At 57.4% G+C, this 109,796-nt stretch overlaps 3 protein-coding genes and 1 long non-coding RNA gene across 7 annotated transcripts in view; 3 read left to right on the top strand and 1 right to left on the bottom strand.

Annotated features, from left to right (window-relative positions):
- Positions 1 to 7,331: 7,331 nt before the first annotated feature.
- On the bottom strand, positions 7,332 to 52,028 carry RAB10 (RAB10, member RAS oncogene family). Its single transcript, XM_063422585.1, has 6 exons — positions 51,547 to 52,028; positions 24,730 to 24,790; positions 14,839 to 14,977; positions 11,201 to 11,290; positions 10,053 to 10,154; positions 7,332 to 7,758 (listed from the first exon to the last, which is right to left on the bottom strand). Exons 1-6 carry the CDS (start codon positions 51,671 to 51,673, stop codon positions 7,675 to 7,677), a joined length of 603 nt encoding a protein of 200 aa, XP_063278655.1. The 5' UTR covers positions 51,674 to 52,028; the 3' UTR covers positions 7,332 to 7,674.
- On the top strand, positions 50,411 to 62,761 carry LOC134564018 (uncharacterized). Of its 3 annotated transcripts, none has more exons than XR_010083453.1 (3): positions 50,411 to 51,072; positions 53,833 to 53,963; positions 59,612 to 62,761. It is a non-coding gene; the product is annotated as an uncharacterized LOC134564018 (long non-coding RNA). The 3 variants fall into 3 exon arrangements; XR_010083452.1 differs by lacking the exon at positions 50,411 to 51,072 and adding an exon at positions 52,070 to 52,132; XR_010083454.1 differs by lacking the exon at positions 50,411 to 51,072 and adding an exon at positions 52,187 to 53,121.
- Positions 62,762 to 64,530: 1,769 nt separating this feature from the next.
- Positions 64,531 to 79,947, top strand: KIF3C (kinesin family member 3C). The gene is made up of 8 exons (XM_063422461.1): positions 64,531 to 66,061; positions 71,957 to 72,058; positions 72,158 to 72,280; positions 72,381 to 72,499; positions 74,111 to 74,227; positions 74,684 to 74,792; positions 75,924 to 76,099; positions 77,702 to 79,947. Exons 1-8 carry the CDS (start codon positions 64,649 to 64,651, stop codon positions 77,793 to 77,795), a joined length of 2,253 nt encoding a protein of 750 aa, XP_063278531.1. The 5' UTR covers positions 64,531 to 64,648; the 3' UTR covers positions 77,796 to 79,947.
- A 12,251-nt stretch (positions 79,948 to 92,198) lies between these two features.
- The window catches only part of ASXL2 (ASXL transcriptional regulator 2), a 67,590-nt gene continuing 49,992 nt past the window's right edge, over positions 92,199 to 109,796 (top strand). The window contains exon 1 of one of the 2 annotated variants that reach the window (XM_063422422.1): positions 92,199 to 92,313. In XM_063422422.1, the coding sequence (XP_063278492.1) occupies positions 92,257 to 92,313 (57 nt within the window). In that variant the 5' untranslated portion in view covers positions 92,199 to 92,256. The remainder of the gene's footprint in view (positions 92,314 to 109,796) is intronic. The other variant, XM_063422448.1, reaches the window with a different exon arrangement.

The raw sequence follows: 109,796 nt of genomic DNA, 5'->3' as shown, positions 1-109,796 counted from the left end.
CGCTGTTAACACACTGCCCAGCCCCCCTCGGACCCCCGTGGGACGGGTGATTAACCCCTCCCCCGCTCCATTTCCCATGATTTATTTATTAGCAGGACTCATTACCGCCATGGAGCACTTAGAGGGGTCATTAAGGCTCTGGCGGCTGCCGGCAGAGGCAGCTCAGCACCTTCGTCTGCACTGCCGGCCTCATCCTCATCCTCATCCTCATCCTCATCCTCATCCTCATCCTCATCCTCATCCTCATCCTCATCCTCATCCTCATCCTCATCCCCATCCCATCCCATCCCATCCCATCCCATCCCATCCCATCCCATCCCATCCCATCCTTGCCCCCCCTGCAGCTCTGCCAGGGCTGGGGGCAGCCCCCAAACCAGGGGATCTCCTACCCCGGACTGGACCTTACTGGAGCAGCCCCAGCAGGAGGCAGGGGGGCAGGTCCCGGCTCTGCTGGCCCGAGGACACCATTCCCGTTGTCCCCGTTGTCCCCGTTGTCCCCAGCCCCCCACCTGGGTACTGGAGCGGGATGTCGATTTTGGGCCCGATGACGTAGTGTCCCTCCTCCAGGCTGTGGGCTGTCACCGTCGTCCACTGCCGGCACGAGTGGACCAGGAGCACGTCCTGGGCTGTCACCCCCTCCACGCGCTCACCTGCGGGGGGACAGGGCTGTCACCACGGCCACCCCCCGCCCCCCGGCGCCGCCGGCCGGCCGGAGCGAGGGATGAGCAGGTGCCGCTGCCAAGAGCCGCCAGTTGCCCAGGAAACAATTTCTTTGTCCCCCCTGAAAAGCTGCAGCCGCCGCAAACAAGAAGTTTATTGAGTCGGGGCCGGCGCAGCCCCCCCGGGAGCCCTCCAGAACCGCGGCACCCCGACCCCCCCAGGGCCCCCTGCACCGCGATGGGCTCCGGCCACGCAGGGTCCCCCTGCTCCCCACACCCCCTGCTCCCCTCTCAGCCTGGGCGGGGGTCACAGCCAACCCCCCCCAGCCCGGCCGTGTCCCAGGGAGCGTGGGGAGGGGACACGGTGGCTCGCAGCCCCTGCCAGCCTGGTGCCAGCACCTCCAGAGTGCCACCGGGGAAGGGGGACAGTGGGGAGCAGCGCTGGGCCGTGCCTGGGGACAGTGGGAGCAGCCACAGCCTCCCCTCACAGCCCCGCGGGGACCCCCCTGAGGGGCAGGCCCTGGCCCCCCCTGCCTCAGCCCCGACCAGAGGGATCCGAGCAGAGCAGCCCTGGAGCAGCTCGGTCTCACCTGGCCCCAGCCTTCCTCCCTCCCTCCCTCCTCCTCAGCACTTCAGACTCCTTCCTTCTCCTGGTCCCTCCAGACTTTCTCCTCCTCATCCCTTCAGGCTCTTCCAGCCTCCTCTTCACCCTCCAGCCCTCCTCTCTCCCTCCACTCCTCCGGTCACCATTCCTTCTCCTCACCTCTCCATCTTTCTTATCTTCCTCTTCATCCCTCCCTCCAAGCTTTCCTCCCTTCCTCCTCCTCACTCTCGAGCCTTCCTCACTTCCCCATCCCTCTACCCTCCCTCGCTCCCTGTTCCTCATCACTCCAGGTCTCCCTCCCTCCTCTTCGTCCCCCCAGCCTTCCTCCCTCCCTCTTCCTGGTCCCTTCGTCCTTCGTCTCTCCCTCATCACTCCAACCTCCCTCCCTCCTCGTCCTCACTCTCCAGCCTTCCTCCCTCCCTCCCCATCCCTCCGCCTTCCACCCCTCCCTCCTCCTCATCACTCCATCCTTTCTCCCTCCTCCTCATCACTCCAGCCTCACTCTCTGTCCCTCCACGCTCCCTCCCTCCCCTGGTCCCTGCAGCCTTCCTCCCACCCTCCTCCTCCTCCCCATCACTCCAGCCTCCCTCCCTCCTCCTCCTTCTCGTCCCTGCAGACTTCACCCCCCCCTCGCGTCCTCCCCGCCGGGCTCACCCTGCCCGAGGCAGACGAGGGTGGGCAGGCGGCACTGGCTGACGATGGCGTCGAGGGGCAGCGCCGCGGGGCTCCAGCGGAGCCGGGCCAGCCCCGCCGCCAGCTTCTCCATCGCATCGCGGCTCAGGCCGGCCCCGGGCCGGGCTCCATCGCCGCCGCCGCCGGGCCGGGGCCGGGGGGCGGCGGGAGCGGGGCAGGAGGAGCCGCCCCCCGCCCGCCCCCGGCCCCTCCTGCCCGCCCGCCCCGGCAGGCGGAACCCCCCCGGCGGGGGCGGGGGAGGCGGCGGCGGGCGGGGACCCCCGTGCGGGGCACCCCCTCGGGACCGGGCATCCCCCCCAGCCCGGCCATCCCCCCGGTCCGGGCATCCGCGGCGGGGCCGCTCCGGGGGTGTCCCGGGGGGGACGCGCTGCCCGCGGAGGGGGCGGCTCCGGCCGCGCCCTCGGGACCCGGGGGGGCTCAGCCCCGGCTCGCTCGGGGTCCCGGGGGTCCTGTCCCCCCCTCTGTGTGGCCGCCGAGGGAACGGGGCGGGGGGCGCCCCGGGGACCCTCCCCCATCCCGTCCCGCTGCCGGGGGCGCGGAGCCGCCGGGAGCTGCCGGGGGTCCCAAGCGGGGGCTGCAGGGGGCACGAGGGACCCGTGCGGGACGGGGGGACCCCGGGGCTGCCCCCACCCCGGTGTCCCGGCAGGGAACTCCCGCTGCCGCACAGACACGGAGAGCAAAAGGCACCGGGAGAGGGGCCAGGCGACATCGCAGTCAGGGGGGACCCTCGGCAGGGACATCGCCGTCACCCCGGGAGGGGGCTCCGCACCCTGGGGACTCCCGGCCGCCCTGAGCTGGGGCACGGGACGCGGAGGGTCCCCGCGCCCCCCGGTCACAGCGCGGGGGGCGGAGAGGCCCCGGTCCAGCTCCGGAGCGTCTCCTCCGGGCCGCCCTCCCCGGTCCTTGGCCGGCTGCATCCCCACTCCCCGGGCTGAGGAGGATGAGGGAGTGGAGGAAGCAGCAAGAGCCTGCAGGGCCAGTGCCCGGCCCTGGGGACGCGACACCGCCTGCTGTCCCCTGCCGCGTCCCTGTCCCCCAAGCCCAGCACAGGGGGAGGCTGCTGGACAGGGCGGAGCAGAGGTGAACAGTGAAAGGGATGGAGCAGGAGCAGGGATGGGATGGAGCAGGGATGGGGAGGGAACAGGGGGAACGATGGAGCAGCTGTGGGGAAGGAGCAGGGATGGGGAAGGAGCGGGAAGAGGGAGCGAACAGCGTTAGGAAAGGAGAAGGGACACGGAAGGGCGCGCGTGGAACAGCAGGGATGGGACAGAGCCGGGATGGGGATGGGGATGGAGCCGGGTGGGCACAGCAGGAGGATCCAGGGGGAGGACGGGGAACGGCCCGACCCTCCCTGCCCGCGGTGACACTGGCACGGTGCTGTCCCTGCAGGACACTGGCACTGCTGGGTGGCGTCCGTGGGGGAAGGTCCCTGCCAGGCCCCCCCTCCCTTGCCCGGCACCCCCAAAATCCCCCACCCATGGGTGGCTGCGCGGGGCTCCCGCGCCGAGAGCGCCCGGGCTGGGGAGGATTTGGGATGGCGGAGCTGCTCCCCGCGGCCTCGTCCCCTCCCAGGCACTGCCGGGGACCGGCCGTGACACACTCGCAGCTTTATTCACACCAGCGGCACCAAAACAGCTCCCGGATCCCGGCGCCATGGGAACGGGGACACGGTGGCAGCGGGGACAGCGCGACACGGGGACACCGCGGCACGGGGGACACTGTGGGACAGGGACACTGTGGGACAGGGACACCGCGGCATCGGGGACAGTGTGGGACAGGGACACTGTGGGACAGGGACACCGTGGGACAGGGACACCATGGCACTGGGGACACTGTGGGACAGGGACACCACGGGACAGGGACACCGCGGCACGGGGGACACTGTGGGACAGGGACACCATAGCAGCAGGGACACCACAGCATTGGGGACACTGTGGGGACAGAGACATGGTGGCAGTGGGGACACCGTGGGACAAGGACACCGTGGGACAGGGACACTCACGGCATTGGGGACACTCTGGGATGGGACACCTTGTAATTGGGGACACTGTGGGACACGGACACACCATGGGACAGGGACACTGCGGCATGGGGGACACTGTGAGACAGGACACCTTGTCATTGGGGACACTGGGATAGGGACACTGTGGGACAGGGCCACTGTGGCACTGGGGACACGGTGGCAGTGGGGACACTGTGGGACAGGGACACTGTGGGATGGGGACACTGTGGGACAGGGACACCGCAGCATTGGGAACACTGTGAGACAGGGACACTGTGGGACAGGGACACTGTGGGACAGGGACACGGTGGCAGTGGGGACACGGTGGCAGTGGGGACACGGTGGCAGCGGGAGGGCAGCAGCAGCAGTGGGCCCTGTGCCGTCCCCAGCACGGTCCCTCGCTGGGCTCAGTCGGAGGGGACATCCCGGGCCCCAGGAGAGCCGGGAGCTCCCAGAGGGAGCAGAGGGGATGGCAGGGGCGGGTGGGGAAGGACACTGGCACTGCCACCCCTGCCTCCCACCCACGGCACAGACCATGGCTGGAACAGCTCCTTCCCAAAAAACGCTGGCAAAGCCCTCTCCAAGCAGGGGCCCCAAAGGAGACCTCGCACCCCACACTGGGTGTTCCCCCCCACCCCGGGGGCTCCAGGTCGGGATGGGGCAGCCTCGGAGCCTCCCCTGCACTTCCCTCCACCCTGCCCTCGGGAAAAGCCTCGGGCAGCTTCGGGAAAGGCAGAGGAACAGCTCTACCCCCGGCCAAACCGGTCCTGGCGGCCTGAGGGTTTGGGGGGACTCATCCCACCTCCTCCGGGCTGGGCTCACTCCCACGGGAGCCCGAGGGAATTCAAGGGGCCCAGGAAGTCACCACTGCAAGTTTATAAAAGCTTTTATTTGCTCTTGGTACGACCAAGAATGGGACAGTGATCTTTTATACAATTTGATACAGTAAGTGGTACAAAAGAATGTGTTTTAAATAAAAAGCCAGAGTGGAGTAGCAAAAATATTAAAAGATTAAGTAAAAAATTGTCGGCATGGGAATTAATCCAAGACCTTGATGCTGTTTTATTCCACTGTCCGAGTCCGAGGGCACGCAGCGACCCCGGCGAGTGACACGGCCGTGGGACAGAGCCAAGCTCGGGTTTGGTTTAGCAGGACCAATTTCAGCGTTTGACACTTTTTTGGTGACAGAAGGGCAGCGCTGAGCTCCCCCCGCGGGCGGGGCCGGGGGCTGCTGACGCCTCCCGCTGCCCTTCTCTACTCCACAGGGCTGGGCTGGGCTTCCAAGCAGAGCTTTCCCAAGCAGTTAGTCTGGACTAACTTAGTTCGGAACTAGCAGGGAGTTGAGATTACCAGCAGACATCAAGTTACCGCAAACTCCTCCGACATGATCATTACTATGATTATTTTTGGGGGGTTTTTATCTGTTTCAGCATCGGCACCGGCTCATGCTGCTCCCTCCTGGCGGCCTCGCCCCGCCTGAGCCCGCGGGTGCAGCTCGAGCTTGGACAGAACAGAATTAGACCCGAGAGAAACAGCTCAGATTTATTGACCGAGGGACCGGGGGACAGCGAGTGGCACCAGCGAGCGGCCCGGGCTCTACCTGTGCCTGCGACGGGCACAGAGGGGTCACACACAAGGAGCAGAGCCCCTGCGAGCAAATAAAAAGCTCACGTTTAAAACAAGGATTATACAAAAAACCCCTCGATGTAGATTGCGCCGGGTTTTTTTTTTTTTTTCCCTTTTTGATCACGTTAGAAAGTGCAGATTTAGCCAAAAGCAGCCGGGCTGTGCACACGGCTGAGCCCGGCGCCACCAGCCACTCGCCTGGGCAGGGTTAACACACACAGGGACAAAATGCCAAATACAGAGGGACAGGGAGACACCTCGGGGAGCCCCCGCGCGGGGAGGAGCCGCTCCGGCCCTCGAGTTCCGTGTTAAAACACCGTCATTTCATCAGAATTCACTCAGCGTTAGCGACCGCGGCGAGGGCGGAGCGGGGCCGCTCCCGGGGCCGGTCCCGGTGCCGGTCCCGGTGCCGGTCCCGGTGCCGGAGCCAGGCACAGGCTGGGCCCAGGAGCGGAGCGGGGCTGGGGCGCTGCGCCGTGTCCGCACCGGCGGGGCCGCGCTCGGAGCCGGGCGGGATCCGCAGCCCGGGATCCGCACCCGGCAGCGGCACCGGCGGTGCTGGGCCCCTCCTGCGGCAGGACAGGGCCAGCAGGGCCGGTGACAGCGGCAGGACAGGGCCAGCAGGGCCGGTGACAGCGGCAGGACAGGGCCAGCAGGGCCGGTGACAGCGGCAGGACAGGGCCAGCAGGGCCGGTGACACGGCAGGACAGGGCCAGCAGGGCCGGTGACAGCGGCAGGACAGGGCCAGCAGGGCCGGTGACAGCGGCAGGAGCGGCAGGGAGCGCTGGAAGCGCCGCTCCATCCCGGCGGAGGCGGCGGGGCCGGGATCGCCCGGCGGGATGCCCCGGCGCGGACGCTGGAAAGCGGAAAGTTTCCAGGGAGGTAATAAATGAATCCGCCGCCGGCTGGGTCGCTGCCTTGCCTTTCCTTTCCTTCTCTTTCCGCCCAGCTCGGCCCGGCCCGGCCCCGCAGCCCCGGGGGCGGACAGGAGGCGGAGCGGGTGTCAATGGACTGCTGTCAGTTTGGGGATCCATGTTCTATTCATACACAGAAAGTAGACAACCACATCACCCTCCAGAGAAACTAGTGCATGCAAGAACTCTTCCATATGGGAAAGGCTAGCGGGAGGAGGGAGTCACTAGTGACGGACAGGCCTAGGGGGGTTAGTAGGAATCTCAACATTTTTACCTCGGAAGCTAAATCAGTGCTTTGTATTAAATTTTTGGCAAACACACCGCGTTGCCATCCTTTCCGTTAACACATCACACCATGGAGAAATGCAAATCAAAGCAGCATGCAGGCAAAAAGAAGGAAAAAAAAAAAAAAAAGAGAGAGAAGAAAGAAAAGGAAAGAGCGGCAAAGTGAGAAAAGAAAAGGGCAGCAGGAAGAGTTGGGGACGGCGGGACTGCCAAGAGGAGACACAGCAGGTTACAGGGAGTTTGCTTTTGTTTTGCACCACCCTTTGTCCTCGATGCATGACACCAACGGTACAGAAAGCAACCACTACAGAGGTCAGGACTCAATGGCACGGGGGGATGGGACGTCTCCTGCACATGCTTCCACCAGAAAAGAGAAAAGAAAGTGAAAATAAAAGTTCCTTTTTCCACATAAGGCACAGGACAAAGAAACCCCACTCACGGACTCAAGGCGAAAATGAGTTTTTCCTGGCTCTTGCCTGATGCATCTAGGGAATATGGTGACTCAAGCACATGATCCATGACAGAAAATTCCACTGTTGTACAAAATCAATTGTTAATTCTAACCTTTATTCTTATACAATTTGCAGAAGAGAGTCGAGTATGATTGCTCTGGGGTTTAATGGCAGGAGGGACGGGGCTATAATACAACCCAAACGTGGTGGTGAGCTGAGCAGGGACACGGAAATGAAGTCACCGAGATGAATTTCCTATACATGTGTGGAGAAAACTGGAGGAGGCAAAGCTGTCCTAGCCGGAAAACCAAGGGGAGGCAGGAGCTCGTTAAGATGAGGAACAAAAACATTGGTTTTGGGTTAAAAAACGGGCAGAGTGGTTTGTTTTGCAGCGAGAAAAAAGGGGCGGTGGATGGCGATTGGTGAGAGAGGAGAAGGTTCAGCAGCACTTGCTCTTCCAGCCCGTCACCCCACCGCCACTGCTGATATCTACATTTTCACTGTTGGGCTCTTTTACAGGGGTCTGCAAGGAAACAAGTGAACACAGTTAGATGGCTCCAGAGATCCCCAGGGAAAAAAAAACACCCAGAGCTCGCAAGGACTGACATCACCAGATGAAACTGGGCACAAAGAGCTCCACAGAAAGGCAGGGAATCCTTCCCCCACTCCAGCACAAATGCGCAAAAACAATTTCAGGATTTGTTGTTGCTGTTGTTTTTGGGGTTTTTTTTGGTTTGGTTTGTTTTAAATAAACAGCTGGAAAGCTGGGAAAAAACCCAGTGCTTGAACTGGGACCACCCCAAAGTCAACTGGAATAGTTTCAGGTCCTGCACACAGAGCAGACGCTGGGTTTGGTGGGGTAAGGAAATCCCGGCCTGCAAACAACACCAGCTGCTTTAAATAAAAAGCCAGAGTGGAGTAGCAAAAATATTAAAAGATTAAGTGAACTGATCATCAAACATCAGATTATGTGACCCGATGACCACCAAAGCCCTCGGTTTTTACAGATAAACTGGGCTTGTTCCCAGCCTCTGCTCCTGGGACAGCAGCTCCCGGGGACACAGAGGCTCCTCCTTGTCACAGGACAGAACTGGTGACACCAAAGCCAAACCCCCACTCCAGTGGGTTTGATCCAACACCAACATCTACTCCCAGCTGGCTGGAAAGGAACCTAAACCCACACCACACTTCAGTCTCCACAGTCCTTTTTTAACTCTCCTTGTCATAGCCTTGCAAAAGAACCCCTGGGATAATGACAGAGGCCAAAAATGAAGATTTAAGGCCCAGAGCTTGGTCTGGTTTGTAGCCTGACCTCTTGTTCACCAAAGGCCAAGGGTTTTCACCTTATTTATCACACAAAGCTTGTCAAAACCTGATTGAGACATGACTGAGAACTGCAGTGACAACTGGGTGACACAATCCACAGCACTCCCACGGGAGAGGGAGGAAGGCAGGGATGAGACTGGCTCAGGATGGGGTTCATTTGTGAAGGAACAGGAACTCAAGTGCCAGGGTTGGCCAGCCCGAGTTTCTGGAGCTCCACAGAGTCTCCATGACTGCTCCTAGGCAGGAATGTCCCAGCTCAGGGGTTTCTGTGCACACTGAGCCCTTGGCCACGGGACCACATCCCATGGAAAGGGGCACACACGGATCCACACACAGATCCAGCACAGCTCAGTCCTGTGGGAGCTGATGCATTCTGCACCCGTGGCAGGGGTCACGGCCACGGGCACAGCAGCACCAGCAGCTCTGGGCACAGAGGGACCTGCTACAGGCCATGGAAACAACCTGGAGTGGCAGCAGGGCCAGGGCAGTGCCCGTCCCCTGTGCTGGCACTGCTGGGGCACCTCCAGTGCTGGGGGCAGCTCTGGGCCCCTCCAGACAGGAGAGCCCTGGAGGGGCTGGAGCGTGTCCAGGGCAGGGAACAGAGCTGGGAAGGGAATGGAGCCCCAGGAGAGGCTGAGGGAGCTGGGAAGGGGCTGAGCCTGGAGAAAAGGAGGCTCAGGGGGGACCTTGTGGCTCTGCACAGCTCCTGACAGGAGGGGACAGCCAGGGGGGGTCGGGCTGTGCTCCCAGGGAACAGGGCCAGGACAAGGGGAAATGGCCTCAGGTTGGGCCAGGGCAGGAGGGTTTACACAGGATATGGGGAACAGTTCCTCCATGGAAAGGTTGTCCAGCTCTGGCACAGCTGCCCGTCCCCTGAGGGATTTAAAAGCCCTGTGGCACTTGGGGACAGGGCTCAGTGGTGGCTCTGGCAGTGCTGGGGGATGGCTGGATGAGCTTTTCCAAACTCACTGATCCCATGGGTCCATGGAACGCTGCACCTCCAGGAAGGGCAGCCAACCCCCAGGTGAGGTGGGGCAACAGAACCCCCAAGGAAGTGCCGTGGCTGGAGCTGATTCCTGGGAGCACAGCTGGGAGTGGCAGAGCTCCTCCTGTCCCACCCTCCACTCCTGAACTCTGCCCAGCAGCCCCCATGAGCTGTCAGGGCATCCACAGAGAGGGTGGCAGGAAAGGACAATTCTCTCCACGCCAACTGAAATGGGTTAACTCCAGCACAGGCACAACCACCATGAGTGTAAGGGCCAAACAAACAGGAATTTCAGTTCCTTGGCTCTGATGGATGTTAGTCCCTGTAGGCAGGCCCCCCTAAATAACAACAAAACATCAAACAAGCTTCAGAAGTTCAGCCCTGCTCCTTCAGGGACTCCTCTGCCTCAGCACAGCCAAGTCAAACACTGCAACCACGCAGGTGAACACCACAACAATGAGGTGGAGTTTCAGGGTTTGTTCCAAAGGAATGCTGTGAGCACCTACCTTTCGAAGAATGTCTTCTGCTAATGTGAGGAATGCCTTCTCAATGTTTATATTTGCTTTTGCACTAGTTTCAAAAAACCTAATACCGTGCTCCCTGGCAATCTGCAGCAAACAGAGAGAAGGAGATTAGAGATCCTGGGGATATCCCAGCGGTGCCACCATCACTTTGGGACCAGTTTATAAAGCAGGGAATACTGGACTGGACAGGAGCCCAGGGGTGCCCAGGTGGGCAGGAGGGCCCTGGGCAGTGCCAGCTCTGGGGTGGCAGCAGGGCCAGGGCAGTGCCCGTCCCCTGTGCTGGCACTGCTGGGGCACCTCCAGTGCTGGGGGCAGCTCTGGGCCCCTCCTGACAGGAGAGCCCTGCAGGGGCTGGAGCGTGTCCAGGGCAGGGAACAGAGCTGGGAAGGGAATGGAGCCCCAGGAGAGGCTGAGGGAGCTGGGAAGGGGCTGAGCCTGGAGAAAAGGAGGCTCAGGGGGGACCTTGTGGCTCTGCACAGCTCCTGACAGGAGGGGACAGCCAGGGGGGGAACAGGGCCAGGACAAGGGGAAATGGCCTCAGGCTGGGCCAGGGCAGGCTCAGGTTGGACAGCAGCAGGAATTTCCCCATGGAAAGGGAGCTCAGGCCTTGGCAGGGGCAGCCCAGGGAGCTTTGGAGTGCCCATCCCTGGAGGTGTCCCAGGAAGGGCTGGAGGTGGCACTGAGTGCTCTGGGGACAAGGTGGGGATCGGGCACAGCTTGGATTCGGTGCTCTGGGAGCGCCTTCCCAATCTCAGGGATTCTGTGACTCCCTCACCCCAACGGGCATCAGCAGCACCAGCCAGGTGAGGTGGCTCAGAAGGTTCAGAACTTCACAATTCAGAACAATTAAAATCTACTAAAATAATCCCAAGTCTGTGTCTGGGCCTAAGAGGACAGCCACCACACACTGTCACACAGTGAGGAACTTCAGGGATGTCTGGGAATTTTGAGTTAACAAAAGAAGCAGAAACTGCAGCTGAACTCAATCCCATTTGTGGCAGCTTCTGAGATAACACTCCCAGGATTCACATCCTGGCACATCCCACTGGGGCATCCCAACCCCCTGGAGCAGGCAGAAGTCTTGGCAGTGATTTCTGCCTTGGATAAAGAAGTTTTTGTTTGATACTCACCTGTTCACCTTTTGCTTTAGGGACAACTCTTTTATCTTCCATGTCACACTTGTTTCCTAACAGCATCCTCTCCACATCCTCGTTGGCGTGCTGGAAGGACACAGGGATCAGGGCACACAGCTCCCCCAGCACACCCAAAATCCTGCTTCCCTTTGGTGTGGTGGGCAGGCCACCATCTACAGCTGCAATTTGGGGACATTTACAGCTGCCCACAATGGAGCTTCTGCAGTGGCAGAGCTGTTAATTAACCCCAGCCTCCTAATGACTTCCTAGCACTGGTTAATGGTTTTCTCCTCCCCACTTTGCCACTGCACAATGTGAGGGATGAGCCGGGGGAGAAAAACGGACTGGGGAGGAAAACAGGAGCCAAAGAGAAATGAGGGAGAGAAGGGAAACACAAACCAGAGCGTGGGGCAGGGTGTCCAAAGGGAGCAGGGAGGGGAGGGTCGGAGTTTCCTGCACGCTGCAGGGGTAGGAGGGGGCAGGAGGATGAGGAATCCCAGATCCAGCCCCTTCCCTGCAGCACGGGCCTCTCTGGAGGGGGATCCTGGATCTGTTCTCAGCAGTCCTGGCCAGCTGGGAAGGTCCTGTCCCACTGGGGGTTCACATCCCAGTGTGATGCCAGGCTCCAAGGAGCACTGAAGGAGGAGCCACAAGTCCAGGCCTGCCAGGCTGACCTCGGAGCTGGGGAAGGTCCTGGGGCAGATCACTGAGGTGTGGTCACAGGGCACGTGCAGGACAAGGACACCAGGCCCAGCCAGTCTGGCTTTGTGACAGGTCCTGCTTGACCAACCTGATCTCCTTCTGTGACAGCGTGGCCTTAATGGATGAGGGAAGGGCTGTGGATGCATCTGCCTGGGCTCTGCTGAAGCCTTTGGCACCTTTCCCCATGGCATTCTCCTGGAGAAACCTGCTGGGCCTGGCTTGGATGGGTGCACCCCCACGGGATAAACCTGGGCCCAGGGAGAGCTGGGGATGGCCCCAGGGGCTCAGGGCTGGGTCACTCCTGTCCAACACCCCCATGGGATAAACCTGAGCCCAGGAGAGCTGGGAATGGGGCACATCCAGCTGGGAATGGGCACATCCAGCTGGGAATGGGCACATCCAGCTGGGAATGGGGCACATCCAGCTGGGAACGGCCCCAGGGGCTCAGGGCTGCCCCACTCCTGCCCAACACCCCCATGGAGGGTCTGGGCTCGAGGGCAGCGCCCTGGCCCAGCCCAGGGCAGCCCCAGGGTGGGATGTGGCTCTGCTGGGGCAGGGAGCTCTGCAGAGGGATCAGGACAGGCTGCACGGAGCCAGGGGCAGCACTGGGGTCACACCAACCCCCTGGAACGCTCCAGAGGGGATGGAAAGCTGCCAGGCAGGAAAGGACCTGGGAAAAATTCACTGCCCACAGGCTGCCCAGGCAGTGGTGGAATCCCCATCCCCTGAGGGATTTAAAAGCCCTGTGGATGTGGCACTTGGAGACATGGGGCAGTGGTGGCCTGGGCAGTGCTGGGGATGGTTGGACCCTATGAGCTCCAAAGGAATTTCCAACCTCAGTGACTGTGATTTCTGCAAAGACACTCCACTGCTGAGCTCCTCCCATAACAAAAGCAGCTCCCTAAGGTGTCCAAGGTCTCTTTTACAGCCACAGTCCCTGAGCAGCCTCCACAATGCACCTGCAATCAGCTGCACAGTTTGTGTGGCCCAGACTGAAAACACGAGGGCACCAAAAGCCCTGATGCTGCCAGTGACACCCATCACTCCCCTGGGACACCTCTGGCTTTTTTAACAAAGCAGCTGCAGAATCCAAAGGCCTCAGTTTCAAGTTTACCCCATCTCATTGCTGAGTCTCTTGCTGTGCTGCTTTATCCCCTCTCCTGCTCCCACCACACAGGGCACTTCTCCATAAACACCATCCTGTCCCACTTCTCATGCTGGGAAATTCAAATCCCAACATCCCATTTTTGCTGTGCTGCTTTCTCCAGCCTCAGGGCTCCACTGAGCAGTGCCTGACAGCCCCCACCTGTGCTCAGTTGTACAGGGAAGGTGAACAGTGCTCTCCTGTGCTTTCCAGGAAACTCCAAACATTTATTCCACCTGGGAACAGCGTAACAAAACCAAGAACCACCAGCTGTGCTGCTCTCTTGCCGTCTCAGAGCTCCTGGAGGATGAACTCGTGGGGATCCAGGCACTTAATGCTTCCACATCACTTCCTTCTGCTTCACTTGACCTTGCCTGGAATTTCCCAGCCTCCCTGTCCTGGTTCTCCTCTGCCAAGGGCAACGAGCAGCTACCCAAACACTCCCAGCAGCAGGAGCCAAGCTGCCTGCAGCAGCCATGAGAAACCTCCAAATATTTCATGACACCATTAGGAGGGAGTTGAGATGGGGATGTTTAATTACTCTGAGGATTACTCTGAGGCTCACTCTCAGCAAACAGCTCCTGGGAGTAGTGACACACAGTGTGGCTACTCTGCAGCTCCTGTTTTTCTCCTACCTTTGGGTCCTGTTTTCCTAATGTGTGCTGCCCCTCTGGCCTCCCAGAGCTGTGAGCTGCTCCCAAACCTGTCCTTCTCACCTCCCACCCTCCTCCAGCACAGGCAAAGTCTGCCCGTGTGCACAGTGGGTATTTCAGGACACCACAGGCTCCTGGGGGTGTTTATCCTGGAGAAAAGGAGCTCAGGGGTGCCCTTATCACTCTCACACTCCCTGCAAGGTGCCTGTGTCAGTGGGGTTGGTCTCTCTCTCCAGGCAGCACTGACAGAACAAGAGGAGTCTCCAGCTGCACCAGGGGAATACAGGTTGGATATCAGGGAAAGGTTTTTAAGGAAAGAGTGCTGAGTGCTGGCATGGCTGCCTGGGGAGGTGGTGCAGTCACCAGCCCTGGGTGTGTTTAACAAAGCCTGGATGTGGTGCTGTGGGTGAGCTGAGGTGGCAGGGCTGGGTTGGACTCCATGATCCTGGAGGTCTCCTCCTTCCTACCTGGTGATTCTTGAATTCTCCTGTTTAATGTCACAACCCTCCTGTCACAGCTGAAGGGAGAGCTGAGTTCTGGGGATGTTGGAACCCTGGGCACTGAGAATTTCAGGCTTTCTGTTCAACAGGCACTGACCCTCAAGAAAATGCAACATTCCACCCGAGGGCGTGGAACAGGCTCCCAAAATTGAGTGACAGCACTGGGGTTGTGGGTGTGGAGTTTGAACAGAAGTGTGTGATAGCACAGGGTGGAAAAGCTGGATTTTAAGGGTTTAGTATATGGTAATATATATATAAAGGAAGATGAAGGTTTTAGGATGCAGGCTAAGTCCTTTTTCACCTTCTTCTTCATGGGTTTGGGAATAATCCACACTGCGGGCCAGGGGTGTTTGGTTATTGGGTTAAAATTAAAAACAATTTAGGAGTCCTTTCACAACTGGAAAATTAGTGCTTAAAGGACCTTGTAGTGAGATAGAGACAAAGCCATTTTTCCCTTTGTCAGCTAGAACTAACAAAGTCTCACTCAGCTGCTGAGACCGTGCTATGGATAAGAATGAACAAACATCTGAGTGCGAACACCAAAACCGCGTCTCCCGAGCACCAATCCCGGCTGTGACAGGAGGAAAGAAGAGCAAAGAAGGCCAAAGCCCCACGTGGGGCTCCTCTGCTGCTCACCTCGTCGATGTTCCTGAGCCACTTGCTGATGTTCTCGAAGCTCTTGGCGTTGGTGATGTCGTACACCAGCATGATGCCCATGGCCCCGCGGTAGTAGGAGGTGGTGATGGTGTGGAAGCGCTCCTGCCCCGCCGTGTCCCTGCACAGACACCACATTCTCTATTTATACAGAATACCTGAGGGTTTGTTCACATGGTTTATATTTATAGGGATTTTAGAAGGTATTGTGTTTGAATTTGATTGGTTAGGAATTTATTGACACTTAGTTTATTGGTTGGTAATGGTTAGTGTATAGATTTATTAAACTTTTTTTAGATAGTTTACATTTTTTGGTTTTTTTGGGAAGTGTTTTCTATGGGTCAAATTTTCTTTTTTGTAGGTGTGAGGTGTTTTTTAATAAGAATAGATTGCTATGTAAACTGATTTTTATTTTTATAATTTTTTAATGGGAATTTTTTAGCTTGGTTGTTAGTTTAGTTGAAATAGCAAGGTTTGATTTTATAAGGTTTTTTTTAAATAATGTTTTACTTCTATGTACCACCACAGCCCTGTCAGGGACAGCTCTGAGGGAAGCAGCAGGGTGGATCCAGCAGGACAGGCTTCTGCAGGAGCCTGGAACCACAGGGTCTCTTTCCATGCCAGCAACCACACAAACACCAACTCAACGTTCTCTGGAACTCAGACTTAACACTGTTTGGTTCTCAGATCAGTCTTTAACTGATACAGCTTAACTTAAACTTATAAAGCTTTAACTTGATCTTACAGATGTGAATTCCTGACATTTCTGATCAAAGTCTATGGAACACCGATCAAGCTGTGCTGTTAAATGTTGGTGTCTATAAGCAATAGGCTGAAAACTGAGCACAAAACATCAATGAGAGCCTGGATTTCCCCATCTCCTTCTGGGATCTTTGGTGGGGTGGATAAGATGATGCATGGCAGTAAGGTGGGAATTAGCTGTATATTGATAATTAGCTGAGAATTGATTTGAAGATCATAAATGAAGAATTAACATTCTGCAGTGTCTTTCAGAGGCCACAAACCCCAGGCACTGCAGGTTTGCAGACAGTTTTCAGTGACATTGTTCATGTGAGAAGGACACAGAGCTGCTGCAGGGCTGGAGCCCCTCTGCTGTGGAGCCAGGCTGGGAGAGCTGGGGGTGCTCACCTGGAGAGGAGAAGGATCCAGGGAGAGCTCAGAGCCCCTGCAGGGCCTGAAGGGGCTCCAGGAGAGCTGGAGAGGGACTGGGGACAAGGGATGGAGGGACAGGACACAGGGAATGGCTCCCACTGCCACAGGGCAGGGCTGGATGGGATCTTGGGAATCAGGAGTTGTTCCCTGGCAGGGTGGGCAGGCCCTGGCACAGGGTGCCCAGAGCAGCTGGGGCTGCCCCTGCATCCCTGGCAGTGCCCAAGGCCAGGCTGGACACTGGGGCTGGAGCAGCCTGGGACAGTGGGAGGTGTCCCTGACATGGCAGGGGGTGGCACTGGATGAACTTTAAGGTCCCTTCCCACCCAAACCATTCTGGGATTCAGTGATTCTATGGCAAGGTAGAACCAAAGGTGTCTCCAAATTTAAACTGGTCTAAACCCAGGTTACACACTCCATAAACCCCTCCAGAAATGCCCTCCCAGAATCTCCCTGACCCACAGCCTCAGGCTCCCAACCCAGCACACTCAGCACTGATCTCCAGCTGCTCCTGCTGACACCAGGAGCAGGAGCAGAGGAGGAGCCGGGCAGGTCCCACAGCCCAGCAGCCTCTGCAGGGCTGCCCCGCCAGGCCTGCCTGTGGCCTCGGGGGTTCCTGACTCCATTCCCAGCTGCACAAAGCCAGGATCCCCTCAGTGCTCCTGGAAATGTCTGATGTGCTGCTGGAAACCTTCCCCAGCCTGCAGTGACCGGCCAAAGCGCTCAGGTACAGCCCCTGGACTCTTCCCAGCTGCCCTTGTCTCAGAAAACCCCAGGCCACTCCAGCTGGAGCCTCAGCAGCCCCACACTGGATATTTCCAGGCATTCCTGTTTTCTCATCCCACTCCCTGGCCTCACCACGAGCAGACTGCTCTGACATCCCACACTGAACTCCACTTGGCATTTGGCTGCACTGAACTTCACAGGGCTTTTTCCAGTGACATTTCTCCAGCTGGCTGGGAACAAATGGGATTATAACCCACTCCTTGACTGGACTTAAACCTTACAGCTTCACCTTTTCTGGCTTATCTTCCATAAAGACCCACAGTCTGTCCCCTTATCCAGCTGTTAACTCTTTCCTGGCAGGGTGGGCAGGCCCTGGCACAGGGTGCCCAGAGCAGCTGTGGCTGCCCCTGCATCCCTGGCAGTGCCCAAGGCCAGGCTGGACACTGGGGCTGGAGCAGCCTGGGACAGTGGGAGCTGTCCTGACCATGGCAGGGGTGGGAAGAGGATGGGCTTTAAGGTCCCTTGCCCCCCAAACCATTCTGGGATTCTATGAAGTGATTTGGGGGCGTTGAATCCTTTAACTGATGGTTTTCGTAGCATGTCCCAGAAAGAGAGGAATCTTTTCCTTCACTCAGGACAAACTGCTGCAAAGGATCTCCACGGATCTCCACTCACACCCTCATTGTTTTCTCTCTGCCCAAGTCCTGTACCCACTTGCAAGTACTCAAGTACTTACTCAAGTATTACTTGACTAATACTCAGCCAGGAAAATAAAATCCATCCCCCAGGTTACTCCCTCCCACTGGCTCCTGCCAAGCAGGACAGCGCTGGAAAAGCTTCACCAACCCCAGCAGACATTTGGAATCTGTGATTCCTCCCCCCTGCCACGGCCAGCAGCTGCCACAGGGACAATTCTGAGTGGTTTTACACAGCTTGGCGTTGGCAGCACGGAGCTGCTACTCCCTGCTTGTCACATCCCACAGCTGACTCGCCTGGTTAACTCCTCCACTGTTTTATCTGGCAACTGGAGCTCAGCTAATGGAAGAGAAGAAAGCTGGGGAGGGAAGAAGCGAAGAACCTGGAGTGCTTCCCCCTTTTCTTTTTTTTGTTAATAAATACTACAGCTGCCCTTTCTCTCGGTTAATGGATTCCCCATTCATTATTCAGAGATAACTCCTAATGGACGGGAGATTAGAGCTGGCTGAGGCAAACAGAGGAAATGAGTTACGAGGGCTGGATCCACCCTGGGCAAACGGCAGGAGACAGTGGGAGCTCGCAGCTCCTGTTTGCTGCCCTGCCTGCCCAGCCCTTTGTCCAAACCTCGGGGATGTCTGCAGGCTCCAAAGCTCTGGGTGCAGGCACAAGCTGGGCTCACTCTCCGTGGGCAAGGAGAATGAAACACAGGAGGAAAGGGGTGTTCAGCTAAAGGAGGCTGTCCTGTGGGACTGGGGAAAGGAGATGCTCAAGGGAAGTGAAAAATCTATTTGAATCATTCTCATGCCAACATTAAAATATGCATAAGCTGTATCATATTAGAGGTTTAACCTGGAGAGAAAGGAATTTCTGGGACAGCTTTCCGGCTGACCTGGCAGAGACTAAGGAAACGTTCAAATGTATTATGATTTATTGATGAAAGATTTACACGGCTGCAGCAAGAAGAGATTAGACCTGATGATTTGTGAGCATCCTCCCAGTCCTACGTGGCTCAAAATGAAGGTCTTCAACATTTTAAACCAAGTAATTCCTAGCAAAATAATCCCAAGGAATTTATTATTTTTAAATGTTGTTACATTTGCAGAACTGTGCAGCCCAAGGTTGCACTGGAGAAACTGGGAGGTTTGGAGTCCTGGAGGTGTCCAAGGAATTCCTGGAGGTGGCACTCAGAGCTCTGGGCTGGGCACAGCTTGGACTCCACGGCCCTGGAGGGATTCTCCCACCTCAAAATCCTGGGATTCTCTGCTCTGTCAGGTACTTAATGACAGGCAAATTTCAGCTTTTCTGAATAATACTCAGCCAGGAAAACAAAATCAGTAACGACAGAATTATCCAGTTGTTTTATAGGACTGCCAGGCCAGAGGAACATCTTCCTCCTGGAGTCTCTAAAGGCCTCAGCAAACAGGATTAACTTCCAGACATTCTTGGGGGAACTGCAGGAATGGATGAGGCTGATGGCAGCCGGGGAGGGGAGCTGTGTGCAGCTCTGCCTGGTCACACCATGCTCACTGAGGGCCACAACCTGCACAGAACAGGGAATTTCCACACCTGGAATGCCTCGGGATGGCCACACCACATTGCACAGTCATTCCAGGATAATGAGCCAGGGGATTATTTTTGACACGAGCTCCTTGCTGAATTAACCAGGATCCTGAGGACACTTCTCTGGCCGTGTCAATGTGCTGCCAGCAGAGATGCACTGAGAGAAAAATGTTATTTTATAGTCCTCCACACAAGCTAGGAGCTGCACACTAAAACCATAAAGCTGTCCCTAAAATATGGAATCAGTCAGAAAGACTGTAGGAAAAAAGGCTGACACACAAATGTCATTAAAGTTAGCAGAGCTGGAGGAGCAGCTAAGTAGGAAAAAAAGAAGAAAATAGATTTTTAGCTGACAGTTACACTCCTTTGAGCCTGTGCTCTGCCTGGATGACAGGCCCAGCTCTGCTTTTTGTGCCTCCTGACAAGCACCTCAGCGCTGTACCTGGGCAGCCCAGAGGTTTTCCAGCTTCCATTTCCCAGTGGTTAAGGAATTCTGGAGCCAGGGATGCTCTCTGTGGATTTAAGAGTCCAAACCTGACGGTGCTCTTGTGAAATCCCTTGTGAACCTGTCCATGGACACCTGCAGCTACCAACTCATCCCATCAGGAGTTTCCCAGCAAAACTTCATTTCCTGCTGTTTCCCATGTGCCACTTTACAGCCTCAGGCCAGAAGTGATGTTTTGGTGTTGGGAAAAGGCAGCAAGTTCTGTCAGACCCTCCCTACCCGTGCAGGATATCCAGGATTTTATAGATGTGCTCCTGAAGAAGGCTCCTCTTCCCAGCTGTTCTTCCTCAAAGTCCCTTTCTCCCAGCAGTGCTGATCAAACCTGTGCTCTGTGGGACTGCCACCCTCACCTCCTGCCCACGCCATCAGGAAAACCCCATTCCATTTCTCAATGGTTCCACTATGGTAATGAGTTCTGGGAACTCGAGGGTGCCAAAGCCTTTTGGTTTCCATTCCAAAGCAGCTCTGCCTGAGTTCCTCAATGTGTGACAGATATCACAATCAATTTTTAGCTCTACCACCCTGTCCCTTTGAAGGCCCTCAGCGTTTTCCCACAGCCAACACCATCTTTCCCTGGATCTCTCACTCTGGTCCTTCACTCTTTCTCTGCACCTTGTGTCTTAGGTTGCAATGCAAGATGTAACCAGAAGTATTTATTATTCTATTACCAGCTGTTAAACCAGCTGGGGCAGTGCTCTTTATCCCTTCCAGGACCCATCCTCCCTGCAGGGGATCTCTGCTGTCCATGGGCCATCGAGGTTCCCTGCAGGGCTGATCCAATTCCATCATCCATGGGAGATGCTGCACCCAGGGGAGGAGCCCGGCATTCCCACCTGGATAAACCCTGGCATTCAGAGCCCAGCACAGCCTGTGTGCACTGCATTCCCACCTGGATAAATCCTGAGAGTCAGAGCCCAGCACAGCCTGTGTGCTCTGCATTCCCACCTGGATAAACCCTGGCATTCAGAGCCCAGCACAGCCTGTGTGCTCTGCATTCCCACCTGGATAAATCCTGGCATTCAGAGCCCAGCACAGCCTGTGTGCTCTGCATTCCCACCTGGATAAATCCTGGCATTCAGAGCCCAGCACAGCCTGTGTGCTCTGCATTCCCACCTGGATAAATCCTGAGAGTCAGAGCCCAGCACAGCCTGTGTGCTCTGCATTCCCACCTGGATAAACCCTGGCATTCAGAGCCCAGCACAGCCTGTGTGCTCTGCATTCCCACCTGGATAAACCCTGGCATTCAGAGCCCAGCACAGCCTGTGTGCACTGCATTCCCACCTGGATAAATCCTGAGAGTCAGAGCCCAGCACAGCCTGTGTGCTCTGCATTCCCACCTGGATAAATCCTGAGAGTCAGAGCCCAGCACAGCCTGTGTGCTCTGCATTCCCACCTGGATAAACCCTGGCATTCAGAGCCCAGCACAGCCTGTGTGCACTGCATTCCCACCTGGATAAATCCTGGCATTCAGAGCCCAGCACAGCCTGTGTGCACTGCATTCCCACCTGGATAAACCCTGGCATTCAGAGCCCAGCACAGCCTGTGTGCACTGCATTCCCACCTGGATAAATCCTGAGAGTCAGAGCCCAGCACAGCCTGTGTGCTCTGCATTCCCACCTGGATAAATCCTGAGAGTCAGAGCCCAGCACAGCCTGTGTGCTCTGCATTCCCACCTGGATAAATCCTGAGAGTCAGAACCCAGCACAGCCTGTGTGCACTGCATTCCCACCTGGATAAATCCTGAGAGTCAGAGCCCAGCACAGCCTGTGTGCACTGCATTCCCAATGGATAAACCCTGGGATTCAGAGCCCAGCACAGCCTGTGTGCTCTGCATTCCCACCTGGATAAACCCTGAGAGTCAGAGCCCAGCACAGCCTGTGTGCACTGCATTCCCACCTGGATAAACCCTGGCATTCAGAGCCCAGCACAGCCTGTGTGCACTGCATTCCCACCTGGATAAATCCTGAGAGTCAGAGCCCAGCACAGACTGTGTGCTCTGCATTCCCACCTGGATAAACCCTGGCATTCAGAGCCCAGCACAGCCTGTGTGCTCTGCATTCCCACCTGGATAAACCCTGGCATTCAGAGCCCAGCACAGCCGGTGTGCTCTGCATTCCCACCTGGATAAATCCTGAGAGTCAGAGCCCAGCACAGCCTGTGTGCTCTGCATTCCCACCTGGATAAATCCTGAGAGTCAGAGCCCAGCACAGCCTGTGTGCTCTGCATTCCCACCTGGATAAACCCTGGCATTCAGAGCCCAGCACAGCCTGTGTGCACTGCATTCCCACCTGGATAAACCCTGGCATTCAGAGCCCAGCACAGCCTGTGTGCTCTGCATTCCCACCTGGATAAACCCTGGCATTCAGAGCCCAGCACAGCCTGTGTGCTCTGCATTCCCACCTGGATAAACCCTGGGATTCAGAGCCCAGCACAGCCTGTGTGCTCTGCATTCCCACCTGGATAAATCCTGAGAGTCAGAGCCCAGCACAGCCTGTGTGCTCTGCATTCCCACCTGGATAAACCCTGGCATTCAGAGCCCAGCACAGCCTGTGTGCTCTGCATTCCCACCTGGATAAACCCTGGCATTCAGAGCCCAGCACAGCCTGTGTGCACTGCATTCCCAGAGGAAGGCTGGACCCATCTCACACCACTGCACCTTCTACAGGATCATCTCTGCTCCAACAGAGCCACATCTGGCACTGCAGGAGCTGCACTGGGCTGCTGCCAGCACCCTGACCAGCAGGGGGGCAGGTTTGTTCTGACTCTGGCAGGGTTTTCTTTTTTTTGGCTTTTGTGTACTACTACATTTTTATTTTAATAATGCTAGTTCAGAACTGTTATTCCTCTTCCCATAACCTTGCCTGAGAGCCCCTTAATTTCAAAACTTTAATAATTCAGAGGGAGGGGGTTTACATCTTCAGGCTCCTGCCTTCCTAAGCAGACTCCTGTCTTCCCAAACCAAGACACCATGACAGTGTTAATATTCTTCCTGACATTCAGCACTGTAAACCCCCCCAGGTGCCACCCTTTGTAAGTGTTTCCACTCCCAAATGTGTGTTAATTCCTTTTCCCAGATCCTGGGCCAGGCCCACCATTAGTGACTGTCCCAGCAGCAATTCTCCCACAGAGGAGCTGGACAAACAACCCAGCCAAGGAGATCCCCAGCTCCTGGCCGTGCTTGCTCCCAGAACCTCACACACAGAGCTTCTCCTGATGGATCTGCCCTGGATCTGCTCCTTCCTTTGGAAGGCCAGTCCAGGGCTGTGTCCTGTCCTGCTCCTCGCAGGCACATTTACATTTGGAGCAGCAGGGGAAGGCTCTAATCCTGATCCTCACAGAGCAGCACCCCCGGCTTGAACAGCTACTGAGTATCGAGTTGCTTCTCACCCCGGGCAGGGCTTAAATCAGCCTGACCTTTGTGCTCCTGCTTTAGCCCTAAATATAAATTTCAGAGGTCAGGGCATGGCTGTGAGACTGTCACGAGGGCACTTTTTCCATGCCCAGGAAGAGGTGAGGAGCTGTCCTGCTGGGTGGTGTGGCTGTCACACCTGAAGGACAGGGCCATCCAGAGGGACTTGGATGAGCTCCAAAGTGGCCCACAGGCATCTCATGAGGTTTAATAAGACCAACTGCAGACCCATACTCTGGAGCAGGGAAAGCTCCCAAGCAGCCTCAGGTTCAGGCAGGAAATGTTCCCCCAAATCCATCCCCTGCTCACTCAGCTGCTGCCTTGGGTTGTTCTGGGAATGCTGCACAGCTCCTGCAAGTGTGGAGTGAGTTCACAGGCAGGAAGCAGTGGGGAAATAGAGATGCACTGCACAAAACACCTCCACAAGACACTGAGATACTGCTGGGCAGAACTCCTGCTACGGGAAAAGCTGGAAACACAGCGCTGAGATTTTATTTATTTGATTTTTTTTTCTGTAGGAGCTTCATTTTCTGCTTTCCAAGTTTCACTTCAAACGTGCAATCTGAACCTGGCAGAAACATGCAGTAGACTCAGGCCACAACTTCCCAATTTTGTGACATTTAAAAGTTGCCACTGTATAAATCTCATCTCACCCAACTCCACTTCCCTAAACCTGACAATCTGTACAGCTTCATTCCATTTTGCTCTTTATGCATGCATTGATATCCTCATTTTCCCCATACTTCTCGTTTTTACATTTCATGGTGATTTTCTTTTGAAGTTTAATCACAGAGTCATGGAATGGTTGGGGTTGGAAAGGACTTTAAAGCTCACCCAGTGCCACCCCTGCCATGGCAGGGACACCTCCCACTGTCCCAGGCTGCTCCAAGCCCTGTCCAGCCTGGCCTTGGAATTTCCAGGGATCCAGGGGCAGCCACAACTGCTCTGGGCACCCTGTGCCAGGGCCTGCCCACCTTGCCAGGGAACAATTCCTGCCCAAAATCCCACCCAAACCCACTCCCTGTCAGTTCTAACACTTCCTCGGGGTGCTGCTGACAAGAGGACTCCAGATGCCCTGGTTAGGAAGGAAAATCACCCATGATTATCCTGGAATGACTGGAAAGACCAGTGCCCCTCCAAAGTGGAACCCACCCACCTGCATCTACAGACAGCAGTGTTATAAAGCCACGGGATTGTCACGAGTGGGACAGAAGGGCCAAATCCCAGCCCAGAGCTCCTCAGTGAAGCTGCAGGATGCAGATGTGAGCAGGGAGCCCAGCCAGACCCAGGGGCCAGGAAAAGCCACCGGCTCTCCTGACCTGACCTGTGAAAAGCCTCTGGTTCAAAGCACAGAAGCTCAAAGGAAGGAGCTGAGGCTTTGCCTCTTGTCCGACATTCCCACAGAGCAGCCGTGCTCCAGCCAGCTGAGAACCTCTCCACAGCTGAGCATGGAAAATTCCAGCCCTGGATTGCATTTTCTTGCTGACACAAAGCACGGCTACGAGTCAATTTATAGGCACAGGCTGGAGGCAACTCCTCATTTAAAAATCCCAGTTTGAAACCACTTCCCACTAAATCACAGCCTGTGAGGATGCTGTCCCCTCCAAGAGGAGGTTTGCCAGCAGCCTGTCCGAGGGAGCAGCCAGGCCCAGTGCTTACAAACACTGCTGCTGCTCCAGACACACACAAGGGGTGTTAGCACTGTGGAAACAGAACCCAGCTGCAAACCTGCATCCCTGAACGCAATTCAGGAACAGCAAACCCTCCCCAGATCACCTGCTGCTGAAGGAAGCTGCCTGTTACTCACCAGATCTGTAGCTTGATCTTCTTTCCTTGCAATTCAACAGTCTTAATCTTGAAGTCTATCCCTAAAATAAACAAGCACATAAATAAGTAATTAGTGTTTATTTATTAAAAAAAAAAATCGATTCCACGCCAACTCTGAATAGCTGAGATGGAACAGCAGCTTTTTCCTTCTTTCCCTGGTAAACCAGGGATGTCCAGGGACACTGAAATGGGGAGGGAGCTGGGAGACAGCACGGCCTCAGGGGTCTGCACTGCAATACCCTGAGTGGGAAGGACCCACAAGGATCACCCAGTCCAGCTCCTGGCCGTGTCCAGGACCCCCCACCATGCCCCCGTGCCTGAGAGCGCTGTCCAGAGGCTCCTGGAGCAGCCTCATTCCCTGGGGAGCTGCTCCAGGGCTGCCCTGCCCCAGCTCTCCAGCACACACAGGGTTTGCAGACACTCTGAGCTTCCACAGGCTCAAGCCACTCGAAGCTTTAACCAGCAAGGAAAGGAGAATTTCCAGAGCTCAGACTCCCTGTCCAGACCCATCCCTGCTCCAGCCTTGGGTATGGGACAGCCAAAGCCAGGCCTTGGCAGCAGTGTCACCAAGACTGAGAACTCAGCCAAGCACAGACCATCCCCACAGACCATGAAAAAGGTTTTTACTTTCAATTCCAGCTCATACAGAAAGTCCCCAAGTGCCACATGCACACAGCTGTTAAACCCCTCCAGGGATGGGTACTCCAAACCTCCCTGGGCTGCTGTGCCAGGCATGGAGAGCCTTTTCCATGAAAGAATTGTTCCCAAAATCCAACCTGAGCCTGCCCTGGCCCAGCCTGAGGCCATTTCCCCTTGTCCTGGCCCTGTTCCCTGGGAGCACAGCCTGACCCCCCCTGGCTGTCCCCTCCTGTCAGGAGCTGTGCAGAGCCACAAGGTCCCCCCTGAGCCTCCTTTTCTCCAGGCTCAGCCCCTTCCCAGCTCCCTCAGCCTCTCCTGGGGCTCCGTTCCCTTCCCAGCTCTGTTCCCTGCCCTGGACACGCTCCAGCCCCTCCAGGGCTCTCTTGGCAGGAGAGCTGCCCCAGGATTCAACCTTCTCTTCCCAAAGCTGCCTGCAAGAATTACAGCAGAGGCTACACCAGAGCAGCAGGAACACTCCAAACCATCCCCTCAAACTGCTCTGGCACTAATTAGATGCCACTGTTCCGACTTTCAATTCCAATCACAGAACACCACTGATCATTCCCCATGCTTTCCAAAAACCTGTTTATATTTAGACTTTTTAAAAGGCAGCAGCTGCAATCCCAAACTTCCCTCCCAAATCTACAAGGTCACTTTTACCATGGAAGATTAAACAGAATTTATGAAATGCACTATTACATAAGAAGTTTGCACGGGAGCTCTGCTTTGAACTCCTTTGAGCCAACACCCAGCACACAGAACCTCTTGGGCTGAGAGCTGGACAGGACCCAGCCCAGAAACTCCCAGTTCTGGGAGGAAGGACATCCCTGGAGGTGTCCAGGGAATTCCTGGATGTGGCACTCAGTGCTCCGGGCTGGGGACAAGGTGGGCATCAGGCACAGCTTGGATTTGGTGATCCTGGAGGGCTTTCCCAACCCGAAGAGTTCTGGGATTCTGGGATTGACAGCCCTGCAGTGACTTTAGGCCAAGGCTGTGCATTAATGCCAGGATGGCAGCTGGGACCTGCTGCCCATCTCAGGTCAGTGCCCCTTTGTTTTCCTGTTTCACTGCTGCATCCCTCACTTCAGGCTGCATTTCTGAATTAATGTATTAACTATCACACAGACGTGACTGGAAATATAAACCTGCTGAATGACTGATTGCCAAGATACAAACCTGCCCCAATCCACCCAACCCTGTATTTTTTCAGCATTTCAGGGAAGTGTTTGCTGCCACGTCGTGTCCCCAGCAACACAACCAAACAAATGAACACCAAACATGAGAAATATTTCATATGGTGACAGTTACATCTGGGCTGTGCCCAGGTGCAGCAGAACGTTTGAGAGCCACTTTTTATATGGCAAGATAAAAGTAAATTATTAACCCAGCCAAAGAAATTAACTCTTCTCTGCACTGTGACGGATTCACCAAACTCCAGTATTTGGGGATGAAATGAGTCTCTAATCCCACGTTATACTCAGCTCCCATTCCAATACAATACCAGTTCAGCCTTCAGAAGTGAAAGGTGGTTATGAACAGCAAGGTACTTCCCTGGAAATACTTCCAAAGGAGTTCCAACAGACTGGGAAAAGGAGACTCCTGTGTGGCTGCAGTGCCTGTCCAGTCTGAGGATGTTGACAACAAACAGCAGAAACACAAAGGCTTCCCAGAAAACAGATATGGGGAGATTTCCAGGAAAATTCACTTCAGGAAAGAGCTGAAGAGGGTAACGGGGATAAAACCTGACTGGCTGGAGAACAGACATCTCGTCATCACAGGGGGAGAATGAAAGAGCTCATGAATTAAAGATGAGCATGAAATTACTCCCTCATTAAGTGTCGATAAGATATTTATCACCTTCAGCAGGACAAGGTGGGATTCATGGGAAAACCTGGAAGAATACGGCCACGCTTAAAAAAATCTTATAAATTCCAGATGTTCCAATTAAGCTATGGAAATGTTCACTGCCCTTCAGCACAGCTCACACCGGGCAGATCCTCAAAGGTCCCAGCTCACTTCTGCAGTTCTTTCCCACTCCCAGTCCTCCACCTGTTGCTCAGAGCAGCCTGGGGGTGTTGGTGGGTGAGGGGCTGGAAATGAGAGCCCCAGAGATCAGCTGGAGCTGCAGCGTGGGCAGCAGGGAGGGGGGATTGTGCCCCTGTGCTCAGGTGAGACCCCACCTGCAGAGCTGCCCCAGCCCTGGGGACAACAGCACAAGGACCTGGAGCTGCTGCAGAGAGCCCAGAGGAGCCTGGAGCTGCTGCAGGGCTGGAGCCCCTCTGCTGTGGAGCCAGGCTGGGAGAGCTGGGGGTGCTCACCTGGAGAGGAGAAGGATCCAGGGAGAGCTCAGAGCCCCTGCAGGGCCTGAAGGGGCTCCAGGAGAGCTGCAGAGGGACTGGGACAAGGGCTGGAGGGACAGGACACAGGGAATGGCTTCCACTGCCACAGGGCAGGGATAGATGGGATCTTGGGAATCAGGAATTGTTCCCTGGCAGGGTGGGCAGGCCCTGGCACAGGGTGCCCAGAGCAGCTGTGGCTGCCCCTGGATCCCTGGCAGTGCCCAAGGCCAGGCTGGACCCTGGGGCTGGAGCAGCCTGGGACAGTGGGAGGTGTCCCTGCCATGGCAGGGGTGGCACTGGGTGAGCTCTGAGGTCCCTTCCCACCCAAACCAGCCTGGGATTCAATGATTCCACAGGCTCAGGTGTGACAAACCTGAACTCATCTTTAGGAAGGACAGCAGCATTCATGGAGTTTCTGGGTTCCTGGCCAGGCTTTAAGGAGCACCAGCAGTGCAGACACAGCCCTCACACAAACACTGAGGCTGCTCTGCCCTGCCATGGCAAGCACAGCCCAGGGACAGCTCACACTGGACACTGAGGTCAGGCCCCTCCATCCCCAGGGAATACTGCCCACAACTCCACTTGTACCTGTGCAGGATTAAACCTTGAATGTCCTGGTGGATACACAGCTATCGGCTCAAGGGATTTGTGTTTTCAGCTCTCTTAGATAGAAGATGTTAATGAAGAGCCAGGAGCTGCATCAGCAGAACAGCTTTAAGTCCATAATCATCTCTATATCACTTTACACTTTCCCAAGCCCCTGCCAAGATCCCTCCTCTGCCACTAAATCACAAAATGACTGCTCCTGACAAGTGACAGACCCAAAGCCACCGGTGTGAGAGGGAGGGAGAAGAAGTTATTTTCCAGTCCACTGCAGAGCTACAAATGATGAGCTGGCCCTTTTCACACAGCCCGAATTTTGTTTGCATTCCTTCCAAACAAAGCCCCCATTGAGCACGGGGAGGACGCTGGGCGGGAGGAAGCAGAATGTAGGGCAGGAGGAGGGCACGGCTGGGAGCTGGAGCTTGACAGGCACCCGCAGGGACATCCCACCCTGCAGGGACATCCCACAGGGACATCCCACCCCACAGGGACATCCCATCCAGCAGGGACATCCCACAGGGACATCCCACCCCACAGGGACATCCCACTCTGCAGGGATATCCCATCCCACAGGGACATCCCACCCCACAGGGACATCCCATCCAGCAGGGACATCCCATCCCACAGGGACATCCCATCCCACAGGGACATCCCATCCCTGCAGGGACATCCCATCCCCGCAGGGACATCCCACCCCTGCAAGGACATCCCATCCCACAGGGACATCCCATCCCACAGGGACATCCCATCCCTGCAGGGACATCCCATCCCCGCAGGGACATCCCACCCCTGCAAGGACATCCCATCCCACAGGGACATCCCACCCCTGCAGGGACATCCCACCCCACAGGACATCCCATCCCTACAGGGACATCCCACCCCGCAGGGACATCCCATCCCTACAGGGACATAACACAGGGACATCCCATCCCTACAGGGACATCCCACCCTGCAGGGACATCCCATCCCACAGGGACATCCCACCCTGCAGGGACATCCCACCCCGCAGGGACATCCCATCCCACAGGGACATCCCACCCCACAGGACATCCCATCCCAAGGAACATCCCACCCCATCCTGCAGACACATCCTACACCACCCAGCTCAGCACGTCCCACCCAACACAGGCCAAGAGCAGTGGAGGAACACCTGCATTTTGCCTGTAATTCATTAATAATTGCTGTGCACACACTGCAGCGGCACCACGGGTGTTCAGCTCAGAGGAGAAAAGCAACTGTGCACAAATTCATCCTCGGGAACAGAGCTGGGAAGGGCACAGAGCCCCAGGAGAGGCTGAGGGAGCTGGGAAGGGGCTGAGCCTGCAGAAAAGGAGGCTCAGGGGGGACCTTGTGGCTCTGCACAACTCCTGACAGGAGGGGACAGCCAGGGGGGGTCGGGCTGTGCTCCCAGGGAACAGGGACAGGACAAGGGGAAATGGCCTCAGGCTGGGCCAGGGCAGGCTCAGGTTGGATTTTGGGAACAATTCCTCCCTGGGAAGGGCTCTCCAGCCCTGGCACAGCTGCCCAGGGAGGTTTGCAGTCCCCATCCCTGGTGGGATTTAAAAGCCCTGTGGATGTGGCACTTGGGGACAGGGGTCAGTGGTGGCCTGGGCAGTGCTGGGGATGGTCTGAGAGCCCTTCTCCAGCCTCACCGACTCTAGAATTCAAATCTTGTGTGTTCAAGTTGCCCAGCTTTGTGTCAAAGGCTGACAACAGCCAGGATTTTAAAGAGTGGACTCAAAGAAGAGCTCTCAACACCCGAGTTCCCATGGCAGAATTCAGGGCACACTCCCCTCTCCAGAGGAGCAGCAGGAGGTGTTTGGATGGCTGTGCCCAGCTGTGCCCTCCCAGTGCTGGGTCACCCTGAGGAAGGTGCAGGTCTCAGCCACAGCCCCTTCTCCAAGAGCCTCAGCTGACTTTAAAATCATGGAATAGTTTGGGTTGGAACTTTATATCCCACCCTGTCCCACCCCTGCCATGGGCAGGGACACCTTCCCTATCCCAGGCTGCTCCAAACCCCATCCAACCTGGCCTTGGACAATGCCAGGGATGGAGACAATTGCTGGATTATCTAGTCTGTAAATATATCTATCTATATATCTATCTATATATCTATATCTATATCTATATTCATATCTATATCAATATATCCATATCCATATCTATATCTATATATCTATATCTATACCTACATCTCTATATACCTATATATCTACATATCTACATATCTACATATCTATATATCTATATATCTGTATCTATACCTATATCTCTATCTATATCCGTATCTATATCCATATCTATATCCATATATATCTGTATCTAAATCTATAGCCATACCTATATCCATATCTATGATTATAGATAAAATTTATCTGGTCTGTAAATTTATTTATAAATGAAGCCACTGTACCACCAAAACAGAGCTCAGGTTTTTTTTGGGTTTCATTTTTAACAAGGTGAGGAGTCCAGGTTTTTCCTGCCAGGTGTGTGTTTGTGTAATCCACGTGTTCTTCCACAGAGCTGGGATCCAGCAGTGCCAGTGGCCCAGGCACAAAGAGCCCCTGGCCCGGGGTTTGTTACTGCCCCTCCAAAATAAACTCTCCTGTCTGAGCTTGTGCTTCCAAACCCTCTCACAGCGAGTGAAATCGCTGTCCCAGCCAGGTCCCACCTGGAAAAACTAACACTGAGACCCTGCCCTGTGCTGAAGGGGGAAGCAGGGAGAAAACAGCTCCTAGAAAACCTCAGGGAGGTGGTGCTGGCACTAAAGACATCGAGTGTGGTTTGGGAGGGTGTTCATCCACACTGTGCAGCTCTGAATCCCTTGCAGAAGAAATGTTTGGAAGACTTAAGCAGTAACTGAGATCATTAAGAGCTTAATTAAAAGCAGAACTCTCAGCTCTCGCCTGATGCGCTTGTGCTGGGCTTTCCTTAGAAAGGGAAAGTGGATTTACTGCTGAGGCTTTCTTATGAAATGATTAATAATTATCTTAACTGATAACCAAGGTTAAGGGCTGCCTGCTCTAAGTAAATGACACCCTGAAACATTAAAGCTTCTCTGCAAGAGCTGCATTGTCTTGGAAGAGTTTTGAGCTCTGGGCTTAACATATTTGGAAAGTTTGTTACTGGGAGGGCCTGGAGGACACCAGGAGGAATTTTTCCCTGGAAATCCTTTGGCAGGGGCTGCCCCTGCTGGAGTCCCCATCCCTGGAGGTGCCCAGGGAAGGGCTGGAGGTGGCACTCACCCTGGGGACACGGTGGGCATCGGGCACAGCTGGGGCTCCAAGGTCTTGGGGGTCTTTTCCAAACCCAGGGATTCTGGGACTCTGCACCAAGGTTAATTCATCTCTCTCGAGACTCGGGGCACCAGAATGAAATTGCTGTGTTTAGAAAGACCTGACAAAGTTTTCCACCCCCAAAATAATTTGGCAATTTTAAAAGCTCCCAGGCTTCATTATTGCTGCTGTTGTCAGCTGTCTTTTATTGCCTTTTTGTTATTTAAATAAAGGCATTTTGGGGTGTTTCCCGGGCCCTGCGTAAGCTCTCAGCACACCTGGAGGATCCCAGCTCCACACTGACTGCAGCTATGGCCCAGCCTGTGCTCCTGGCATTGCTGGGAGCCCCAAGGCCTCATTCCTCCCACTTTGTGAAGGGGAGAGTTGTTAATTCAGTGAACACAGCAGCAGTTCCCTTCTGCCTGCCCAGGAACTTTCCTCACTCAGCACAGGAATCTCCGAAAAGTGAGGCAGTAAAGAGGTTTATACCCTCCTGTGGCTATTAAAGCACTTGCTGGAGTTGGATAGGGGTAGGGAGGTGTTCCAGGCCAGGTTGGACAGGGCTCGAGGCAACCTGGGACAGTGGAATGGTGTCCCTGCCCATGGCATGGAGCTGAGCTTTAAGATCCCTTAAAACCCAAACCAATCCATGATCTATTCTATGATTGAACTGCTTAACTTCAATTCCTGCAGCCCCTCTCAGCTCCTTGGGGTGTCTCCTTTCCCTCATCCACAGGAGATAAGAAAGGAACAGGCCTCCATCAACAAGTGCCACTTGTAGGGATCACAGCTCTCTCAGAAGGGGATTGAGAAAGAGAAACTGAAGCTATTCCCAGCCTCATCCTTGGCAAAGGCTTGAGTGAAAGGCTGAGTTTTATTAGGGAGCCAAACTCGGCTGAGGTGGGAGGGAGTGGGAAGCTTTAGGCTGGCTGGGACAAGCCTTGGCACTCATGGCAATTCCTCCTGCAACGAGGCTTTGCCACCTCTGGCAGCCAGCACAGCACCCAGCTGCAGAGGGGAGGAGCTGACAGAAATGATGCCTTGAGTTTTATCTTTAATGTATTTCAGACTCTGTGCTGCCCTGAGCTCACACTCAGGGTCACTCAGCTCTGCACACAGCAGGGACACAAAACAAATCCTTTTCCTGCTGCACACCAAGGACAAGAGTTACAAGTTTCCAGGCCCAAAAGCACAAACAGGTGGCTGAAGAGAGAAAACAAGAAGGATGGGACTTCATAACCTGAAGCTGTAATTGGACAATTAAGCCCCAACATGTAAATGGACCAAAACTTATAAAAGTGAGAGACCTCGTGACCAGGGGTCCATTCTGTGACCATTTTGGGTCCACCTTGGGTAAGTCTACCCTGGCCAGGCTCTTGTTCTGTCCAAGGTGTACCCTTAAAGGTCTTTTAATAAGTATCTACTTTATTCTCTTAGCACTGTCCAGTCTCTGTTCCAGGTCAGCCTTCCCAAGGCATCAGAACAGGGCTCCAAAGGGAGATGGAATCCACACTGTCCTCCCCCAATCCCAACAACTTCTCTAACAGGAGGATCTCTGACCACCAGTGCTTTGGGAGTTTTTCTCTCTCAGGAAAAGGCTTCAAGAAAAGAGCCCAAGGTGTCACTAGGCAAAGTCTCAAAACTCACTCCCTGACAATGAAACTGTCAGAGAGACAGCGATGAGGAAACCTGAAGGCTTGGGACCACCTGCCTTCTTTTAAACACTACCAGGAACTTCCAGATCCAGGCAAGGAACTGACACTTCAGTCATGGCTACTCTTCCTAACAAAACATCTGTTCACCAGGAGTGAGGGACAGTGGGAGGAGGGAAAGGCAGCCTGATCAGCAACAAAAAACCAGGCATGGAACCAAAACAAGAAGCCTGTGGGTGCTCTGGCTCTGATAAGATGCAAACACACGGTGCTCCTGGTTTAAAGCCAGCAGGCAGCACCAGTTCTGCTCTGCCTTTGCAGGATGCCCCAACTGCACAGCCCTGGCCACACCCTGCTCAAAACACGCTTAATCCCCCGAGTAAACAGCAGAGTAACTCAGTAAAGCCAGCAGCTGCTCCTCTCCTCCAGGGGAGGGCCTGCACATGCAGCTCACCTGCTGGCGTGTGCACACACAGATTCCAGCACACACAACCCCTGCTTCCCACACACGTCCCTGGGAGAGCACCCATTCCTGCACGGAGCCTTCCTACACCTCCACGTGGCCATGAATTCTTCGAGGAAACAGAAAAAATAGCATTCATCCAATCCCAGAATGGTTTGGGTGGGAAGGGACATGAAAGCTCATCTTGTCCCCACTGCATGCTGTGGGCAGGGACAGCTTCCACACTGTCCCAGGTGGAAAAGTTTGTGTTTTATTTCCAGGCATCAAAAGCCCCGTCCAGGCTGGCCTTGGGCACTGCCAGGGATCCAGGGGCAGCCACAGCTTCTCTGGGAAACCTGTGCTAGGGAAATACTGGGATTCCTTCCCCAAATCCCTGTCCCTTGCCCACGGGAAGCCACTCCCTGTGTCCTGGCACTGCCTGTATAACCCAGCCAGCCACGGAGAGCAGAGGACACACCAGGAATCTCTGAACCCCTGGATCAGACAAGCCAAGGGCTGCTGCTGGCCTGAGACAGGCCCACACAAAGAGCTGCTCTAACCCAGGATATAAATAATGCAGGGCCCCACCACACGGATCTGCTGGGCCACGCTGCACATTCCCAGCCCTCTGTACTGCTCAGACCCAGGATAAACGCTCTCCAAAGGCCTCCAGAGGCAGGGCAGGACTCCCAGAGACCCTGCGTGCTGGAAAAAGCCTTTTCTGACCTAGACACTGGGCTCTTGAGAGGCATTTAAAGACTTTTATTCCATTTTCAGTCTCATGACGAGGGTGAGACAATACAGATGTTACAATTCACACCAAAACAATCAGAAGCCAAACTATTTCCTAATTACATTATTAGCGTTTTTTTGGCCTATCAGCTTTTGCCACACAATGCTGTTAATGCTTCTAAGCCAATCATCTATTAAAATATCCCACATGGGTCCTACTACAATACATCTTTCATAGCTTTATTTCTCCAAAAGATCTAGTCTATTTGCAAGGTCATCATTCAAAACTTGTTTCTAGTTCAATTTCTCTCTCAACAATGTCTGTTCTCCACAGACAGAAGAGATCCTCTTCAGGAGGAGTCTGTCTGTCTGTCTGTCCTCTACAGGATTCTCTGCAAATCCATTTGGGTTCTCACAGCAGTGGGGAGAGGCAGGAGCAGCCCTGGGAACAACCCAGGGAGTCTCAGTCATCACAGTGACACTGGAATGGCCCCCTGGCTGTCTTTGCTCACCTCTTCCACACCTTCAGTTCCATCATTTCTGATTTATGTGCTAGCACAGCAGAAATTCAGTGAATTCAGGTGTTCCACCTTCTGTGTAGGAAGTTTTTCCCAGTGCAGGGTGTGCAAAGCAGAGCTGCAGCAGGAACTCACTGGTCCTGCTCTGCAAGGTTTCAAGTCGTGACAGCTCAGCTCTGACTGAGCAGCCGAAGCTGCAGCTGAACAAAGCCAGCACACACCTCACACTGAGGAGAGTATCACACACCCCGGCTGGAACCTGGGGAAACGTGCACTGAGCTCATTTACAGAACAGAATCATGGAATTGTCCATGCTGGAAAACACCTCAAAGATCACCAAGGCCATTCCAGTGGTCTAAGAAAGCTCCACAGCTGGGAAGGAGAAATCCCCCTGAAGGTGAAGGTCCTGTCTGGGAGCCTGGTTTGGATCAAGCTGGGCTTGGCAGGACCATGGGAACAGAGTAAAGGGATTAAATTATTTTAAATCCACCAGCCACAACTGATGACATGATCAGTGTAAACAGTTTTTTCCCTTACATCCAGTCCCTGGTGCCATCCTCAGTCCATCAACCCAAGGTCCCTCCTTCCCCAAAAGCTCTCTCATCACCCACTCACCAAACCACCCCTTGCTTTTCCCCCTGAACTATCCCCTGGGTGAACATTCCCTGCTTTATCCCAAGGTCAGCAGCCTTCATCCATCCACGACAGCTACACAGAACTGCTTTCCTGGGTAACACTCATAGCAACAGCAGAGAAACTCCCACAGGAATGCTGTATCCACTGCTGGGGATCCACAGGACCTGCAGGATCCTGAAAATGGGTGTTTTGCAGAGCAGGTATCAAGAACAGGAATTATGACTAGATCTAGCTCTGTAAAGATAACTTCAAGACTCTTATCCAGTGACATTTGCTAGCATGAGGGTGTGTAACTTAAAAAAACTTATTTAATTCCAGCACCTATTTTTAGGAATGCAGTAGATTCCCAAAATCCAAACGAAGCATTTCAGCTTTTAACACAAAATTTGCTAAATTAGGGATTCTTAAACCCTAAGTGTATTTCCTTTCCAAAAGGCCACTCAAGCCCTACCAGCCCCTCTTGGTGACCCTCCTGGCTCTGTCCTGAATCCCCCATTCCAGGAGTTTATAAAACTGCCAGGCTGAGTCCCACAGCAATCCAGAGGAACTCCAAAGCCGGTGATGTAAGGCAGGACACGGGACAGGAGCAGCAGCATGGGTGCCAATCGTCCCCTCCCAATTAATCTATTCTTAACGAAGCAGATGACAGTCCTGTGAGACAGCAGCTCCTCGGGGTGACCTACATTCCCCTCCTGGATGCATCTGTGTGCCTCAGTCGCTGTCACACGTCCCCAGCAGGGTACAGGGAGATCTGATTTATGCAAACCAGCCCTGACCAGCCCATTAGGATATTCATTTTGGTGACAAATCCAGAACTCTGGCTTCTATTCCCCCAAATCCCAGGCTTAATCCCCCCCAGACAATAGGAGGCTGCTGTTATCCAGCCTGACCTGTGTCTGGGAATGGCCACTTGCTGGGAATCCATCCACTGCTGGAAGAATTCGGGATCATCCTGCCACCAGAGCTTCCCAAACCCATCCCATATTGCCCTTACAGCACCAACCAATTCAGAGATGAACAGCATTGCCAACACAGAATTCACAACTCCAGGAGGGAAGGAGATCTTCCCAACTGGAAGTGCTCCTGTTGTCACCAAAGCAGCAAAGGAGCTGTGAGCAGGTGAGAGCTCTGCCTTTGGCCCTTTCAGGGAGGCACAGCAAATGTAGGGCACCAAAACTGTCTCACTGCAAGCCTCACCTGAAACCTTCTCCGTGACTGTTTTTGAGATCTGTATTAAAAATCACAAATTAACACCTGAGGTTAGTCACTGCAAAAGGCAACACTGCTGCCAAGAATTCCTTAAGAGCACTTGGCTGCAATATTAAAACATATTAAAAATATGAAGTGACCAAGGACACAGAGCACTGGGGACCTTCCCCCTCTCCACTGCTCATCACTTAAATTTAAATATTAATCACTTCCAGGAACAATCCTTGAGATCTCCTTTGTTCCACCTTATTCCCTCCAACAAGAAGTCCATTACTCTGGACTGTTACACATTGGATACTTGTAGATGTAAATCCTTTTATCAGCTGAACCTGACTCTTTTCTTCTAAAAACTACAGATTCTCTCCACACATTAGGTCTGGGAATGCACAGGGCTGTGAGGAAGCAGAGTATCAATACATCAGGGATTTCCTGGAGCTGCTGCTCCTCAAGCAGCACTGGTCATGTTTGATGGGTGGATTATGATGAGAAATGCTGCTCAAACCCACCCCTGGAGTTAAAATCCAAATCCCCAGGAGGTGGAAAGGCCCTGGTACCACGCAGCAGGCAGGGAGCTGAGGGGTTTCCAAATGTCTCTTCCTCATTCAATGATGACACACAGAGCTCCACATCAACCTCAAGCTCCAGGTCCCTCACTCCATTTGCTGTAGGTATTTAATTTAAGTACTGACCTGGATATGAACTGCCAGTCATGGATTTGGTACCAATCTTTGCCAGTAAATTTCAACTTTTCTGTAAAGTGAAGGTGACAGCTCCACCAAGGGAAGAACTAAGGTGTGTGAGCTTAAAACCATTAATTAGAGGTGGCTGCCTGGGGGACTGGAGGGAAAGGGGACTCAAGGGACTGAAGCTAAATCCCCAACAGCTCAAACCAACCTGAGAGGCACCACATCCTCCCCCAGGTTCACAGGAAGGGACAATGGCACATGTAAAAACTCAGTTACCTCAGAATCATTTGGGTTGGACAAGCACTCCAGGATCATCCAGCCCTCCTGTGCCCAATCCCCACCTTGTCCCCAGCCCAGAGCACTCAGTGCCACCTCCAGCCCTTCCCTGGGACACCTCCAGGGATGGGCACTCCAAACCTCCCTGGGCAGCCCTTCCAGTGCTAATTTGGGGACTTAACAAACACACCCTTGGTGATTTCAGCTGGGGTGGAGGCTGAGGCAGCACCAAGGGACAACATGGTTCTCCCACTCTGGCAAAGACAGGACGGGGCCGTGGGCGAGCTCCGGCTGCTGCAGCTGTGCTGGGGACACTCCAGGGAATGCTGAGCAGTGCCCACGTCCCACAGCAGTCACCTGGTGGCCAGGACAGTCCCCAGGAGCAGAGCCTCAGCCAGGGGGCCAAGGCTTCATGGCACAGCTTTGAGCTGCTGGTTTGATTCCTGAGCCAGCGCTCTCCGTATCAGCGCCTGGGCAAAGTTCGGGAGATAACCGGGCTGAGGAGCATTTCCCAGAAATGGAGCATTTCCCAGAAATGGAGCATTCCCCAGAAATGGAGCATTCCCCAGAAAATGGAGCATTCCCCAGAAAATGGAGCATTTCCCAGAAATGGAGCATTTCCCAGAAATGGAGATTCCCCAGAAAATGGAGATTCCCCAGAAAATGGAGCGTTCCCCACGACATGGAGCGTTCCCCAAGCGCTGTGACAGCCACGTCCAAGAGCTCAGAGCCCAACATGTTTAACTGCAGCACGCACTCAGCAGATGTGTTCAAGGCACAGGGTTTGGGAGCAGTGAGTGTACCTGGCATCCCAGCCATGCAATGAACACTGGGATCCCAGACAACAACTGAGGTTCAGAGAGAATTCCAGAATTTTGGGGCTGGAAGGGACCTCTGGAGGTCCTCCAGTCCAACCAGGGTGACCTGGAGCAGGTGGCTTGGAAACATCTCCAGAGAGGGAGACTCCACATCCTCCCTGGAGGCTCTGGCACCCTCCATGGACAGAAGTTGTTCCCCATGGGGAGGAGGAACTCCCTGTGCTCCAGTTCATGGCCACTGCTCCTCATCCTGTCATTGGCACCTTCCCCATTGGAAATATCTGTGTGCACAATCACTGTGGGGCAGGAACTGGTCACAGACTGGGACTGAGGCCATTCCTGAGGCCAGAACCACTCATGGAACCTCCTCATCCTCTCCTCAGCTCACAAACATCAGTGCAACTTCTGTCCAGGGAGGTCTGACTGACCCACTCTCCCCCCAGGGAAGGAGTTTTAGAAGTCACATGAAAGTCCAGCTCAGATCTCTGTGTGAAAAACAATCTCTGTGCAGAAAGAAGGCTCCAGGTTCCTGCTGACACCACCTACACTGTCACTAAGGTCCCCGAGACCACAGCTTCAACACAAGCAGTTATTTCTTCCAGAAAAAAGAAATTTGATCATTTTGTTATTCCAGCAGCTAAACCTTACACAAGGCTCCCACAAACAAAACAAAAGAAAATGAACAAAGGAACTATTTCAGTGATGTTTTATGCATACCAAGAGACAAGAGAGACAATAAGGTTTTTATTCATAAGGTACTAAGGGGGAAAAAAGGAAATGAAGCTCTAGCAAGAAACAGAACTTCCTTCAGAGCTGTTCCCATGCAGCAGTAACCTCTGCTCAGTGTCAGTTAATTCCAGCTTTGAGGGCTGATTTAATTCCCTGCCATTACATCTTTCATTTTCCAATATACTCAATTAACTCTGCTCCAGGCACCTTTACCAGCCCCTATTTTTAGGGAGGGCATCACATGAAGCAGCTGCATCTCCTCATGAATCCCACTGCCAGGAGCCCATCGGGTCCCACAAAATCACAGCAGGGAAAAGTCTGCACTCCACACAGCCCAGTCTGCCATTGGAATTCTACCCTAAACCACCGAGGACATGAATTAAATATGTTCAAGTTCAATTACAGCCAATTAAATCAGTTTTCATGCATGTCTCACCCTACTTAAGCTATATTTGTTAGCTAGAAAATAAATACAGTACATGAATCTGCTTTCACATAGACTGCTATTTATGAAACACAGAATTTGTCACTACTTGCTGCAATGGTAATTTTGCCCTCAAATTACATAAAAATAAAACTCAAGTTAACACTTATCCTGGCTAATTTATACTCAGCAGATGGACAAGACAGATAATACATAAATGAAGGGAAGTGAATTCATTCAGAAAAGCATCAGCTTTACTGAGGAGGAGGTGCTGTGTTGGGGAGGTCATTAAAGGATTCAGCCACTCCATGGAATCACTGAATCCCAGAATGGTTTGGTTGGGAAGGATCTACAGCTCAGTTTTGTTGAAAGGACACTTTCCCCTGGGCCAGGCTGCTCCAGTGATGATTTACTGCTGGAAAACCTGTTTGTGTTCTTACAAACACCAAACAATCCCATTATTTCTGAGTGTCCCAAGCACAGAGCTCTGTCACTGCTGGCACCAAGCACACGCTGCCATCGGGGAGGCACCAGCACTGTGACCTCGCGTCACTGCTGCTGACACAGGGCTGGGGACAGGCTGGGAGGTGACATTTCCAACAGGGAATGGCTGATGAAGGGCACACCTGTTCCCTGGCAGGCTTCAGGACAGGGTTGAGTCCAGAGCTGCTGCAGGATGTTCCCTGCCAGGCTCCAATATTCAATACACTCAATGGGTGTTAACCAACAGCTGCCACATCACTGGGGACGCTCCTGTCACTGAACAGCAACTCCCACACAGTAAAACCTTTCCTTACTGACCCCTCAGCATCAGGGAAAAGCACAGCAGCAGGTCCTGATCTCTGCTTCACACCAAGTTCTAAGAGTTGTAAGGCAATTTCTGCACATCAGGGTCATGGCACAGTGTGACCATCAGAGATCCTCCAGCTCCCAACTCTTGAGGTCAAGTTTTGGAACACCAGATGTTTCCACCCCAGCTCTAAGTTCTCCAGCAACTGGGATGAGTGGCAGAGCTCTCAAGCTCATCAGCAGGGAAAACCTTGAAATAAGGGCCCATTGTTATGATACTGCCCCAAAGCATCACATTTATCAGGAAGTTTTACCACCCTTTTTAGCTGTTATTGATACTGCAACAGTCTAATTGAACTCACAGAAAAAACCTGAGAAACAGCGATCATGTGCCTTTGAAAATGTGGAAACAACTCAAAGAATGCCACATAACACACCTAGAATCAAAATTTCTTGCTACCCAAACACTGGCATGTCCCGAGGCAGCACTGCAGGCTGGGAGACCCGTTTGGATTTTTTTGTTTGCTGTATTCTGCAAGAAGGTTCACAGAACCCCAGAGTGGTTTGGGTTGGAAAGGACATTGAAGCTCATCCAGTGCCACCCCTGCCATGGCAGGGACACCTCCCACTGTCCCAGGCTGCTCCAGCCCCAGTGTCCAACCTGGCCTTGGGCACTGCCAGGGATCCAGGGGCAGCCACAGCTGCTCTGGGCACCCTGTGCCCCTCCCCACTCTCCCAGGGAACAATTCCTGCCCAGGATCCCATCGAGTCCTGCCCTCTGGCAGTGGGAGCCATTCCCTGTCCTGTCCCTCCTTGTCCCCAGTCCTCTCCAGTTCTCCTGGAGCTCAGGGTTGTCCCCTGAGCCTGCTGCTGAGCACAAAAGGAGGCTGACACTGATCACAACAGGGAAAACTTGATCTGAGTATTGGGGAAGGTTGTGCTGCAGGTGGTGTGTGAGTGGAGCAGAAATGCAGAGAGGTGCTGGCACTGCTGTCCTCGGGGCAATGAGAGACCCCAGACAACCCTAATTAACACAGCCCTGCTGGGAGGTGACAACCACAAAGTCTGTGCTCCACGGGCTGCCTCAGTCTCGATGCTGGTCCTGGGTATCAGGACCTGAGGTGGGGATCCCATTTCCCAGTGTGCCAGAGATGCTCTGGATCCCATCAAAAGCCAGGGGAGATTCCTGTGGGATGAGGTCTCCTTATGATCCTCAGAGCATCTGATAGTGGCCACCAGCTCTGAAAGAGCTTCTACCCCTGCAGGTGGGCAAGGGGCAGAACGAGCAGGTGACAGAGATGGTGTGAAAGGTCATGCTCTGAGCAAGCGCAGGCGTTGTCAGAGGTGACACAGGGACTGTCAGCGCTGTGGTTTGGCACCCTGGGGCCTGTGGGGCTGCTGCTCCAGCTGCTGGCAGAGCTCTGCTGCAGCCTCAGCTCTTCTCCTGTAAATCCTGATGTTGTTCTGACACAGCTCGTGGCTGGACTGGAGTTTGGAACAACCTGGGACAGTGGAAGGTGTCTCTGCCCATGGCAGGGGGTGGAATAAAACAAACTTAAATGTTCCTTCCAACCCTGACCCAAACCCAGGCAGCTCCATCTCCTGTTCTCCGGCTGGGTCAAGGTTTTAAGCACACTGGGACACATCCCTGAGCTGGGGACACATCCCTGAGGCTGGGGACACATCCCTGAGGCTGGGGACACATCCCTGAGGCACATGCCACCTCAGCTGAGCACACACTGCCAGTCTAAAGCTGTTGCAGGTGGAACACAGAGCATTTCTGATGGAACACAGAGCATTTCTGCTCACTGAAACAGGAATGAGACACAGCAGATTTCCCAGAGAACTCACATTCCTGCTCCATGCTGTCCTGCACAGACCAACAGGAAGCACAAATCCCAAAGAACTCGACACGAGTTACCTTTGCTTTCGCCAGAGATCTGTGTAGCTAAAATAATGAACTAAGTAACTTTGTTGTTGAGTGGGAAGATCATAAAGTTCCCTGGAGATGAAAGCACTTCCCAGCACACTCACGGCATCAGGAGCATGGCAGGGACTCCTGTAACCAGCAATTAGACAGCTGTGCTGAGCTCCACATCCCAGCTCCCTCTCCAGTGACAGAGGCACACGCACGTCCTGCCACGTGCACAGGGAGGGGGTGACAGGGAGGGGGTGACAGGGAGGGGGTGACAGAGAGGGGGTGACAGGGAGGGGGTGACAGGGAGGGGGTGACAGGGAGGGGGTGACAGGGAGGGGGTGACAGGGAGGGGGTGACAGGGAGGGGGTGACAGCTCGGCTCCTCACGAGCTCGTTCTGCCGAGCAATCCCACTGGAGAAGGAAGAGGAGGGCATGGAGGAGACACAGCCTGCAGCAAGCCTTGGAAGGTGTGAAATCAGTGTTGCTACCTGCATTCCAATGACCTAAGTTGAGCCATTTATCACAGATCTGCAGTAATGGCAGTGCAGTGGAAGCAGAGCCCTCAGGGAATCACCTGCCAGGGGATGTGGTGGTGAGGAAGAACAGGCACCATGGCCATGGTCAGAAGGGCAGGAGGTGACACCTGGCACATAAATACCTCAGACACCAACAGGTGAGTTCCTATGTCCAGGTGCCCAAAGTCAGTAACTGAGCACCTGAAGGGAAATGTAAAATCACATTTGCTGTAGAAGATTACAATGCTGGTCAGACCCACTAAAGACAAAACCATCCCAGGGGCAGAATAACTTATTTGGGACCAGGTACAACCTTTTGTCAGGAAACAGAGGCAAGAGTTTGCTGTTGTAAGGTGCAAATGAGCCATGACAAAGCCCAGCTTTCCTGAACTTTTCAAAAATCCAGTGGGTGGATTTATGGAAAGTTGGATTTACTCTGACCCAGCCCAGGTCAGCCACCCACCTGGACACGCTGAGATGACACCTGAACTTACCAGAGCACCACCCACCTTTAGAACCACGGCTTTTAAGGGTTGTGAAGCTCAGATCTCAGGCCAGCACAGCCTCCCCAAGCTGACCCCAGCCCCTCCAGCACCCAAGGAACTCCGAGCACACACAGCAGCAGCAACATGCCACACCAGAGCCATGGCTTTGGGAAGAGACCATTTCCAGCACTCCTCCCATTCCAACAACAGCTCCAGTGGATCCAAACATGAAAGCACACCAGTTTGAGAAGCAGCCTTTGCAGAAGGAAAAAGCTGTACAGGTATGGATATCACTGGAGACATTCCATACCCATAGGCTCTCAAGCAAGCAGGCATCTCTCCGGGAGCATCAAGCCAGATTTTGGAAATGCAAGACACAAACGAGTGTTTCTCCTCCAGGTTACAGAGAACAGTCACAATCCCAGTGGGAGAGAAAGCCTGGAGTTGTTTTAGCTACAGAACAGAACCAAAACATGCAGAGACTTTAGTTAAACCCACACAGAAAGGAAAACCCACACAGCTGAGCTGCACCGAAACACCAGACGTTCAAGACAACTTGAAAGAGCAGCTCTGGTCCCTTCCCTGCTCTCCAGGGCCAGACAGGGAATTCCCTCAGCACCAGGAATTCGACAAGCTGGTTTTCCACAAAGCATTTCTGAAGTACCTTACCCCCTCGCAAGAGTTACACAAAGCAAGGCTGAAATCCTTCTCTACTTTGTGCCACCAAAAAATCATGGGGCACAACAGGCACTGGCTGCTGCTGCTGGAGGATCCGTGCACCCTGCTCTGCTGCCATGTCGTGTCCGGGCATTTCTCAGGCTCAGGGGGGATGGATTTTCCTGGCACAGCAGCCACCGTCCTTCTCGAGGTTCTGCAGCTCCCTGACAAGCAGGGACACGCTGGTTTTCCGTGCTGCAGGGAGGAGGAGCAGGGAGCAGGCACCCAGGCTGGGGAGGGAGAGCCCACGCCCTGCTCCAGGGCTGCAGGAGCAGGGACAGGAGCCAAGGAAAAACCCCTCACAGGCAGCACTGCTGAAAAAACCCCTCACAGGCAGCACTGCTGGAAAAACCCCTCACAGGAAGCAACATCTGCCTAAAACCCGTCCAGTTAGGGTTGATTCTTCCTATCCCCTGACAAGGTTTTCATCAATAGGCTCTCAATCAATGCCATAATTAAATATCAGTATTGACCTGAAGAGTGGAAAAGATCAAGTGTTTTCTCAGGATGAAGAGAATTGTTGAATCACAGCATGGTTTGGGTGAGGAGGGACCTTAAAGCTCATCCCATTTCACATCCTGCTATGTGCAGGAACACCTTCCACTATCCCAGGGTGCTCCAAGTCCAACCTGGCCTTGGACAGTTCCAGGGATGCAGGGGCAGCCACAGCCAGGCCCTACCCACCCTCACAGGGAAGAAAATCTTCTGTGAGAGCATCACAAATTTTCTTTTGACAGGCATAAACCAAGGAGTCAAGAGGAAATCACTTCTCTGCACCTCCCAGTTGTGTTTATCACTCAACAAGGCACTAAAAACTAATCACCGGCTACTTAAAACAAAGGCTATGCTCCTGCTTAGGAGTTCATGAACAAGTTTCTACCAACACCAACAGACATTTCGTTTGGCCTTTGAAAATTCACAGGCAGCCCACAGATCATAGAGCCTGTCAGAACAAGCTACAGGCCTGTGCTCCAAATCTGAACACACATTACCCCAGAAAATATCAGTGGCTTCCTAACTCTCCATCTCTGTCACTGCTGAAGTGACAGCCCAGTCCCCTCCTGGAAACAGCACTGGCTTAACCGGAGCAGCCAACCTGGGCCCTTCCCCTGTGCCTGCAGGGCTCCTGACGGTGCTCAGCACGTTTGGGGAGCAGCTGCCCGTGAGTCTGAGCTGCACATCAGCAGTGTCAGTGCAAGGACACGGGAGCAGCAGGGCTGCCAGCACAGGGCTGTGCCCAAGGAGCGGCTCCGCAGCGTCCGCGTCCTTCCCTGCCCGGCTCTGCCCGAGGCGCCGGGACAGGAGCAGGCCCAGCGCGGGGTTTGCTTCACACCAGGGCAGGGAGGAGGGAAGGCCAGGCTGGAGCTGCTGCCAGGTTTGTTAATGTGGAACTGCAACCAGAAAGGGAATTTTCACGGGGAACTTGTCAGGGCCAGGGCAGTGCCCGTCCCCTGTGCTGGCACTGCTGGGGCACCTCCAGGGCTGGGGGCAGCTCTGGGCCCCTCCTGACAGGAGAGCCCTGCAGGGGCTGGAGCGTGTCCAGGGCAGGGAACAGAGCTGGGAAGGGAATGGAGCCCCAGGAGAGGCTGAGGGAGCTGGGAAGGGGCTGAGCCTGGGGAAAAGGAGGCTCAGGGGGACCTTGTGGCTCTGCACAGCTCCTGACAGGAGGGGACAGCCAGGGGGGGTCGGGCTGTGCTCCCAGGGAACAGGGCCAGGACAAGGGGAAATGGCCTCAGGCTGGGCCAGGGCAGGCTCAGGTTGGACAGCAGCAGGAATTTCCCCATGGAAAGGGGGCTCAGGCCTTGGCAGGGGCTGCCCAGGGAGCTTTGCAGTGCCCATCCCTGGAGGTGTCCAGGGAATTCCTGGAGGTGGCACTGAGTGCTCTGGGCTGGGGACAAGGTGGGACTGGGCACAGGTTGGACTTGGATGGGCTGGGAAGGCTTTTCCAGCCTCAATGATCCTGGAATTCTGAGTACAAGCACCACCTACTCTGCTGTTTCCATGTCCCCTGCTGCCCTATCACTGCACCAGCACAGATCTGGAGGGTAAGCAAGGAGCCCCATCAGGGAACTGATCCAGCTCAGCTGAAAAAACAGCCACGTTACACAAAGGAGTTTCCAGCCAGCTCAGTTCCTCAGCTCTTCACCACAGCCATCCCCAGTTTCTCATCAGCTCTTTGAGGCGTGTGCAAACTGCTGCTCATTATGCACTGCCCTAAATGGAAAAAAAAATCCCCAAACACTCACACACAAAACCCCCAAGACACCCTACCAAACAAACCCAAACCAAACCACCCTCCTGCTTCAGTATCACACAAGCCCAGCTTGCCTGTCCCCCTTCTCCTGGGTGTCCCAGCAGCCAGAGCAGAGGACAACTTCTCTCCAGGCCAAACAATTCTTGTGCAACCTCCAGCAGCCAAGAGCCGAGGGATTCCCGAGCTCCAGCCTGCATCCAGAGCACAGCATCCAACACCCAGCCACACATCCACTTCCATTTTCTACTTTCATTCTGAACCCACCCACCTTTTCCCCTCCAAAGTTCCCCTGGCAGGCAGTTCTGTGGCGCAGCTGCCTCCAGTGGAAATGACTTTGGCCTCTCTGCCTGAAGGGTTCAGGTCACGGAAATGACTGAGCAGGAGTTGGGATCAGGGGGCTTTGCTGGGCCAGGGTTTATTGGGATTTTTCCTGGTCTAATTGATCCATGCCAGGAGCCAGAAGCAGACTGAGCCCACAGCCTGAACACAACTCACAGCTGCTGCTGCTCCTGTAGGCTGGACACAAAACAGGGATATAATCATGGAATGCTTTGGGTTGGAAGAGCTTATCCCTTAAAGCTCATCCCATTTCAGCCCCTGCCATGGGCAGAGAGATCTTCCAAGTCCTGTCCAGCCTGGTCTGGAACACTGCCAGGGATGGGACACCCACAAACCAGAACTTCCAACTGTTGTACTAACCCCTTTTCTGTCTGAATCCTGAAACTATTTGTTTTCCAAACTTCACTGCGACCCCTGCACAGCAACAGCCTCTTCACCATTCAAACCATCATTTGCTTCCCAAAATCCGCCAAGTTTTTTCCCATTCTCTGCCTGGGGATCCTTCTTTTCTTCCAACATTAATATATCACAGTCCTGAGTGAACAAATCCTCCCAGGATGCACAAACAAACTTGGGATTATTACTTGAGGACTCTTGAGGACTAATTTTTAAAAACTTCACTGCTTGAATGTGCCAATATGAAGCAATTTCAAAGCAAGTGGTTCCAACTCAAACCCACTTCTAAAAAAGGCAAAAGAAATAATTAAAAAATAATAATTCATCCAGGTAATTTTTCTATACTTCCACATTTCAAATAACCATTTTGCACACTCCTAGCACAGCTTTGGTTGTGTTCAAAATAAAACAAACCCCTAAAATCACTGGTTTTAATCTCTGGATTTGTAGACTTGCAGCCAGGTGAGTAAAGCTCAAGAATACAAAATACAGCAGCACCTCCAGGAAGGATTAAGGTCCAGGGAAGTTTTACCTCCATCAGGAGAACTGGGGGGAATCTCCCAATAGTCACACACCCTTTGTTCTCCTGAGCTGTTACAAGAGATTTCATGGGAAAACATTTTTTGTGACTCATCTTCATTTGCATTGGACTTAGTCAGACAACAGCGATTACATGCTCAGGCTCAGTCCTGGCACTCAAATCCTTCAGCAGCCACCCTGGGCAGAAGAGCCTCCCTCCCTGCCTGGGTGCCAAAGGCTGGACCCTGAGGAGCTTTCATGCATCCTTTATCCACTCAAACTCACTTCAAACCATCAACTACCTGACCCACTGAACGCCAACAAAAAGATATTACAAATTAAGATCTCAAGGATATGCTGGAAGTTACTTATGCTGATATTTTTAACACTCAAAATAAAGACAGTCTGCTGGTAGCAGGAGTGGCAGCAGGGAGAGCACTAAAATGAGGAGGAGCAAAAGGAGCACTGCCACTCACTGACCCAGCCAGGAGCATCCCCAGAGCACAACTGAGAAGCCACCACATACCATAACAATTATTTCTGCACTGGAAAATCACTGAAGGACAGTTAAATTTAAAATGGCTTGTGATGGACTAAGCTTTCCAAGATCTGTTCCTTTCTGTACCTGCAAACAGCAGGGCAGTGCTGGAGGCTGAGGCCCTGCCTCCTCCAGGGAGGCTACGATGACTCTGGGATTTCTTGCAGAAATGCCATCTGGAATATTTATAGTGCCTGAGACAGGGCAATGAAATCACTCACGCTGGCACCTGGGCACATCCAGAAGCTTAACTGCTGCTTTAGCAGGAAATATTAGATTGGAGTGACTCAAAGTCAAAGCGAGAGTGTGAGGAATTACAGGGACAGTAAGTTATACCCCAGCAGCCATCGTGGATCAGGATTAATTAACGTGCAAAGATGAGATGTGAAGTGAAGTCACTAATGCTCTGTTAGTGTGTCTTCCCTTAATGTGCAAACAGGGCTCTGGGTTTAGAGAATTAAAACCTTTTCCCCACGCATCCTCCTTAGACAGAGGCCAGCTTCAGCATTCCCTGAGATCCTTCTTTTCCTTACAAACTAAAGACTGAGCCTTCCAGGGCTTGAGGGGAACCTACAGAAGAGCTCAGAGGGACTGGGGACAAGGGCTGGAGGGACAGGACACAGGGAATGGCTCCCACTGCCACAGGGCACGGCTGGATGGGATCCTGGGCAGAAATTGTTCCCTAGGAGGAAGGGCAGGGCCTGGCACAGGGTGCCCAGAGCAGCTGTGGCTGCCCCTGGATCCCTGGCAGTGCCCAAGGCCAGGCTGGACACTGGGGCTGGAGCAGCCTGGGACAGTGGGAGGTGTCCCTGACATGGCAGGGGTGGCACTGGGTGGGATTTGAGGTCCCTTTCCACAAAACCATTCCAGGATTCTATGGATCAATCCCTGCCTCCAGCCCCCACCAAACACTCCAGTACCTGTTACGTGTATTCCAGGCTGTTGGTGGAGCTCTGAGCAAAGCCAGAGCCAGGGATCAGAGCTGCTGGGGTTATTCAAACACAGGAGAGCCTCAGCCAAGGCTCCAGTCACCTCCCGTCACCACTGTGTACACAAGGGCTTTGGAAACCACACTTCCTTGTTGCTACAGGTCAAATACTCCAGCGGAGGTTTTCCCCGAAACTCTGCCCTTCTTCCAGCAGCAAAACCAACCAGAGCTGCAGGGCTGCTGTGCTGGGATTTCCCACAGAGGGATCACCAGGAAAAGCTTTTTTCCAGGCTCCTGGAGTGCTGCAGGGCCAGCCTGGGAAGTGTGAGAGCTGCTGTCACCAGAGGGAATTTGAAATCCCATTTTCAGCCAGATTGCTGCATCACCAGGGAATAACGCAGAGAGAACTGAGTGGACCTGGACAACTCAGGTATTTGAATTCTTCCCTCGTGGATGGGCTGTTTTTCCCAAGGTGCTAATGGAAAATCTCCCTTTCAACAGAGGTTATCTGCACAGGACACTTCCCCCCAGTTTCCACATCAGGAAGGACTTTATGGAAGGACTATGGAAACCACACATTTAAGGCATCTTTGGGCAGTTAAACACCCCACAGAAAATCGATTTGTACCTGCCAAATTCCGCTGTGAAGACACAAACCTGACACACCAAACAGTAACCAAAGGGTGTACACAGCTACCAGCACCAGATGTTCAGCTCAGAATTCAGGAATAAAACACCTCTGCCTTCCAGTTTGGACACTCCAGAAACAAGCAGCCACTGGTCTGACTGGTGGGAAACACTTCCAAAATCTGCACATGCACTCTTCTGACTCAGCTTGGTGATACTCCTATTGAAGGCCCCAAAACTGCAGAGTTAGACCAACAACTAATATTAATTACTAAACTACTAATTATTAAAAGCACGAGTTGTCTGGAGCAGGAGCCACTGCGTGCCCGCTGACTTCTTAACTATGACGTTGACTATTTTTAACTTTGGGAATTGAAATAAACCTTCCCAACAAACTCTGAAGGCAAGGAATGTCATGTGATCCCAGCGAGGATCTGCCAAAATACACCCTGGCCACAGCAGCAAACCCACCCGGCCTCCCAGAGCCAGGGTATGCCCTGGGAAGGGACAACATTAACCCCCAGAAATTCAGCAAAATGCCAAGCTGAGGCACCAAGAATTTTTAAGCAATAACTTTCTTGACACTTAGTTGCCACAAAGATTTTTTTTTTCACTTTAAATTTCCCAAGCCTTGCTTAAGAGAGTATTTTTACATGTTAATAGTGTGAAGTGCAATTTTTGGGTGATGTTTCAACACAGATGAGGAAGTGCACAGGGGTGAACTTACACCCAGCACTAAGATCTACGCTGACACTCCACGTTCCCTCAGTGAACAGCTGCATGACCAGTGATTTAAGGGATTTATAGCAAACACAAAAGTCAGATTCAGTTCAAACCCCTCAAAATCATTTTCTTTTTTATCCAGATGTGGGTATCAGCACATGTTACATCAGTGGGTGCTGTAAGAAAGCTGAGACAGGAATTATTCTTAATTTCCAGAGCCAGTCACCAAGAAGGTGACTGACCTGAACTCTTCATCTGCAAAACAAGATGTTCAGGAGAAGGCAAAGGAAGCCCTGTGATACACCTGGGATGGAAGGATATCGGGTCCCAGGCCTGTCCCACGGCACAGATTGCACGGAAAAGGCAAAGACACATCCCTCTTTCATGATGTCAGAGCAGCTCTACCTTGCTCAGGAGCTGCTCTGCGAGGAAGGGCTGGAGTCAGCTTTGCCAGGCGCCCGGCCAAGGGGGGAAGGACAGCTTTGTTGGGCGAGAAAACAGACCCCACCCACGACGCGATCCCATCCAACACGGGACGGGGATCCCAGCGCCCCGCTGCCCGCAGGGACGGGGATTAACGCTGATGGAAGGGGCCAGGTGGGCTCCGCGGCTGGCACAGGGCGGGGGGGACAGCGAGGGTCGCTCAGGGTCACCCAGCGCGGAGGGAGGCACCGAGCCCACCCTGCCCTGCGGCGGCGTGGGGCGGCACCGGGGCGGCTCTGCGCCTCCTGGGCCAGGGGGGACAGGAGGGACAGAAGGGGGACCTGAGGGGTGACACAGGAAGGTCCTGGAGAGACACAGGGTGTCCCTGGGGGGGATACAGGAGGGGTCGGGTGTGACACAGGCCGTCCCTAGGGGTGACACACAAACGGGGCTGGGGGTCCCTGGGGGTCGCAGGGGATTCGTGATGGATGTCACAGGATGATAATACAGGAGATCCCTGGGGGGTGACACAATAACGGGGCTGGGGGGAACACTGGGGGTCCCCAGGGGTGACACAGGCACGGAGCTGGGGGTTAGGGCGGTGGGAACCGGGGGGTCGGGAGCCCCGCTGGGCGGAAAAGCACTGACCAATGGTGGAGATGAAGGTGGTGTTGAAGGCATCGTCGGAGAAGCGGAAGAGGACGCAGGTCTTGCCGACCCCCGAGTCCCCGATGAGCAGCAGCTTGAAGAGCAGGTCGTAGGTTTTCTTCGCCATGGGGGAGGGCGCGGCGGCCGCCGCCGCCCCTCCTCGCCGCCTCCTTCACCGGGCCCGGCCGCTCCCGAGGGCGGCGGCGACGGCGGAGGACGAGGAGGAGGAAGAGGACGAGAGCGAGCAGGAGGAGGGGGCCCACAAAATGGCTTCCTGTGGCGGGGCGGCCTCGCGCGCTCCCCGCGCCCGCGGCTCCTCACGGGGAGGCGGCGGCGCCCGCCCTCATAACCCCGCGGCCCGCCCGGCTCCGCTCGGCTCGATGGGCCCCGGTTCCTCCCGGCCCTTCCCGGTTCTCCCCCGGGGCTCGCGGCGGCTCCTCAGAGGCGCTGCCGAGGCTGCGCGCGCCGCCTCCCCCGCCTCACGCACCGCGCAGGCCCGGCGGGGGCGCGCGCGCACGCCGCTGTGACGTCACCGGGCGGTGCGGCGGGGCGGGTGACGTCACCGCGCGGCCCCGGAGCTGGTTCGGTTCGTGGGGTTTGGGCTTGGGTTCGCTGGCCCGGGGCTGTGCGGACACGGACGAGCTCCAGGAGCGGGAGTGTCGATGGGTTTAACGGGACCGAGTGCTGGGGCTGCGCTTGGGGCGGAACAAACCCTCGGACCGATCCAGGCTGGGGATGAGCAGAGGGAGAACAGCTCTGGGGAGGACTTGGGGCGTTGGTGGCTGAAAGGCTGGACATGCCCTAGCCCTGAAACCCCTCGTGTGCTGGGCTGATCCCCCTGCATGGGCAGCAGGGAGGAGAGATTCTGCCCCTATGTCCCTGTGCTCAGGTGAGACCCACCCACCCCAGCCCTGGGGACAACAGCACAAGGACCCGGAGCTGCTGCAGAGAGCCCAGAGGAGCCTGGAGCTGCTGCAGGGCTGGAGCCCCTCTGCTGTGGAGCCAGGCTGGGAGAGCTGGGGGTGCTCACCTGGAGAGGAGAAGGATCCAGGGAGAGCTCAGAGCCCCTGCAGGGCCTAAAGGGGCTCCAGGAGAGCTGCAGAGGGACTGGGACAAGGGCTGGAGGGACAGGACACAGGGAATGGCTTCCACTGCCACAGGGCAGGGTTGTATGGCATTTTTGGAACCAATCCTCGGGCACGCTCCCGCTCTGCCCCGCTCAGGTGCGATCCCTCCGCAGAACCCCCGGGTGATGACGTCACCAGCGGCCGCGCGATCCCGGGGGCTGCCGGCCCCGCCCTTGCGCCGCCGTAAGCCCCGCCCCTCACGGCGTTCTCCGCGCTCCCATTGGCTGCGTTCGCCTCCTCCCTCAGGGATGGGGGTGACGTCATCGCGGGGCGGGCAGAGCGCGGCCGCGGGCGGGGCAGGAGGCGCCCCCTGGCGGCGCAGGCGTGAGGGGGCAGAGAGCGCTGAGGGGATTCGGGGCGGAGCGGCGCTGGAAACCAGGGAGCGCCGGAATCGTGGAAAGGTTCGGGTGGGAAATCAAAGCCCATCCAGTGCCGCCCCCTGCCACAGGTAGCGACACTGTCGTAAGGTGCTCCAAATTCCGTCCAGCCTGGCCTTGGGCACTGCCAGGGATCCAGGGGCAGCCACAGCTGCTCTGGGCACCCTGTGCCAGGGCCTGCCCACCCTGCCAGGGAACAATTCCTGATTCCCAAAATCCCATCCATCCCTGCCCTCTGGCAGTGGGAGCCATTCCCTGTGTCCTGTCCCTCCAGCCCTTGTCCCAAGTCCCTCTGCAGCTCTCCTGGAGCCCCTTCAGGCCCTGCAGGGGCTCTGAGCTCTCCCTGGATCCTTCTCCTCTCCAGGTGAGCACCCCCAGCTCTCCCAGCCTGGCTCCACAGCAGAGGGGCTCCAGCCCTGCAGCAGCTCCAGGCTCCTCTGGGCTCTCTGCAGCAGCTCCAGGTCCTTGTGCTGTTGTCCCCAGGGCTGGGGCAGCTCTGCAGGTGGGGTCTCACCTGAGCACAGGGGCACAATCCCCCCTCCCTGCTGCCCACGCTGGGGGTTTAACCCAGGACTGGGGGGTTTTCAGCTGCCAGCACACACAGCCAGGGCATGTCCAGCCTCTCATCCATCAGCATTCCCAGGCTGAGCTGGAGGAGATGGCTCAGGCACTGACCCAGCACGAGGAGCCCAAGGACCTCCTGTACCTGGCATGTTTGCAATGGAGCCTGTGGAAACCTGGACATGGGAAATTCCCTCACAGCTCCTGCTCTTCCCACACAGGGAGGCAAACCTTCTTGCAAGAACCAGGCTGTGGAACCACCGGTGAAGGCACTGGAAATGCTGGAGATGCCTCATCACAGGTTCTGCACAACCCAACCCTTCTCTCACGCTGAATCCCGAGCTGTCCCATGGTATGATCCAGCACACTGCCAACTGCAATTTGCTGTCATAATTATCATGCTGTCAGGAATTTCCCACTGTTTGCAGGATGAGTTAACTCATGTGGGAACAAAGGAAGGCTGAAAGCTGGAAAAGCCACTGGGTGTGCTGGTGCCAGCAGCTGGACAGGAGCCCAGGGGTGCCCAGGTGGGCAAGAGGCCACTGGCCCCTGGGCTGTGCCAGCTGTGGGGTGGCAGCAGGGCCAGGGCAGTGCCATCCCCTGTGCTGCCACTGCTGGGGCACCTCCAGTGCTGGGGGCAGCTCTGGGCCCCTCCTGACAGGAGAGCCCTGCAGGGGCTGGAGCGTGTCCAGGGCAGGGAACAGAGCTGGGAAGGGAATGGAGCCCCAGGAGAGGCTGAGGGAGCTGGGAAGGGGCTGAGCCTGGAGAAAAGGAGGCTCAGGGGGGACCTTGTGGCTCTGCACAACTCCTGACAGGAGGGGACAGCCAGGGGGGGTTGGGCTCTGCTCCCAGGAACAGGGACAGGACAAGGGGAAATGGCCTCAGGCTGGGCCAGGGCAGGCTCAGGTTGGACAGCAGCAGGAATTTCCCCATGGAAAGGGGGCTCAGGCCTTGGCAGGGGCTGCCCAGGGAGCTTTGGAGTGCCCATCCCTGGAGGTGTCCAGGGAATTCCTGGAGGTGGCACTGAGTGCTCTGGGCTGGGGACAAGGTGGGGATCAGGCACAGCTTGGACTCCGTGGGCTGGGAGGACTTTTCCAGCCTCAGGGATTCTGTGCAAAGCTTTCCCACAGGTCGTGCCCATGCCAAGGCACAGAGCCGGGTGTGTTTGGGGCTGTGATTCCCCAGCCTTGCCGGGTGTGTTTGGGGCCGTGGTTCCCCAGCCTTGCCGGGTGTGTTTGGGGCTGTGTTTCCCCAGCCTTGCCGGGTGTGTTTGGGGCTGTGTTTCCCCAGCCTTGCCGGGTGTGTTTGGGGCTGTGGTTCCCCAGCCTTGCCGGGTGTGTTTGGGGCTGTGATTCCCCAGCCTTGCCGGGTGTGTTTGGGGCTGTGATTCCCCAGCCTTGCCGGGTGTGTTTGGGGCTGTGGTTCCCAGCCCTGCTGGGTGTGTTTGGGGCTGTGGTTCCCAGCCTTGCCGGGTGTTTTTGGGGCCGTGGTTCCCAGCCTTGCCGGGTGTGTTTGGGCCGTGGTTCCCCAGCCTTGCCGGCTGTGCAGGCACTGGGGCCGGCCTGAGCCCCGGCGCTGCGCTGGTGCTGACACAGCACACGCAGCAGTTGTGGCCTCACAGGGCAGGGTTATTTTTAGCACTTTGCTCCAGCAGTGTGAGGGCACTGCACAAACACTTCCTCTGTGACTGAGCAGATAGAAGGGTGGATGGAAAGCTCCAGTGCCCACGGAGAGCTCCGTGGTGCTGGCAGTGGAACCATGGCCCGGTGGCTCCAGGAATTCCTGGGAAGTTTGTCAGCTCTGGATGCAGGAACCTTTCATCCTAGGCAGCTTTCTCATGGACTTCAACACTTCAGGGAAGGTTATCTTTGGGATCCTGGAGAGGAAATGGAACAACAGAGAATCCCTGAGGTTAGAAATGCCCTCCCAGACCTCCCAATCCAATCTGTGCCCAATGCCCACCTTGTCACCATCCCAGACCACTGAGTGCCACCTCCAGTGCTTCCTTGGACAGCTCCAGGGATAGGGATTCCAAACTTCCCTGGGCAGCCCCTCCCAATGTCTGACCACCTTTTCCAGGAAGGAATTCCTCCTGAGAATCTCACATATCCCTCTGCAAGCAAGATAAAGTGTTTTCTGTCCATTGTGTAAGGCTGGCCCTTGTGTCAGATTGTTAAATGTCATCCTGTGAGGGAAGCAGTCCCTCAGGAGATGCCTGAGCAAGGACAAAGACACCTTTGGTGGCTCAGTCAGGAGACCATCGCTGCAGGACCGGGAGATTTGGAAGCAGAGGTGGAACAGCTCCCACAGCTCTCCCCCCACATCTTTCTCAGGATCTTCTGTCCTGATCCCCAGAGGAGAAATTACCAAATTAGGAGGAATGAGGTGTGAAGGGAGAGCCAGCAGGACCTGGCAGGCTCTTCCTGGGCTTTGCAGGGACAGCTGAGCAGCAGGAATTGCAACACCACGCTGCAGAGGAGCCCTGTGGGGCAGAGCTCTGAATCACCAGCCAATGGTGCAACAGGAGCTGGGCTTGGGGAGGCTGGCCGAGCAGAGCAGTGACACACTGGGCTTGCTGGTTACTCACAGCCTCCCAGAGCAAAGCCTTTGTCACCCAGGAGCCAAGGGAACAAGCTGCTCTGTGTTCTCCAGCTCCTCCCCCAGCCAGGGCAGGCCATGGGCGCAGGCCAGCCCCTCTGAGGAGGTTCTGGGACCACCATTCCTGGTTGCTCCCCCTGCTTCAGGAGTGTTTGCAACCCAAACTTGTGGAAGGATGAGACCCCCAAGGGAGCTGCTAAACAGCCCCAGATGCTCAGGGCATAGTCTGAGAAGGAACAGAAAAGGTTGAATTTGCTCCACCTGCTGCCGTGCAACGTTGTCCTCTTAGCAGGGGTGTCCACAGCACCCCGGCCAGCCTGGACCCCAGAGCAGGAGCTCTGAACTCCAAACGCTTTTAATGTCATCATCAGGGCAGGAGAACTCAAATAAATACACAAAATCTCAGAATCCCTGAGGCTGGAAAAGACCTCCAGGATCAATGAGGCAAACCTGTGCCCACCTTGTCACCAGCCCAGAGCACTCAGTGCCACATCCCAGCCTTCTCTGGACACCTCCACCTCCCTGGGCAGCCCCTGCCAAGGCCTGAGCCCCCTTTCCATGGGGAAATTCCTGCTGCTGTCCAACTTGAGCCTGCCCTGGCCCAGCCTGAGGCCATTTCCCCTTGTCCTGGCCCTGTTCCCTGGGAGCACAGCCCGACCCCCCCTGGCTGTCCCCTCCTGTCAGGAGCTGTGCAGAGCCACAAGGTCCCCCCTGAGCCTCCTTTTCTCCAGGCTCAGCCCCTTCCCAGCTCTGCTGAATTTTTTAAGATGCCCCAGGAAAGCCCAATGTAAGAAATAACCTTTGTCAGAATGTTGAATTCCTCAGGAAACAACAGCGCAGCAAGAAGGGTCCCCCACGTAGATTTTCTCTTTTGCAAAAATGATCTGGGTCTCCCCAGGCCTGCAGCCGCCCTGCCTGCCCCAGCTGACCCACACAGCCACACCAAGTGGCTCCTGCTGTTTGGGCAGTGGCAGGACACAGTGGAGCAGCTCCTGGCACTGCTGTCAGGCTCTCACCACTTTGGGTTTCACCTCCTTCCCTAGCCCCTCTCCCAGGCAGGCGGACAGAGAGCACGTGAGGGGAACAAGAAAGGAGCTCCGTGTTCCTGAAACTGGGACATCCCCTGGTTTCTGTTCCCTCTGGGAGAAGAGGGACTCAGTCAGCACTTCCAGGTGACAGGGAGGACACAAAGGGCACACGGAGCCTGTGGCAGCAGCTCTGTGGGCCAGGCACGTCTCTGATTTCTGCACAGTCACCTCGGCTTGGCCTCGGGTGTGGCAGTGCCAGCACAGGGCACTCAGCTGAGCTCTGCCAGCCCGCACAGGGCACTCAGCTGGGCTCTGCCAGCCCGCACAGGGCACTCAGCTGGGCTCTGCCAGCTCACACAGGGCACTCAGCTGGGCTCTGCCAGCCCGCACAGGGCACTCAGCTGGGCTCTGCCAGCCCGCACAGGGCACTCAGCTGAGCTCTGCCAGCCTGCCTGGATGCATCCAGGAGCTCCCTGCCCAGGGCACCTCAGCCGTGCACTCACAGGGGCTCCTTCCCAGCTGGAATGCCTGAGGACCTCCAGGAGAGCCTTTCCCCTCCAGAGCCTCAGCCCCTGTGTCTGCAGCCAAAAGCCCCTGTGGCCAGGGCACCGCTTGCTTGTGCGGGGTCCTGGTGGGGGAAGAAGCCCAGAATTGCTGTCAGTGCTTTGCAGAGCTGGTCACAGCCTTGTTTCCTGGGATTGGGAATCAGGGAGTGAAGCAGGGATGGTGATGGATGGATCCTGCTGAAGGAGGCTTTGACCTCCAGCAAGGGCAGCTCTGCTCCCCTCAGTACCCAGAGACTCCCCACGTACCTGGAGTCACGGGATCATGGAATCACCGATGTGGGAAAAGCCCTTGGGACCATCACATCCAGCAGCTCCCACCACTAACCCCTGTCCCCACGTGCCACTTCCACACGTACCTGGCACGCAGGCAGTGCCACTTTCAGCTCCTCGTTCTTTCTGAACAGCTCGAGGTACGGAGTGGAAAGGCAGCTTGTTACTGATAAATCAATAGTTACCTAGGGGGGAAGATGAATCCATGGAGAATAGGGCCTGCCCCCCACACTCTGGGATTTCCTGTGCTTGCCGGAAGGTTTGGAGGGATCTGGGGAGTGTGGGAATGCCCTGGTGCATCAGCTGAGTGCTGCAAAGACAGAGCTCTGCCTTTTTCAATTACACCTTGCCAGCAGATGATCAAATCCTTTAATCTCGGCGCAGCGATGCTGAGCTGCTGCCTTACAGACGTTGCTCACTCCACATCTGTTGGGAACCACGGTCCAAGATAAAAGCCTGGAGCCTCCCACACAACTGCCAGCCGTCCCTTTTCCCCCTCTCCCAGCTCCCGTGGGAGATGATGGCAGAGGTGGGCAGAGGGATGGTGGGGCACAGCCCGGAGCTGTGGGAGCTCCCCGGGGCACACAGGAGCAGGGCTCGGGAGCCACAGGGCACCTGAGGGCTCCCAGCCCACAGGGGCTGAAGCCAGGCAGGGCTGCAGCTCCTTGCAGCCCCCGGAGTGTGGCTGGTGAGGGGTGACAAGATGCTGCTAAGCCGTGCAGCCCGCATCCCAGCGGGATTCTTCCGCTGGGGCCGCATCTTCCCCTCGGGCGCAGCCTGAGGGCTGCAGGAGCTTTCATTCCTCCTGTCCCCGTGGTGAGGAGACACAGCCCATCCCTCCTGTGGCTGTTTACACATCCGGGGTCATGTGGAGTGCCGTGCCTGTGGATGGGGAGATGTGGGAGCTCTGTGCCCCGAGCTGGCTCCCGTTCCACTGCTGCCATCTAATTATAGAGGAGTCAGCTGCTGGCAAACTGATCCATCCTAAATCCAGGCTTAGTGTGAGCTGTGCTGGCCTCTCCAGCTCCCCCACTTTGGATGTGGGGTGAATCCTGCGCTGGAGTCATTCCCTTCCTGCCTTCCCGTGTGGCTGTGGGAGCTCCCCTTTCCCAGCCCTCCTGGGCAGTCCCTGCTCAGTTCACAGCCTGAAAAACCACAAAACCTCTGATCTCAGCCCAAAATGGGGGCTGGAGCCTGAGGCCCTGCTGCTTCCCAAGCTCCCCACCAGCAATCTGGCACATGGAGATGGGGACAGCAGGAGGGGAGCCAGGAGCACAGGGAGGATGAGGAGAGCCACAAACAGCTGAGCTGAACCGCAGAACTGCCACAGAGCAGGGAATGGGAAAGAAACCCTCTGGATCTCTGGGAATGCTGGCAAGCTGGTTTTGAGGGAAAGCAGCCAAAGGCCTGCTGGACCCTCAGCATCCCTTCCCCCCTGTAGAAGCCAAGAGAGTGAGAGGGTGAAGGGGCATTGGTGGGGGAAAACGAGAAGATCCACCACAATGTGGGAACATCACAATGTGTCCTTTTCCCACCAGGGAGGACAGGCTTTTCTCCAGGGCTGCTCCAGCCAACACCACTACCAGCTGGCCAAACAGCAAGAAAAAGCCTGAGGAATGTCAACCCAACACTGCCAACGTGATCTCCCTGTTCCCAACGTGTGTGCCTCCATCTGTCCCCACAGCAGCATCCACAGAGGGAAGAGGTCCTCCCTGGGGACAGGGCTGCCTCCTGTGACCCTGGCAGCACAGGCAGGACTCTGACCAGAGGATGTTGGTGAGCTCCAGGACGATTTCCTGGTGACAGCGAAGGTGAGAAGGTTTTGGCAGCCATGGAGTGCTCCTGTTACGACCTTGGTTTAGACAAAGTGAGAATGCTCCAGGGCTGGGCCACGGCAGCGAGCTGGGAATGGCAGCAGGACCTGGGAATGAGGGACTGCACCGGCCCTGAGCAGAGGCTGCAGTGAGAGCAGCTCTGAGACAATCTCAGAGGGGGCTGGGAGGGGGGAGCTGTCCCCAGTCCCACATCAGCTGCAGCTGGGGGCTGAGCATCCCCTCCCCAAGGGGAACAGGGCTGGCTCAGGGGGAGCTGCTGCTCCGGGGCATGTGGGGACAGGGACACCCAGGACCTGTGTCCCCTTTATTGGCCTTTCCCCTGGAATGCCGCGGGGATGGTGGTGCTGAAGGAGATGGGAGAGGGTCCCCTGGGTGGGAGAGCATCACCCCAGCACTGCCTGGCTCTGGCTGATGTTGCTGCCCAGCCCAGGCAGCCAGGGAATGCCGAGAGTCCAGGGTAGATTGTGGGAAGGAGGTCCCAAGGTCTCATGCCACCCTCACTGCCAGCCAAGGGTGTCTCAGTGACTGTGGGGTACATGGGGCCACAGCCCCCCAGCTCCCCCCAGTCACCCATAAGAGCTGAGATTTGGGGTGGCCACAGTACGCAGGGATGGCTGCAGTGTCCCACAGGTGACTGTGCTGTCCAGGGATGCCCTTGGTGGCCCAGGTCTGGCTGCAGTGTCTCAAAAGTGGCCATGGTGTCCCGGTGTTGGCTGTAGTGTCCCAGGGATGGCTGCAGTACCCAAAGGCAACCACATTTCCAGGGGCTGGATACTCTCAGGGGTATCTGTGTTGTCCTGGCAGCTGCCACAATGCCCAAGGGATGGCTGGGGTGTCCCAGGGTGGCTGCAGGATGTGGGAACCCGTGGTGGGGAGGAACAGGAAAACCAAGGTCACAGGATCCGGGATCCCCCAGCTCTGCTGGGGCACTTTGGGACAGATGCAGACCCCAAATGTCATCCCACCCTGTACGGCACCTAGACCATGTCCCCTGCCCCAGCCAGCTCGGTGTCACCCCTGGCTCAGGATCCAGCAATCCCTGCATGTGCTCAGTTCCCGTGTGCCATCCCGTGCCAACAGCTGCACTGGGATGTCACCAGCCGTGCCACCAGGACCCTCCATGCACACCGTGTCCCCACAGACACCACATCACCCCATAGATGCCATATCACCCCATAGACACCGTGTCCCCATAGACACCGTATCACCCCATAGACACCACATCACCCCATAGACACCGTGTCCCCATAGATACCATGTCCCCATAGACACCATGTCCTCTTAGACACCGTGTCCCCATACACACCATATCACCCCATAGACACCACATCACCCCATAGACACCATATCACCCCATAGACACTGTATCACCCCATGGACATCGTATCACCCTATAGACACCGTGTCCCCATAGATACCATGTCCCCATAGACACCATGTCCTCTTAGACACCGTGTCCCCATACACACCATATCACCCCATAGACACCATATCACCCCATAGACACCATATCACCCCATACACACCATATCACCCCACAGACACCACATCACCCCATAGATGCCATATCACCCCATAGACACCGTGTCCCCATAGACACTGTATCACCCCATAGACACCACATCACCCCATAGACACCATATCACCCCATAGACACTGTATCACCCCATAGACACCATATCCCTGTAGGCACCATGCACACACCATACCCCTCCCATACACACAGGAGGCTCTGGACTCTGCCCTGGCTGCTCTGGGGGCTTCTGTGGGGTGGTTCCCCTATAGTCTTCCTGCCCAGGCATCCCAGAGCTGGCCCAGGATGGTCACAATGAGGGTGCACTGTCCCCTCAGCCCCACTGTCTCAGGAACAGTCCTGAGGGTCAGCCCCGAGGCCAGAAGCCGCTGGCCACCACCAGCACACTCTGGTCCTGTGCTGACACCTGTGGGCAAGGGACTGTCCTCATGTGTCACCCTGTCCTACCTGGCACCCTGCCCCACCTGGCACTGTGTCCCTACGTGTCATCCTGTCCGTACATGTCACCTCATCCTCCCTATGTCACCGTGTCCCTACAGGTTACCCCAGCTGACATGTCACGCTGTCCCTACAGGTCACCCCAGCTGACATGTCACGCTGTCCTTACCCATCACACTGTCCCCACATGTCCCTGCTCCTGACATGTCCCCTCTGTCTCTTTGCTGTGTCTCATGCCCTGCCTAAACATCCTCCTGTTCCTGTGTGTCACCCACCTGCCTGTCCCCACAGCCTGGTCCTGTGGGGGATTTGGGGCTGGGCCACCACAGCCAGGGGCTGCCAGGGGAGCAGGGCTATGGTGCCCCTGAACTCATCCTTGGGGACACAGGGACAGTGCCACAGGCAGAGCCACGCAGCACCTGTGTCCCTCCCCATGGCACAGGGCCTTGGTGGGGAGCCAGGATGTGGAGACTGCAGTGGGGACAGGACCATCAGTCTGTGCTGTGCCATGGGGGCTGTCCCCTCCCAATGGCTGTGGCCCTGACAGGGCCCAACTGCAGCATCCTGGGATGGATCCTCCCCTGGGAAAGGGCAGGAAAGGAAAGGTGGCCCAGCAGTGACCCCCTCCACAGCCCCTATTGTCCCCCCTTCCAGTTCTCTACCTCCTCCATCTTCCCATCACTCCCTTCCTGCCTCCCCATAACATCCTCCATCCCTCCTCTGTCCCTCCATCCCTCCTCCATCCTCCTGTACTGTCCCCTCCATTTGTCACCCTCCCCATCACCTCCATCCATCCATCCCCCTGCATCATCCCTGTCATCCTCCCTCCACCCCCCTTCCATCACTGCTGCATCCCCCCTCCCACCCTACCTCCCCTGAAGCTTCCATCTCCCTCCATCCCCCTCCATCCCCCTCCATCCCCCTCCATCCCCCTCCATCCCCCTCCATCCCCCTCCATCCCTCTCCATCCCCCTCCATCCCTCTCTATCCCCCTCCATCCCTCTCCATCCCCCTCCATCCTCCCCATCTTCTTCTCCATCCTCTCTTGCCCCCTCCATTGTTCCTCCATCTCCCCTCCATCCCTGCTGCATCTCCCTCCCGCTTTCCTCCCTCACTCCTTTGTCCCCTGGTCCCCCTCCATGGCTGGGGCTGTGCCTTTGGCAGGGGACTGTCCCCTCCTGGAAGCTCCTCCTGGAGCCAGAGGACTGGGATAGTGCCAGGCAGGCCTGTGTATGGCAGCAAATACCCTAATTAATTGATTATGGGATAATCTCTGGTTCCAGGGAAGGAACGGGTGGCTGCTCAGACTTGATTAACCACAAGAATGTTTAATCTCCCCCCGCAGCCCCGTAAGGCGCCGGGATTATTCCCACTGGGCTGTGCAGGGATGCACCAGCCATGCCTGGCTGCAAGGGGACACAGAGCCTGGGACAGCCCAGGGACCCCCCAAACACCACAGGGCGACCCTGCCCCGGCCCCACAGGCATGGCATGGCATGGCATGGCATGGCATGGCATGGCATGGCATGGCATGGCATGGCATGGCATGGCATGGCATGGCATGGCATGGCATGGCATGGCATGGCATGGCATGGCATGGCATGGCATGGCATAGCATGGCACGGCATGGGGCATTATCCCTGTGCTGGCTGCCAGGTCCAAGGAAAGAGCTTTGTCCCTGTCAGAGTGCTGGGACTGGGCATCCCCTGCCTCTCCTGCCTCTGTCCTGCATCCCAATCCCACATCCCTGATCCCCCATCGTGGACCCTGCACCCTGCTTCCCACACCCCACTCCTGCATCCTGCACCCCACACCCTGCATTCCACAAAAGTACTCTCCATATGCACACAACCCACATCCCACACCTGCATCCCTCATCCTCAATCCTTCTTCTGGAATCCTTCATCCTGCATTCCGCTCCTGCATTCCAGTGCAGCATCCCAGCCCAGAATCTCAGTCCTGCATTCCAGTGCTGCATCCCAGCCCAGAATCTCAGTCCTGCATTCCAATGCTGCATCCCAGCCCAGAATCTCAGTGCAGCATCCCAGCACTGGACCCCAGTATTGCATCCTTCATTTCACATCCCAGTCCTGCATTCCAGTGCAGCATCCCAGTCCTACATTCCAATCCTTTGTCCTTCATCCCTATCCTGTATCCTTCATCCCACATCCCAGTCCTGCATCCTGCATTCTGCATTTGTGATTGCATGTCCCAGTCCTGCAGTCTGTGTCCTGTATCCTAATCCTGCGTCCCAGCCCTGCCTGGCATTCCTGCATCCTTCCTCACACATCCCGATCCCGCACGCCGGTTCTGCATTCCAACGCAGCATCCCGGTCCCGCATCCCTCCCTCCACGCCCCAGCCCTGCCCCGAGCCCGCACCGCCCGCCCGGGCGCGGCACAAAGGCCGCACTACAGCTCCCGGCGTGCCCGGGGGGGCCGGCGGCGCGCCCGCCCGCGCCTGCGGGTGCGCGGCTGCGGGAGCGCGCTCGGGGGGCGCGGGCGCGGCTGCGGGAGCGCGCACCAATCGCGGCGCGGCCGCGCCCCGGCCCGGCCCGCCCCGCCCGCCCCATCCCCGCACCGGGCGGGGCGCAGCGGCCGCGCTGCCATGAGCGAGCGCCCGGCGGGGCCGCCCCGCCGCGCCCCGGCCGCCCGCGCCCCGCGCCCCGGCCCCGCCCGCTCCGCCCCGGCCTCGGCCCCGGGGATGCCGCGGGGGCGGCGCGGCTGAGCCCCCCAGCCCCGCTGCGCCGCCGGCCCCGCCCGCCGCCGCCATGGCCGGTAAGCCCCGCAGCGGCTGCGAGGCGCTCCGGGTGGTGGCCCGGTGCCGGCCCATGAGCCGGCGGGAGGAGGCGGCGGGATACGAGCGCGTCCTGGAGCTGGACGTGAAGCTGGGCCAGGTGAGCATCCGCAACCCCCGCGCCGCCCCCGGGGAGCTGCCCAAGACCTTCACCTTCGACGCCGTGTACGACGCCAACTCCAAGCAGGCCGACCTCTACGATGAGACGGTGCGGCCGCTCATCGACTCCGTGCTGCAGGGCTTCAACGGCACCGTCTTCGCCTACGGCCAGACCGGCACCGGCAAGACCTACACCATGCAGGGCGCCTGGGCGGAGCCGGAGAAGCGCGGCATCATCCCCAGCGCCTTCGAGCACATCTTCACCCACATCTCCCGCTCGCAGAACCAGCAGTACCTGGTGAGGGCCTCCTACCTGGAGATCTACCAGGAGGAGATCAGGGACCTCCTCGCCAAGGACCAGAGCAAGAAGCTGGAGCTGAAGGAGAACCCCGAGACCGGGGTGTACATCAAGGACCTCTCCTCCTTCGTGACCAAGAACGTCAAGGAGATCGAGCACGTGATGAACCTGGGCAGCCAGACGCGCTCGGTGGGCAGCACCAACATGAACGAGCACAGCTCGCGCTCCCACGCCATCTTCCTGATCACCATCGAGTGCAGCGAGACGGGGCCCGACGGCGAGGAGCACATCCGCGTGGGCAAGCTCAACCTGGTGGACCTGGCCGGCAGCGAGCGCCAGAGCAAGATGGGCGCCCACGGGGAGCGCCCCAAGGAAGCCTCCAAGATCAACCTCTCCCTCTCGGCCCTGGGCAACGTCATCTCGGCGCTGGTGGACGGCCGGAGCACGCACATCCCCTACCGGGACTCCAAGCTCACCCGCCTGCTGCAGGACTCCCTCGGGGGCAACGCCAAGACAATCATGGTGGCCACCTTGGGCCCGGCCTCGCACAGCTACGACGAGAGCCTCTCCACCCTCAGGTTCGCCAACAGGGCCAAGAACATCAAGAACAAGCCCCGGGTGAACGAGGACCCCAAGGACACGTTGCTGCGGGAGTTTCAGGAGGAGATCGTCCGGCTGAAGGCCCAGCTGGAGAAACGCGGGATGCTGGGGAAGAAGAGGAGAAGGAGCAGCCGGAGGAAGAAGGCGATGGATGGAGAGGGCACCGTGGACAATGAAGGGGAGGACGAGAATGAGGATGGCCTGGAGAAGAACATGGAGAATTACTTGAAGGAGCAGAAGGAGAGGCTGGAAGAGGAGAAAGCCGCTATCCAGGATGACCACAGCCTGGTGAGCGAGGAGAAGCAGAAGCTGCTCCAGGAGAAGGAGAAGATGATAGAGGACCTGCGGAAGGAGCAGGAGGCCACGGAGCTGCTGGCCATCAAGTACAAGGTTTGTGTTGCCACACGTGGTCACCGACGGGGCCGGGGTACCTGCTGTGCCCCCAGCCCCTCGTGTGCAGGGGGAGCGGATCCCGAGCAGGGAGCCTGGGGGAGGTGCCCACCGCGGTGTGCAGCAGGGGGACCTCCCAAACAAGGTGTCCAGGCAGGGTCCCCAAGGGCAGCCCAGGCTGGGGCCAGGCTGGGGTGGCCCTCAGACAGGGACCTGTGTGGGGACACTGCATGGGGACTGTGTGGGAGGGGAGGGCCATGGGGGAGTGGGTCACTGGTGGCACGAGTGTGCTGTGCTCAGCTCTTGTCCCCTTCAGCACAACAAAGCAGCTTGTGTGGGAAGGGGGAGTGATGAGAGTGATGCTGCAGATTCGTCCCTGGTGGCCTCGGGAGCGAGCTCAGGGCTGGGGCTGGGGACGTGGTGCAACTGCCCCTGCCTGCCCCCGGTTCTGTGCAGCCCCTGGCTCCCTGGGCTCTGTGGGGGTCTGGCAGCTCTGCAGGGACCCCCATGTCCCTCCCCACCCCAAATCCTTCCTGGTACCCCAACCCAGAGCAGGGTGGATGGGGGCACCACCGCTGCCTCAGGGATGCTCAGGGATTTGGTGCTGAGGATGAGAGGGGCCACGGCAGCCCCAGCTGTGCCGGGGGTCTGGGCTGCACCTCCCCCTGCCCCAGCCCTGCTCCTGTCCCCACTGAGCTGGGGGATCCTGACCCCTCCCCTCTGCCCGTGGTGGCCGTGGGGCCGGGACCGCAGCCCCAGCAGTGGGGAGGGAGCCCCAGCACCCTGACCCTCGGCATCACACTCAGCACGGCCCCTCTGGCACAGCCCCTCTGGCACCGGCTGGCCTGGATGTGGGCACTGGGCTGGAGCAGGGACCCTCTGGGGGGGACATGCCCGGGGTGCCAGGGCTGGGCAGGGGTCTGAACCCTCTTCCATGGCCAGGGTGTGTTTGTTGCAGCCCCAGGGACACGCGGCCGTGCCCAGGGATGTGTGATTGTGCCCAGGGATGCGTGGCAGCGCCTGGATGCCTGCACAGAGACCGTGGGATCCCGCTGGGACGTGCCACTGGGGCAGAGGCGTGGGCTGCTGGCTGGCACCGCGGGTGTCCCGTGACGGGTGTCCCGTGACGGGTGTCCTGGCAGAGCAGGACGGCTGGCACAGGGGCTCTGCAGCCCTCCCCCATCTCAGGGGGTGCAGGTTGTGGGGTGCAGGCCGGGCTGGCTGCTGTCCAGCACAGTCTCCCTGTCTGGCACAGCAGGGCTGGCTCAGGGCCACTGTGTGTCCTGGAACTGCTGAGTAACACGGCAGGGCCGGAGGCGAGATGACACCATGTCCCTTTTGGTGGCCCTCGGAGCCGCTGCGCACACAGGGACCCTCTGAGACGGTGACAGCAGAGAGGTGTCACCTCAGCGAGCAAAAATCCCCCCTGTGCCAGCGGGGCACAGCCTGCTGTGACACTCACCCCGGTGGGCACTGCCCGCGGGGCACGGCGGGGACACCGGGTGGTCTCACGGTGCTCGTGGGCAGCTTTGCCACTCCGTGGGGCCAGGCAAGGAGCAAGGGCAGCCGAGGTGACGGGGGGGACACGGGGTGCCCACCACACCCACGGGTGCCACACTGCACCCCGTCTTGTTATCACACTGGTGGGTGTGGGCTCTGCCCCTGCCAGCCAGCCGGGACGTGTGGGACATCGTGCTCAGAGGGGTGGGGTCAGCCTGCCCCAGCAGATGTGCTCCTGGGCTCCCAGATGTGCATTTGGGCGCCCAGATGTGCATTTGGGGGCTGTGCCACAGGGCAGCTGGGTGCGGGCTGTGGGTGCTTCCAGCAGCCGTGCCAGGGGCTGATGCCGAGGTCAGTGCGAGGGAAAGTGCTGGGAAGTTCTTTGGGTGCCGGAAATGAGTTGCTGGGAGAGGCTTAGTGCTAAAGGAGATTGAGAGTCTCTTCGTTAGAGGGAATAAATGCCCTGGCAGGGAGAAGACAGTGGCACTGAGAAACCTCTTAATCTGGCAGGGATGGTGTCTGCAGGGGGGGGCTCTGTGGGAGGGGATGGCAGCGGGGCCATTGTCCCAGCATCCAGCAGGGTCCCCAGGGGACACTCAGCATCAAGGGGAGCAACTGGGACCAAGAACTGGGTTTGGAGGAGAAGGGGTGAGGGGCCCGTGGCACCCCAGTGCCCCCAGCCCTGGCAGGGATGGCACAGGATGGGGTGGGGGGCTGCCCTGGGGGGTGTCAGCCCCCAGCAGCACACACAGCCTGGGACACCCATCGGAAGGGAGGAAGGAGGAATCCCCAGGGTGGGGGGGCTGGATGGGGCACCCATGGGGGGCTGTGTCCCCACAGCACTGAGTGGCTGCGGGGGTCTCACTGGGTGGGAAGGGTAGGAGGGCACAGTTGTGGGGTGTCCTCAGTTCCCCCAGAACCCACAATGTGCCCTCTGCAGCTGGAAGGGGAAAAATGGGGGGGAAATCATGGAAATAGAGCCTTGTCCCAGGCAGCTGTCGATGGGGACAGGGGCCACAGGTTTGGCAGAGCCCCCACCCTGTGCACAGCACCCCATGGGGGACCCCTGCTCGGGCACATGTGACAGCAGCACCGTGGCCACCCTGTGTGCCCCCCCAGTGCTGGCAGCTCCCTTGGGGTGGCCTGGTGGCTCCCTGCCCCTCAGGGCCATGGCATGAGGGGGGCCAGGCCCTGTGAGGAGCAGGGCCCCGGATCTGGGGGGCACAGGGTCCTCAAGGGCAGATGCGCAGTGGGTGAGGGTGGCCACGTGCTGCTGGCAGAGGGGACATTTCAGAGGTGCTGGCCGAGCTGTGTGTGTGAGATTGATTTTTCACGCTGTGTGTGGTGTCCTGGGGACATCTGGGTGCGGCCCTGCTGAGGCCCCTGAGGCACAGCCGTGGCGGGCACAGGGTGACCTCTGGATTGTCCCCCACGGGCACCCTGACAGGAGAGCAGGGCAGCAGGGCACAGATACACACGTGGTGTGCACACACAGACACACAGGGTGTGCACACACAGATACACAGGGTGACCCCTTGATTGTCCCCCATGGGCACCCTGACACGAGAGCAGGGCTGCAGGGCACAGATACACACGTGGTGTGCACACACAGACACACACACTGTGCACACACAGATACACAAACACACAGGGTGTGCACACACAGACACACAGACACACAGGGTGTGCACACACAGACACACAGACACACAGGGTGTGCACACACAGACACACAGGGTGTGCACACACAGACACACACGGAGTGCACACACACACGGTGTGCACACACAGACACACAGACACACAGGGTGTGCACACACAGATACACAGACACACACGGTGTGCACACACAGACACACAGGCACACACGGAGTGCACACACACACGGTGTGCACACAGACTCACAGACTGTGTACATACATGGTGTGCACACACAGACACACACACACACACACTGTGCACACACAGACAGTGTTTATACATACAGTGCACACACACACAGTGTGCTCACCCCCTCACACGTGTGCACAGACACCCGGTGCTCCTAAACGTACCCATGAGGTGTGACCGTGTTCAGCCTGGCACAGGATGTGCTCCCTGTGTGTGTTTGTGTGTGCACACGTCCTGCACAGACCCGTGTGTCTGTGTGTGCACAGACTGTGTGTGTGCGTGCACATTTCTGTGCGCACATTTCTGTGTGCACAGCCTGTGTGTGCATGTTTGCCTGTGTGTGTGTTTGTGCACTTCTGTGTGCACAGCCCCTTGTGTGCACAGCCCCTGTGTGTGTATTTGTGTTTGTGTATTTCTGTGTGCACAGCCCTTGTGAATGTCTGTGTGTATTTATGTGTTTGTCCATTTCTGTGTGCACAGCCCCTGTGTGTGTATTTGTGTGTTTGTGCATTTCTGTGTGCACAGCCTCTGTGTGTGTGTGTATTTGTGTGTTTATGCATTCTCATGTGCACATTTCTGCGTGCACAGCCCCTGTGTGTCTGTGTGTGTATCTGTGTGTCCATTTCTGTGTGCACATTTCTGTGTGCACAACCCCTGTGTGTGTGTCTGTGTGTGTATTTGTGTGTGTTTGTGCATTTCAGTGTGCACAGTCCCTGTGTGTGTGTCTGTGTGTGTATTTGTGTGTGTGTCCATTTCTGTGTGCACATTTCTGTGTGCACAGCCCCTGTGTGTGTGTGTCTCTGTGTGTGTCTGTGTGTGTGTATTTGTGTGTGTGTCCATTTCTGTGTGCACATTTCTGTGTGCACAGCCCCTGTGTGTGTGTGTCTCTGTGTGTGTCTGTGTGTGTATTTATGTGCATGTCCATTTCTGTGTGCACATTTCTGTGTGCACAACCCCTGTGTGTGTGTCTGTGTGTGTATTTGTGTGTGTTTGTGCATTTCAGTGTGCACAGCCCCTGGGTGTGTGTCTGTGTGTGTATTTATGTGTGTGTCCATTTCTATGTTCACATTTCTGTGCACAGCCTGTGTGTGTCTGTGTGTGTGTCTGTGTGTATTTGTGTGTGTATTTATGTGTGTGTCCATTTCTGTGTTCACATTTCCATGTGCCCAGCCCCTGTGTGTGTGTCTGTGTGTGTATTTGTGTATTTGTGTGTGTGTGTCCATTTCTATGTTCACATTTCTGTGCACAGCCCCTGTGTGTGTGTCTGTGTGTGTATTTGTGTGTGTGTGTCCATTTCTATGTTCACATTTCTGTGCACAGCCCCTGTGTGTGTATTTATGTGTGTGTGTCCATTTCTATGTTCACATTTCTGTGCACAGCCCCTGTGTGTGTATTTGTGTGTGTGTGTCCATTTCTATGTTCACATTTCTGTGCACAGCCCGTGTGTGTATTTGTGTATTTATGTGTGTGTCCATTTCTGTGTTCACATTTCTGTGCACAGCCCCTGTGTGTGTGTCTGTGTGTGTATTTGTGTATTTGTGTGTGTGTGTCCATTTCTATGTTCACATTTCTGTGCCCAGCCCCTGTGTGTGTGTCTGTGTGTGTATCTGTGTGTGTGTCCATTTCTGTGTGCACATATCTGTGCACAGCCCCTGTGTGTGTGTCTGTGTGTGTATCTGTGTGTGTATTTGTGTGTGTGTCCATTTCTGTGTGCACATTTCTGTGCACAGCCCCTGTGTGTGTGTATTTGTGTATTTGTGTGTGTGTCCATTTCTGTGTGCACATATCTGTGCACAGCCCCTGTGTGTGTGTCTGTGTGTGTGTCTGTGTGTGTATTTGTGTGTGTGTCCATTTCTGTGTTCACATTTCTGTGCACAGCCCCTCTGTGTGTCTCTGTGTGTGTATTTGTGTATTTGTGTGTGTGTGTCCATTTCTGTGTTCACATTTCTGTGCACAGCCCCTGCGGGGGCGGAGGCCGGGCTGCAGCTGCCGCACATCTCCGGGCTCGCAGCTGTGCGGAAGGAAGCGGGGCCGGGGCAGCCCGGGCTGGGAGCCAGGCCCCGGGAGGGGACACACGTGTCACCCGCCCCCTGGAGGGGACACAGGCGTCACCCGCCCCCCGGCTGGCCACTGCCGCCGTGCTGAACCAGCCCCAGGCTGCCGGGGCTCCATGGAGTTGTGGAATTGTGGGAAAAGCCCTTCAAGGATCACTGAGCCCAACCATCCCCAGCACTGCCCAGGCCACCACTGACCCCTGTCCCTGAGTGCCACATCCACAGAGCCTTTAAATCCCTCCGGGGATGGGCACTCCAGCCTTCCCAGGGAGGAATTGTTCCCAATTTCCAATCTAACAGTGCACAGCCTGCTCCCCGTCAGCAGTGCAAGCCCTGAACTCTCCCACCTCCCATGGGATGGGGACGGGGGGCAGGTTTGGGGCACCACCCGGTGAGGGTGGCGTGGGGCAGAGCCCGTGGCTGGCAGTGCCCTGAGCCCTGTCCCCTCCAGGCCATGGAGAGCAAGCTGCTCATCGGGGGCAGGACCATCGTGGACCACACCAACGAGCAGCAGAAGATGCTGGAGCTGAGGCGGCAGGAGATCGCCGAGCAGGTATGGAGAGGTGACAGGGGGGTGACAGGGGGGTGACAGGGCTGTCCTGGGACCGGTCCCCGTGCCCAGCCCGGCTCCAACCGCGTCCCTGTGCCTCAGAAACGCCGGGAGCGCGAGATGCAGCAGGAGATGCTGCTGAGGGACGAGGAGACCATGGAGCTGCGGGAGACCTACACGTCCCTGCAGCAGGAGGTGGAGATCAAGACCAAGAAGCTCAAGAAGGTGAGAGCATGGCAGGAGGGGACAGGGGCGGGGATGAGGACGTCCCTCCGCAGGGCTCCCCAGCCCCGGGGCAGGGCTGAGGTGCTGCTCCCCCTCCCAGCTCTACGCCAAGCTGCAGGCAGTGAAGGCCGAGATCCAGGACCAGCACGACGAGTACATCCGCGTGCGCCAGGACCTGGAGGAGGCCCAGAACGAGCAGACGCGGGAGCTGAAGCTCAAGTAGGTGTTTGTGAGTGCTTGGGGGTCCCCTGGGCCTGGGTGGATCTGAAGAGCTGGGTGTGCAGAGCAGAGGTGGGGGGCTAAGAGCAGGGCTGGGGTGGTCAGAGCAGGATTCAGGGGCTCAGAGCAGGGCTGGGGGGCTCAGAGCAGGGCTGGGGTGGTCAGAGCAGGATTCAAGGACTCAGAGCAGGGTTAAGGGGGGCTCAGAGCAGGACTGAGGGGCTCAGAGCAGGGCTTGGCTGTTGGAGCAGGATTCAGGGGCTCAGAGCAGGGCTGGGTGGCTCAGAGCAGAGTTGGGGGGCTCAGAGAGAGGATTGGGGTGTTAGAGCAGGGCTGGGATACTCAGAGAAGGCTTGGGGTGCTCAGAGCAGGGTTGGGGTTTTAGAGCATGGCTCAGGGGCTCAGAGCAGGGCTGGGGGACTGAGGGGATTGGGAGGCTCAGGGCACGGTTGGGGTGTTAGAGCAGGGCTGGGGTGTTAGAGCAGGGCTGGGGTGTTCAGAGCAGGGTTGGGGTGTTCAGAGCAGGGTTGGGGTGTTCAGAGCAGGGCTGGGGGGCTCAGAGCAGGGCTGGGGGGCTCAGAGCAGGGCTGGAGGGCTCAGGGCAGGGCTGGGGTGTTCAGAGCAGGGTTGGGATGTTCAGAGTAGGGCTGGGGTCTCAGAGCAGGATTCAGGGGCTCAGAGCAGGGCTGGGGGGCTCAGAGGCTCAGAGTGGGTGCAGAACCGAAGGGATTGACCCCACCCAGAGACAGGGCCAGCCCAGCCCTGCCCAGCTGTCAGTGGTGGCACAAGGTGTGGCCACTGGGAGCTGTAGGAGTCCAAGAGTTGCTGAGAGAGGGGAAAAACCAGGAAATGTTCCAGCAGGAACCCTGGCTGTGGCTGAACCTGGGGAGGGGCAGTGGTACCCCCGAGGGTACCTGGTGACCTGCTTTGGCCCCCACACCGTCCTGGGAGGGACAGCAGCTCTGGGGACTCGGGGTGACCCCGGCTCCCTGGAGCTCCCTGGGCAGAGTTTTCCCTGCAGGAGCCTCCCACAGCTGCAGCTGCTGCTCCACCGCCCCCGGGGGTTTGTTCTCACTTCAAACACTCCTCTCGTTCAGTGTCTGTAATCCTCCCAGGTATTTACAAGCACTTCAGCATTTTAGGGTGAAACAGTTTCACTACAAACAGAATTCCATCTCTGGCTTTGCCCCCTCTCTCCTCCAAAATGGTTCTGACTGGAAGCCACAGCTCACTGATGCAACTCATTGCCTCAAAACTGTTTTTGATAGCTGCTGGACTTGCCCCAAAAAACACTGGAAAAAAGATTCCCTCCGGGGTCCACTTGGCATCATTGAGCTTTCCTTGATTTTCAGGTCGGGCAGTGGGGAAGCAGCCGTGGGAGGAGAGGAGGGAGAGGTCCTGGTCCTGCCTGGAGCTCCCAGGAGTCCGGGCTCCTCTCTGATTCCCATCCTCTCCTGCCTCTGTGGCTGCATCTATGGCTTCAACCTCTCCACTTCCATCACATTTTCATCCTCTGGATGTTTCTCCTCCCTTCCATGTCTCCTTCTCTTCCTGCCTTCCTCCCTTCCCGACCTGTTTTCTGTCTCCTTCCTCTCCTGCTCTGTCCCTCAGGTACCTGATCATCGAGAACTTCATCCCTCCCGAGGAGAAGAACAAGATCATGAACCGCCTCTACTTCGACGGCGACGAGGACCAGTGGAAATTCCAGCCGCTGGTTCCCACCGGGGGGTACGTCCCTGTGTCCCTGTGTCCCCGTGTCCCTGTCCCTGTGTCCCCATCCCTGTCCCCGTGTCCCTGTGTCCCTGTGTCCCTGTGTCCCTGCGTCCCTGTGTCCCTGTGTCCCTGTCCCTGTGTCCCTGTGTCCCTGTGTCCCTATGTCCCTGTGTCCCTGTCCCTGTGTCCGTGTCCCTCTGTCCCTGTGTCCCTGTCCCTCTGTCCCTGTGTCCCCGTGTCCCTCTGTCTTTGTCCCCGTTTCCCAGTGTCCCCTGTGTCCCCTGTGTCCCTGTGTCCCTCTGTCCCTGTCCCCGTGTCCCCATCCCTGTGTCCCTGTGTCCCTGTGTCCCTGTGTCCCTCTGTCCCTCTGTCCCTCTGTCCCTCTGTCCCTGTCCCTGTCCCTCTGTCTCTGTGTCCCCATCCCTGTCGGGGCGCCCCGGGCGTGGCACTGACGTCCCCCGTGCACTGCAGGAGCAGCTCGCAGATGAAGCGGCGCCCCACGTCGGCCGTGGGCTACAAGAGGCCCATCAGCCAGTACGCCCGGGTGGCCATGGCCAGGAGGGCTCACCCGCGCTTCCGGGTACGGCGGGGACACGCCAGCGTGGGATGGGCTTGGATGAACGGGGGGAGGGAGGGAGGGATGGAGGGAGGGATGGAGGGAGGGAGGGATGGAGAGATTGATGGATGTCTGTGAATGAGTGGATGGATGGATCCGTGGATGGATGTGTGGGTGGAGGTGTATGAATGGGTGGGTGGGTGGATGTGGATGGGTGAATGTGGATGGGTGCATGTGGATGGATCCATGGATGGATGGATGTGGATGGAGGTAGATGGATGGATGGTGGACATGGATGGATGTGATGGATGGACATGTATGGGTGGATGGAGATGTAGGGATGGACATGGATGGACATGGATGGACATGGATGGACATGGATGGACATGGATGGACATGGATGGTGGACATGGATGTGGATGGATGGATGTGGATAGATACATGGATGGACAGATGTGTGGATGGAGGTGGATGGAGGTGGATGGATGGAGGGATGGATGGATGGATGGACATGGATGGGTGGATAGAGGTGTGGGGACGGATGAATGGATCCGTGGATGGATGAATGGATCCATGGATGGATGGATGTGTGGATGGACGTGGATGGATGGATGCATGTATTGATGTGATGAATGGATGGAGGGATGGACGTGAATGGATGGATGGATGGATGGATGGATGGATGGATGGATGGATGTGTGGATGGATGGATGTACATGGATGTAGGTGTGTGAGTGTGTGGATGGGCAGGTGGATGGGTGGAGGTGAATGGAGAGCTGGAGGTGGATGGATGAAGGCAGACAGTGAGTGGCTGGGTGGAGGGGTGGATAACACAGGGAGAGAAGATGGAGTGAAGCTCACGAGAATCTGGAACATGCTAATTCAAGCTCCCAGCTTTATCCTCCCGGCTCCAGCCCTGGAGCTCCTGGCTCTCTGGCTCCAGCAGCCCCTGCCATGGGGAAGGACAGGGCTGCTCAGCCCTGGGAGAGGCTGGGAGAGCCGGAGCACAGCCTTGAGCCACAGCCCAGTGTGGCCATGCCAGGGCAGCCCGGGGAGGATCCCAGTCCCGGCAGCTCCTCCGGCAGCGTGGGCTCCAGAGCTGGAGCAGCGCTCTCCCCACGGTGACCCCGTGTCCCTGTCCCTGTCCCTGTGCAGGCTGAGAACATCATGTTCCTGGAGCTGGACCTGTCCCCGCCCGCCATCTTCGAGTTCGAGCGCAGCAGGGACGCGGGCGAGCCGGACGCGCGGGCGCTGCACCTGGAGCGGCTGCTGCGCCTGGACAGCCTGCTGGAGCGGCCGGCGGCCTCGCGCCTGCGCAAGTCCCGCTCCTGGTGAGTGCCACGGCGCGGGGACACGGCGCGGTGACACGGCGCGGGGACACGGTGCGGTGACACACCGCGGTGCCATGGCATGGTGACAAGGCGCAGTGCCACGCGCGGTGCCACGCCGCAGTGCCACGCGCGGTGCCACGCCGCGGTGCCACGCCGCGGTGCCACGGTGACACACCACGGTGACACACCACGGTGACACACCACGGTGACACGCTGCAGTGACACCGTGTAGTGGCACACTGCGGTGCCACGGCATGGTGACACGGCGTGGTGACACGGGCGGTGACACGGGCGGTGACACGGTGCGGTGACACGGGCGGTGACACGGGCGGTGACACGGGCGGTGACACAGGCGGTGACACACCACGGTGACACACCACGGTGACACCCGCGGTGCCACGGCCCCAGCCTGCCAGGGGCCTCAGGAAGGTGCAGCAGGTTCTGAGCGTGTCCAGTGCCTCTCACAGCGGCTCGGGATAATCACAAGGTGGCTCACTGGGAGTGTTCTGAAAAAGGAAATGGTTTTAATTAATGATAAAATAACAGTACAAAAACAAGACAAAAGCCGTGCACTGATGTAGGAAAGCCCCTACACCTGGCTAAGACACCCCAAAAAGCACCTGAGCACCTCTGTGCTCCTTCTCGATGTTTTAGGAGGGCTCTTGGCTTGCTGCCCAATTTCTGAGGAGCAGCTGGAAGGTGCAGGAGGTGCTCCTGTGCTGGCACCGAGCCAGTCACCGTGTGAATATCACAGAGGATTCCAGTCCATTTTCCTTTCAAGTTCAGAAGTAAACCAAAACTCTTTTCCTTATATAGAGCAATTGCTTGGGTGTGGGAAATGCACTGCAGCACGTGGGACCCAGAGGGGGCTGGGGGCAGGGAGGAGTCACAGCAGAGCTGGAAAGGCCTCGTCCCATCGGGGCTGACCCTGCCCGTGCTGCTGGCTGTGGTCAGAGTCTGGAATGTTGCTGAGGTTGTGCTGTGGAACAGCAGCGTGTGGAGCTGCTGGAGAGAGCCCAGAGGAGCCTGGAGCTGCTGCAGGGCTGGAGCCCCTCTGCTGTGGAGCCAGGCTGGGAGAGCTGGGGGTGCTCACCTGGAGAGGAGAAAGATCCAGGGAGAGCTCAGAGCCCCTGCAGGGCCTGAAGGGGCTCCAGGAGAGCTGCAGAGGGACTGGGACAAGGGATGGAGAGACAGGACACAGGGAATGGCTCCCACTGCCACAGGGCAGGGCTGGATGGGATCTTGGGAATCAGGAATTGTTCCCTGGCAGGGTGGGCAGGCCCTGGCACAGGGTGCCCAGAGCAGCTGGGGCTGCCCCTGGATTCCTGGCAGTGCCCAAGGCCAGGCTGGACACTTGGAGCACCCTGGGACAGTGGGAAGTGTCCCTGCCATGGCAGGGGGGGCACTGGATGAGCTGTAAGATCTCCCCAGCACAAACCATTCCATGATTCCCTGACATTGCCATATCCCAGGCCCAGCGTATCCTCGCACTCATCAAGGGCTGTCCTTTGGTGCAGGTGCCCAGGAGAAGGGCTGGATTCTGGCGGGGTGGGAAGGCAGGGCGGGGCAGCAGACCCAGCGTGTCTCTGTGTGTGTCCCCAGGTGCCAGACGCCGCGGTCGCTGCCGTCCTCCACCACCCACGTGTCCCTGGCCTCCGGCTCCCCGTGTGCCGCCCCGCTGCCGGCCCAGGAGTGACGGCCTGGACGTCCCGGACTGAGCCCCGAGGGCCGAGGGGACCCGGCGCAGCGGCCCCAGCGCGTCCTCAGCTCTCAGCTACTTTGTGTGTGTTTGTGCGAGACACGAACGGCCCCGGGCCGGGGCGGCCGCCCCTCCCTCCTCCCCTCCCTCCTCCCCCTGCTCCGCCCCCTGATCCGGATCTGTCACTTTATTTATTTAACCTATTTATTTACGGAGCGGGTGACGGGGGCGGGATTTGCTCTCGGACTGACGGACATCCCAGCTGGCAGCGGCACCGTGCTGACCGCCCCGGGTTTGCCCAGCTCCCTGCACTGCCTGGCACGGGCTGGGCACGGGGACGCCACCAGGACACTGCTGCACCCAGGCAGGAGGGGCCTGGGTCCCTCTGCGGGGGCTTGGGCAGAAGCTGAGGCTGCCTGGCCCCTGGTGCTGGCCTGGCTTTGCTGGCTCCAGGGAATCTGGAGATTTCTGCATGGATTGGGAGACTCTGGTGGCAGCAGGGACACCTCACCCGCTGTGGACACGGCTGCCACTCCTGGGGCACCAGCTCCATCCACGGGGCTTGCAGAGTCACCAGAACACGTCACCAAGAGCCCAGGGCCCTGTCCTCCTGTGCCAGGCCCTGGAGATGCCCTGGAGACAGCCCCACCGAGGTTCCCAGCTCGCTCCCACCCTGCCCGTGGGTGTGCAGCTCCTGAGAACAGCCGGAGGTGGGAATGTCCCCCTCCAGCAGCCCCCAAGGACAGGCTCAGCCTGGGAGCAGCGCTGCCTGCAGAGCTGAGAGAGGCCCCGTCCTGCAGCTAAAGGCAATGGAGAAATTGGCACAAGGAGGTGACAGCCAGGGCAGCGATGGCACCGCTGTCCCCTGGGCAGTGGCACACAGAGGGCGCCTCTGTCACCTCCTGTCTGGGACAAAGTTCCTGGTGGGTTGTGGAGGATGGGTGTGAAATGGTGACGGGTCAGGGGGGAGCCCTGTGGGGAGTGAATCCTGCCCCGACAGCGCTCGGGGTTCCTGTGGGACATGGGAGGCTGGGGAAGGGCCAGGCCAGCACCTGTGGTGTCCCCAGGATGGCAGAGGTGGGGACATCCCTGTGTTTGGTGAGATCCTTATGGATGAGGGAGCGAGCCCTGGCCCTCCTGGGAGGAGATGGGTCAGCAAAGGGCGGGACAGGGAGGGCAGGGCCGAGAGGATTGCAGAGAGGGAATGTCCTCTGTCCTCACAGAACGGGTGAGCTTGGAGGGGACCCTGGAGCTCCTGCAGTCCCCTGGAGCTCCTGCAGTCCCCTGGAGCTCCTGCAGTCCCCTGGAGCTCCTGCAGTCCCCTGGAGCACGGGACTGAGGGCTGTGTCCAGGTGGGTTTGGAATCTCCCCGGGGAAGGAGGCTCTGGCCAGGCTGTTCTTTGCTGTTGGACTGCTCTCTGCTCCCCTCGCTGCCTCCTGCACTCAGGACAGGGCTGAGGGAGCAGGGCACGGGCATGGAATGGGAACATCCAGAGGGAGCCAGGAGCTGTGCCGAGCTCAGGGCCAGGCAGGCCTCACAGCAGCCGTGTCCCATCCACGCATGGCTCTGCTGGGCCATGCACTGCCCGTCCCAGCTGTCCCTGCCACATCCCTGCGCTGCCACAGGGGATCTTCTCCCCTTCCCATCCAACACTGTCCCACCTCGAGCTCTCCATCTCTGCCCTCTGCCCCCTTCCCTTTCCCATCTGTGCCCAGTGAGTCCCTGTGTCCCTCCAAAGGCTTTGTCCCCTTCTCCCCCAGCCCGGCCCTGGCTCGGGGGCACCGTGGGGAGCTCCGAGGACCGAGTCCCTCCTCTGGCAGCAGCCAGGCCGGGCTGGGCTCAGCCGGGAGCAGGGGAAGGTGTTGGAGACGGGTCCCGTCCGTGGTGTGGGGTCAGGCCTGTCCCCAGGGACACCCCGCACCCAGGGGTGTCCGAGGGTGTCCCCAGAGCGAGCTGGCCCTGTGAAACCATCCCCTCCCTGGCCAAGCAGGGCCGGGCTGGGCAGGGCTGGAGCAGCCTGGGACAGTGGGAGGTGTCCCTGCCATGGCAGGGGTGGCACTGGAGGGGCTTTAAGGTCCCTCCCAGCCCAAACCAGTCTGTGGTTCCCTGATGCTGTGAAACAACCGTGGGTGGGAGAGCTGGTTCTTTATTTAATTTCCAGGGCTCAGGAAGCACAGACTCAGAGTGAGGAGAAGCTTGGGGCTCCTGCAGGAATAGGATTTCCTCCCTGCCTTGTTTTGTAGCAGTCCCAGCTCCCCCTCAGTGGGTCAGCAGCTCGTGGAGCCCGGAGGTGATGAACCAGGGACCTTCTCCTGCCTCCGCTCTCACCCGGGGTGTGGGAAACAACTCAGGAGCTGAGGGTGTGCTCATCCCCAGGCCTGCCCCGGGCCTTGGGGCATCCTGGGGAGGGCGGCTGGGATCTGGGAAGGGTGGCTGTCCCTTGGGAAGGGTGGCTGTCCCCAGGAAGGGTGGCTGTCCCCTGGGAAAGGTGGCTGTCCCTAGGAACGGTGGCTGTCCCCAGGAAGGTGCCTGTCCCCCAGGCCACTATCCCCCAGTACCCGTTGGTTGTCCCTGTGCCACGGAAGGCACGGGCCCGGGCCCCGCCCAGCGGGGCTGCGGGAGCCGAGGGATCCCCTGGAGCCCAGCAGAGCCCGGGGGCTGCGGGAGCCGAGGGATCCCCTGGAGCCCAGCAGAGCCCGGGGGCTGCGGGAGCCGAGGGATCCTCTGGAGCCCAGCAGGGCCCGGGGGCTGCGGGAGCCGAGGGATCCTCTGGAGCCCAGCACAGCCCGGGGGCTGCGGTCACGGAGGGATCCCCTGGAGCCCAGCAGGGCCCGGGGGCTGCGGGAGCCGAGGGATCCCCTGGAGCCCAGCAGAGCCCGGGGGCTGCGGTCACGGAGGGATCCTCTGGAGCCCAGCAGGGCCCGGGGGCTGCGGTCACGGAGGGATCCCCTGGAGCCCAGCAGGGCCCGGGGGCTGCGGCAGCCGCCCCCGCAGGGGATGGGCCGGGGCACTGCAGCATCCGAGCGCCGCTCGCACCTCCCTCCCTCCCGGCGCTGCCGAGGAGCTCTCCCAGCTCGGGGCGCCGCCGGTGCCCGGTGCGTGTCGGTGGCGTTCGGTGTCCGTGTGTCCCACCGGGGCCGCTCCCCGGGGACAGGGGCGGGGCGGGGCTGCCTTTTGTTGTTGTTGTTCTTTTGGGGTTCGGGTTCGGCCGTTTTTCCGCGGGGAGGGGGGTGCGGGTCTGTTGCGGGTTCGTGGACAAGGCGAGGGCCTCGATTAGGACCAAATTTTCGTGCCTGTTGCTCTGGTGATTTATTTAGAAATCAAAAGTTTACTGTCTGGTGGCCCATCCTTGTCACTCTATACATAGGAATATACAGGACATATTATAAATATATATATATTATACATAGTGTGTGGAGAGGGGCCGTTCCCGGCGGGACGGACGCTCCTCACTGTGCTCTAATGTAGCTTCGACCCCGCGCTGGGAGCGCCCTCCAGGATGGCAACGACACAATAAAGGAATGAGCATCACTGCCGGCGCTCCGCAGCCTCCTTCGCCCGGCCCGGGGCTCCTCAGCCCGGCCCGGGGCTCCTCAGCCCGGCCCGGGGCTCCTCAGCCCGGCCCGGGGCTCCGCGGCCTCCTCAGCCCGGCCCGGGGCTCCGCGGCCTCCTCAGCCCGGCCCGGGGCTCCTCAGCCCGGCCCGGGGCTCCGCAGCCCCCTCAGCCCGGCCCGGGGCTCCGCGGCCTCCTCAGCCCGGCCCGGGGCTCCGCAGCCCCCTCAGCCCGGCCCGGGCTCCCTTCCCGCCGGGATTCCTCCAGCGCTCGGAGATCCGTGAGGGACGGAGCGCGGCACAACCCCGGCAGGGCCGGCTGGGGGACACGGACACCGGGAAGGGCCCGGCACGGCGGGACAACACAGGGACACAGCGGGGCTGGGGGCTGGAAAGGGGAGATGGGAAAGGAGGAGATGGAAAGGGGGAGATGGAAAAGGAGGAGCTGGAAAAGGGGGAGATGGGAAAGGACAGCTGGAAAAAGGGAGATAGGAAAGGGGGAGCTGGAAAGGGGGGAGATGGAAAAGGAGGAGATGGAAAAGGGTGAGCTCGAAAAGGGCAGCTGGAAAAGGAGGAGCTGGCCAGGACTGCCCCAGTGAGGGAGGGCAGTTCTCGCACAGGGAGGAGAGAAGAGCCTGGGGTAAAAGCAGAACTAAGATTAAACAGGGACATCCGCAGCCCCCAGGGAGCAGGGATTCAGAGGCTCAGAGCAGGATTCAGGGGCTCAGAGCAGGATTCAGGGGCTCAGAGCAGGGCTGGGTGGCTCAGAGCAGAGTTGGGGGGCTCAGAGAGAGGATTGGGGTGTTAGAGCAGGGCTGGGATACTCAGAGAAGGCTTGGGGTGCTCAGAGCAGGGTTGGGGTTTTAGAGCAGGGAAGGAGCAGGGACATGCAGGGGGATCCAGGCTGCTCTGGAACAGGAGCTGCCCTGGCCTCGCTGCCTCAGGAGCTGCAGTTCGGAGCAGGGAAGGGCCAGGTCACCTCTCAAGGGCTGCTGAATCTTTCCTTTCCATTGCAAAGGGGCAAATTCCCGTGGCTTAGGGGTTAAAGCAGCTCTAAGAAAACATTGCAAAGGCAGGGGTGGGGTTGGGTGGGGTTGGGAGGGTCCGTAAATGCCACCCAGTGCCACCCCTGCCATGGCAGGGACACCTCCCACTGTCCCAGGCTGCTCCAGCCCCAGTGTCCAGCCTGGCCTTGGGCACTGCCAGGGATCCAGGGGCAGCCACAGCTGCTCTGGGCACCCTGTGCCAGGGCCTGCCCACCCTGCCAGGGAACAATTCCTGATTCCCAAGAGCCCATCCAGCCTTGTGGCAGTGGAATTCCCTGCTCTGAGGCTGCCCACAGCACAGGGAGTTCAAAGCCGTGTGGATGTGGCACTTGGGGACATTGGTGGCCTTGGCAGTGCTGGGGCAGTGGCTGGGCTCAGTCGTCTCCAGGGCTTTTCCAAGCCGAGGGACTCCTCCGTGATTCCAGGCACGCAGGGATTTGTTCTGCTCCAGTCGCCATGGAAAGGTCACTGGTGGTCAGGTGAGTCACAGCAAATGCCACCGAGAAGGGACTGAGGCTGAAGGGAAAGATTCAAGGTCTCTCAAGGGCACTGCTCGTCCCCAGATCAGCCGGGTCACGTTTAACTCGTGCAGAGGAATTTGGAAAAGTGGCCTCGGAGCTGCCGGTGAGGGGTTTGAGAGCTCAGAGAGGAGAGGCCAAGTGTCCAAACAGGAACAGGATAAACGTGAGGAACACCTTTCAAAAATGGGGAGAGGGGAACTCCAGGGGGTCTCTGCTCATTTAACTTCCCCTCCTGAAAGGACCGAATGGATCAACGAAATCCATCTGAAAATGCTGGCAGGGGAACACGTGAAGGTAACACCAACATGGGCTGGTCCAAGGCGAATCCCAGGGATCCCACCGGAGCAGCTCCACGCTCTGCTGGAACACCGGACCCTGCAGTGTGAGGGCACAGGCCAGGACAGAATGGGGGCTTTGGTGAGACCCCCCTGAGGAGAGCCCAGGTGGGGTCAGCAGTGGGAGCTTCCCAAGAGAAGCAGGGAGGCACAGACAAATGGGATTTGTTCTCCTGCAGCCCAGCACCCCTGTGGATTTCCCTGCTTTCCAGCTGGGATGGGACCATTTGTGACGCTTTTGTAAAAATCAACAGGAATGATGTGAAAAGATGACAGAAGCAGGGTGATCTCCACCTGGGAGCACTGCAGAGAGCAGCAGTCATGGTGTGCCAATGCCACAAAGGCTGCAAGAGGAAAGGATTACCCACTGCTGCTACCCAGAGCAGAGAGGACAAGAACTCCTGGTCCTGAAACACAGCAGGGAGGATTTGGGTGAGGATTGGGGACACCAAATTCCCCGAGGAGCACTGGAGGAGCTCCCCCCTGCAGGACACCGTGCTGTTCCAGGGGAGGGGTTTAGGGGCAGATGGCACTGGGGGGCACAGGGGGTGGGACAGCAGCTGGACACCCCTCCCTGCTCTCTGTGGGGCTGGGATCTGAAACCACAGCCTGGGAGCACCAGGGCCCCGAGGGACAGGGACAGAGCACAGGCACGGCCACAGGCAGGAGCTCTGTGCAGCCAAAGGACTCCGGAGATCAGGCACGGAAAGCCAGGAAAGGATTTTTCCACACCAGCTGCAGGTGCCAAAGGCATTCTGAAATGCCAGCTTTGGAAAAGGTCAGGGATGGAGGGTGAGCTCGGGCAGGTCACAGTGCTCCAATCCAGCAATCCTCTCCCCATTCCAATCCAGCAATCCTCTCCTCATTCCAATCCAGCAATCCTCTCCTCATTCCAATCCAGCAATCCTCCCCCCATTCCAATCCTCAGTGCCTGCTCCAATCCAGCAATCCTCTCCCCATTCCAATCCAGCAATCCTCCCCCCCATTCCAATCCTGCAGTGCCTGCTCCAATCCAGCAATCCTCTCCCCATTCCAATCCTGCAGTGCCTGCTCCAATCCAGGATTCCTCTCCCCATTCCAATCCAGGAATCCTCTCCCCATTCCAATCCAGGATTCCTCTCCCCATTCCAATCCAGGATTCCTCTCCCCATTCCAGTCCAGCAATCCTCTCCCCATTCCAATCCAGGATTCCTCTCCCCATTCCAATCCAGGATTCCTCTCCCCATTCCAGTCCAGGATTCCTCTCCCCATTCCAGTCCAGGATTCCTCTCCCCATTCCAATCCAGGATTCCTCTCCCCATTCCAGTCCAGGATTCCTCTCCCCATTCCAATCCAGGATTCCTCTCCCCATTCCAGTCCAGGATTCCTCTCCCCATTCCAATCCAGGATTCCTCTCCCCATTCCAATCCAGGATTCCTCTCCCCATTCCAATCCAGGATTCCTCTCCCCATTCCAGCCCTGCAGTCTGTGGTTCCCGTGGGCCCCGGGCTCAGCTGCTGCCCGGGATAATGGCCAGGAGTGGTTCCCGTGTCCCTGCTGTCCCTCTCAGCTCCTGCAGCCATGGATATTGATGGCCCAGGTTCATCCCATTTTCGAGGCAGGGAATACCCGGGGGGCCTGCAGCTCTGGTTTGTGCTGTTTGCTCCTCCCTCGGGGCCACCTTGGCTTCCCCCAGAGCTCTGCAGTGCTCCCAGTGCTGGGGACATTCCCTGGGTGCGGCAGGGAGGGAATCTCCCCTCAGCTCCAGAGCTCTTTGTTTCCCTGGAAGAACCTCTCCCCTTGCAGTCCTGCAGAACACCACAGATTTTATGAGGATACAGAACCAGGTTACAGAAATGTGATTTGAAGGGTTATGTCCCATCTGCTGACAGTTCAGAAAAAATTGTAGCTTTTATTGAAATCTAGAAAATTTAGGATGAATTCACTGCCAAAATTTTTGTTTCTTTCTTAGGACAATTCCCAGTACTTTTTCTGTCATGAGTCTAAAATTTATACCTTAGGCTGCCCACAAAAGCTGTGCCTGGGAGTGTCCAAGGGCAGCCTGGATGAGCTTGGTTCAGGTTGGATCTCAGGGAAAGGTTCTTCCCCCAGAGGTGCTGGCACTGCTCAGGCTCTCCAGGGAATGGGCACAGCCCCAGAGCTCCAGGAGAGCTTGGGCAGCGCTCCAGGGGTGCCAGGCTGGGATTTTGGGGTGTCTATGCAGGGCCAGGGGCTGGGTGATCCCTTCAGTCCCTTCCAGCTCAGGATATTCCATGATTCCTGTTGCTAAAGCAGTGCTAAAGCTCGTTACCCTCTTTGCAAAGTGCTCTGGGATTCACTGGTTACACAGAATTCCTAAAGGCAAAAACGTTCTCACTCCCGAGGAGATTTCAAAGCCCGAAGGGAGCCCCAGCCACCGGGAATGTTCCGTGTGCGCTTCCCCAGAGAGGCTGCGTGGGCAGCCTGCGGTGCAGGGAGGCTTTGGGGATTCGTTTGGGTTTTGTTGTTCCCTGACGCTCTCATGACACCCTGTGGGCTTCCCCCTGTACTGCTGCAGCTGCACAAACACGCAAAATTCCGCTCCTCTCCTCCCCAAGGGCTCCTCACTTCTGTCCCTGCACTCTCCTCAGTGATTTCAGCCTTTAGTGGCTTTCGGCAGGGGAATCTTGTCACTGGTGGGGCTGTCCCTGTCCCCTGCAGTGCCCAGGGCCAGGCTGGACACTGGGGCTGGAGCAGCCTGGGACAGTGGGAGGTGTCCCTGCCATGGCAGGGTGGCACTGGGTGGGCTCTGAGGTCCCTCCAACCCAAACCCTTCCAGGATTTTGTGCTCCTACAAAAAGAACAGGCAGTGCTGTGCCAAGCTGAGATTCAGGCTGAACCTCGGCTGAAAACTGAGGCTGAATTTTATTGGGAACATTTTCCCAAATGGCAGCAGCAGCAGAGTCAGTCCTGGAGATGTGACCATTCCTTCAGCTCAGCAACTGAAAGAAAAAACTGAACTGGACACTGAAAGAAAAAACTGAACTGGACACTGAAAGAAAAAACTGAACTGGACACTGAAGGAAAAAACTGAACTGGACACTGAAGGGAAATAAAAAACTGGATTGGCAACTGAAAGAAAAAACTGAACTGGCAACTGAAAGAAAAAACTGAACTGGACACTGGAAGAAAAAACTGGACTGGACACTGGAAGAATTCACATTTGCATATACTAAAAATGAGTTACTGGATCTGGAGAAGCCAGCTTGGCCCAGATCACCAGAAGTACTCAGTGTATTTGGTATAATTCTGAAATGAAAAGTGGTACAAAAGGAATCTCAAAAGGTTTGGTCACTTCTCCCACCTGTGAGATCACTCAGCACCAGGCAGGTCAAATCAGGAATTAGAGGAGAGCTGTGTTGGCAGAGGGAGAACTCATCCAGAACTGTATGAACACACAGAGCTCTCCCCTTTCCCCTCTTCCACAGCCAGAAGTGGAAGATGGGCCAATGTGTGCAGTTCCTGTCCTCCAGAATAAAGTCTGAAGGGATTTTGGGTCTCAGAAACAGTAACTGAATGTATGACAGAATCCCAGACACCAGGAGCTTGCACACACAGCCTCAAACCCACAAATTCATTATTAGGCCTACAAAGATAGCAGAGTTCATTCTCTCTCACTTCATTTGGGCTGAATCTTCTCTGCCAACCTAGGTCTAGGACAAAGGACAGCTGAATTTTCTCTGCCAAGCCAGGTCTAGGACAAAGGACAGCCAGCTGTTCTATCCAGCAGTCTTCTCTGCACAATAAAAGAGAATAAACACCTCAATGTTCTCACATCTAAGCGCTGCTTTTTGTGCCCATTGTTCATAGGATCACTCAAACCAACAAGCCACCCTAGAATAAAGGTGATTTACTGAGATTGCAGGCTCCTGGTTTTCCTGTCTCTACAGGGGGCGACAGTTTTGGACCACACTGCACTACATTTATTGATGTTTTCTTGCAGGTTCTTGTCTCAGGAGTACACAGCACTGATCCAGCAGTTTCCCCTCTCTTTTCCCTGCACCTCTGGAGGATGAATCCCAGACTCTCTCCCTGCCACTGCAGCAGCTCTGGCTGCAGGAGGCAGAAGGGAAGCCCAGCCCAGTCCTGGCAGGAGGCAGCTCTGAGTGCAGCCATGGCAGGGTTTGTGCAGGAGGGCTCAGCAGGGACACGGCCCTGCAGTGGTTCAGGGGAAGCTGAGGCCGGGCAGAGGCACAGCCCAGGAGCTGTGCTGGAAACAGCCCCAGCCCCACCAGGGAATGCCCTGGGCAAGCAGGGGAAGCCTCTGAAGGAACAAACTCACAGAGATGGGGAAAGGAGAGCAGTGTCCCTGCCAGGAACAGCCCCAGCGCTGCCAGGGAATGCCCTGGGCAAGCAGGGGAAGCCTCTGAAGGAACAAACTCACAGAGATGGGGAAAGGAGAGCAGTGTCCCTGCCAGGAACAGCCCCAGCACTGCCAGGGACTGCCCTGGGCAAGCAGGGGAAGCCTCTGAAGGAACAAACTCACAGGGGAAAGGAGAGCAGTGTCCCTGCCAGGAACAGCCCCGGCGCTGCCAGGGGCTGTGGGAGGCTCTGAGGGCTGCACACCCAGAGTGCTGGGAACTGCTGGGTGGAATGAATTGAACAGAGGCCTCCAGGGGGGATATTGTTATCATGGAGACATGGAATGACAAAGAACCATGGAATGATTTGGGTGGGAAGGGACCTCACAGCCCCCCCAGTGCCACCCCTGCCATGGCAGGGACACCTCCCACTGTCCCAGGCTGCTCCAGCCCCAGGGTCCAGCCTGGCCTTGGGCACTGCCAGGGATCCAGGGGCAGCCCCAGCTGCTCTGGGCACCCTGTGCCAGGGCCTGCCCACCCTGCCAGGGAACAATTTCCTCCTAAGATCTGAATTATTTACTAATTTACTGCCTAAGTAATCGCAGCCCCCCTGGTTAGGTGTCCACTGGAATGTTTTCTGCTCAGAGGAGATGTGGAACCCTGCTGGGAGCTGTCAGGAGAGGGAGTTGGGCTGGGCTGATCTGAACTGGGCTGATCTGGGCTGGGCTGGGAGAGATGAACCGAGCTGGGCTGGGCTGGGCTGAGCTGGGCTGGGCTGGGAGAGATGAACCGAGCTGGGCTGGGCTGGGCTGGGCTGGGCTGGGCTGGGCTGGGCTGGGCTGGGCTGGGCTGGGAGGGATGAACTGAGCTGAGATGAGCTGCCTGGCACCTCTGGTCATCCCATCCCATCCCATCCTGTCCAGTCCCGTCATCCCATCCCATTATCCCATCCCTTCCAAGCCCCAGTGCTCCTCCCCTGAGCCTTTTCCCATCCTCTGAGCCTTTGGCTGCTCCCATCCCTAAGTGCTCTGGGTTGTGATTTCAGACAGACACAGAACCACGCCTGCAGCAGCAGAACCCCAGGGAGAGCCAGGACAGCAGCGGGAAAGGAGGGAATTGGAGGGAAGAAATTGGGATTTGTGTGTGTGGCCCCAGAGCAGTCCTGACACAGCCACACTGTGTTCATGTGCTGCCCTTCCCACTGGGAATCATCAATCCTGATGCTTAATTAGGTCACAGTCAATTCCATGACTTTTGTGAGGATCCTGGACACTGGGAACAGACCGAAACCACGGGATGTTGGACCAGCCCCACTGAAGGGAGGATAAACCCCCTGGAGGGAGGGAGCAGATGTCCCCAGGCTGTCATTGCCTCAACAGCCTCAGCTCAGGGAATTCCCCTTTCTCTTTCACTGCCCTTTGTTATAAATTATTTATGCATGGCTTATCCCCACCGGCACTGACCTGTCAGAGGCTCCTCCTTTGGCACCAGTGCCACCTTCCAGTGCTCTCCTGCTGTGCCCTGGAGTTGTGGCCTTCCATGAATTTTCCTTGCTTCCTCCCTCCTGTGGCCCAGGGTGTGTCACCACTCAGGATCAGCCAGAGAAACCTGCAACCACAGAGCTGATCAGATATAAAACATCTGATTTATTCTGTATTAAATATCAACTTTAATAATACAACTGTTGGGGAGCACGGGGAGATTCTCAGCTGGGTCTGGAGCAGGCTGTGCTTGGAGCACCCTGGGATAGTGAAAAGTGTCCCTGCCCAGGCAGGGGGTGGAACTGGCTGGGCTTTGAGCTCCTTTCCCACCCAAACCACACTGGGATTCCATGATTTCACAAAAGAAATCCCTCAATGCTCTCTAAATGAAGCATTTTTGTAGCTCCCAGTGTGGCAGGAAGTGCAAAGGCTGCAGTAGAAATTGCAGATTATTGGGGATATCTGGGAGCTGTGGCTCGCCGGGGTCACGCTCCTCTGGTTTAATTTTATCTCCTGGAGCTGCACAGGAGGAGATGAAGCCCAGCTCATTGAGGGGGGATTGGCTCATCCCTGATGGGAAAGGAAGGACTGACACAATTCCAGCTGTGCCAGCACTACCCCAGTGTGTGGGGATGTCCTGGGTTGGAAGGAGTCTGCCAGGAAAAGCTGGAGCTTCCCTTGGAATGGAGAATGTAAACCCCCTCCCTCCACACTGTTATAATTTTGAAATTAAGGGACTTTCAGGTGAAGATATGGGAATAGGAATAACAGTTATGTACTAGGAATATTAAAAATTAAAATGTAGTAGTACAAAAAAAGCAAAACAAAAAATAAATCCTGAAAACACTGCCAGAGTCAGGACAAACCTGCCCCCCTGCTGCTCAGGGTGCTGGGAGCAGCCCAGTGCAGCTCCTGCAGTGCCAGATGTGGCTCTGTTGGAGCAGAGATGATCCTGTAGAAGGTGCAGTGGTGTGAGATGGGTCCAGCCTTCCTCTGGGAATGCAGTGCACACAGGCTGTGCTGGGCTCTGAATGCCAGGGTTTATCCAGGTGGGAATGCAGTGCACACAGGCTGTGCTGGGCTCTGAATCCCAGGGTTTATCCAGGTGGGAATGCAGAGCACACAGGCTGTGCTGGGCTCTGACTCTCAGGATTTATCCAGGTGGGAATGCAGAGCACACAGGCTGTGCTGGGCTCTGAATGCCAGGATTTATCCAGGTGGGAATGCAGAGCACACAGGCTGTGCTGGGCTCTGAATGCCAGGATTTATCCAGGTGGGAATGCAGTGCACACAGGCTGTGCTGGGCTCTGAATGCCAGGGTTTATCCAGGTGGGAATGCAGAGCACACAGGCTGTGCTGGGCTCTGAATGCCAGGGTTTATCCAGGTGGGAATGCAGAGCACACAGGCTGTGCTGGGCTCTGACTCTCAGGATTTATCCAGGTGGGAATGCAGAGCACACAGGCTGTGCTGGGCTCTGAATGCCAGGGTTTATCCAGGTGGGAATGCAGTGCACACAGGCTGTGCTGGGCTCTGAATGCCAGGGTTTATCCAGGTGGGAATGCAGAGCACACAGGCTGTGCTGGGCTCTGACTCTCAGGATTTATCCAGGTGGGAATTCCGGGCTCCTCCCCTGGGTGCAGCATCTCCCATGGATGATGGAATTGTATCAGCCCTGCAGTGAGCCTCGATGGCCCCTGGACAGCAGAGATCCCTGCAGGGAGGAGGGGTCCTGGAAGGGATAAAGAAAAAACACCTCCCCAGTGGGTTTGAACAGCTGGCAATAGAATACAGACTGCTGGTTACAACTTGCATTGCAACCCAAGAGAAGGAAACTGGGGGAATGGGAGGCGGAGGCTGTGCTGTGGCATGAGGGGGAATGGGGACATTGGGGACAGTGGGGACAGAGGGGACAGTGGGGACAGTGGGGACAGTGGGGACAGTGGGGACAGTGGGGACAGAGGGGACAGTGGGGACAGTGGGGACAGGGGGGACAGTGGGGACAGGGGGACAGTGGGGACAGAGGGGACAGTGGGGACAGTGGTGCTGGTTCTGGTTTGAGGAGCTCTCTGAACACAGACACAGCGGCTGGTTTAGAATTGGTAACACTGCTCTGTTTTGCACAGGGTGCAACCTGGAGGTTTCCTCAAACCCAGCACAGCAAGGAGCAAGAATTGCAACATTTGTAGGGTGATGTTTTCACAAGAGCACCCATGTAATGCAGGGCTGCCACCTGCCTTTGCATGTTTATTTAGCAATGCTCGTTTCTGTGCCCGCCTGGCTTCTTATAGGGGGCTCTGGGGAGGTGCCCCTGTTCCATTTTAAACAAAGATCACCACGGGGTTTCTTGCTAAGCACGAATGTCTGCTGCCCTGGGCCACAGCTTATGAACAATAGTCATGCTTATATTTACACCAGTGTCTAAGTAGTAAGTGTGTGATAATAAGCGTGGCTCCGGCAGAGGACAAGAGCCGCGGCAGGTGGCACACCAGGAGCCAACACTCAACAGGAAGACCCCCGACTCTGCCATAAGGGCCCTTTGAGGGGGCTCAGTCTCTCTCCTTTGAGGCTGTTTCAACCATAGCCAGCCTGTTTCACAGCCCCCTGCCCGTTCTCCATGACTCCCCGGCGAATTGCTCGCTATTTCTGACTCTTAGGACGTCACCATCGGTGTCAAAGCGGAGTTGGTGGTACCGGGCTGTGAGGGAGCCGCCGCCATCTTTCCCCCTCAGCCACCGCAGGCTGCGGGAACCGCTGGCCGGCGCGGAGGAGGGAGCGCAGGCTGCCGGTGGCACTCGGTGGCGGCGGGAGACGGGAGCTATCGGCGGTGGCAGCCAGGCCGCTGTGGCAGGGGGGACACATCGCCGCCACGGCTGAGCTGTAGCGCCGCCCTCAGCCGCCCCGGCCGCCATCTTTGCTCCCCCTCAGGCGCCGCCGCCATCTTTGCTCGTCCCGCCGAGAGGCGGGAACGCGGCAGGAGGGGAAAGTGGGCGTGGCCCCAAGCCCCGCCCCGCGCGGTGGGCGGGGCCGGCGGGCGGGGTCACATGACCGCGGCCCGTGCGCAGCCGGAGCCAACATGGCGGCGGCGGCGGGCGCAGGGGCCGCCGCGCTCGGCGCTGCCCGCCTGTAGCGGCCGCCGCGCCGGCCCCGCCGCCCCCGCGCCCGCCCCGCAGCCCCCGAGCGCCCCGAGCCCCGCCGCGTCCGACATGAGGGAGAAGGGCCGCAGGAAGAAGGGCAGGACCTGGGCAGAGGCCGCCCGGACGGTGCGCGGGGGGGCCGCGGGGCGGGTCAGGCCGCGGGGCGGGTCGGGGCGCTCCGGGCGGGGGGGACGGGAGCGGCGGCGGGGCCCGCCCGGGGCTCCGCTCCGCCGCCCGCGCCTGCGGGGCCGCGGCGTTGGTTTTGAGCTGCTCTCCGGTCGCTTCCCGGCAGGGATTTCCCTGGGAGGCGGCGTGGGGGAGGGAATGCCGCTGTGGCGGGCGGGGGTGGAAGTGACACCGGCAGCGAGCGGCGGGCGCGGGGGGGTTCGGTACCTGCGGCGCTCCCGTGCCCTCCGTGCCGCCCAACTCGTTCAGGTGGCAGCTGCCGAGCTGCCCCAGGTCAGGCAGAGCTGCGGAGCCTGAAAGGTGAATTTTTACGGCCCGGTTTCCCGGCGTGACAGGGTTTGTCGCCCGGCTGGCCTCGGGGCTGTCCCGAGGCGGGGAAAAGGGAAGTTCAGAAGTGGGACAGGAACGAGAGAGGAAACTCCACAAGTGCGAGCGGCGGGAGCCGCGCTGGAACACCGAGCTGGGAAAGCTCAGCTCACGCTTCCCGGCTCGGGATAAACCCCCCTCACGGACACGGGGAGGAGCTGGGCTTCTGGGAGCCCTCCTGGAAGAGGGACCTGTTCCAACAGGAATCGAGAAGGCTGGCTGGGAAGCAAATGTAAATAGAAACCTGCGGCTGAGACTTGCAAGGGGTATTTTAATAAATAAATTCATTTGGACCGTGTGTTTACAGCTTGAAAGGCACCAGAAGAGCTGCTGTGTTCAGGAGATGCAGTGCAGTTAGAGATTTTTAAGAAATAACTTACTGGCTTGCACGCAAACACTTTGGTCTTGCTCTGCATTTGTTTCTGTGTATAATTTTAACAGTTTCTTTTGAAAGAGCAGTGGCATGGTCTGCAGTGGAGGCTGGAAGTGGGATCAGCTCTTTTCCAGCCTCTGTGCACTGCTGTGCATCCACTGATCCCTAAGAATCCACTTAAGGGCTGAAGCATTTAACCAAGCAGCACTGAGCCCTCGCACACTGCAGGCTGCACATTGCCCAGAGCCAGGGCACAGCAGGCAAAAGGAGCAGAGATGAGGAAATCCCTGCCAAACCCCAGCTTGGGCACATCTGTGTGCTCAGCAGGAGCGTTGCAGGGCCCTGGTCAGGCTCCAGCTCCCATCTCCCCGAGGTTTCCCGGTGTTTTGGGGTTGAAATTGTGCCTGTGGTCGTGTCCTGGGCTTGGCTCTCTGCTGCGGCTTGGGGTTTGGAGGGAAGATTGTAAAACTGTGCTAAGAAGTGTAAAAGCTCTCAGGTGCCTCGTTCTTCTGCCTTTGGAAGGTGACAGAAAACTGTCCCCAAGCTCAGGAATCTCCCCTTTTGTCTCCAGGTGTCTCCTCTGTGTGGAGGGTCCCTCACTGAGCTCGGAGCTGGCTCTGGGCTGCAGGGGTGGGCCTGGGGCTCTGCTTGTCCTGGGATCACTGAGGCTGGAAAATCCCTCCCAAAACTGTACCCAGTCCCCACCTTGTCCCCAGGGCACTCAGTGCCACCTCCAGCCCTTCCTGGGACACCTCCAGGGATGGGCACTCCCTGCCAAGGCCTGAGCCCCCTTTCCATGGGGAAATTCCTGCTGCTGTCCAACCTGAGCCTGCCCTGGCCCAGCCTGAGGCCATTTCCCCTTGTCCTGTCCCTGTTCCCCCCCTGGCTGTCCCCTCCTGTCAGGAGCTGTGCAGAGCCACAAGGTCCCCCCTGAGCCTCCTTTTCTCCAGGCTCAGCCCCTTCCCAGCTCCCTCAGCTGAGAGTCACAGGGCAGCCTCAGGCCATCCCAGCTGCATTTCCTGGGGCAGGTCTGTACCTCCTCTGCCTCTTCTCCTACTCTGTCCCCTCTGCACTGGTGCTCACAGGTGGCTGAGGCAGCCAAACCAGCAGAAACATTGCATTTTCTAATTTAACTTGTGGTGCTGATCTGTTCTTGTTCCACTTTAGTGGAGTTTGGGCTTAGGTGTCCTCCAGTTGTGGGGAGGTACGAGGATGCACTGAGGTGATCTGTCCCTGAATTAGCTGAACCCCCTGGAGCAGCTCAGAGGGGAGACCCGGGAGAGAGGCCGTGCTCTCTGCTCCTGGGGAGCTGCAGGGCTGAGGGGATCCCCTGGGACCCCGGCTGTGCTGCTCTGCAGAGCTGTGGGGCTGCTAACTGGGGCAGCAGAGCAGTGTGAGGTGAGGCAGGGTCCCCGTGAGGGCAGGAAGTCCCTGTTGATAAACAGCCTTTTCTCATTTCCTGTGCAGCTGCAGGGAGCTGCTGCCTGTGCTGGGGACAGGCCTGGGCTCCCTGCAGCAGGGGAGAGCTGCTGCCTGTGCTGGGGACAGGCCTGGGCTCCCTGCAGCAGGGGAGAGCTGCTGCCTGTGCTGGGGACAGGCCTGGGCTCCCTGCAGCAGGGGGGAGCTGCTGCCTGTGCTGGGGACAGGCCTGGGCTCCCTGCAGCAGGGGGGAGCTGCTGCCTGGGGGCTGAGCAGCATGGGGTGTGCAGGTGCCCACGTTCAGGCTGCCCCTGGCCCGTGCCAGTGCTTGAGCTGCACCTGGAGCTGGTGCCAGGCTGGGCTTGTGCTCCTGCACCCAGAGCTGTGCTGGGGTGAGCGTGCACAGCCAGGGGGTGCCAGGGCAGTCCCTGAGCTCAGGGCTCTGTGCCTCTGGCAGCCCAGGGTTTATCAGAGATCTGGAGCTGCTGCCTGTTCACCCAGTGCTGGCAGGGAGAGCAGCTCTGGGCTAGGACTGCCCTTAGGCTTGTCCTGGATTTGTGTTGTCCTGCTGCACCCCACGCCCCCAGCGTGGGCAGCAGGGAGGGGGGATTGTGCCCCTGTGCTCAGGTGAGACCCCACCTGCAGAGCTGCCCCAGCCCTGGGGACAACAGCACAAGGACCTGGAGCTGCTGCAGAGAGCCCAGAGGAGCCTGGAGCTGCTGCAGGGCTGGAGCCCCTCTGCTGTGGAGCCAGGCTGGGAGAGCTGGGGGTGCTCACCTGGAGAGGAGAAGGATCCAGGGAGAGCTCAGAGCCCCTGCAGGGCCTGAAGGGGCTCCAGGAGAGCTGGAGAGGGACTGGGGACAAGGGCTGGAGGGACAGGACACAGGGAATGGCTCCCACTGCCACAGGGCAGGGCTGGATGGGATCTTGGGAATCAGGAATTGTTCCCTGGCAGGGTGGGCAGGCCCTGGCACAGGGTGCCCAGAGCAGCTGTGGCTGCCCCTGCATCCCTGGCAGTGCCCTGGACAGGGCTGGAGCAGCCTGGGACAGTGGGAGGTGTCCCTGCCATGGAACTGGACGAGCTCTCGTGTTCCTTTCCACCCAAAGCATTCCATGATTCCATGATCTCCTCTGCAGTGTCCAGTGGGTGCTCCCAGGGCTGAGGTTGAGGGTTCCCTGGCGTTCACTGCTGGCAGGATTTGGGTTGTGCAGCAGAGGCCTCGTGTGGGATGTCCTGCTCAGGTCCTGGGGTTGCTGCTTTTGCTCTCCCTGTGCTCAGCGCAGTCCTCAGGATGCAGCTTCCCCAAAGGAGGGGTGGGCAGAGCCCAGTGCTCCCTGCTCTGCCCTGCTGGGTCTGTGCTGGTGCCACAGGGACCTGTCCCTGTCCCGTTCCTGCCTGGAAGCCCCAGTCAGGCTCTGGTGGTGCTCTGTGGGCAGGAGGGAGGTGTGAGCTGGAATGGGCTGAGGCTGAAGGGATTTGGGGCTGGTTTTTGGGAGGTCCCCGGGGGTGCCCTGAGGAAAGGGTTTCCTGCTGCAGTGCCCAGGAGCTGGGGCTGGGGGAGGGATGGGCTCTGGAAATGCTCCTGGCCTGGGTCACCCAGGGACACAGAGTGCTCGGGTGACCTGTTTGTGTGCTTGGGAGTGCCAGGATGCTCTGGGGGAAAGGGACCCTAAAGCCACCCAGTGCCACCCCTGCCATGGCAGGGACACCTCCCACTGTCCCAGGCTGCTCCAGCCCCAGTGTCCAGCCTGGCCTTGGGCACTGCCAGGGATGCAGGGGCAGCCACAGCTGCTCTGGGCACCCTGTGCCAGGGCCTGCCCACCCTGCCAGGGAACAATTCCTGATTCCCAAGACCCATCTGGCAGTGGAAGCCATTCCCTGTGTCCTGTCCCTCCATCCTTGTCCCCAGTCCCTCTCCATCTTTCCTGTCAGCTCCTCCAGGCACTGCAAGGCCACAGTGAGGTCACCCAGAGCCTTCTCTTCTCCAGGCTGAGCAATCCCAGCCTTTCCTCCCAGCAGAGCTGCTCCATCCCTCTGATCACCTGGAGCCTCCTCTGGACTTGCTCCAACAGGTCACTGTCCTCACTGATTGTGGGAAGGGTCTGGAGGCTGCTGTGGAGCACAGCAGGACCTTCCCAGAGAACCTGGAATGGGTTTTTCACCTCTCAGTGAGGTGTTGAACACGGTGGTGCTGCAGAGGATTCAGGAATTAATCCCAGCTTGTGGAATGAGCTGATAGCTGGGGCTGCTAAAAGCTTCCTGGGGTTTTTTTTCTAGGCGGGGGGGATTGTGTCTTGCTCTGTTGGGCTTTTTGGTGTGCTCTGTTTTTAAGGCCCTGAGGATTATCACAGCTCCTTCCCTGTCCCCAGGCTGTAGCCAGGGAGGAATTTCCAATGCAGACACGGAGCTGTGGTGAGGGTTCTGTCACAGCTGTGAAATGCCTCTGCAGAGGTTCCTGAAGGACAGGGACAGGCCAGGAGGTGGCCACAGCTCCGGGTGTGCTCCCAGCCCGTGTGTGCCAGCCAGGGAATCACCTTGGCACTGCTGCCAGGGAAACAGGGACACAGGCTGAGCAGGACCTGGCACAGGCTCTGCCAGTGTCCATGAGAAGGGCACTTTGCTTCCCTCCTCACACACAGATCCCTGCTCTTGGATGGATTTTTCCTGATTTTTTCAAGTTTCTCCTGGAGGATTTCTGTGCTGGAGCACCTCCAGTGCTGGGGGCAGCTCTGGGCCCCTCCTGACAGGAGAGCCCTGCAGGGGCTGGAGCGTGTCCAGGGCAGGGAACAGAGCTGGGAAGGGAACGGAGCCCCAGGAGAGGCTGAGGGAGCTGGGAAGGGGCTGAGCCTGGAGAAAAGGAGGCTCGGGGGACCTTGTGGCTCTGCACAACTCCTGACAGGAGGGGACAGCCAGGGGGGTCGGGCTGTGCTCCCAGGGAACAGGGACAGGACAAGGGGAAATGGCCTCAGGCTGGGCCAGGGCAGGCTCAGGTTGGACAGCAGCAGGAATTTCCCCATGGAAAGGGGGCTCAGGCCTTGGCAGGGGCTGCCCAGGGAGCTTTGGAGTGCCCATCCCTGGAGGTGTCCCAGGGAGGTGGCACTGAGTGCTCTGGGCTGGGGACAAGGTGGGGATGGGGCACAGCTTGGACTGGGATGGATTTTCCAGCCTCAGGGATCCTGGGATTGTGTCACTTCCCAGTAAAGGCAGCGATTGCAGGTGTGAGCTCAGCTTGATCCCCTGCACTTCTGCTCCCAGGAGCTGTAGTGAGCTGAAATCTGCTTTAAGCTCATCCTGGGCGTCTCTAACAGACAAATGGAGGCTTAAACATGGTGGAAACAACTCGAGAAGGATGAGGTGGAAGTGTAATCCTCTCTAATGGCCGGAGCAAACAGCAGACTACAAAATCCTCCTTCCAGTCACAATAATCCAATTATTGGCCTGCACTTTTAAACACTCATTTCCAAGTTCCTTTGCTCCTGCTGGGAATTTTAACCTCTTGAAGGGCTGTGATTGCTGCAGATGCCTTCCCTGCAGCTGTGGGTGTGCAGGTGATTTCTCTGGAGCTCAGTGAAGTCCATTTCCCACCCTTGGGGCTGGCAGTGCAGTGCTGGATGAGTGGGGCTCATTTGGTTGTTATTATAATTACAATTAGTGTTACACCTACTTAAAAAGCCACCCCAGGGCCTGGCTCTTGGCTGGGCAGGGGAGCCCACCTGTCCCAGAGCTCAGTGCAGCTGGAAAAGCTCTGGAATGTTGATTCCCTGTGCAGAGCAGGGCGGGGCAGGCCCGGGGGTGAGGGAGCAGGGGCTGTGCCAGGTGGGGAATCCCAGGGTGCTCCCAGTGCCTCTCCCAGCAGGGTCCTGGGTGGAAGCGTGGGCAGCTCCTCACCCTGCTGTGCTCCAGAGGAAAGGTCAGTGCTGCTGAGGGATCCCAGAGGCATTCCCTGTTTGTCACAGACTCACAGAGCAGTTTGGGTTGGAAAGGGCTTTAAATCTGATTTTTTCCCACCCCCTGCCATGGCAGGGACACCTCCCACTGTCCCAGGCTGCTCCAGCCCCAGTGTCCAGCCTGGCCTTGGGCACTGCCAGGGATCCAGGGGCAGCCACAGCTGCTCTGGGAATTCCAGCCCAGCCCCTCCCCACCCTCCCAGGGAACAATTTCTGTCCTTGTTTATAGCCATAAATGTGCTGTAGGTGTGGATTTTACCATGGAGCTCAGGCACACTTTTTTTTTTTTTTTTGCTTGGTCTGTTCATTCAATTTTAGCAGGAGGATTCCCCCCCCTTCCCCCCCCTTCCCCCCCTTTCCCCCCCCTTTCCCCCCCTTTCCCCCCCCTTTCCCCCCCCTTCCCCCCCCTTCCCCCCCCCTTCCCCCCCTTCCCCCCCTTTCCCCCCCCTTTCCCCCCCCTTTCCCCCCCCTTTCCCCCCCCTTCCCCCCCCTTCCCCCCCTTTCCCCCCCTTCCCCCCCTTCCCCCCCCTTCCTCCCCCTTCCCCCCCCCTTTCCCCCCCCTTTCCCCCCCCTTTCCCCCCCCTTTCCCCCCCCTTTCCCCCCCCTTTCCCCCCCCTTTCCCCCCCCTTCCCCCCCCTTCCCCCCCCCTTCCCCCCCCTTTTCCCCCCTTTTCCCCCCTTTTCCCCCCTTTCCCCCCCCTTTTCCCCCCTTTTCCCCCCTTTTCCCCCCCTTTTCCCCCTTTCCCCTCCAGGGAGGTTTGGGGTGCCCATCCCTGGAGGTCCAGGGAATTCCTGGAGGTGGCACTGAGTGCTCTGGGCTGGGGACAAGGTGGGGATCGGGCACAGCTTGGACTCACCTCAGAGATCTTTCCCAGCCTCGGTGATCCTGGGATTACCCAGGCACGTGGGCTACACACCTACCCCAGTTTTGTTTTAATTGCAGTAATTTGGTTTTTAACCGAAGCCAATCAAACAGTTGGGTGGCACCAGGGCTGGCTCCTGGCCAGCTCCGGGGTGTCCCTGTGCTCTTGTGCCAGCTGGGTTTCAATCCCCAGGTGGATTTAACTGGAAGGACCAGGAAGCAAACCCGGGGCAGCAGCTGGAGCTGCTCCTGACCCTTTGGGGTGAGCATGGACACCCTGCAGGCTCCTGGCTCTGCACAGCCCCTGCAGGGACAGCCAAGGCACTTTTATTCCTTTTATTCCCAGCCAGGCTGGTGTGGCTGCTGCCCACAGCAATCCCTGGGTGTCACTGCAGGGCTGCAGCTTCAGGGCAGCACCTGAACTTGTGAACTTCTCTCTTTGGGGCACATGAGAACTTCATTTTCAGAGGCACGGCTGGGAGCTGTGTTCTGAAGCTGTTCTCCAGGCCCTCATGGATTTTGGGCGTAATATCCGTGTTATTTCTTCTCTGATAACTGGATATCCCTGTCAGGGGTGTTCTGATGGTGCTGCTGTCCCTGCAGGAGCCCGAGTGCATGAGTTCCTTCTGTTTCACTGCATCCTGAATTCAGAATTGATTTCATAAGATCGCTTGGGAAAAACCATCCTGTTCCTTCTTCTGACCAGTCCTGCAGTTTGTGTTCTTCCTTTCCTCCTTTCCAAGTGGGGAAATTGGAATTTACTCTCCAACCTTTTCCAAGAAGCAGCAATAAATGTTATCCCTCCCAGCTTTTCCTGGGGGTGCTCACCTGGAGAAGGATCCAGGGAGAGCTCAGAGCCCCTGCAGGGCCTGAAGGGGCTCCAGGAGAGCTGCAGAGGGACTGGGGACAAGGGCTGGAGGGACAGGACACAGGGAATGGCTCCCACTGCCACAGGGCAGGGCTGGATGGGCTCTTGGGAATCAGGAATTGTTCCCTGGCAGGGTGGGCAGGCCCTGGCACAGGGTGCCCAGAGCAGCTGTGGCTGCCCCTGCATCCCTGGCAGTGCCCAAGGCCAGGCTGGACAGGGCTTGGAGCCTTTGCCCATAGAGCTGATCCCAGTCCCAGCCCTGCCATGGGTCCCCTGCCCAGGCTGCTCCAAGGAACTGCCATTAGGACAGTGTGCAGTAAATCATCCAGCAAGGATTAAAGTCTCCCTGAGCTAGATAATCTCAGTTTTAAAGCATTAACTCACCCCATCACTGGCAAGGTCTGCTTCCCTCCCGTGTGGAATCTTTGAAAGGCAGGGACAGGAGTTCAGAGTGTCTCTGCTCCCCTCCTGCAGCTGTTTCCATCTGAGCCTGAACGTTTCAGTTCTTGCTGGAGAGCTGAACCCCAGAGTTGATCAGAGGCACCCAGGAGCGCTGTCCCAGCTCAGCAGTGTTGTGGCAGTGATGGGTTTGTCCTTCAAGCAGGGACATGTTCATTCCTGTGTGACCTGGGGTGGTTTTGCTCTCCTGAATAAACCCCTGTGTGTGAGTGTGTGACCCCCTGCTTTGGGACACTCAGGGGTTCACAGCCCCTGTGGTGCCTCACTGGGGAGGCACAGCAGTGCCCTGGCTCTTCCAGCCTTGAAGTGTTTCAAGTGTTGGTTTTCCTTATTTCCTTATGCTGGGAGGCTTTGAGGCCCTTTCCCCTTTCCCCTTTCCCCTTTCCCCCTTTCCCCTTTCCCCTTTCCCCTTTCCCCTTTCCCCCTTTCCCCTTTCCCCTTTCCCCTTTCCCCTTTCCCCTTTCCCCTTTCCCCTTTCCCCTTTCCCCCTTTCCCCTTTCCCCTTTCCCCTTTCCCCCTCCCTCACTGTCAAACAGAAATTCTGCAAGGAAGGTTATTTTCAGTTCAAGGTTTGGGTGGTAGATGAGCATTTCAGTAACAAACTGGTTTTGTTTACAGTCTCCACACACAGTGCACTTCCCTTAACCAGGCAGCAAATGTCAAATGCCATTTATTGTGACAGTTGAGGCCACCAAGGCTTCTGTCCATCCTGGAGCTCTTGTTTCCTGTGGACAGCTCGGTGTTTTCCAGCCTTAAAAGGAAGGGATCAGTGCTGGGGTTCCCCCTGTGCTCCAGAGGGGGAGGAAGCTGCCAACCTGTGCCCTCCATGGACACCTGAGTGTGGGACTCTGGTGGCTCCACGTGTTTGGGGTCACCTTTGTCTTCAGGGCAGGACCAGAAGTGGCACTCAGTGCTCTGGGCTGGGACAAGGTGGGCATTGGGCACAGGCTGGACTGGATGATCCCAGAGGGCTTTTCCAGCCTCAGGGATTGTGCCAGCCCTGCCCCTGCACCCTGTCTCCAGCACCCACGAGGGCGTGGAACTGCTTGGCAAACTCCAGCGTGGAGCTTTCCTTGCCTTAATTAAATTAAATTAATTAAAACAGGAGGCGAAGCTGGTTTTAGCTGGGATTAGGTCCCTGCTGCCACTTCCTGCTCTGCTGGCACACGTGGTGGTGCAGCCTGGGGGAGGGAGCCGTGCCAGAGCTGTGGGAGCCACTCCGGGCACTTGGGACACTCTGGAAATTTGGGACACTCTGGGCAGTGCCCACTCAGGTCACTCTGGGAACTCCGGGCACTGTGGCCACTTGGGACATTCAGGGCACTCTGGACATTCGGGACACTCTGGACAGTGCCACCCTGGTCACTCCAGGCACTCGGGACATTCTGGCCGCGTGGGACACTCTGGGCACTCTGGGCACTGTGGCCACTTGGAACACTCTGGGCAGTGCCACCCTGGCCACTCTGGGCAGTGCCACCCTGGCCATTCTGGGAACTCCGGGCACTGCGGCCACTTGGGACACTCAGGACACTCTGGAAATTTGGGACAGTCTGAGCAGTGCCCACCTTGGCCACTCCAGGCACTCGGGACATTCTGGCCGCTTGGGTCACTCTGGGCACTCTGGGCACTGTGGCCACTTGGAACACTCCGGGCAGTGCCACCCTGGTCACTCTGGGCAGTGCCGCCCTGGTCACTCTGGGAACTCCGGGCACTGCGGCCACTTGGGACACTCAGGGCACTCTGGAAATTTGGGACACTCCGGGCAGTGCCCACCCTCACAACTTGGGCCACTCAGGCCACTCCAGGCAGTGCCACCCTGGCCGCTCCAGGCACTCGGGACATTCTGGCCACTTGGGTCACTCTGGGCACTCCAGGCACTGTGGCCACTTGGAACACTCCGGGCACTCTGGAAATTTGGGCCACCCTGGCCACTCCGGGCAGTGCCCACCCTGGTGACTCCGGACAGTGCCCGCCCTGGCCATTCTGGGCAGTGCCATCCTGGCCTCTCTGGACAGTGCCACCCTGGTCACTCCGGGCAGTGCCCACCCTGGTGACTCCGGACAGTGCCCGCCCTGGCCACTCCGGGCAGTGCCCACCCTGGTGACTCCGGACAGTGCCCGCCCTGGCCACTCCGGGCAGTGCCACCCTGGCCACTCTGGACAGTGCCCACCCTGGTCACTCTGGGCAGTGCCCACCCTGGTCACTCTGGGCAGTGCCCACCCTGGTGACTCCGGGCAGTGCCACCCTGGCCTCTCTGGGCAGTGCCCACCCTGGTCACTCTGGGCAGTGCCCACCCTGGTCACTCTGGACAGTGCCACCCTGGTCACTCCGGGCAGTGCCACCCTGGCCACTCTGGGCAGTGCCACCCTGGTCACTCTGGACAGTGCCCGCCCTGGTCACTCTGGGCAGTGCCACCCTGGCCACTCTGGGCAGTGCCACCCTGGCCACTCCGGGCTCTCCAGCCCGCAGGAGCTCGGTGCCTGAGGGACATTGCAGTGTTTGGGACAGACCTGCAGGGAGCTGAGGGCAGCAGCCTGTGTGAGTGCAGCAGCTTGGCTTGGCTGTGCCCAGGTTTTCCTGCAGGAATCCTGGAAGCTGCTCCTGTGCTCCCTGCCCGGGCTGGCTCCCTGCCAGGGCTGAGCTCAGCTGCTGCTGGGGATTTCCCTGTGGTGCTGCTGTGCAGTTTGGGGCTCTGTTCTCTTCCCTGCCTGCTCTCCAGCTGCATTCCCAGGAATGTGCCAGCTGGGAAGTGGTGACGTGCTCCAGCCCTGTGCCAGCTCCCCTGGCTGAGGGCAGGTGCTGCTGCAGGGCTTGAACTCAAACGTGGATTTAATTCCAAAAATACCTATTGGGAGCTGACAGCTCAAAAAATTGCTCCAACTTGCTCTGTTCTGTGTGTGGATCCTGAATTCTTGTGCTGTGTGAGGGAGCCTGACTGGACAGCCAGGAGTGGTGCAGCAAGTCTGTCTCAGGAGTTAGTAATTATAATTAATAATTACCTCTTGCTGATAATTGGGACCTTGGTGTCACTTTTTGATGGCCTGTACAACCCCTCAGACGTTCAGGGATAACGCAGAGGGGTTTTTTTGGGAAAGGCCACAGCAGAGGTGTGCCCTTCTGCCAGTTCATGCCCACGGTACTCCTGAGGGATCCTGTGCCCAGGGCACCTCAGAGGTGCTGCTCCAGTTTCTCTGCTGGTCCCAGTTCAGGGCTGTGAGCTCCCAGGCCAGAAGCTTTGGGGTGTTTTGTAGGGGTCACTCCTGGTTTTCCCCACAAAAGCCCATCCTAGACACCGAACCTCTCCTCCTTGGGGTTGGTGTCATCCTGTTGGGCTTCATTCAAACTGAGGAGCTGGACTCCGTTCCTGTGGCTTTCTTCCAGCTCAGGATATCCTGTGATTCTCTGGGGCTGTTTATTCTCCACTCAGAGCTGGGCTTGGCCAGTGGCTGGGGGAGCTTTGCAAGTGCTGGGAGTTTCAGAATGGTCTTGGTGTCTTTTGGTTGGACAAGTTTTCCACAGATCCAGAAATTTTCTGTTTGAAGAAGCCCTTCAGTGTCCTTCTGGACAGATATTTGAAATGAAACATCTCAAATGCAGACAATTTAGAAGGCAGGGCTGGATGGGATTTTGGGAATCAGGAATTGTTCCCTGGCAGGGTGGGCAGGCCCTGGCACAGGGTGCCCAGAGCAGCTGTGGCTGCCCCTGCATCCCTGGCAGTGCCCAAGGCCAGGCTGGAGCAGCCTGGGACAGTGGGAGGTGTCCCTGCCATGGCAGGGGTGGCACGGGGTGGTTTTTGAGGTCCTTTCCCACCCACACCATTCTGGAATTGCAGTGTTGGTTCCAGCCCTTGCTGAGTGCTGGATCCACCCCTGTCCCTTGTCCCTTGTCCCTTGTCCCTGTCCCTGTCCTGCCCCACCTTCCCAGGCTGGATTTCAGCAGGAACAGGGCAGGAGTGCCCGTGGAGCTGCTGTGACAGCAGAGCCCTCCCGTGCCCTCCCCCAGCCCTCGCTGCTGTCCCCGTGGAGCAGGTCCAGGTCCCCAGGGAGGGCGGTGGCTCTGGGATGTCCCCTCCCCAGCAGTGTGACAGCTCAGTGTGACATGTGGCCTTTCATGGCACCTGGTTCTGGTGGCACAGGGCTGTCCCCTCCTCCCCAGCCTCATTCCTGCCTAAAACCTCGGGCAGCATTTGGCTAATTGGATGAGTGGAGCAGATCCTGCGATCTGGGTCAGCTCCCTCATCCCCCCGGGCTCCTGCAGTGTTTTCTCGGCTGCTCCGGGGTGACTGAGCAGGAATTTCACATCCACTCGAGCCTTTTTATAGCTGACCCACTTGTGTGCCAGGTTTGGCTGCAGGGGTGATTCCCTGCTGGCAGGAGGTGTGCAGCTCCTGCTGGTGTGTGCAGCTGCAATTCTGCTCCTGGGCAGGAGTGCCTGGGGCTGAGGTGAGCCAGAGGAGCAGGCTCTGCTGCCTCTCTCTCCAGAGCTGAGCCAGGTGGAAATTCCTCAGCTGCTTGTGGATTCGTGGCTTTAGGAAGTTTAAGTTCTATTTCCAGCAAGGAACCTGAGTGTAAATGCTGATTGTGTTTATAACATTAGGGCCCAGTTTTAAATCCCTCTTTGCATAAGGGAATAACCAATAGGAGGAATTCCAAAGTACACTTTTGCCAAAACTCGCTGAAGGCACTCATGGTCTGAGATGCTCCTTCATTTATCCACTCTTGGAGGATCTCTGGATTTAACCTCCGTGGGCTGATTGCTGGTAAAAACCACCCCAGACACCTCCAAGCATGTCAAACACACGTTTGGACTGTGAGCACTGGCGTGCTCCCTGTCCTCACGGTGTCCTGTGTGTCCCCACGGTGTCCTGTGTGTCTCCTGGTGTCCTGCGTGTCCCCACGGTGTCCTGTGTGTCCCCTGGTGTCCTGCCTGTCCCCACGGTGTCCTGAGCCTGCTCTGCACCTCTGGCCGAGTCACTCGCTGTGTGTGAGTGAAGGGCTGGATTCATTCCCTATGGGAAATGCAGAGGATCCCCTGTCAGAACCTTCCATCCCTCTTAGCCCAGGAATCAGCAATGAATGCTGGGTTCTGCTCAGCTGTTGCTGAATTTCCTGAAGAGCCAGGATTGAAAGTGGAAGGAAGGAGCTCATTCCCTTTCCTGGACATGCTCCATTCCCATCCCAGCTCCGTTCCCCCATCCCAGCTCTGGTCCCTTCCCAGCTCTGTTCCCTGCCCTGGACACGCTCCAGCCCCTGCAGGGCTCTCCTGTCAGGAGGGGCCCAGAGCTGCCCCCAGCACTGGAGGTGCCCCAGCAGTGCCAGCACAGGGGACGGGCACTGCCCTGGCCCTGCTGCCACCCCACAGCTGGCACAGCCCAGGGGCCTCCTGGGCAGTTCCCTGTGCCTTGTGCTGAGCAGTGGCACCGGCTGTGATGCCTTGGGAAGGCTGAGCTGGGAACAGAGACTGGAGAGAGCTGGAGAATAAAATAGAGATTTATTGAAAGGCCTCCAGGATACATCTTGGGCAGAACAAGAGCTTGACCAGGGCTACACCCAAGGTGGACTTAAAATGGTCACAAAAAATGGCTAAACCAGTCATGAGGTCTTATATTTCTATAAGTTTTGTTCCATTTGCATATTGGGGTTTAATTGTCCAATTCCAGCTGCAGGTGATGCAGTCCCATCCTTCTTGTTTTCTCCCTTCAGCCACCTGTTTGTGCTTTTGGGCTGAAAACTTGTAACTCTTGTCCTTGGTGTGCAGCAGGAGAAGGATTTGTTTTGTGTCCCTGCCCTGTGCAGAGCTGTGTGACCCTGAGTGTGAGCTCAGAGCTGCACCCCTGGGCAGGACAGAGCCTGAAATACATCAGAGATAAAACTCAGGGCATCAGCTGGGCTTTGGCACAGAACCTTTGCCAGCTCTGTCCCTTTGGAGTAGGAGTGTTTGGGCAGTGCTGGTGTCACACAGCAGTGGTGGCACCAGCTCCGTGCCAATGCTGTGTCTGATGGCACTTGTTTGTCACAGATGCTCCCCCCACAGTGCTGAGCTTTGTCACTGTTTCAAAGGCATCACCCCTGCTCACTGAGGGTCCTCTCAGGGGTCCAGCACCCTCCAGTGCCATCCTCCTCACCCCTGTCCCCTCACTGTCCCCTCACTGTCCCCTCACTGTCCCCTCACCGTCCCCTCACCGCCTGCAGCAGCAAGCCCAAACTCGTGGTGGAAATATTTTCCTTCAGGGTTGAGAGGACGCTGACTGTGGGGCAGTCCTTGTCGCACAGGGAGCTGCTGGGAGTGCAGCTTTTCCCGCTGGGAATTCTGGAGTCCTTCCATTCTGTTCCAAAATTTGGGAATTTGCTCAGTGGGTAGCACGGCCAGAGCAGGTTCCTCTGGGCTGCGTTGCCATGGGTTAGCCTGGGAGCAGAACTTTGAGTTGAGTTCAGCAAAACCATAATTAAAAGAGGTTGGAAGAATCACTGAGTTTGGGAAAGCCAAAGCCCATTGAGCCCAACCGAGGTGTAAAGCGAGGAATCAGATTTTCTCCTGATTATCCTGGGTTTGGGAACCACAAAACAGGGTCAGCAGGGCTTGCAATGAGATGATTTTCAGGCCTCTTCCAGCCCCATCCATGCTGTGATTCCTGGAGCAGGACAGTGGTGGGGCTGTCAAGCAGGAATTGGTGTAGGGAGAGCTCCACTGGCACAGGAGCAGCCCCTGGATCCCTGGCAGTGCCCAAGGCCAGGCTGGACAGGGCTGGGAGCACCCTGGGACAGTGGGAAGTATCCCTGGTGGAATGGGATGGGCTTTGGGGTCCCTTCCCACCCGGACCATCCCAGCATGAATGGTTTTTGTTGGCAGTGAGCTTGGCTCAGTTGTCAGAGCTGAGTTACCTCTCAGACTGTGTCCTGTGGCACAGGAGGATTTTATTTATTTACACACGGTGACTAAAAATGACTCAAGTAGAAGATCTGATATGGGATTAAAAGGGCAGAGGAGGGGGGAGAAGGTACTTAAGGTGTATCTGTTCTTTCAGGGTGTACCCGTTGTGTTAAGAGCCTCTTTAATCTGTTCCTGTTCCTCTGGACCAGCTTGTTTGGCAGCAGGAGCTCCTGCTGCAGCTGGAGGTGTGAACGCTTTGTTTATCTGAGGAGGCTGAGAGCTGATATCGAACATTTCCTGGAGAGCAGAGCTCTTATCAGGGCTGGGGACACGGCTGTGCTCCTCTCGTGCTGTCCCCAGGGCTGGCCTCGCTCAGCACAGGGAGTTTGATCCCGAGTCAGCACAGGGCACACGAGGGGCAGCAGCTGGGACAGCCCAGATCCATTTGGGGTGGGAAGAGCTCCAGGATCTGGGGGTGCAGCCTGATGCTGGGGTCTGGGCCGTGTTCCCTGAGATTGGTGTGCCTTGGGAACACGTCCTGTGCCCAGCACTGGGTCCTGGCAGGGCAGGAGAGCCCTGGAGGGGCTGGAATGTGTCCAGGGAAGGGCACAGAGCCCCAGGAGAGGCTGAGGGAGCTGGGAAGGGGCTGAGCCTGCAGAAAAGGAGGCTCAGGGGGACCTTGTGGCTCTGCACAGCTCCTGACAGGAGGGGACAGCCAGGGGGGGTCGGGCTGTGCTCCCAGGGAACAGGGCCAGGACAAGGGGAAATGGCCTCAGGCTGGGCCAGGGCAGGCTCAGGTTGGATTTTGGGAACAATTCCTCCCTGGGAAGGGCTGGCACAGCTGCCCAGGACAATCCCCATCCCTAGAAGGATTTCAAAGCCCTGTGGATGTGACAGTTGGGGACATCAGTGGTGGCTTTGGCAGTGCTGGGGGTTGGGTTGGTGATCTCCAAGGGCTGTTCCAATCTAAACGATCCTGTGGTTCCAGGAGTCTCCTGGAGAGCAGAGACACCCGGCAGGGCTGGCTGATCCTCCCCAGTGCCCTCCCAGAGCTGTCCAGCCTCACCCTGCCGAGCTCACAGCCCTGGGGAGGGATCCCTGCACAGGGACAGAACTGGAACAGCTTCTCTGCCCCCACTGCCGAGGTTTTCTGGGAGGACTCAGCCTTCACTCACAATCCTGGGGGTGCCTGGTGACAAATCCAGGAATTGTGGTGCTGCTGCTCCACTCTGAGGAGCTCTGAGAGTCAGGGGATGTCACAGTGCCCAGGAGGAAAGTGCCCAGTGAGAGTTTGGTGTGGTACAAATGCCCTGAGTTCCCTGTGAATGGACTCTGAGCTTCACATCTCTCCTGATGTCACCTCCTGCAGGGAAAAGGTTGAAAGCAGGGATGGAAATGGAGATGTCCTTGATTCCTGGCCTCCCCTGGGCTCCCAGTTTGGGGATGCAGCTCCAGGCTGGTGCAGGGTGAGCTGTGTGAGCAGGGGCAGGGGTGATGGAGCCCAGAACCTGCCCTGGCCTGGCTGAGATCACCTGCAGACCCTCGGTTCTGCACCCTCCTGCTGAGCTGTCCCGAGTTACAGCAGAGCTGGGAGGGAGCTGGGGTGAGCCCCGGGGCTGCAGCAGTGCAAACAAACCCCACTGGGATCTCACAGAGCCCCTGGGGCTGCCCCTGCACCCCTGGCAGTGCCCAGGGCCAGGCTGGATGGGCTGGGAGCAGCCTGGGACAGGGGGAGGTGTCCCTGCCATGGCAGGGGTGGCACTGGAGGGGCTTTAAGGCCCCTTCCCACCCAAACCATCCTGGGAGTCTGTGAAATTCAGGCTGTAACATCCCTTAACAGGAGATTTTCCAGGGTGGGGCCATCAGCTGGAGCTCCCCGAGCTGCAGATGGGGCTGGACACCAGGTTTGCTGTGGGAGCAGGGAGGTGCTGCCCCTCTGCAGGACCTGGCCCAGCCCTGTCCCAGGAGGGCTGTGCTGGGATAAACTGGTGTTCCTGCAGGGAATGAGGGACCTGGGGGGCCCTGGGCTCTGCACAGCCCTGCTCCAGAGGGGCTGTACTGGGATAAACTGGTGTTCCTGCAGGGAATGAGGGACCTGGGGGGCCCTGGGCTCAGCACAGCCCTGTCCCAGGAGGGCTGTGCTGGGATAAACTGGTGTTCCTGCAGGAGTGAGGGGCTGCAGGGCCCTGGGCTCTGCACAGCCCTGTCCCAGGAGGGCTGTGCTGGGATAAACTGGTGTTCCTGCAGGGAGTGAGGGGC

The sequence above is a fragment of the Prinia subflava genome, chromosome 2 (genome assembly GCF_021018805.1).
Source record: "Prinia subflava isolate CZ2003 ecotype Zambia chromosome 2, Cam_Psub_1.2, whole genome shotgun sequence".
In the NCBI taxonomy this organism is placed as follows: Eukaryota; Metazoa; Chordata; class Aves; order Passeriformes; family Cisticolidae; genus Prinia; species Prinia subflava.
The sequence above is the reverse complement of the archived record's forward strand: the minus strand, read 5'-3'. Positions and strand labels throughout refer to the sequence as shown.

Bases quoted from the DNA above. Each gene is read 5' to 3' on its own strand.
- RAB10 (XM_063422585.1), bottom strand. From the start codon at position 51,673: ATGGCGAAGAAAACCTACGACCTGCTCTTCAAGCTGCTGCTCATCGGG. The intron at 24,791-51,546 runs GTCAGTGCTTTT...TGTTTATTTTAG, and splicing joins CACCTTCATCTCCACCATTG to GGATAGACTTCAAGATTAAG. The intron at 10,155-11,200 runs GTGAGTATCAAA...TGTTTGCTGCAG, and splicing joins CTAAAGCAAAAGGTGAACAG to ATTGCCAGGGAGCACGGTAT.
- KIF3C (XM_063422461.1), top strand. From the start codon at position 64,649: ATGGCCGGTAAGCCCCGCAGCGGCTGCGAGGCGCTCCGGGTGGTGGCC. The intron at 74,793-75,923 runs GTACGGCGGGGA...GTCCCTGTGCAG, and splicing joins GGGCTCACCCGCGCTTCCGG to GCTGAGAACATCATGTTCCT. The intron at 76,100-77,701 runs GTGAGTGCCACG...GTGTGTCCCCAG, and splicing joins CTGCGCAAGTCCCGCTCCTG to GTGCCAGACGCCGCGGTCGC.